At 45.5% G+C, this 144179-nt stretch overlaps 1 pseudogene across 1 annotated transcript; it reads right to left on the bottom strand.

The window, feature by feature from the left end:
* Positions 1-61760: 61760 nt before the first annotated feature.
* LOC143935373 (protein-glutamine gamma-glutamyltransferase E-like) lies at positions 61761-137304 on the bottom strand (annotated as a pseudogene). Its single transcript, XR_013263498.1, has 13 exons — positions 137275-137304; positions 133078-133251; positions 111497-111714; positions 107174-107295; positions 102004-102132; positions 100844-101014; positions 100535-100670; positions 95218-95321; positions 93744-93983; positions 92054-92383; positions 64032-64189; positions 63791-63924; positions 61761-61945 (listed from the first exon to the last, which is right to left on the bottom strand). The product of XR_013263498.1 is annotated as a protein-glutamine gamma-glutamyltransferase E-like (transcript).
* Between the last annotated feature and the right edge of the window lie 6875 nt (positions 137305-144179).

Genomic DNA, 144179 nt, shown 5'->3' with positions numbered 1-144179 from the left:
GAAGAAGAGGAGGGGGTGGAGGAGAGAGGTGTGTCACAACCAATAGTAGCATTTTGGAGGCGTGGTGGCGGAACTACCTCCAACACTACTGCACCTTGTCCTGCATCCTTCCCAGCTGCCAGAAGAGTGACCCAATGGGCTGTGAAAGACAGGTAACGTCCCTGTCCATGCCTGCTGGACCATGAGTCAGCGGTAATATGCACCTTACCGCTGACCGCCCTGTCCAGCAAGGCAAGGACATTGCCTTCCACATGCCGGTAGAGAGCCGGAATCGCCTTCCGTGAGAAAAAGTGGCGTTTGGGGACCTGCCACTGAGGAACCGCACATTGTACAAACTCACGGAAGGGGGCCGAGTCTACCAACTGAAAAGGCAGCAGTTGAAGTGCTAGCAATTTAGCCAAGCTAGCATTCAACCGCAGGACATGTGGATGGCTGGGAGTGAACTTCTTTCGCCGGTCCAGCAGCTGGGGCAGGGACATTTGCCTGCTATAATCGGACGTGGGTGTACTGCTAGCAGAGTGCCCGGAAGCACTTGGCTGTGACACACCTAATTCTACACCTTCATTCCTCTCAGAGCAGGGTTCAGAGAGGACTGAAGGTCTAGTGGGGTTGGAGATGCCAGCTGATGAGGAGCAAGGAGAGGGCCGCTTTGTTCTTTGGTGTGGGTCTTTGAGGTACGCTTGCCAACGAGCTGCATGGCAGGTCAACATATGTCTGGTCAAGCATGTGGTGCCCAAGCGGCTGATGTTTTGGCCACGCGAGATACGCTTGAGACATATGTTGCAAATAGCAGCGGTGCGATCTGATGCACTCGTCTCAATAAAGGCCCACACCAAAGAACTTTTAGCATAACGTGCAGAGGCAGCGCCCTGCACAGGCGGAGCTCTGTGGTGTGATTCAGTCAGTGTGCTGCCCCTAAGCTGGCCCCCGGAGGGCATCCTGCCTCGTTGGACATGTGCCTCCTCCTCCTCCTATTCACTCCTACCAGGCACCCACGTGGAGTCAGTGCCCTCATCATCCCCTCCCTCTTCATCGCTGTAGCAAACCTGGCAGTATGCTGCAGCTTGTGGAACATGACTGCCAGATTGCTGTCCTTCTTGAGCATCCCCTCTCTCTGCATTCACGCTACTGCCTTCCTCTAGCTGAGTGTCATCATCAGAGGCTACAAAACACTGGGCATCCTCCTGGAGCATGTACCCAACACTGTGCTCAAAGAGTTCAGGAGACTCCTCAGGAGGACGTGGTGGGTCTAGGGAAGGAGTCACTGATGATGACATTGAGAGGAGGGAAGACGATGTGTTGGCAGCTGCTTTGCTAGTACCCTGAGACTGGGTGAGAGAGGATGAGGAGGATGAAGAGGGCTTGGTCATCCACTCTACCAAGTCGTTGGCATGTTGCGGCTCAACATGTCCAGCTGCCGAAAAGAAGGACAAGCGTGTCCCATGGCCACGTGCTGATGACAATGCACCGCGTCCACGACCAGCACTGTTGTCTTTAGACACAGAGCCTGCTTGCCCTCTTTTATCGGCTCGCACCTGTCTGCCTCTCCTTGCTGGCCTTCCAGACATGGTAATGGCCTGAAGGGAGTTGGGTAAAAAAGCAGTTGGGTAGTGTATATTGTGCTAGAGGCACACAACACCCACTAACTCCTGCAGATGCCTTTATTATAGAACACCAGAGATAAAGGGGTATATACAGATGTATACTGTGCTGTGCTGGAGGCACACACAACTTCCAATAACTCCTGCAGATGGCAAGTGGGCTCAAATAGAGAAGAGCTATGTAGGTGGATATAGCGGTATGTACTGGGTACAGAGCACGCAGACAGCACGCACAAGCTCCTAACACTACTGACTGCAAGCTCTATTATAAAAGATAGATCACTAGCTATATAGGTGAGGTTAATATAGCGGTGTATACTGCGGTCAGGGCACGCAGACAACAACCACTACACAACAGCAAGATCGAAAATCGTCCGAAAACGATCGGTGTGTACTGTGTTGAAGGTACACAGAACACCCACTAACTCCTGCAGATGCCTTTATTATAGAACACCAGAGATAAAGGGGTATATACAGATGTATACTGTGCTGTGCTGGAGGCACACACAACTTCCAATAACTCCTGCAGATGGCAAGTGGGCTCAAATAGAGAAGAGCTATGTAGGTGGATATAGCGGTATGTACTGGGTACAGAGCACGCAGACAGCACGCACAAGCTCTCAACACTACTGACTGCAAGCTCTATTATAAAAGATAGATCACTAGCTATATAGGTGAGGTGAATATAGAGGTGTATACTGCGGTCAGGGCACGCAGACAACAACCACTACACAACAGCAAGATCGAAAATCGGCCGAAAACGATCGGTGTGTACTGTGTTGAAGGTACACAGAACACCCACTGCTTCAGACGCCAACACACTACACAAGGCCGCCGTGCTGGCGGCCTTATATAGTGTGGGGCGTGCACTACACAGCCTGAGCTATGATTGGCCACAGGCATCCTGCCTGTGGCCAATCATGGCTCTCCTCGCTGCTGGCGCTGTGATTGGCCAAGCATGCGGGGTCACAGTGCATGCTTGGCCAATCATGAGCCAGCAATGCACTGCGCCATCGCAGTGCATTGTGGGCCGTGAGCGCCACACGAATTTGGCGCAAACGGACCAAAACGTTCGGACTTCGCCGAACGGGGGAACAGCCGATGTTCGAGTCGAGTCGTTCGAGTCGAACGGTTCCTCAGTGGCAGGTCCCCAAACGCCACTTTTTCTCACGGAAGGCGATTCCGGCTCTCTATGTGGAATGCAATGTCCTTGCCTCGCTGGACAGGGCGGTCAGCGGTAAGGTGCATATTACCACTGACTCATGGTCCAGCAGGCATGGACAGGGACGTTACCTGTCTTTCACGGCCCATTGGGTCACTCTTCTGGCAGCTGGGAAGGATGCAGGACAAGGTGCAGTAGTGTTGGAGGTTGTTCCGCCACCACGCCTCCAAAATGCTACTATTGGTTGTGACACACCTCTCTCCTCCACCCCCTCCTCTTCTTCTTCCTCCAGTACTCTGTCCTCAGAACCAGCGGTGCTCCGTAGGCGTTCCAGGGGCTACGCAAGTACGCAGGCAAAGCGATGCCATGCCGTGCTTGCGCTGGTTTGTTTGGGGGACAGGAGCCACACTGGGACGGAAGTTTTGTCAGCTCTGCAGGGGCAGGCCAAGAGGTGGTTGACGCCACGCCAGCTTAAGCCAGGAATGGTGGTTTGCGACAATGGCACCAACCTCCTCTCCGCCCTCCGACAGGGACAACTGACCCATGTGCCCTGTGTAGCTCACGTCCTTAACCTGGTGGTGCAGCGGTTCTTGGGCAGGTACCCCGGCTTACAGGATGTCCTGAAGCAGGCCAGGAAAGTCTGTGTGCATTCTGCCGATCATTTAATGCCTGTGCTCGGCTGGCTGAGCTCCAAAAGGAGTTGAACCTGCCCAAGAACCGCCTTATATGTGACATGCCCACCAGGTGGAACTCAACGTTGGCCATGCTGCAGCGGTTGCACACGCAGCAGAGAGCCATCAATGAGTACCTGTGCGACTACGGCACCAGGACAGGGTCAGGGGAGCTCGGTTTTTTCTCACCACGCCAGTGGGGCATGATCAGGGATGCATGCACTGTCCTGTCACCGTTTGAGGAGGCCACAAGGATGGTGAGCAGTGACAGTGCATGCATCAGTGACACTGTACCTCTTGTCCACCTCTTGGAGCATACGCTGCGTGGAATAATGGACAGGGCACTTGAGGCAGAACAGAGGCAGGAAGAGGAGGACTTCCTTGCCTCTCAAGGCCCCCTTTATCCAGACAGTGTTCCTGCTGTGCCACCCATCACACAGGAAGAGGATGAGGAGGAGGAAGAGGAGGAGGAGGATGATTGTGTCAGCATGGAGGTGGAGGCTGGCAGCAGCAGCAGTCTTGTAGGGATGATTTACAGTCCCAAGAAACACGTGGACTTGTACGTGGCTGGGAGGAGGTAGCTGCGGATCATGTTGTCCTTAGTGACCCAGAGGACTCCGGACTGAATGCCTAAGCTAACCTACGCTGCATGGCCTCCCTGATCCTGCAAAGCCTGCGGAAGGATCCTCGTATTCTTCGGATCAAGGAGAGGGACCATTACTGGCTGGCCACTCTCCTTGATCCACGGTACAAGGGTAAGGTTGCCGACCTTATCTTGCCATCGCAGAGGGAGCAGAGGATGAGACATCTCCGGGAGGCCTTGCAGAAAGGTCTGTGCAACGCGTTCCCAGAGACTGGGAGGTTACAAACTCCTGGTCCTGGACAACGTGTTGCTGAGGCATCGGTCAGAAGGAGCGGTGGAGAAGGTGGCCGTCTGACTGATGCTTTCAGACAATTTTTTAGTCCGCAGCCCCAAGGTATGATCGGTTCCAGCAACCATCGCCAGCGTCTGATTTACATGGTGCAGGAATACCTAGGGGCAAGGTCAGACTTGGACACCTTTCCCACCGAAAATCCTCTGGCTTACTGGGTCTTGAGGATGGATCACTGGCCAGAGCTTGCACAGTATGCAATTGAGCTACTGGCCTGTCCTGCATCCAGCGTTCTTTCGGAACGCACCTTCAGTGCTGCTGGTGGCTTTGTTACCGGTCACAGGGTGCGGCTGTCTACCGAATCAGTTGATCGACTGACCTTCATCAAGATGAATCAGTCTTGGATCACCCACAGCTACCAAGCACCTGAAGCTGATGTAACCGAATAATTTTTTTTGAAATATCACATCCCTTCAAGACTGCCTATGCTGATGCTGAGTGACTGTCCTGTTATGTTGATTGTCTATCCTCTTCCTCCTCCAATGATATGTTGGAAGAACATTTCTGTTTCTGGGTGATGCCATCAGCCCAATTTTTCTGCCCCTGTTTAACAGGGGCGTTTAATTACAATTTTTGATGCAATGCTTTGCAGCAGGGCTAATTCCTGCAATAAAACTAGAGTATATGGGAGAGGTTGCAGTGTCGTGGCACCAGTGCCTAAGGCCCAATTTTTCTGCCCCTGTTTAACAGGGGCGTTTAAGTACAATTTTTGATGCAATGCTTTGCAGCAGGGCTAATTCCTGCAATAAAACAAGAGTATATGGGAGAGGTTGCAGTGTCGTGGCACCAGCACCAGTGCCTAAGGCCCAATTTTTCTGCCCCTGTTTAACAGGGGCGTTTAATTACAATTTTTGATGCAATGCTTTGCAGCAGGGCTAATTCCTGCAATAAAACAAGAGTAAATGGGAGAGGTTGCAGTGTGGTGGCACCAGCACCAGTGCCTAAGGCCCAATTTTTCTGCCCCTGTTTAACAGGGGCGTTTAAGTACAATTTTTGATGCAATGCTTTGCAGCAGGGCTAATTCCTGCAATAAAACAAGAGTATATGGGAGAGGTTGCAGTGTCGTAGCACCAGCACCAGTGCCTAAGGCCCAATTTTTCTGCCCCTGTTTAACAGGGGCGTTTAATTACAATTTTTGATGCAATGCTTTGCAGCAGGGCTAATTCCTGCAATAAAACAAGAGTATATGGGAAAGGTTGCAGTGTCGTGGCACCAGCACCAGTGCCTAAGGCCCAATTTTTCTGCCCCTGTTTAACAGGGGCGTTTAAGTACAATTTTTGATGCAATGCTTTGCAGCAGGGCTAATTCCTGCAATAAAACAAGAGTATATGGGAGAGGTTGCAGTGTCGTGGCACCAGCACCAGTGCCTAAGGCCCAATTTTTCTGCCCCTGTTTAACAGGGGCGTTTAATTACAATTTTTGATGCAATGCTTTGCAGCAGGGCTAATTCCTGCAATAAAACTAGAGTATATGGGAGAGGTTGCAGTGTCGTGGCACCAGCACCAAAGGCCCAATTTTTCTGCCCCTGTTTAACAGGGACATGTAATTACAATTCTTGATATAATATTTCACAGGAGGGCCCGTTCCTGTGCCCACCCAGAGTAACTGTGAGGACTTATAGTGTTGTGGCACCAGCACCACAACCACCAAAGGTCAATTTTTCTACCACTGTTCAACAATGGCATGTAATTACAATTCTTGATATAATCGTTCACAGCAGGGCGCTCCAGCGCCCACCAAGAGTCACTTTGAGGGCTTACAATGTTGTGGCACGGGGTTCCCCTTAATAAGCGTACAAGACCCAAAGGGGCTGGTAATGGGCAGGGAGGGCTACACATGCCATTTTTCTCAATGATTTTCAACCATATTGCAGGAACCAGATATAACATTAAAACCGCAAGCAGCTTTAAATGACGTTATTTCCGTTAAATGTCATTTTGTGCAGGGACTGTTCTAAACACGGGAAACACGTGGCACTTCACAGGCATACTACAGACACCCCCCAGGCACCATATTTAAAGGAATATTTCACTTTTTTTTCCACTTTAATCGTCATTAAAATCAGTGCTCCCGCCAAAACGGCCATTTTTTTTTTGTCAAAAACATTTTATTGAAGATGCATACAACAATACAGGAAGTTTAAACAGTGCATAATCAATAGAATTCAAAAGTTCAGTGACATTTGTTATAACATGTAGGCGAACGCAGGCGCCTTGATACAAACAAGGAGAGAAAAAAAAAAACAGGATATAATAGTAGACAACAGGATGCTATGCACAACCATAAAAGGGAGCACTAGCAAAAGAAAATGTATCTTGTGACAATTAGAAGGTAGCTAACTCTCTACCTGTGTAACAGAGGTGTTTTATCGAGTCTCTGAGGGTGTTTTGTGCGAAATGGATATCTCTGCCATGGGATATCAATTGTTAGGAGTATAGACAGAGGAAATCGACGACTTATGTGAATAGCTATTGGAAAGTATGGGTATAACAAATCAACACTAAAATTTGGCGAGATATAGAAGGGGTTTTGTATACATCCGAATCCAGGAAGTCTAAGAGGTTAGATACTGTGACATGATAAATGATTTCATTTTAAAGGTTGAATTACTATGAAAGAGGTCTGTGCCCCAGTCCTTGCTGTCAGGTCTGCATAAGGCGTTTATACATATCAGAGGTCTGAAAGTGAATCCAACAGGCCCATGTAGTTGTGAACTTTGCAGGAGTATCATTGGCCTGGTGGATCAGGTCTTCCATAGTCATTACATTGTTAATGCAATGAAACCAGTCCCGGAGTAGGGGGGGGTCAGGGGAGCGCCACTTCCGTGGAATGCATGTTCTAGCTGCATTGACCATGTGCATGGCTAGAGACTTAAGGTAGGAATGATTTGAGTGATCTGAGTGGTGCAGCAAGAATTGGGCAGGGGTGTACTCTAAGTGAAAGGTCGTAACTTCTTCTATTGTTTTGTGTACTTCCGACCAATATGTATGTATGGCAGGGCATGACCACCAAATATGCAAAAATGTTCCAATTGCCGTGTTGCATCTCCAACACTTCTGGGAGATGGAGGGGTTAATTATGTGAAGTTTGTGGGGCGTGAGGTACCACCTGGAAGCTATTTTAAAGGCAGTCTCTTGTGTGTTGGCGTTAATCGAACCTTTATGGACACATCTATAAATATGATCCCAGTCAATTTCAGAAACTTCCACTTGGAGGTCAGTAGACCATTTTTGCTGTATATGGAGGTTATGCTTATCGCTGTCCTGAAACAACAGTGGATATGTGTGCGAGATTAAGTGGCGCTGGGGTTCTTCCTTGTAGCATAGTTCTTCAAAAGTAGTCAAAGCTCTGGACCATTGTGGTCTGGTTGTATGATTGAGTAGAAAATGGCGGATCTGTAGGTATGCCCATAAAGGAAAGGTCTCTTGTTCTATGAGAGATGCCAAATCCTCCCTAGAGAGGATTACATTATCGCGGAAGAAATGTGTTGCTCTAACTGTCCTATATGGCCACCTTAATGTTGGAAAGGATGGGATGATACCTGGTGGGAATTCTGGATTGCCTCGAAGGGGGGTCATTGGACCCTTTGTGGAAGAAATGTGGTGGTGAGTATTTGCCCAGCGGAAGGAGTGTAGTGTTGGAGCTATCAGAGGGTGGGACTTATATGTTCGCATTTGGTAGGTATGATCTAGCCACGGGAGAGAAGTTAATGGGTCAGGGGACATGGCCTGTTCAAGACGAACCCAGTCCTTAAACGGGGCATGTATATGCCAATCGATAATCCTGGTAAGGTGGCAAGCCACCTGGTATTTGTGTATATCTGGGAGACCGGTTCCCCCCTTCAATTTAGGTAAAGTAAGTTTGGAGAAATTTAGGCGTGAACGACGTTGGTTCCAAACAAATTGTGTACACAGTTTGCGATATGTGGAAAAAAACGTAGGAGGAAGTTTTATTGGGATAGTCTGCAGTAGGTATAAAATTCGTGGGAGAATATTCATTTTGATTATGGCTATTCAACCGAACCAAGAAAATCGCTCCGGGGACCACCTCTGAAGGTCGGAACCAATCTTTTGTAGCAACGGGGCATAATTTAAGGAGTATAAGTTTGATAAAGAAGCTGGGAGTTGGATTCCTAAGTAAGTAATTGCAGTATCTTTCCACTTGAACGAAAAGTTAGTACGGCATAACGAACATAACGGGGCGGGCAATGGTATATTCAAGGCACTAGATTTGTCAAAGTTTATCTGTAGGTTGATAAGCATCTTAAATTCCGAGAAGTCTTGTAACAAGTTGGGGATGGACGTCAGTGGAGCGGATAGGAAGAGGAGAATATCGTCTGCAAACGCCGCGACCTTGTACGTGTGATTTTTAATGTCGATTCCTCTAATGTCTGGGTTAGCTCTGAGCCGTCTTAATAGGGGTTCTAACGTTAATATGAACATCAAGGGGGATAGAGGGCATCCCTGACGTGTACCATTCGATATGGAGAAGGCGTCCGACAGATGGCCATTTACCCTAACCTTTGCTGTAGGGACAGAGTAAAGAGCTAGAATTGAATTCAACAAGCGAGGCGGGATGTGTATAGCTGTAAGTACTGCAGACATATAGTCCCAAGCCACTCTGTCGAACGCCTTCTCCGCATCCAGTGATAGCATGAAACCAGGTGTCTTAGAAATTGATAGCCAGTGGCCGATATTTAGGGCTTTAAGGGTGTTATCCCTAGCTTCCCTTCCCGGAATAAACCCAACTTGATCAGGACTGATGAGCTGAGGTAAGAGTGGTAAAAGTCTATTTGCTAAAGCTTTGGCATACCATTTAAGGTCTACATTTAATAGAGAGATTGGTCTATAGTTCGTTACTACCAAGGGATCCTTTCCCGGTTTCGGGATGACCGTTATATGTGCTTGTAAAAATTCAGCAGGGGGATGGGTAGGCTCGGCGAGTGAGCGGAATGCCTTCAGAAAATGTGGTAAAAGGATGTCTGTAAACGTTTTATAATAGGCCACTGTTAGCCCGTCAGGGCCTGGGCTCTTCCCTGGTTTAAGCTGCTTGAGAGCTACCGTGATTTCTTCTGACGTTAAGGGGGAGTCTAAATCTCGAGCCGTGTCATCTGAAATGGGATCGGGACTGTAGCGAAGCAAAAATTCCTTAATTTTTTCTTGTCGTAAAGCCGATTGATCTACCGTCTGGGTCGTGTTGGTTAGATTATAAAGTTTTGTATAGTACTTAACGAACTGGCTAGCTATTTCTTCAGATTTGTGTATTTTTTTGCCGGTGACGTCGGTCAGAGAATGAATGGTGTTGGCGGCTCTTCTAATTTGAGGTGCTCTGGCCAGCAATTTGCTGGTTTTATTACCATATTCGTAAAAAGATTTCTTATAAAGGATATATTTGCGTTTAGTTTGCATATCTAATAATTCCAGGAGTTTTGCTCGAGCTTCCGTAAGTTCTGTAAGTGTAGCTACCGCTTGGGAATGTTTGTGGGCCGCTTCAAGTCTCTTAATTTGGGTGGTAAGGTCTAAATATAGCTTCTTTCTCTCGCGGTCGCGTTTGGCCTTAAGTGCAATTAGTATTCCCCTAATTACACTCTTATGTGCCGCCCAGTTATTTAAAGGGGAGGTGTCTTCAGCTTTATTTTCAATAAAGAAATGTTTCAAATGGGTATTGAGTTCTGCCTGAATGGATGTGTCGGTAAGTAGGGAGGAATCAAGTCTCCAAATTGGAGTCGAAGATTTGGCTATAGGGAATTGTAGGGTGATCGAAATTGGGTGGTGGTCCGATATAATCATTGGGTCTATAGAAGCTTTTCGTAGTAGTGGTAAATCTTTCTGTGTTAGGAATAGAAAGTCAATACGTGAGTATCTGTCGTGGGGGGCTGAGTAATAGGTGTAATCTCTACCGTCGGGGTTTAAAGTACGCCAAGTATCATGGAGCAACACCGTAGTTAGGGATGAGTTGATAGCCTTCAAGGCTCTATATGGAAGAGAAGACTTGCCGGTGGACGTGTCGAGGACGGGTACAAGGGGGGCATTAAAGTCTCCTCCCAGGATCACAATTCCTTCCTGGAAGGAGATTAGTAAGGTCGTTATCTTTTTGAAAAAAGCGACCTGTTGAGTGTTTGGGGCATATATGTTGACTAAGGTAACTGTTGTGCCAGCATATTGACCTTTAAGGAAGATAAACCTGCCGTTTTCATCTATCAATTGATCAGTGAGTTGAAAGGGGCAATTTTTTTGAAACAATATTGAAACTCCTTTCGACTTCGTGAGAGGGGAAGTTGCATGAAAGGCTGTAGGGTATCTATTGTCATGGAGTTTTGGGACTGAGTTCGTCTTAAAATGTGTTTCTTGCAGAAAAATGATGTCTGCTCTATTCCTGTGCATAGTGAGGAGGAGTTTGGACCTTTTCTCCGGGACGTTCAGACCTTTAACATTAAGTGAAATTATTTTTGCTGTGAGGGGGACTGTTGGATTCGGGATTGAGGACATCTTCGGGCCAAGTTTAAAGAAAAGTGATAGTATCAGACGCAGAAATGAATTTGTCTTTCCCTAACCCAAGTGTAATTAAGTACTAGACACTTAACTCGCTGACTCTGAGAGATTCCTCTGTCTATATCGATAGAGGGGAGGCAGAGAGAACCGGGCTGACTCGATGTGAGGGAAGAAGTTGAGTGACAGGTGTCTAACCAACTAAGGTATAACTGGCGTAGGAAAGTCCCTTGAAATCCCCGAAGGGCCACCCGGACTTTGTATGTACAGTCGCCAGATAGGGTCAGTGGTGTTGTAGGGTATGCGTTGCTTTAAACTCTAAAGGTACCACTGCAGTGGGGTTAGTTCTACCCTGGACGAAGAGGGGGTGCCTATAGAGTTGAAATTTTAACAAAGATAATATTGTGATGGTAGGCCAACTGTCTCCGTCGTCTTGTACCAGAGAACTGAGGACTATAACTAGATTGGTAAGGTGTCTAAATCATTTGTAATCCGTCTAGCCTGCGGCCAGAACCACAACCGTTAAAATAAATTATCATAAAGTTTGGGGGGTGTCATTCAGACATCTGCTGGTCTAATATCGTGAGCCTAAGGTTATTTTGGGATATAATCCTAAGCTTGAGATGGCAAGGGGTTATCAGTTAATTAGACTACTTCCGTTCAGTTTGTTCATATATCGTGCATAGCACCTTAAGCGATCTTAGTGACACAGATTGTCTAGGCCATAGATCACATCAATGTGTGAGAAACCTGACCTGTGGACTTGTTATCAGTTAGCAAGTGAAGCCTAAGCTTAAAGAATAGGGTGCAAAACATAAACCAAAACCAATGTCTAACTAAAATATTAACAAACAATACCGTAATACTAAAAGGACTGTCTCACTCCCGTGTGTTGAAATCATTGTATAATCCTCCCCGCCTTTTAAATAATAACTCGGTTTAAAAAAAGACATAGATATGGTAGCATGTAAGGTTAGATGTCAAGTATCATAGTGTAAAGGACAGCTCTAATAATATTATGAAAAGTATTGTCGCCTCAGGGGAGGCCCTCTTGTGGCATCATGGAGGAGCCCAGAGGTGTCAAGGGGTGATATTGAGCCTCTCACCCTTGTTAGTCCTTCGCAACTACTAGGCTCAAGCTTACATGGGGTTTGCTTTGTCCAGCCCCCTGAGAAAAAAATAAATAAATAAATAAATAAATAATTATCTCATGCCTCTCCAGCATAACTGGTAGGGGATGGGCATAGCAAAGCCTGTAGGCAACACTATATATGCCTTCAGAGCAATTAGTTTCAGTAAAGCAAGATGGAGCCCCATCTATATAGCGTTACCATAAATCTATAAATATGCCCTTCTGTGCGAGTTTATGAGTATAGTCCTATCCTTTTCGGTATACCTCCATTCTCAGATGCATTCCAAGTTGTCGAATGTGGATCCTTCTGTTTCCGAAGTCTGGCATGCTGAAAGGGCTCGGGTGTCAATGCAAGGTATTGAAAGCAAAAGTTTTGGATTAATATTCAGGCTGCAACGACGCCTTCGATCGAAGGTGCAAAGTTACGTATATCCATCCGTACGTGAGTACGTTCGCAAGCCAGGTTTCTGAAATGTATACATCCACCTAAGTCTTCGGAAAGCTGTTCGAAAGTATCACCGACGGTATGTGGCTTTCGTAGAGTCCGACCGAGTTGTAAGATAAAAGGATCGTGTTCGTTCTTGACAGGAGGGATCTTAGTCTACATTTGTGGAAAAAGGTTCAAGGAGACGTGTTGCTTGCGTCTTCCAGAAAGAGTATCATAGCGGCATAGGCAGTTTAAGAACGTTGAGAGAGGGTAAGTGACAGCAATGTATATGAATATTCAATTAGCGTAGAAAGGAGGATATAAATGTAAGTCTTCAAATAGAACCTTCGTGGTGTAATGACAGTTTGTAACTGGGGAAACAACAATGTTAGACATAGGTTGATCCTGAGGATGACATACTGACCGGCTTAACGATCCCTGCGTGCCCTCCTAGGTAGCGGTGCTGCAGTGGGGCTCGCTGGTGGGTGTCTGATGCGGGATCCTCCTCCAGTTCTGCTTAGAGATGGAGATCTGCGCCTCCGCGGATTTGGGGTTTGAAAGTCCATGCGCTCATGGTCTGGGTAGCTACGAACCGGGATTTGGAAATCAGCATACCAGTTCGGGAGGTCTATATATGGGATGTCCAGCACACGGCAGAACGAATCCAGCTCCTCCGGGACTCTCAGGGTGGTGGTGCGTCCAAGGTATGTGGCTTGCAGAGCAAACGGAAACCGCCAACGGTACCGTATGTCCCTATTCTTCAAGATTTCTAACAACGGGCGTAGATCTCGCCTGTGTCTCAGTGTGATCGCCGATAAGTCTTGAAAGATGTGAATAGGGTTGTCCTCGTATGTTAATCCTGGTTGGTCTCGGGCCTTTTTAAGGATATCTTCTTTGATCGCAAAATCATCAATGTGGCAGATTACATCCCTTGGTGGGTCTGCTTCTTTGCCTTTGGGCCTCAGTGCCCTGTGTATACGCTCCATAGCGATGGCAGTCTGTTGCGGCCTGTCCAGGAGTTGGTTAAAGATGGAGGTCACAGCCGGAATCAACTGTTCTTGGTCGATGGATTCAGGTAGGCCGCGCACCCTGAGGTTGTGCCTGCGGCCTCTGTTATCAATATCCTCGACGTGTCGCTGAAGGTCACGGAGCTGCATGGTATGGGTATCCACTCGACGGTCGGTTCTGTGAATGGCCTGTTGGTGTTGTGAGGCCTGAGCTTCCACCGCGTGTACGCGGCCTGAGATTTCATGAAGTTCACGGCGGAGGTCCGAGATAGCTGCTGTAAGCGTATCTTTTATGTCCGTCGCTACCGCCCTCAGGTCTTGAAGGCTGGGGTGTTGATGGAGCGGAGGTTGAGCGGGTCCTGGCGTTGGCGGTATGTCCGTAGGAGTAAGTGTGATGTCGACGTGGCCACGGGCGGGAGAATTCAGCGCCATGTTTGCTCCTTGGGTCCGGAAAAGTTCCGGGATAGTAGGTGCTGTGCGAGTGTTTAGGTCTCTTGGAGAGCGGGAGCGGGATGTCGAACGGCTCCGGGAAGATGTGCCCATGATTTGAGCTGTGTGCTCTGGTTCAGTCCCCCGTTAGTAGGATTACAGGCCACAGGCTAGACGGAGCTTGGGAGTTAAGCAGCCATCTTCGTCCCAAGGCAAGCCACGCCCCCCCCCCAAAACGGCCAATTTTAAAACTTTTTTTTGCATTGACCCATGTCCCCTGGGGCAGGAGCCAGGTCCCCAAACCCTTTTTAGGACAGTATCTTGCATATTAGCCGTTAAAATTAGCACTTTTAATTTCGAACGTTCGAGTCCCATAGACTTCAATGAGGTTCTAACGTTCGTATGAATTTGGGGTCCGTTCGAAAGTTCTGGTGCGAACCGAACCGGGGGGTGTTCGGCTCATCCCTAGTCGTGAAATTTCAGGGAGTAGGTCGGCACTAGGATTGGGAGAGTGTTAAGTAACTAAAGAAAGCTCAGTAAGATAGTCAATTTGGTGGCATTGATTTTCCGCACCGAGAGTAAGTTAAGGTGGGACCAGGAGGAGAAAAAGGTTTTCAATTGTTGGAACATTGGAATATAATTAGTTGTGTATACAAATGATGCAAATAAGTGAGACGTATTCCCAGGTAATCCAAATGAGACGTAGGCCAAAAAATGCTATAAAATTGTTTCAAGTAAGTCACAGTAGAGTCTGGAAGACACACATTGAAAGCTGAAGATTTAGCTTCAGAATCATTATCAGTAAGGATTGATATTATGGAGAATTGTTTGAGAGTAGAAAACAAGACACGCAGAATTGAGTTAGAGTTAGGAGTAGGTCGTCAGTGAACAGTTTGATTTTAGAGATATTTGGGATCAGATGGCGCAAAGAATCAGTCACTGTATAGTCTCTATTTGAGTATGAGTATTTTAAAATGTCAATAACCATAGCATTTGTAATAATATAGGGGAAGCACCGTCGGCAGCAACAGTCTTGAGAGGAGAAGCAGGGCTCTCTAATGAATTCGAAAACACAAAGAACAGGGAGAAGGTGCGCCAGATTAAGTGTAGTATAAAAGATAAAGTATTTATTAAAATGAAAAACATACGGCCAAATGGCTACTCACAAAGGTCAGAGAGATTTAGGCATGTAAATGAAATAGGGATGTATCCATGTCTCAATCTGGTCCACGGGGTTTTCAGAGCTGATGGAGTATAAAAGCAGACAGGGGGACGACAATAGGCTTGCTTCTGTGTTCCAAAAGCTTATTTGGAGCAGCACCTCTGTATTTCCAATGGTTTTCATCGGTTTCCAGCTTTGTTAAGCGTCCGGATGGTCGGATGGCCAAAACCGGAAGTGTGTTCCATTCTCAAACAAGATCCTCACCTATCTCAATGTATATCAGATAAACCGAAGTTTGCCTACCGTAGGGCCCCGAGCATCAAAAGTAAGATAGCCCCCAGTAAAACTAAATTTTCGACTTCATGGAAAAATCAGACGATGAAACAACTTACATTAATTCCATTGTTAGGAATGTTTCAATGTAAAAAAGCTCTTTGCCTTACTTGTCAAAATGTTACCCATGGTATAAAATCATTCACACACAATGGAAAGACCTTCACCCTTAATTCTTTTTACAATTGCTCCACTACATATGTGGTTTATTGTATCTCCTGTCCTTGCGGTCTGTTGTATGTGGGTAGAACCATCAGGGCCCTCTGAGCTAGGTTTGGTGAACACCGGCGTGCGGTCGAGGTTGCAAATCCCAAATACAGTGTCGCACGACACTTTGAAATACACCATCAAAAAAATAGTACTGATTTGAATGTCTGGATAATCGAAGCAATATCTGAAAAATTCACTCCAATAGAGAGATTCCAACGCCTCTGCAAACAAGAAACATACTGAATATACTCTTTAAATACTTTGACACCACATGGATTAAACGAAGAGATCGAAGTTCATAGGGTTCTCTAATACTATCCCCTCATAGTGTTTCCCCATTTCCGAACGGATCAGACTACACACACCCTCTCCTTCCTTTTCATACTTTATAATATAGTACATTATATTTCATACTTCCAACTACCTACTGCCTCTCCCTGGAGTTCCAGTCTTACCTCTGTTGTACTAGTATATCTATCGCATATCTATTACCATTTTCCATTATTATTTCAGCTATTCATCACATAGTATTCTCCACTTTTTCGTTATTCACTTTTATTTTCATTCTTACTGTTTTTATCTTTATGGTTATTTTTATTTTCAGTTTTACTTTTATTTTCATCCTTATATTTATTTTCAGAGGCAAGCCTATTGTCGTCCCCCTATCTGCTTTTATACTCCATCAGCTCTGCAAACCCCGTGGACCGGATTGAGACATGGATACATCCCTATTTCATTTACATGCCTAAATCTCTCTGACCTTTGTGAGTAGCCATTTGGCTGTATGTTTTTCATTTTTAATAAATACTTTATCTTTTATACTGCACTTAGTCTGGCTCACCTTCTCCCTGTTCTTTGTAACAGTTTGATTTTGAATGAGTTAGCCTCAAATTTCTTGGTTGGACCTGGGTCTAGGGCCAATATAAACATAATCTGGGATAAAGGACACCCTAGAGAGTATGTTTATAGAATCACTGCATGTTATATAAGCAGTTTTACTTGCTCACTGACCACTATGTTAGAGGGATAGGTAGGGCAGTTTTAGTGTAAAAAAAAATACAGTATATTATGTCAAAGCTAAGAGCCAGAAATATTGCATTGACTTGCTGCTCATCATGTAGGCATTTTTGCTAGGACACAGTAAAAAAAGGGAGCGACTAAGCAGGTTTTAACATTTCATAAAGATGAGAGTGTATCATTTCAGACAAAAGAGCCAGAATTCTCCATTTGCCCACTGCACATTATATAAGCAATCTTTGTTGGATGCAATTTAAGTGACAGAGACAAGTATGTTATTCTTTTCTGCTAAGATGATATTTCAGGTAGAGAAGGCTGATTTTAACAGGAAATAGAAACATTACAGTGTCTTCTTTTCTTGGACAGCAGACAGAACAATTGTACAGGTTTGCTGCACAGTATTTGCTATTTTTTTTTTTGCTAGGATGGACCTTCAGAGGGACAGAGCAGGCAAATTCCATCATGACATAAAAAATAGTCTCTTCTATCTAAGGGTGCAGACAGAAAAATGCACTGTACAGTATATACTCCTTTTTTACTGGGATCCAATTTCAGAAGGTGAGAGCAGGCAGAGTTTTCTGAGACATAAGAAAGCAAAAGTGTACCAATGCACAGATTTGCTGCACAGTATATTATCCGTTTTAGAATTTTTGTGCGTGGTGGCTGAGTGTGAAATAATAAATAACCCTTGAGGAGGTACCATCCCTAGAAGAAGCATTAAAGGAATACAGTAGTAGAAAATGTGGGACTTTACATGTACCTCCTTGGGCTTAATAATCACTTGACAAAAAGGTTTACAAATCATTTTTCACATATCTTTATTTGAAGATTTAACTCAAGACAAACTCTTAAAACGGGGGTTCATTCCTTTAAAAGCAAGGTAATAAACTGATTTTGTCCAGGTTACTGCTCTCCTGAGCTTGAGATCCACTGCGTTTCACAGGCTGACCCGCTTCATTAGGACCCCCCGCATCCTGTTTATATACTGTAACAATATGCAGAAGAACATTTTACATATAGGACAATCGATATTTGACATTTAAGATCTATTATGTTTACACAGTGTTTAATTACATAAAACATTTACAAGTGGTTTCTAATTTTTATCCGCTGCTACAATTCACAAAAATAGTTAGTAAGGTTGAAGAAAGACACCAGTCCATTCAGTTCAACCATGAAAAACCCAAGAATACATGTAAAGTCCCAAATTTTCTACTGCTGTATTAGTTTAATGCATCCTTTTTAACAGTATATACTCCTTTTTTAACTAGGGTGTAATTTCAGAGGGTGAGAGCAGGTAGATTTTATCATGAAATGATAATGATTTTTCTGAGACATAAGGCAGAAAAACTGTATCGATAAAAATGTACAGATTTACTGCACAGTATATAATCCTTATTAACGGCATGTGATTTCAGAGGGAGAGGTCATCTAGATTTTATCATGGATATAAAAAAATATATACGTTTCTTTTTCTTCTGAGACAGAAAATAGAAAAATGTGCAGATTTGCCACTTCAGAGGGCAGGTAAATTTCATTAGAGTGTCTTTTCTAAAACAAAAAATAAATAATGTAAATAATCGATGCACAGTTTTTAAGTATTTTTGATTCACTGACAAACCCTCACTATTTCAGAGAGACTATATCCACAAATATTATTGAATGAGGCACTGCACTGTAATATGCCCAAACAAAAACAAGCAGCATATGGAAAAATTAGGCGTTGTACTTTATTGTGACAAAGCACCATAATGCAATGCAAACATTAATAAGGAATGCAGGACTGACCCTACAGAAAAAATAAACATTTTTTACAAATAAGCAACTGCTGCACATTCAGGTTTGGGTATTTCTAGTGCTGAAGCACAGTAATCCAATACAGGAATTAATCCTGAAAAATATTGACACATTTTTACAGCTGAAACAGCTGTGGAAACATTTGGTGTGACACCTTGAGAGTGCTGTAGCACACTGCACTAAATGCATGTATTGAAAGCACACTGCAGCTCAGTCCCATACTCGGAAAGCTCTGGCTAGTGGTCCATCCTTGTAAGCCAAAAGTCAAAGGGGTCATAGCTTTTGATGGTGTCAGCATCCATCCTTGAACTCGTATAATCCAATATCCTATAGTTCATGCACTGTCTATAATGGCTACAAGCAGACAGCCCTGGCTGTTGCATACGATGGAAGGACTCTAATGCCCTGTACACACGGTCGGACTTTCCGACGGAAAATGTGTGATCGGATCGTGTTGTCGGAAAATCCAATCGTGTGTGGGCTCCATTGGACTTTTTCCATCGGAATTTCCGACACACAAAGTTTGAGAGCTGGATCTAAAATATTCCCATTGTTTAAATTCCGATCGCGTGTAGACCATTGCGACGGACAAAGTGCCACGCATGCTCAGAATAAATTATGAGACGAAAGCTATTGGCTACTGCCTCTTTATAGTCCCGTCATACGTGGTTTACGTCACCTCGTTCGGAACGATCAGATTTTCCTACAACTTTGTGTGACCGTGTGTATGCAAGACAAGTTTGGGCCAAAATCCGTCAGAAAAAATCCGACAGATTTTGTTGTCGGAATGTCTGACCGTGTGTACAGGGCATTAGGCTGCTACTTCTTTCACCAATAGTCTCTGGAAATGATGCTAAGAGGTCAGCATTCTCAGGTCAGCACCATGTCCTTCAAGCTTTCAAAGTGAGTGTTGTATCTGTCATGCAATTTGGTGGTTATTTTCCATTTACACATTTCCCTAGCCCATTTAGCAACTGTTGGGCACATAGGAGGTAAGCAAAAAAAAAAAAAAAGGATGGGGTGGCCCTTTTTGATATGAGTAATAGATCTCTCTGTAGTATAGATAATAGAGCAGTTTGTTGGAATATAGTGAAAACATTGTTCCAGAAAGGAGGACAATCCCACCATATATGACAGTGTAGACCTCTCTCCCCACACCTCCAACAGGTATCCGAAATTGAGGGTATAATTTTGTGCAATATAAAGGGACAGCTATACCATCCGGTTAAGCGTTTCAAACTCATGTCCTGTGCTGAAGAGGTCACTGAAAGTTTGTGAGTGAGAGTGAAAGATTTGAAGATATCTGAATTGGATAGGATGCAATGGAGATCTCTTTCCCATTCAGTAGGGTCTTTCGGGACAAAAGTTCTATAAATAATAAGCCATAAAGTAAGGAGCTTACATGGGTTGGCCCATTAAATCGTTGACAAAGGGTCTCAAAAGAGGTCAAAAGGTCTGTTAAAGAGGCTTGTAGGCAGGGGTAGGTTGACCGCCCTACACAGGTGGCGCTGTTGCAACCACTGGGCAGGGAAAGTGGAGGCCAGGAGGAATGCACCTTCCTCTTAAGCCTCAGTACCTGTCATTGTGCATCGCTTCCTGCCAATGCCTTATATTCGTCTGTGAGTGTTGCCATGTGTGCTGTTCCTTTCCCTGAGGGTGCCTACCACTTGGCCTCCTTCCCACCTACAGGCTCTCTGATGTAGTGAAGAGTAGAAATCTTGAAGTTGCAAATACTTTAAAGAGGAAGTAAACCCTGATGGGTTTACTTCCTCTTTTTTTCCCTGCAAAGGTAAAGCATAATGGACTACTATGCATCGCATAGTAGCTCATTATGTGTCACTTACCTGACACAGGAGCCAGCGAAGTCGCCGCTGTCCCCTGTAGTCCGCCGCATCCATCTTGCTTGTGGCGTCTCGCAGCTCCGACGAATCACAGCGGCGAAGCCGCGATGACGTCACTCCCGCGCATGCGCACGGGAGTCGCGTCTCGCAGCTCCGCCGCTGCCACTCGGCGAAGCCGCGATGACGTCACTCCCGCGCATGCGCACGGGAGTCGACAAATTAGGCAAATCCATTCTTGGATTTGCCGCATTTAGTGCGCCTGCGCGCCGCTGTCTACGGCGCATGCGCCGTAGACAGCGGTGCCCATTTACGGGCAAATATCTCCTAAACCATATGGGTTTAGGAGATATTGCTTGGACCTACAGGTAAGCCTTAATCTAGGCTTACCTGTAGGTCCAAGTGGTTTGGAAGGGTTTACTTCCTCTTTAACCAATGTTTGCCTAAGGTAGAGGATGTGAGCAATAAGGATGTTAAAGGTTTACAATTCCCACTTTTAAGGCAAAACATACAGGTGAAACCTTCTGAAAACACCAGAAAACTAGTTTAGTGTTATCAATACCTGGAGGAAAAATCTGTATTTCCCTAAGAGGAGTTCGTAGGGACTATGTATATAAATAGTTTGTAGGATCTTAAAAAATAATCACGTTTTCCATAAGAGTGGGAGGCTACATTGTAAAGTAGATAATTTTGGGTGGTAAGTGGGCTGTAACCATGGAAAGGAATATGGAAGAATAAGGGAGATAACTTTTTTCAACGGTCACTCAAAATTTACTTGATTGATTATGTCATCTATCTCGAACATGCGCAAGTAAGGAAGTTTTATAATATATTTCCAAATGGACTAATTCCCTACCTCCTGCAGTTTTTGTATCGGACTAAGATGCCATATTTTAAGCAAGGGAGTTTACCACCCCAAATGTATTGGAGTAATACTGATCAGAAATGTTTGAAGAAGGTTTGGGTGATGAAAACTGGGACTGTTTGAAATACTGTAAGTAGGAGAATCATGCAGTAGAACCATCATCTTGATATGAGCCATCCTAAAGAACCAGGAATGCTGGAGAGGGGTCCATTTTCTAGTGTATGTAATAATCTGCTCCAGGAGGGGTAAACAGTATATAAACATAAAAAATATCTAGGAATGCAAACTCCAAAATATGTAAGTGCTTGATCTAGCTATTGTAATCAAATTTATGTTGGAAAAATCCCAGCACATTTTTTATAGTAGTTAATTGGTAGAAATTCATTTTGAGAAAAGAAAGGTGAAGGGCTTTGGTTCCATAATAGGGAGTGTTTCTTCTAAAGATGGTTGAATGCTATATTTACTCACTAAAGTATTATTATCTTGATAATAGTGACATCTAGGGATACAATTACATATCTGCTTTTTACGACACATTGAAATAAACTATTTTCATGTGTTTAACAGGTACAATCTCATTCTGATGCTCAAAAGGCCCCTGTTGGTCCCCAGCAATGTCAGATTTTTTTCTAAACATTCCAGGGAACATAGAACTGCTGTATTGTACAGTGGATTGTGATAGGGAGAGCTTATGCTGTGCCTGACACACTAATGACACTACCTATGCATATGCGAGTTTAACTGTAAACATGACAAAGACAAACTAGGCAGCCACCTAGGATGCCCTGCTGCCTAGAGTGCCCAGCCACTGGTGTTCCTACTCTCTTCTCTCTGCAGCAAGCAACCAAGTCTCAGCATCAGCAAGCCACCAGCGTTCCATTCTCCCATAGTGTCATAGGCGCAGCAGCACCAGAGGACTGTGTCTGTGTCCTGACTCCCGAATGAATGGAAGCAAGCAAACATTCATTGATGGGCGCTGGTGAGGCTGCATTTGATGGGCGCTGGTGAGGCTGCATTTGATGGGCGCTGGTGAGACTACAGTCGATAGGGTGCTGGTGAGGCTGAATTTGACAGGGTGCTGGTGAGGCTGCATTTGATAGGGCGCTGGTGAGGCTGCATTTTATAGGGCGCTGGTGAGGCTACATTTGATGGGCGCTGGTGAGGCTGCATTTGATGGGTGCTTCATTAAAAATGGGGGGTATACATGGGCACGAAAACAACGGTGGAGTCAGGGGTGGAGCCAGGGGGGCGGCAAAATTAGGTTTCGCCTAGGGTGCCAAAAATCCTTGCACCAACCCTGACTGTAAAATATGCACTGTTGGTGGGACTTAAAGTGGTAGCAAAGTCCTGTTTTAGACTTGTACCCACAGGTAAGCCTATAATAAGGCTTACCTGTAGGTACATTGAATATGTCCTAAACTTGCAATGTTTAGGAGATGTTTCCACTGGATGCAGTCGGTGACTTCGCCGGCACATGCACTCTAAAGGTCTGGCATACTTTGCTGGACCTTCAAAACTCAGTGCCAGAGCCGCTGGCTCCCACATGTAGGAGTGACTTAATCGTGGCTCCAGCTACTCATACAGCCAGAGCCTGAAACCCCGAAAGGAAGACTGGGGGAAGACGGATATCCTGTCAGTGTTGACAACGCGGCTTTGTTCTAATGTAAATATTTCATAATGCGCTAGTATGTGATGCATACTAGCACATCATGCCATTGCCTTGCAGGGGATTTTATTTTATTGGCAAGCCGTAGTTTACTAGCGCTTTAAAGGCAGGGTTAGACACATCAACTATTAATAGGAGGGCCTGTTCATATCATGTTCCTCTTTTGTACAAGTATGTGTGTATGAGTGTATGTTAGCTAATTATGGAATAAACTTAGCCTGTGATTGAGGTCAGCACTGATTCAGGCATAAATATAGCACTTTTCTTAGGTCAGGAGTGAAAACGTAGTGCTTGTTTGAGGTCAGCACTGATCCAGGTAAAAAAATAGTACCTGATTGAGGCTAGTTATGCACTGCAGCTTGGTCATGTCACGATACACAAACTGTATGTAAACTTTAACAATGAACTTCTCTTATTTGCTCCCCTTTGGTCTGTTCAACATACCATTGAAAGCATTTAGAGAGGACGGGAGCGGGACCGGACTAAAAGGAAGGGATAGAGGAGGGCCGGACATGACCGTGTGTCTAGTGACACACTAAGGGGTGGGATTTTAGAAGGGTAGAGGCGGGGCTGTAAAGAGGGGTAGCGGCCATATATAAAGGGGGCGGAGCTGGAAAGGGCAGTCGGAAAGGAGGAAGACACAAGGAGGCACTTTTTTCACTGCTCCTCGTTTTCGGTGAAAATGGCCAACGTGGAAGCGCTGCTGGAGAGGCTGCGGGTGGCAGCATCATTGCGGGGGCCCGACTGGCTGCAGCATCAAGTGGCGGCGCCGCTGGACAGGTCCGTGGAGCTGACGAAGGGCCAAGGAAGTTTGGGAGGTGGCAGATCGGTGGCACGTGGGCGGATCTCCAGGCCGCCATCAAGATATTCTCCAGGGGCTGTGGTGGGGCCTACAAGACTATCCAGGAGACCACGGGGGGAGCACTCCTCCCCCCAGCTAAGAGGAGCCAGCCACCAAAATTCCCGGGGGGGGGGGTCAGGGCGGCCTACACGCCGCGGACATGCGGGAGGGGGCAGGGCCACGGACCTTCATGCCGGGACTTCACCGGGCCGGAGCAGGGGAGTATCCCCCATTGAACTGGGCACTGCAGCCCTGCATGGGCTGGGGGGGGGGGGGCTGCTGGGAGACGGATCAGGCGCCCTGCGGACGCAGAGAGGGTGGCCGTCAGCAGGGGGGCTTCGGCGGGGGTGTCTCCCCCGGCCGCTCTACACGTAGCGGGGGGGTGGACGGCAGGACCCCCCGCACTGCTAGAAAAGGGGGACGCACAGCCGCAGGGGACATTTCAAGAGCTACCTCACTAGCAGCCCTACGGGAAACGAGGGGGGCAGGCAAGCGGGCTCCTCATGGCGCGGCCAGGAAGGGTGCTTTACTGGCCAGGGGTCCGGCGGTGACGGTCCCCCCTGCAGCCCTGCACGGGCCGAGGGGGGCGGACAGAAGGGGGAGAGCTAGGCTAGCTGCTGCGGGCTGAGCGGGCGAGGACAGGGCCAGTCCGGCAGGTGGGCGGAGGCCACCGTGTGACCAGGGGAGGGCATCATGGAGCAGGAGCGGTGCCCGGATCGGCCCGCCTGCCAGCAGAGCCGAGAGACAGCGGGTCCCGCTGGACAGCGGAGGGGCGGTCAGCATTCGGTATGGGGCGTGGAGCAGCCAGGAATCCAGGGGCCCCTCGCCAGGGGGTCGCAGTTTGAAGAGGACTTGGACGGTGAGAGCAGGTCGGAAGGGGAGCTGTCAGAAGAGGAGGATGTGCCCAGTCGGCCGATTGCGTCAAGGGAGGTCAACTCGGCTGTGGGGAGAATGCCCAGTCAGCCCGGTAAGTCGAACGACAACATTGTTTTCACTAATGCTTTAAAGAGTTTGTTGGATTCTGTGTCGGTGGGGGGGAAGCGGGGCCTCCCGCACCGCCGCTGGCTACCTCTGACCAGACGTGGGGCGGGAGTGTGGCCACAGGGGGGGGGGGGGGGGGCGCGGGGACAGATGCACGAACTGTTGGAGGGTTTACGGGTTCTTGTAGGCTGTTTTGATGGTAGACAAGTTTAGGATCCGGTGGAGGGGCGGGGTGTTGGCGGCGTGGGCACGGCCGGCAGATTGGCTACTGTGGTCGCCGGGGGTGAGCCAAGTGAGGGGAATGGGGCGGTTCCTGCGGTCAGTCTGGTGATGGGTACTTCGGATAAGGTGAGTACGGTGGATACGCAGGGCGCGGAGAAGACGCCGAGGTCGGACATCGTGAGGATCGCAGATGCGGCTCGTGCGAGGTATATGTCTGCTTCGAGGGACCGTTAGGTGCACATTTAAAACAGGAGGTGAGGGAAAAAATCTGGAAAGGGGAATATGTGGAGATTGATTTTCTCCCTTTTGCCACTGGAGAAATTCAACCTGGATAGGGTTAAGCCAGATGATACAAAGAAGGAGGATGAAGAGAAACGTCGGTACCATTTAATCCCACGTACGTTTGCTAACTGGTTACAAGCGTTCACCATTTTAGCGTCATTGGGGAAAAGAACCTCGAACACTGTTCAGCGTTATTTTGTTACATGGATGCTGTTGAGGAGGCCTATCGGGTTTATGGCGGCACGGCGTGGCTATGCTACGACGAGCAGTTTCGGCAGCACAGGGCAGTGCGCCCTTCCTTGCGTTGGGACCATAAGGACATTAGCCTCTGGATGAGGCTAATGGCGTCGGCGAGGACCCCAACACAGCCATTTCAAGGGGGGGCCAGGAGTAGCCACTCCTCAGGACTGTCTGCCGGAAAGAAATGGGGAGTGTGCTGGCAGTTCAATGAGGGCTCCTGCAAGTTCAGTGGTGCCTGCAAGTTCAAACACGAGTGTTCGGGCTGTGGGGGAGGACACGCACTCACGCGGTGTTTTAAAAAAGAAAAATGTACCGGAGAGCCTTCGCACAAGAGGGACGACGCCTGTGATGTGGGAAAGGATGGTTCCTTTCCTAAATAGGTACCCGGATAGGGCGGCAGCGGGGTTGCTCTGCGTGGGTTTTCAGCATGGGTTTAGGATCCCGTGTGCGTTGACGGTGGTGCCCCCGCTGGCAAAGAATTTGAAGTCGGCATTGCAACACCTGGCGGTGGTTTCAGAGAAGCTGGCTAAGGAGGTGGCGTTGGGGAGAATGGCGGGGCCCTTCGCAACCAGACCGTTAGCCGAGTTGGTGGTGTCTCCGTTGGGTGTGGTTCCCAAAAAGGAGCCTCACAAGTTTAGGTTGATTAACCACTTGTCATTCCCGAAAGGGGGGTCGGTGAATGATTTCATCGACCCAGAGGCCTGTACGGTATCGTATACATCGTTTGATGTGGCGGTCCGGTGGGTGAGGCGCTACGGTCAAGGGGCGTTGATGGCGAAGTCAGACGCGGAATCTGCGTTTAGGCTCCTGCCGGTTCACCCGGATAGTTTTCGTTTGCTGGGTTGTTGTTGGCAAGAACAGTTTTATGTAGATATGTGTTTACCCATGGGCTGTTCCATTTCCTGCGCTATGTTTGAGGTTTTTAGTTCCTTTTTGGAGTGGGTGGTTCGGGATGTGGCAGGTATTGACTCCGTCATCCACTACTTGGATGATTTTCTCTGTGTGGGCCCTCCTTCTTCTAATGAGTGTGCGATTCTGCTGTCAACGTTGCAACACATTGTGGAGAGATTTCGGGTGTCTTTGGCAGCCGATAAAACGGAGGGTCCACGTACGGAGCTGAGCTTCCTGGGCATAGTGATTGACTCCATGGCGATGGAGTGCAGACTACCAGAGGTGAAGCTCAGGGACTTGCAGAGGGAAATTCGGGAGATTTATGGTTGTAAAAAAGCTCAGTTGCGTGCGTTACAATCATTGTTAGGTAAACTAAATTTTGCGTGTAGGATCATTCCCATGGGGAGGATATTTTGTCGCAGGTTGTTGGCGGCCACATCCGTGGTGAGGGCTCCTTCATCAGATTGACTAGGGAACATAGGGAAGACCTTTTGGTGTGGTATCGATTCCTGACTGAGTACAATGGCAAGTCGGTGTGGATGTCGGGCCCGGTGAGCAACTTCGACGTGGAATTGGTTACTGACGCAGCAGGATCCACAGGATACGGAGTGTTTTTTCAAGGACATTGGAGCGCAGAGCCGTGGCGGCAGTCTTGGGTGAAGGCGGGTTTCCTTCGGAATTTAGTGCTGCTGGAACTTTTTCCGGTGGTACTGGCGTTGGAATTATGGGGGCAGGCTTGCCGGAAACCTAAAATTGCGGCTGAATTGCGACAATATGGGGGTTGTGCAGGTGATCAACAGCATGTCGGTGTCTTCACAACCCGTCATACGGCTGATGCGACAGTTGGTGTTGCGCCGCTTGCAGGTAAACGTCTTTCTATATGCTGTGCATATCCCGGGAGTTGATAATGCCCTGGCTGATTCTTTGTCTCACTTCCAGTGGGACAGGTTCAGGAATCTGGCGCCGGACGCGAAGAAGGAGGGAATCCCTTGGATTTGGGAGTTGGCGTTGGAATCCGGCGGTCCGTAAGTGCGGCCACATGGTCGGCTTATAATAAGGTATGGCAGGAATGGCTAACTTTGGTTCAGGAGGCAGAGGTCGGGAGAGACGAGCGTGCGCTGAGGCTTCTGGTGTTGTATTTGGTATCCAGGAACATGGAGGAGGGGAAGTCGGTTTCATCCATAGATAGGAAGATGGCAGGGTTGGCGTTTTGGTTCAAGATGCAAGGGACGGTGGATTGGACGAAGGATTTTTGGGTGAAGCAGGCTATTAAGGGATATTGGAAGGAGCATAGGACTAAGGATACGAGGCGGCCTATTACTTTTGCAAATCTTTTGGCGTTATGCGCACAATTGGGGTCGGTATGCTCCTCACACTTCGAACGGTTGTTGTTTTCGGCGGCTTTTTCACTTGCGTTTTTCGGGGCATTCCGGATTGGGGAATTGGTGAGCCCTTCTAGGGTGGTGGGGGGCGGCTTGTTGGTACAAGATGTGGAAGTGCTTGGTGATAAAGTATCGGTGCTGTTGCGGAGGTCGAAAACGGACCAACGAGGTGTGGGGGTTCGACTGTGGTTGTACGCGCTGCCGGGCTGTGTGGCATGCCCGGTACAGGCGGTTGGGAGTTTTGTACGTGAGAGACCGGTGGGGGGTGGTCCTTTATTGGTTCATGTGGATGGGTCTTTCTTATCGAAATACCAGTTTGTGGCGGTACTGCGAAAATGCTTAAAGAGGTTGGGCTTGGATGGTTCAGCATATGCTTCCCACTCCTTCCGTATCGGGCGGCCACAGAGGCCGCCAGAGGTGGGTTGGATGAAGCGGATGTGCGTAGGATGGGGAGATGGGAATCCAAACGATTCCGCACTTATATATTTATAGGTATATGGTAAGGAGTTTAGCTCCGTCGCTGACCAATCAATCAGGTGAAACATGTTGTTTCTTTGTTGTTTATATGTGTTAATATGTTATTTATTATTAAAGTAATTTTGAGTTTTATTTGGTTGGTTTAATAAAGGCTGTTGTGGCCAGTTTACTCCACAAGAACTGTGTGGTCTATTATTAAGGAAAAAGGGGTAGGAGTAAAAGGGGCTATATCAGCAGAGAGTGTATATCTGGGCTACACTGGTCATGTTACATCTAATTGATAAGTTGAAAAACTGTGGATCTTGTTAGAAATTGAGAGCTGCTCTGTGTCTGTGTCCTCTGCACACATTCTATGTTTTATTAAACAGTCATTCTACAGTAGTTCTAATCTTGGACAAAGAGTGACTAACCTTTATGTTATAACACCAACACTATGTTTCAAGTGCTAAAGGCTGTAGATCACACCTGGTAGATGTATAAATGAAGAGATGATGAAGCCAGGGTTAAGCCGTGCAGCTGTCTATTCACATTGCAGTTACGTACCAAACAAACACATGCGACAGCGCTTGATACCTTGGATAATCTTATGTCATATTTCATAGGAAGTGGGGCCCAAAGTAGCCCAGATCAGGTGATAGTAAAAGGAACACATCTGTTTATTGCCCACTAGGGGGAGATAAAAATATAAAAAAATGTATAAATAGGCGAGGTGACAGAACCCACTGTCACTGTGTGTTTTGGAGGGGGCTGTGGGCTCGCCTCTTACCCACAGACTATGGCCCAGCAGAGAACATGAGATTTGGAGGGCTATTTGCCATCTCCCACCACCTGGAGAAGATGCCACCTCCAGACATTTGTGTCCAGAGACGCTAGTTCATCGGAACCGGGTGAACGCAGTATCTGTGGCTGGGCTTGTGAGGTTGTTCCTAGCTACCTAAACCTATTGGCCCGGCTGGGCTAAATATATACTTTTATTCCACAAAAATGTACTTTTAGCTGATAAAAACATATATAAAATGGCACTGAGATAATGTAATGTAATGCTGCATCCTTCTCCCCCCCCCCCCCCCTCTTGTTGCTGTGTTTAATTGTGTTGGGTCGTGGCATGTAGACAAAAGGTCTGGACTGGAGACACATCCCTGCAAGGGATGTGTAAAGAGGGGCTGCCTACTTATCATAACACCTTTTGTGTTTCAACTGTAGTTGTTTGAATATACAAGTGTTCAGTTTCCATTGGTTCTTCCTTGTCCCCTACCCCCTCTATGACAAGGCTAAGGGGAGCGTCTCTAACTGTGTTTAAAGGTGCATGTTTAGTTTTTAATAAACAGATTTATGCTCAGCAGGTTTAATCCTCAACACCTCTGTGGCTTGTCTCATGATTGAGGGGTTAAGGGCTGGTTATGGCGAATCTGCAGGCTGCGGGTACATTTGGAGGACAGGAGGCACAGGTCAGGCGGAGATGTCCAGCGGGGGTATCTGAGATCCGCCACAGTGGTGGCAGCAGTGGGATTTGTCTCCTGCAGTCCGGGACATCCAAATCACCACCGGCATTCAAGATCCGGGCAGCCGCCGAACAGAGCGATAAGGAGACCAGCCAACATGAGAGCAGAGTTTGGGAGGAGGCTGCAAGGCATGTGGAAGCAACATCGAGGACCAGAGACAGAGCACACCATGCTCGGCTGGGAGGATGTGATCCGCCGGCAACTCTGGCAAGAGATGCTAAGCCACAAGCGGCCCCATCAGGGGAAGATCCTTCCCTCCTCCACAGAGATGTACTGGATGCAGTACCGTGCACGAGAGGTGTTCCTGAGGGAACAACCGCGAGATGAGTGGAAGACGGAGCTCTGGAAATTGGTCCGGGAGGAGATGAGGCTAGATGCCAGCTACAGAGCCCTCCAGTGGTTCGCGGCTCAACTGTGGCCAGGTACAGCAGATGGCAACCCAACAACAGGGGATGTGTAAGGAGGAGCTGCCTGCTTATCATAATCCCTTCATGTGTTTCAACTGTAGTTGTTTGAATATACAAGTGTTCAGTTTCCATTGGTTCTTCCTTGTCTCCTACCCCTTCTATGACAAGGCTAAGGGGAGTGTCTCTAACTGTGTTTAAAGGTGCATGCTTGGTTTTTAATAAGCAGTTTTATGCTCTGCAGGTTTAACCCTCAACACCTGTGTGGCTTGTCTCGTGATTGAGGGGTTAAGGGCTGGTTATGGCAAATCTGCAGGCTGCAGGTGCATTTGGTGACAGGAAGCACAGGTCAGGCGGAGATGTCCAGCAGGGGTATCTGAGATCCATCACAGGCGGACTATACCAAGCTGGGAGTCCCGGGCAATGGTGGGCTAAGGCCTTCCTGCCCAATGTGCAGGATTGCGAGAAGAGGTGCCAATAACTCAGCCCTTGGGAGTGGAGCCAAGCCGCTCTGTGTGTCTGGGTGGGGCAGGCTGGTGTGCCTAGATGACATCACAGCAAGCCAGCAGATGAAGCCATGGAGATAAAGATGGATGCCTCAGAGAACCAGCAGGGAACGCAAGCCTTCCCGTTGCTGTAATGACACCAACCATTTGGGTCCCACATGCTTAACAAGGCATTTAATGTCCAACCACTCAGCCTGTTGGCAAGAGTACCTAAAAGCCACACAAAAGGGGCACAAATCTGTCCCTCCTCCTCCTCCTCCTTACCCACTTCAGTCTGCCCCTGCGATACCGAGTCATTACCTCTGAGCAGCCTCCACTGACAGAGATGATGGTATAGCACAGTGTGTCCCAGGTTCTAGCAGCACACCATCAGCTGTAGACTGTAACCGGCAAATTTGTCTGCCCCATCTGCTGCAGCAGAAAAAATAATACAGTCCCTGCCATCCACATGCCCAGCTTCTGAATGCAAGCTTGTCAAAGCTGTTGGCTCTCCAACTTCTGCCTTTCAGCCTGGTGGATTCTGCCTCCTTCCGTGAATTTGTACAATGTGCTGTACCACAATGGCAGGTTCCCAGTTGCTACTACTTTTCACGTAAGGCCATTCCATCTCTCTACCATTACGTGGAAGGGAATGTTCTATCATCGTTGGGCAAGGTAGTCAGCCATAACATCCACCATGGGCAGGGATGATTTATTTTGTTCACAGCACACTGGGTAAGGCTGCTTGCAACTCAAAAGGATGCAAGACAGGGCTTGGTGCTGCAGCTTGTTGTGACCCCACATCTCCATACAGCTGGTGGTGATGATACCAGACCTGTGAGCTCAACCCCCTCCTCAGCCACCTCCATGCCCTCCTCTGCAGAATTGTCCTGTGAACATCAGGCTCCCCCTAACCGTTCAAAGGGCTATTCCCAGAGTCAGGCTAAAAGGGGCCATGCAGTGCTTTAGCTGGTGTGTTTAGGGGACAGGAACCACACCGGAGCAGAGATTCTTGCAGCTCTGCAGGGACAGGCCCAGAGGTGGTTCACAACATGCTAACTGGAGCCAGTAATAGTGGTGTCTGGTAATGGCTCAAACCTCCTGTCTGCCCTTAGACAGGGAAAGTTGACACACATTGACACATGCATTTTCTAAGTATGTATCCAGGATTGCAAAATGTACTAAAGCAGGCCAGAAGAGTCTGTAGCCATTTCAGGCGGTCATACACAGTCAGTGCTCGGTTGTCTGAAATTCAGCGGGAATTCCACCTGCCCATAAACTGCTTGATTAGTGACATGCCCACCAGGTGGAACTCAACTTTGGGAATGCTGCAGCGGCTATACATGTAGCAGAAGGCCATCAACGAGTACCTGTGCCACCTCCGTTTTTTTTCTCCATGTCAGTGGCTGATAGTTAAGGATGCATGCACCGTATTATCATCATTTGAGGAGGCCACAAGGATGGTGAGCAGTTACAGTGCATGCATCAGTGACACAATCCATGTTGTGTTCCTGCTGGAGAAGACTCTGTGAGGCATTATTGACAGGGCACTGGAGTCAGAGCAGCAGGAAGAAGAGGAGGACTTCCTTTCCTCTCAAGGCCCACTTTATCCAGACACCATCATTCCTATTTTAGAGAACACACAGGAAGAGAGAGGGGTGGAGGATGAGGAGGAGGATTCTGGCACTTTCATAGGCTTCGAAGAAGAGGAAGACATGTCAGTCTGTAAGCGATGGCTTTCCAATCCCAGGACCCTTGGGAGTAGTACGTGTCTGGGAGGAGGAAGTTCCAGATGCTTTCATCCTGAGTGACCCCGAGGAGTCTGCTTCTTAAGCCTCGGAAAATTTGAGACGCATGGGCAACCTCATGCTTCAAAGCCTGCGAAAGGACCCAAGAATACGTAGCATAAAGGAGAAGGATGATTTCTGGCTGGCAGCCCTCATTGAGCACTTTTATAAGGGGAAGGTCTCAGAACTCAGCCATTCCCACAGAGAGTGCAGAAGATAAAATCTCTTGAGGACAAGTTAAAGAGAATTTTATTGAACATTTTTCCTGACTCCAGTATGTTATAGTGTCGTGGAAAACATAGTTTTGAGTCTTCTGTTGGTCAAGAGAGGAGCATTGGAGAAGGCCTCTGCCTAAGTGAGGCATTTCAGAATTTTTCTTTAGTCCTCCCTGCCCAGGGCTGTAAACTTTCACATCCCATCTGCTGTGTCAGCATCACTTGGTGGAAGATTACCTTGCGGCCAAAACAGAGATGGAGAGCTTTCCAGCTGACGATCCACTAATTTACTGGGTCCTGAGATTAGACCACTGGCCAGAACTTTCCCAGAATGCTACTGAGTTGCTGGGATGCCCTGCATCCAGCGTGCTTTCAGAACGGGCATTTAGTGTTACTGATCATAGAATGTGTCTGTCCACAGACTCCGTGGACCGTTTGACTATTATAAAAATGAATCAGTCCTGGATTACCAACTATGAAGCCCCGTATGACAATGTCACTGATTAAGTCAGTTTGGGATGTGGAATCTCTGCAAGACTTTGAGGCTGCCTAGCTTTGAGGGTGTTCAATCATTTCATCTGGAAGAATGTTTTTGGTATACATTTCATGGGCACAATTAACACCCAAAGACCAAATTTTCAGCACCTGTTTGACAGGTGCATATCATTGCAATTTTTTACATCAATGCCAATTCTTGCTTTCATCAAGAGTACCTCCATAGGGTTATGGTGGGAAGGCGCCACCTACACCCAAAGACCAATTTTTACGCTACCATTACTTCTATCCAAAGTCAGATAAGATAAGAATGTACTTATCCTTAAAAGTATTTCATTCCAAAAGCCGTAACCCCTGGCACTTGTAATGCTAAAGAGTCAGATTCCCATGCTAAAAATGCTAAACCGTAGTGAACTAACATAATCAACAAAATAACAATAAAAAGGATATAATAAAATGATGTAAACCAAAAAACAAAATCAAAGTCAAGATAGCTGCTTACATTAGTATTTGTCCACAAACAGATAATACAAACATATATACAGTACATAGATAAATGTGTAGTGCTATCCCTTTAAGAAAAGTATATATTATACACATACAATAGTTAATGCAATGTAAGCAAAATACATGCAAAATCCAAACACAATCTCAATATAAGCCTAAGTCTACCACACTGAAGTTCTCCCTCTGCCTTAGGGTTTGGGGTCTTCCTTCGGGGGAGCCCTACCTAGTATTTGGGTGGGTCTGTTTCGGCAGACCTTCCGAAGAACGGGGTCTGACTGGTTTCGGCCAGGAAGACCAAGTTTTAAGTGTCCTTGTCCCTGTCAGGAGCCTAAACGCCCCGGGGGATTCAGGACAAGGTCCTCTGATTTTAGAGGACTTGTGTACCCGTCTGCACTTTTTTGTGTCACTCTTTATGTGTGTGCACATTTTTTATGCACCGGGTGAAGTTTTTTGGAGTGTGTTTTGCACGCCACTGGCTTTCAATAAAAAAAAAAAAAAAAAAAAATCAGAGCAGTCTTCCTCACATCTGTCTCCATCAGCGGAGCCCCTCCTTACATCTGGTGTCCCCATCAGTCCCCCTAACATCTGGTGCCCCTCTAACATCCAGACTGGCCCTTCTGACATCCAGACTGGCCCCTCTGACATCCAGACAGCCCCTTCTGACATCTAGACTGGCCCCCGACATCCAGACTGGCCCCTCTGACATCCAGACTGGCCCCTCTGACATCCAGAGGGGCCAGTCTGGATGTCAGACTGGCCCCTCTGACATCCAAACTGGCCCCCGACAACCAGACTGGCCCCTCTGACATCCAGACTGGCCCCTCTGACATCCAGACTGGCCCCTCTGACATCCAGACTGCCCCCAACATCCAGACTGGCCCGACATTCAGACTGGCCCCCGACATCCAGACTGCCCCCTCTGACATCCAGACTGGCCCCCGAGATTCAGACTGCCCCCTCTGACATCCAGACTGCCCCCGACATCCAGACTGGCCCCTCTGACATCCAGACTGACCTCTCTGACATCCATACTAGCCCCCCTCTAAAATCCAGACTGGCCCCCGACATTCAGACTGGCCCCCAACATCCATACTAGCCCCCCTCTGACATCCAGACTGCCTCCTCTATCCAGACTGCTCCCCAACATCCAGACTGCCCCCAGCATCCATACTAGCCCCCCCGACATCCAGACTGGCCCACGACATCCAGACTGGCCCCCGACATCCTCCAGACTCTGACTGGCCCCCGACATCCTCCAGACGCCGTTGTTGCAGGAAAAAAAAATGCGGAAAGAGTTTGAACTGCGGCGCCGCCCACCTTCCATACACTTCACAGACACTGGCCGCGGGGGTAGGCGGCACCGCAGCATCTCTATTGTAGACCAGCTTCTGGTCTTCTTTAAAATGGCGGAGGCAGAGACATTGTCTGGGCCGGCAGTGGACCTCTAGCGGCCGGCGGTGAAAAACCGGGACAAGCGGAATTTCCCGGGCCATTTCCCGGGACAAAATTAAATCGGGAAAGGGTCCTAATCCCGGGAATGTCCCGGGAAATTCAGGACAGTTGGCAACCATGCATCTCTATTGTAGACCAGCTTCTGGTCTTCTTTAAAATGGCGGCCGGCAGAGACATTGTCTCCGCCGGCCGCGGACCTCTCGTGGCCGGGGCGAAAAACCGGGACAAACCGAATTTCCCGGGACATTTCCTGAGACAAAATTAAATCGGGACAAGGGTCCTAATCCCGGGAATGTCCCAGGAAATTCGGGACAGTTGGCAACTATGCTTATATTGACATGGGGTGTGGTCAGCGGGTGATGTCATCCAGTGACCCTGCCCCCTTGTGACGTCACTGCCCCATCATCCCCCGGGTGGTGATGTCATAAGAGGGAGGGACTGGAATCGTCCGATGGGGGGAACCCCACGCCAATTTTTTTTCATTTTGGCGGGGTTCCCTTTCATCCTCTGATCATGATGATCTGACTTCTATTCAAATCAGTTCGCTCCCATAGGGAACCATTTATTTTGAATAGAGGCAGAGAAACGCTGCTAAAAGCCAGCTCTGGTGAACGTGCATTAATGGCAATGCAAAATGCTGAGGAAATCACGTTTTTCAACCAGTGTTTTCTGACAGCAATCTGGCATCCAGAAACTGCTTTTTTGAGCTCCAGTGTCCATGGAGCCTTACACTCCACATTGTTCATCTCTTCACTCTGAATACCCAACCCGGTACTAATTTATTAAACGGACGGGAATTTGTTGTACATGGGATTGGATAATTGAAGTGAGAATTTTTAACTTGTTCAGCAAATCCATCTCAACGTATAAAAAAGAAAAACCCTCCGTGTCTTCTCTTCCAAGTGTTCAAAGATGGGTTTCCTGACCTGGTGCAAAAACTGGAGCTCTACAGACCATTTACCACCAGCAAAGAGCCAACACTCAACATAAGAAACAAGACCATCGTATTGAAAGTCATCATACCCTCTACTGACCATATGAGTCAGAAACTATGTCCGGCATTGGGATTTGAACCTTGGTCTCCAAAGCCACAGCAATAAACTGCCCTGACATATAAATCCAATGAGTCTCCTTAATTCCCCTCAATCCTGGTATCTACTATAAAGGCTTTCAATGAATCCAAGGCCACTCCATGAGTTAGCATACCACCAATCACCATCGACTATGAGGAATCAGCGATCAAATAAGTCTGAGAATGATGAGTCTCATAAATTCCCCTCAATCCTGGTGTGATGGCCTACCATGGATCCAAGACCACTATTAAAGTCCACTCCATGACTTGGCACAGCATCAGCATTGACTATAAGGAATCAGCGATCACTTGATGTTAAGCTGACTGGTGACCTCAGGGCCAGAACCTAATTTAGAAAAAAAAATATTCTAAGTCCCACTTTTCGTTCACCTGGGTTAGACAGCTGGTAAAATTATTGGCATGTATATCGCAGACCATTTTCATTGGTAGAAGTCAGGGATCACATTTTGTTTATTAAGGCTTGATTTACTAAGCATTGATGTTAAGGAACCAGCTGCTAAACACATCAAAGTCCAAACTTTGCTCTGGTGTAGGGGTTTGGCAGCCCACCAATGATCTTGAAATTTCTGGTTCAAATCTCAGTTAATACTTTTTGAATTTTTTTACTCCTTCATTTTATTCTTGAAATAGTAGAACGACCACAGAACTCACTGAGCAGAGGTGAGTAGCTCAGTGTATAAGAGCAGTAACCAGGGCGCCATGGACTTGAGTTCAAATCCCATAGTCCCCAGGTCAAGTCTCCCAGTGAACTGGGCAGAAGGGATCACTGACAGAGGCAGAATTAACTCAAGTTCAAATCTCTGAGTGAATTGGGTGGATGTGAATCACTCAGTGATGGAAGGACTGTAGACCCACAATCGTATCCTGCAGACCCCATGCTTGAATTGCTGAGTGAAAGCTTGGAGGCCATGGACAACCCACCAGTCTGCTCCAGTCCCAGGTCCCCACAGGCCTGTAACATGTGTGGGCATCACATTAGGTTGTGGACACCCTGCTTCTTCTGTCCATGGTCTGTGACATCACTGCAACATATATAAATAGAATGGGCTGTCTTACTGGGGCAGCCCATTCCAAAAGCCCACACTTATCCAAAAAATTCACTTTTCCTCCCCCAATATATGGGCCCTTCTACTGGTGAGACATCATAGTAGTGGCCTTGAAACATTACCACTACTCTCTTCCAACCAGCAGAGGACTCAGGCTCCCCACAGCACATGGAACAACCTCCACCAGAGGGATTAGAACTCATGTCTCCCACACAGCAGGCTGAGCACCTACTCTCTGAGCCATCACCTGCACTCAGACACCAACATGTTCCTTCTCATAGTTCAGGTATTTATCTGCTACAAATAAATAAAGAGACACAAAGCCTTGAACCTGCAACTCCAAAAACTCTGGCAGGTCACTGGCTAACAACTAACCCTCAGAGCCACCTACCTGGCTGGAGGAGATGTCTGATTCAGATGGTTCTCAGTGTCATCACCCACATTGTACAATACAAATGAAATAATGAGCTGCCAGCACCAGGATTCCATCACACATCTGCAGAAGTTACCCCACAATACAGGCACACCAACCACCTGAGCCATGAGGATCTGCCAGCAAATGTTCTCAGCCTATTTCCTATACATCAGGTACGAGTGAAAACAGAGGACACATGCCAAGTCCCATCATCCAAAATTAGAGGAAAATATTCTAAGTCCCACCATGCAAAATAGAGAATACACTATATTGTCAAAAGCATTAGGACATCCTCCAAATCATTATATTCAGGTGTTTGAATCCATTCCATGGCCACAGGTGTAGAAAATCAGCACCTTGGCATGCAGATGGCTTCTACAAACATTTGTGGAAGAATGGGTCGCTCTCTGGAGCTCAGTGAACATAAGCTTGGTACTGTAATAGGTTGCCAAATGTGAAAATTATCCACAGTTTACTGATATTATAACAAAGCTGAAGGACATAGTAGCGGGCTTGAAACATCCCCCATTTACCACCAACAGGGGTCTCATGGACTGCCCAACACCTGGAACACACCAACCTCCACCAGAGGGATTTGAACTCACCTCTACCATCACACCAGTCTGAGTCCTTACTCTCTGAGCCATCACCTGCACTCAGACACTAAGGTGTTCCTTCTCATAGTTCAGGTATTCATCTGCTACAAATAAATAAAGAGACACAAAGCCTTCAACCTGCAACTCCAAAATCTCTGTGGGGTCATTGGCTAACGACTAACCCTCAGAGCCACCTACCAGGCTGGAGGAGATGCCTGATCAAGATTGTTCTCAGTGTCATCACCCACATTGTACAATACAAAGGAAATAACAAAGTGCCAACCCCGGGATTCCATCACGTCTCCAGAACTTTCACCAGAATATAGGTGCACCTACGACCTGAGCCACGAGGCAGGAGGTTCTACCAGTCAATGTTCTCCTCCTCCTCCTATTTTCTATACATAGGGTACAATCCGAAATACCAGAAATATTCCAAGAGTTCAAATTCCAGAGCCATCCGCATCAGTTCCTGAGCACTCCACTGGCAGAAGTCTTAGTCTGCTGTCCTGTTAGGTAAGGGTTTTTTTGTTTTGTTTTTTTATGTCCAACCATTGAAAGTAGAAGAAATATTTTAAATGTCACCATCTGGAATGGAGGGGAATATTCTAAGTTATATCATCCTGGAATAGAGGAGAACATACAAAGTTCCATCATCCTGGAATAGAGGAGAAAATACAAAGTTCCATCATCCTGGAATAGAGGAGAAAATACAAAGTTCCACCATCCAGAATAGAGGAGAAAATTCCACCATCCAGAAGAGAGGAGAATATTCTAAATTCCACCATCCAGAATAGAGGAGATTATTCTAAATTCCACCATCCAGAATAGAGGGTAATATTCTACATAACGTCATCCAGAATAGAGGAGAAAATTCCAAGTTCCACCATCCTGGAATAGAGGAGAATATTCTAAATTCCACCATCTGGAATAGAGGGGAATATAGAAGAGGACCTGGTTCTCCACACCTCAGAAGAAGTCAGCCTTGTGTTCATTAGCCCAGCTAGCCTGGCGTATGTGTGATACCAAGGACCCATGTCAGATGAGTAGCTGGAGACTGGGTCTAGGTTAGTAGATTGACATTTGAATGGTGGTAGTGTATTCCTTGTGCGCTGTGTAAATTGGGATTAGGAGGTTAGGTCCAAGCTATGAGAAAGTCTATAATTCCATCGCACACGTTCCCGGAAACAAGGCTCATCAGTACTGGATTACTGCAGACATCACAGATAAATGCATATATCCTCCAGCACACCAAGAGATCCTCAAATATCATCCGAAGGCTTTTATTGCAGAACGATCATATCATAAGAGCAAGTATGACGTTTCTGAGCCACATGGGACCTCTTCGTCATCACCTGCCTGATGAAGGGGTCCTGAGCGGCTCAGAAACGTTGCACTCTCTCTTGTGATGTGATCGTTTTGCAATAAAAGCCTTTGAATGATATTTGAGGATCCTCTGTGGGCTGGAGAATAGGTGCATTTATCTGTGAGAAAGTGACTTGTAGATGTTCCCCTTGCAGGGGAAAGAAGTGACCACACACAATGTTCTGTATTACATCGTCTTTATTTTCATATGGCGCTGTAGAAAAAATACGAGTTTGTACATCTCCCCAGCCAGTGCTGGTGATACATTACTCCTGTTCATTTCCAGGCTGCAGACAGGAAGACAGGACATGACAATCATTTCCACTGAGATGTTCATGTAGAAGACTTTCACTCGTTGAGCATATCGAGCTGAAAAAGACATTTTAAATTATAGCAAATATTAGATTTGAACAATAATTTCCAGCACCAGATTGTTTCCTCTCCTTTAATAAGCTGATTGAAGAGCGCCCGCATATGTAGGAGACGTGTAATGGATAAGACTGGTAGGTGTATGGGCACCGGGAAAGAGAACCAGGCATGGTGGGACTCATGCAGGACTCTGAATATCCTTGTACAGGACCTTTGTCTACTCTACTTCTAATTATTGCCTCATCATCAAAGCCAATCCAAAGCTAAGTACCCACCTGTCCAGGGCCCCATGTATGGAAGAGCCAACCCTTCCTCCATTCCTAAAGCAGAAACTTAGCTTTCATAGTCCCATCCCCTATGTATCTATCTACGCACACCCCAAGGAGCTGCACAGTACCAGAAGTGGTGGGCCTCAAACATTCTCCACCATCAGAGAGATCAGGCACTGCCCGGCACCTGGGGCCACAGGGATTAAAACTCTGTTCTCCAGCAGACCAATCACAGCTCTTACCCAGTGAACTATCACTGCTTCGCACTAACCTAGGAGATACAGGAGGAATATCCGATGTACTATAAAGAGGATAAGAACGTTTTACCACTCATTACAATATACATTAGAGGACCACATAGAGAAGATGTCTGACAGAAGAAATACTGTTACCGACAGGTAAAAAAGTGGTCCCCGAGGGAGAAGGTCATACGAGATATATAATCAATAATGCAGGAATATTTAGGAGTCAGTCATTTATAATAAAGGTACTACTTATAAATAATGAAAAATAATAAAAAGAATTGCAGCACTTACAGTGACCATAGGGTGGCAGTGTGGAGCCAGGTAGTAAAAATAAAAGAAATTAACTGCAATTAGTTTTACCTTTGGCCACAGGACGGCAGTGTGTAGCCAGGTAGTAATGAAAATAACATATTAGCTGCACTTAGTTTTTTTCTTATGATTTATTTTACCTTTTATTTTTACACTGTTCTTTAAAAAAAAAAATGGTGTAACTTTTATTTCTATTACAAGGAATGTAAACATCTCTTGTAATAGAAACAAATATGACAGGACCTCTTAAATGTGAAATCTGGGGGGTCAGAAATACCTCACATCTCATATTTACACTAAAATGCAATAAATAAAAAAAAGTAATTTTAAATGTATTTTTTTAAAATTGGCCCTTTAAGAGCTATGGGCGGAATTGTTTTGATGTCGCTTCTGCCCTGCAATGATATGGAGATGGGTGGGGGCTGTCTTCCCCTCACTCGATCGCCTCCGCCGCTACCGTCGGCTCCGGTAAGGGCACTGGAGTGTGGCGGGAGGGGGGCCTACCGCAGAAACCACTGTTATCGGAAGCCGGACCGCCGGCCGAAGAAGAGGATACCGGGGTTATGGCAGCTAGCTGCTGCCATAACAATGATGTCCCTCTTCAATTTAGGACGTATATCGGCGTGCGGCGGTCCGGATGTGGTGGCATGTCAGGGGGTCACCATTACTTAAAGCAGAAATAAAAAATTTCGGTGGAGCTCTGCTTTAACTGCAGTTAGTTTTACCTTTGGCCAGTGGGTGGCAGTGTGGAGCCAGGTAATAATAAAAATAAGAAATTACCTGCAGCTTCACCTTTGGTCACAGGGTGGCAGTGTGGAACCAAGAATTAATTAAAATAAGAAATTACTTGCAGTTTCACCTTTGGCCACAGGGCGGCAGTGTAGAGCCAAGTAATAATAAAAATTATAAATTACGTGCAGTTTCAACTTTGGCTGCAGGGTGGCAGTGTAGAGCCGGGTAATAATAAAAATAATAAATTACCTACAGTTTCACCTTTGGCCACAGGGTGGCAGTGTGGAGCCAAGGCGTGATTTACATACAGGACTTGTAGCTCATTGATCAGTGGAGAGGATTCTGGGTGATATTTGGAGAAATCGAATATTGTTTGGTGTCATTATAACCACTTCCCGCTGTAGTTGTATGACGGTATTTTGACGTCAAATGCCGCTGTCATGGCGGCAGATAGCGGCCATATCCCCGGTATTTTCTGAAATGGCGGGCGGTCCTCTTTAGGATAAAAGTGGTCTCTGCGGCAGATTCACCACAAGATCACTTTTATCTGCAGCGGGAGAGGTGCCCAAACCCCCCCCCACCATGTTTCGTATGTCTCTGCCGCTCACAGGAGCCGTCGGTAGGCTCGGAGACGATCGGATCCTCTCCCCTCGGAGGCCGAGAGTTGGGTGATGAATGATGACCCCACTGGGCTCAATGACATTGGATGATGGAAATTACCTCTGTGACCCCCTGTGTAGTGTCCGGTGCCCCCCATGTAGTGTCCGGTGCCCCCCTCTGTGTAGTGTTCGGTGCCCCACCCTCCTGTGTAGTGTCCGGTGCTCCCCCTGTGTAGTGTCCAGGGCCCCCCTGTGTAGTGTCTGGTGCCCCACCCCCCTGTATAGTGTCTGGTCCCCCCTGTGTTGTGTCTGGTGCCCCCCTGTATAGTGTCCGGTGCCCCACCCCCCTGTGTAGTGTCCGGTGCCCCACCCCCTGTGTAGTGTTGGATGCCCCACCCCCCTGTGTAGTGTCCGGTGCCCCACCCCCCTGTGTAGTGTCCGGTGCCCCACCCCCCTGTGTAGTGTTCGGTGCCCCACCCCCCTGTGTAGTGTCCGGTGCCCCACCCCCCTGTGTAGTGTTCGGTGCCCCACCCCCCTGTGTAGTGTCCGGTGCTCCACCCCCCTGTGTAGTGTCTGGTGCCCCACCCCCCTGTATAGTGTCCGGTGCCCCCTCTGTGTAGTGTCTGGTGCCCCCCGTGTAGTGTCCGTTGCCCCCCCGTGTAGTGTCCGGTGCCCCCCCTGTGTAGTGTCCGGTGCCCCCCATGTAGTGTCCGGTGCCCCACCCCCCTGTGTAGTATCTGGTGCCCCACCCCCCTGTGTAGTATCTGGTGCCCCACCCCCCTGTGAAGTATCCAGTGCCCCACCCCCCTGTGTAGTGTCCGGTGCCCCATCCCCCGTGTAGTGTCCGGTGCCCCGCCCCCCCGTGTAGTGTCATAGTTGCCAACATTGTAAAAAAATATTTCGGGACACTTTTTTGGCAGTAGGCAGAGTTGTATTATAATTAGGGGGCGGGGCATGCAGTTATAGGCGTGGCATAGTAAAAGATGAAAATGCAGCGCGCCGCAGCAAAATATGGGTGTGGTTTACGTAAAATAGTGGGCGTGGCTTACCTGGTGTTAGCGCTTCAATCATGGGCGTGGCTCAAAGGAGTGTGGTTAGAGTCTGAGATGAATGCAGGATGGAGAGGGAAAGGGGGGGAGGGATGGAGAGGGAAAGGGGGGAGGGATGGAGGGACAGCAGCCCCCGATCCTACACCACAATAGCAATATGTGTTTTCCAGAGTTTGACAATCAGCAGATAAAGATACTCCAAATACCTGGTGTTAGCGCTTCAATCATCCCGGCGCCATGATTGTTATGGTGTCAGGATGATTGAAGCGCATTATTTCTATTATTACATTGTAATATAAAATGAAATCATTCAACTCGCCATAATGCAGAATCAGTGGGAGCCATGAGCGCATTACTAGCCACGTTGCCTGCCACCAGATGCCATCAGGTGCCCCCAGCAGAGTCCCTCCTTACATCAGGTGCCCCATCAGAGCAGCCTTCCTCACATCTGTGTCTCCATCGGCGGAGCCCCTCCTTACATCCTGTGTCCTCATCAGTCCTCCTTACATCTGGTGTCCCCATCAGTCCTCCTAACATCTGGTGCCCCTCTGACATCCAGACTGACCCCCGACATCCAGACTGGCCCCCGACAACCAGACTGGCCCCTCTGACATCCAGACTGGCCCCCGACATTTAGACTGCCCCCGACATCCAGACTGGCCTTGACATCCAGACTGCCCCCTCTAACATCCAGACTGGCCCCCGACATCCAGACGGCCCCCTCTGACATCCAGACTGGCCCCCGACTTCCAGAATGCCCCCGACATCCAGACTTGCCCCTGACATCCAAACTGGCCCCTCTGACATCCAGACTGTCCCCTCTGACATCCATACTAGCCCCCTCTGACATCCAGACTGGCCCCCGACATCCAGACTGGCCCCCAACATCCATACTAGCCCCCCTCTGACATCCAGACTGCCCCCCAACATCCATACTAGCCCCCCCAAAATCCAGACTGGCCCCCGACATCCTCCAGACTCTGACTGGCCCCCGACATCCTCCAGACGCCATTGTTGCCGCGCGGAAAGAGTTTGAACTGCAGCACCACCCACCTTCCATACACTTTACAGACACTGGCAGTGGGGTTGGCGGTGCCACAGCATCTCTATTGTAGACCAGCTTCTGGTCTTCTTTAAAATGGCGGCCGGCGGAGACATTGTCTCCGCCGGCCACTGACCTTTAGCGGCCGGTGGTGAAAAACCGTGACAAACCGAATTTCCCGGGACAAGGGTCCTAATCCCGGGAATGTCCCGGGAAATTCAAGACAGTTGGCAACTATGCTATTGGTAGAAGTCTAAAAAGTGGGTTTACAACCACTTTAAGGGAACAGGATCTGTTTTTTTTTGGGGGGGGGGGGGGGGTTAACAAATGCATAAAGTTCTTCAACACTCAGTGAATCACCACCTCTTCACCACCACTGCCTCTAATTTTACAGGATTATGCTATGTATGGTCTTTTCTTTTATGAGATACATATAATATGAACACTCCTGGAAGTGAATAGGAATAACCTGAGGTAATCTCCCCTAGATCCATCTGGCTGTGTAATATTTTTCTATGCTAGGTACTAAGCTTCATGGCTTTCCTACAGAACTATGGAGAGTCCGAAAGAAGAGACAGGCCAAATTCAAATTAAAGAGTTAGGCAGTTTTTTTGGTAAAGGTGAACTATGTGCATTTCTGACTAAGGCCGGGTTCACACCGCTGCGATGCGGGAACGCCGCGAATCCGCTGCGTTTTCCCGCATCGCATTACTCCCGCCGGCAGTTCACACTGCCCTATGCGGACGGCTGGGAGTGTCAATGATATGTTAATGACACCCCCAGATCCGTCCGCATATCGCAGTGCGATCTGCCGACTCGCACAGGAATCGGATCGCATGGTGTGAACCCCCATGCGATCCGATTCTGTTGCGGACCAAAAAAGGGTCCCGTGCGAGTTTGCTGCGGGAGCGATGCGAATTCAGCCATACTATCTGTATGGCTGAACTCGCATCGCTACGGAGATCGGATGTGATTTGCGGTGCGAATCACATCCGGATCTCCCCCCGCAGCAGTGTGAACCCAGCCTAAAGTGGAATAATGCCCTTACTGTAGGTATAGGCCATACCTCCTGAAGCCTGACTGGAATATTCCCAGGACATTGATAGGACGTTGTTAAATGAGGTCTGACCATTACTGCTCAGTGCTCACCTCTGCCATCTCAGGAGTGAGCTCTCAAGCGCTAAGCTCAGAGTTACTACATCAGGGGAGAGGAGGAGTACGTGAGGGGTTTTAATCAGAGAAAGAGCTCACTCCTGTGATGCTGGAAGTGAACAGCAATAACTAGGCCTGACTTAGCAATGTCCTGGGAGCTTTCCAGGCAGGCTTCATGAGGTCAAAAAACAGCCTACAACTATTGCAAGGGCATTAGTCAACTTTAGTCAGAGCTGCACAGTTTGTTTTTATCTACAAACACCCCTTACCTGCATAAACATATTTTTTTTGGAAAGGTGAACTAACCCTGTAAATAAGGTTAAAGTTATTAGGATTGCCCCAGAGTCGGGTAACATTATCTCTACTGAATTCTACACATAGCTAACCACAACATAATCTACAGCACCTTTGGCAATACAGTGGAGCCTTGGATTACGAGCATAATCCATTCCAGGAGAATGCTTGTAATCCAAAGCACTCGCATATCAACGTGAGTTTCCCCTTAGAAGTCAATGGAAATTAAGATAATTCGTTCCACATTGACTTCTATTGTATGCAGTAACGCATATGGCCAGAGGAGGGGGGAGGCACCGGAGAGACTTGGAAATACTCAGAGATGGCTCTGATGCACTCGGAAAGGCTTGGAAACACACGAGAACTGAGTATTTCTGAGTGCTTCCGAATGGCTCCGAGTGTCACTGGCTCCCCAGCACCTCTGGCCAAGGTAGAGGCTTGACTCCTGCTCATTTTGCGAGATAACCCCGCAAACCGAGTCAGGATTTAAAAAAAATAATAGCTTGTATTGCGAAACGCTCTCTAACCGCAATCCGAGGTTTTACTGTAATATACTGTATAGTTTTCTCCAGAAGGTCTATAAGGAACCAACAAGAAGATCATCTCTACTTGTATAACTACATTTGTCTTTTTATTGTATTATTACAAGTATAGGTATGATATCTAGCCTTAGTTAGTAATCAAAGTTCAAGATGCAAATAAAATGTGTAAATTATTCATGAAGTTCTTAGAAACTAATCAGCACTTACATATACAATGATCATTAATCTTATGCTAAAAAAATCAAGTTTAACGGGTTATCCTAATAAAGTACAGCGCCCTTGTTCTTTATGCAACAGCTTTTATGAGCAACATTCTGTAAATCATGCTGGAAAATATGCAGGCGGTCCCGAGGTTACAAACAAGATTGGGGCTGTAGGTTTGCTCTTAAATTGAATTTGTTTGTAAGTCGGAACAGGTACATTTTTTAAGTGTAGCTCCAGCCAAAAAATATGATTTTTAAGCTTTTTGGATAGCATAGGGAAGGGTTAACACCCCTGTAATGTTTCTTTTGCTGTCTTTTTCACCTTGGTCAGAAGTTTACACCTCTCTTTCTGTCCCAATGACAATTGGATTTTGAAAATTTTGGGTTGTTGTTGAAATAAGAACTGGTGATAAAGCATCAGTGGATACACCCTTTTCCCCCAAAATAAATGTTACAGGAGTGAATTTCCCTTCCTAGGGGTAGATTTACTCTCATTTCCTGTTGTCTCCCTCCGTTTGTAAGTAGGAGTCATTTGTAAGTCGGACGTTTGTAACTAGGAGACCGCCTGTAGCTGTTACACACAACATTTCTTTCCTTCGGCCTGCAGGCTGAAGCCAATCATTTTCCAGCAAGCTTCCTTGCAAAAAAGTTAATCAATGAAGTTTTGTCTGATGCAGCTGGGCCAGTAGGGGTTACCCACTTAGAAAATTCATACTGGTTACTTATTTAATTCACTCAGGCCAACTGGAGACACGCATGTAGGCAGGTGCAGTCTATACTCCCCACTGCAGGTAGCGCCCGATCGAAGCCAATGCAGAAGGGGAAGGAAGTTGTGGAAAACGTGGTTCTTCTATGACTTCCTGTGGTCACAGGGAGACAGCTGTCCAATTGGTCACTGGTGCCCCATGTGACTCCAACGGCCATCTTGGGTCAAGCAAAGTCAATTTAAAACTCGGCTCCTGGGTTTGCTGTGCCTTATTCGAGTGGAGTGGGGGCAGGGTGTCTGTCTGTAAGGTGCACATAGGAACAGTACCTCTCTTCTTAAAGCCTCCTCTTTGGGTGCGAACCAGTCAGGCTGAATTTCGATCCTTGCAGATGCTGTTGTCATCTTGAAGTCTTCAGACTGCTGTCACAATTCGTAAGTGGCTCCAAATGGGTGTGCCTACACGGCAGTCCTGAATAAGCGGTGTTAAACCTTTTGTACAGTATAACTTTCTTGCCTTGTTGTACCTTGCTCACACGCATTTCCAAAAAGAGAGAAACACATATAAGCATCAGTTCACATGTTATTTTACAGATCTTCTTTTTTTGTCTTATATTAATTGTAATATCAAAATGTTATTTTAAGGAACAAAAAACTGCATTTGTGTGGAATTGATTTTCTTTATTTAACCGCTTAAGGACCGCCTCCTGCAGATTTACTTCAGCAGAATGGCACGGCTGGGCACAAGCACGTACAGGTACGTTGCCCTTTAAGTGCCCAGCCGTGGGTCGCACACGCGCCGCCAGTGGCGCTCTCGTGACCCGGTCTTGAGCACCGTGGCCGCGGAACCCGCAGACCCGATCGCCGCTGGTGTCCCAAGATCGGGTCACAGAGCTGAAGAACGAGGAGAGGTCTGTGTAAACAATCCTCTCCCTGTGCTTCGTATTGTGGCTGTCACCAATCCTCTGTTCCCTGTTATAGGGAAAGATGATCTGTGACATCACATGCCAAGCCAAGCCCCCTACAGTAAAAAAAAAAAACACACAACGTCACACATAACCCCTCCCCACCCCCTAGTGGTTAACTCCTTTACTGCCAGTATCATTTACACAGGAATCAATGCATTTAAATAGCACTGATTGCTGTATAAATGACAATGGTCTTAAAAATGTGTCAAAAATTTCCAATGTGTCCGCCATAATGTCGCAGTCACAATAAAAATCGCTGATCACCGCCATTACTAGTAAAACATTTTTTTAAAATAAAAATGCTATAAAACTATCCCCTATTTTGTAAACGCTATAACTTTTGCGCAAACCAATCAATAATCGCTAATTGCGTTTTTTTTACCAAAAATATGTAGAAGAATACGTATCGGCCTAAACTGAGGAAAAAAAATATTGTTTTATATATTTTTGGGGGATATTTATTATAGGAAAAAGTAAAAAATATTGCATTTTTTCAAAATTGTCGCTCTATTTTTGTTTATAGCGCAAAAAATAAAAACCGCAGAGATGATCAAATACCACCAAAAGAAAGCTCTATTTGTGGGAAAAAAGGAAGGCAATTTTGTTTGGGAGCCACGTCGCACGACCGCGCAATTGTCAGTTAAAGCGACGCAGTGCCGAATCGCAAAAAGTGGTCTGGTCTTAAGCCAGCAAAATGGTCCGGTCTGAAAGTGGTTAAAGGGACTTTTGTGGACCTAATAGTAATAGCTAGTGATTAAACTGATTGTCCCTGCTCCACACAGCATCCTTTCCCTACACTGACAAAAGACAGTAATGTAAAAATGGCTGCCAGATCAGGTCTATTTATAAGGTAGGGGGTATGTCCAATTGTCCATGTGCTGAAATGTCTCAATTAGCTGTCCTGTACCCCATGATGGATGTGTCATGGGTCAAAGTTCTTCACAATGTAAATGCATATATCCGCTGCGCGAACAGTGGCAGAAGTCCGCCAGTTTGGCGAATCGCGAACTAGAAAAATTTGCAGTGAAACCGCAAGGCCATCTCTACTGGCGGAAATGCACACAGACTTTCCTGGCCTGCCTCAGGACATCCTGTAAGCTCGAGTACCTGCCCAAGAACCGCTGCACCACCAGGACATGAGCCACACAGGGCACATAGGTCAGTTGTCCCTGTTGGAGGGCGGAGAGGAGGTTGGTGCCATTGTCGCAAACCACCATTCCTGGCTTAAGCTGGCATGGCGTCAACCACCTTTCAGCCTGCCCCTGCAGAGCTGACACAATATCTGCCCCAGTGTGGCTCTTGTCCCCCAAGCACACCAATGCAAGCACGGCATGGCATCTTTTTGCCTACGTACTTGCGTAGGCCCTTGAACGCCTACGGAGCACTGCTGGTTCCAAGGAAAAAGCAGAGGAAGAGGCCATGGAGGAAGAAGAAGAGGAGGGGGTGGAGGAGAGAGGTGTGTCACAACCAGTAGTAGCATTTTGGAGGTGTGGTGGCGGAACAACCTCCAACACTACTGCACCTTATCCTGCATCCTTCCCAGCTGCCAGAAGAGTGACTCAGTGTGCCGCAAAAGTTAGGTAACGTCCCTGTCCATGCATGCTGGACCATGAGTCAGTGGTAATATGCACTTTACCGCTGACTGCCCTGTCCAGCGAGGCATGGACATTGCCTTCCACATGCCGGTGGAGAGCCGGGAATCTCCTCCTGAGAAAAAGCGACATTTGGGAACCTGCCACTGAGGAACCGCACATTGTACAAACTCACGGAAGGGGGCCGAGTCTACCAACTGAAAAGGCAGCAGTTGAAGTACTAGCACTTTAGCCAAGCTAGCATTCAACCGGTGGGCATGTGGATGGCTGGGAGTGAACTTCTGTCCACGGTCCAGCAGCTGGGGCAGGGAAATTTGCCTGGTACAATCGGACGTTGGTGTACTGCTAGCAGAGTGCCCGCAAGTACTTGGCTGTGACACACCTAATTCTACACCTTCATTTCTCTCAGTGCAGGTTTCAGAGAGGACTGAAGGTATAGTGGGGTTGGAGATTCCCGCTGATGAGGAGCAAGGAGAGGTCCGCTTTGTTCTTAGGTGTGGGTCTTTAAGGTACGCTTGCCAACGAACTGCATGGCAGGTCATCATATGTCTGGTCAAGCATGTGGTGCCCAAGTGGCTGATGTTTTGGCCACGTGAGATACGCTTGAGACATATGTTGCAAATAGCAGTGGTGCGATCTGATGCACCCATCTCCCCAAAAAGGCCCACACCAAAGAACTTTTGGAATAATGTGCAGAGGCAGCGCCCTGCACAGGCGGAGCTCTGTGGTGTCATTCAGTCGGTGTGCTGCCCTTAAGCTGGCCCCTGGAGGGCATCCTGCCTCATTGGAGATGTGCCTCCACCTCCTCCTCTCTCCTATCAGGCACCCACGTGGAGTCAGTGACCTCATCATCCCCCCCCCTCTTCATCACTGGAGCAAACCTGGCAGTATGCTGCAGCTGGTGGAACATGACTGCCAGATTGCTGCCCTTCTTGGGCATCCCCTCTCTCTGGGGTCACGCTACTGCCTTCCTCTAGCTGGGTATCATCATCAGAACCTTCAAAACGCTGGGCATCCTCTTGGAGCATGTACCCAACACTGTGCTCAAACAGTTCGGGGGACTCCTCAGGAGGACATGGTGAGTCTAGAGAAGGAGTGACTGATGCCATTGAGACAAGGGAAGAGGCTGCGTTGGCAGCTGCTTTGTCAGTACCCTGAGCCTGGCTGAGAGAAAATGAGGAGGGCTTGGTCATCCACTCTACCAAGTCTTCGATATGCTGTGGCTCTACACGTCAAGCTGCTGAAAATAAGGACAAGCGTGTCCCATGGCCACATGCTGATGACGATGCACCGCGTCCATGACCAGCACTGTTGCCTCTAGACACAGAGCCTGCTTGCCCTCTTTTATTGGCTCGTGACTGTCTGCCTCTCCTTGTTGGCCTTCTAGACATACTAATGGCCTGCAGGGAGATGAAAACACCAGCAATTGGGGTAGCTTTAGGTGCACACTGAGCAGATGACACTGTACACCGACTGTAATTACTGCAGCTGCCTGCGGTATAGGATCAGCAGGACACCAGCAATTGGGGTAGCTTTAGGTGCACACCATGCAGATGACACAGTAGCAACTGTAATTACTTGCTGCCTGTCTGTTATATAGGATCTGAAGAACGCAAGCAATTGGGGTAGCTTCAGGTGTACACTGTGCAGGGGGCACAATACACCGACTGTAACTGCTGCAGCTGCCTGTGGCATAGGACCAGAACAATACCAACAATTGGGGTAGCTTCAGGTATACACTGTGCAGGTGGCACAATACACAGACTGTAATTGCACTAGGTTCAAAAGAAATTAAGACACTGTCTCTGCCTCTCTATGAGCTGCCGCAACACACTACGCAAGGCCGCTGCGCAGGCGGCCTTATATAGTGTGGGGCATGTACTAAACCCCCTGAGCTATAATTGGCCACAGGCATCCTGCCTGTGGCCAATTATGGCTCTCCTCGCTGCCAGCAATGTGATTGGCCAAACATGCGGGTCATAGTGCATGCTTGGCCAATCATCAGCCAGCAATGCACTGCGACGCCACAGTGCATTGTGGGCCGTGAGCACCACACGAATATGGCGTGAACGGCTTTGCTGAATGGGCAAACACCCAGTTCATCCCTATTGATGAGTAGCACTGACCCCCGAAGGAGCGGCTGGTTTTATTGGGCTTACTGTTACCTTCTTGACCTTGTGTACGTCTAGGGGTTTCCCGAGGTATATGGCCCAAAGAATTGCAGAAACTGACACTGGATCCACTTTTGGGATATTTATTTGAAAAGTAGTAAACAAACCCATCTCTCAATGAAGGGTAGAGGGTTAGGTAGGAAGTTCAGGTACTCTTGAATCTGCAAAAGATAGGAAATCTTTCCCTATAGAAATCCAGAGAATTAACGTTCACAAGTGGATTCTCACAGCTACCGGATAGACTTCCTCTCACTAGGCCTAGCTGCCGATAGAGTGTTTGAATAGAGCAAAGTCTCTGCCACAGACTTGAATGTAGAACACTTGAACAAAGTCTCTGCCACAGACTTGAATGTAGTAGACATGGGCACTGTCAATAAATTAGTTTCGTTCTGTTCCGTTACAGTTCGTATTAAAATTAATTCGTACTTCGTATTTCGTGTCCGAAATGCCGTTTTAATTCGTACGAAATACGAATTGCCGTTAGGTTCGTTAACTTGTACGAACGTTCGTTACAATGAATTTAAAGGCAAAAATATACCTCAATATGACAGTCGATGCTGATGGAAGTTTGGTTTTTATCCAAAATACAAAATTCCGTTGAAGAATTTCCTATCCGAAATACGAATTTTCGTTAAATGAGGGGCTCCCACCATCCCTGTGCTGTGCTGACTTCCTCCTTCGGATTCGTAAACAAAAGTTCGTATTTCGTACAGAATTTGGATGCATGGCAATTCGTATTTCGGATCCTCCCAAACGTACGAATTTAGGGAAATTCATACGAATTTGAGATTCGTACGAAACTAATCGCACATGTCTAGAATGTAGAACACTTGTACAAAGTCTCTGCCACAGATTTGAATGTAGAACACTTGAACAAAGTCTCTGCCACAGATGGAATGTAACTGAGGGACGTAGACAAATTTAGAATGCCATCATACGGTACCAGAATCTCGCAGACGGTCCAGCGATACCGTATGAGTATAGATTTACTTAGTGTCCTTCAACTGAGCTACCAGGCTCCTTCTGAGAAGCCAGCCTTATGCATGGCCTTCTCCCAAAGTGTCCTCCTCTTGTTGCTTCTCCAATTGTTGGGCCTCTCCACTGATGAGATGGCACCATACCACCTTTGAATCCTCCTCTCAGTTACTTTGCTTTGGACCAGCCAGCTCCGAGACTTGAAATTGGATGGATCCGCACCGCAGGCCATGAGGGCTGGTCAGGAGGACCAGGGCCAAGTAGACAGAAAGATCTTCTGGACAGGAACCCAGAAGCATGTGATCTCAGTACCTTAAGTACCCTCTCCCAGAATGCACAGCAAGATGACACTCCCACTGGGCTGGTTCTGAGAAAGAATTGCACTCAATACGCCTAGCTAAACTGCGTTCTCACACTTGCCAGTGGTGACAGCGACACCTGTGGCCAAGCAGAACCCAGTACAATCCAGCTAGACTGGTACTGAAACCATAATTTGGTATAATTAACCCTAAAACCCAACTATTGCTTTAGGCAATTTAAATTGAAAAAAAAAAACACATAGCTTGTGCTCTTCAGGAGCCGGCGCTACATTAAAAAAAAAAAACGATTTATATCCACGCTGTAACCACCTAGGGATCAAGCCTGTTTCAGACTCTGTGTTTACAAGTAAATAAGTTTTTTGCTAGAAAATTACTTATGCCGCGTACACACCGGACAATTCGACCACTTATGGGCTCCGGCAGACTTTTTCTTCCCAAAAGTCCAGCAGACTTTAAAAGAAGACTTGATTTAAAATTGTCCACCGGACTCAGCTGTCCCTCGGACAATCCACTCGTCTATGTGCTAGTCCGCCGGACTTTCCAAGTGAACGGACTTGCCCACACACGGAGTAAAGTCGTTCATTTTGAACATGACTTGAGGTACAATGGGACTAGACAAGGAAGTCAATGTCGCTGCCTCCATCGGCGAGATTGACACCTTGCTAGCCCCGTCACCTGGTATGGATTTTAAGGGGAACCCCTATGCCTAAAAAATGGCGTGAGCGTCCCCCCAAAGTCCATCCCAGACCCTTAGCCAAACACACAGCCCAGGAAAGGGGGTGGGTACGAGTACCAGGCCGCATGCCCTCAACATGGGGGGGGTGGGTGCTTTGCGGAAGAGGGGGCCCTGTGGCCCCCCACCCCAAAGCACCTTATCCCCATGTTGATGAGGACAAGGGCATCTTCTCAACAATCCTAGCCGTTGGTTGTCAGGGTCTGCGGGTGGGGGGCTTATCAGAATCTGGGAGCCCCCTTTAATAAGGGGGCCCCCAGATCCTGGCCCCCCACCCTATGTGAATGAGTATGGGGTGAAAAATGAAAAAAACAAAACACAACACAGGTTTTTACAATAGCTTATTAGCCAGCTCCGGGGGTCTTCTCGCCGGGCTCTTCCGCTATCTTCTGCTCGCAGAGGAGCCTGGCTTTCTCGTTCGTCGAGCGGGGGTCTTCTTCTGACTTCGGGGGTCCCCTTAAAAGTCATACCAGGCGACGGGGCTAGCAAGGTGTCGATTCACCTATGGAGGCGGCGACATTGACTTCCTTCTCTAGCCCAGTTGTACCTCAAGTCACATTCAAAATTAACGGACTTTACTCTGTGTGTGGGCAAGTTCGTTCATTGGGAAAGTCCGTCGGACCTCCGCCAAAAGTCCTTTTGTGTGTGGGCATGGGCAAGTCCGATCGTTCAAAAAGTCTGGCGGACCTCCGCTGGAAAGCCCGGTAGATACTCTGATCGTGTGTACACGGCCTTAGAACCCCCAAACATACATTTTCTAACACTCTAGAGAATAAAATGGTGGTCATTGCAAAACTTTGTCACACCGTATTTTTGAGGCGGTCTTATAAGCTCACTTTTTGAAAAAATTTACTTTATTGAATTTTTTTATATTGTGAAAGATAACTGTTACACTAACATAAGCTAGTAAGTAAGTCGATACCCAAAATGTCACGCTTCAAAATTGCGCTTGTGGAATGGTGTCAAACGTTTACCCTTAAAAATCCATAGGCAGTGTAAAAAAATAAATAAAAATATCTAGAGGTTGCATATTTTGAGTTACAGAGGAGGTCTAGGGCTAGAATTATTGCTCTCGCTCTACCTCACGTGTGGTTTGAACACCATTTTCATATGTGGGAGCTGCTCACGTATTTTCGCTTCTGCGCATGAAAATTGTATTTATTTTTTAATTTTACTTTTGTAGTGGTCATAACCCTTGCAGGGCGGCCTAGACTTATTGAGCTTACTGGTTATCTCCTCTTGGCCTGCTCTTCTATGTCTAGGCGTTCGCAGGGTTGATACCCAACGACTTGAACGCTGACACGAATAAAGTCCTTTTTAAAAGGTTATATTTTGCAGTAGTAACATCTAATAACATGGGAACAGAGGCACCTTGAACTTCAGGTCTAGTAAAGTCTCTAATTCCACCCAGAAAGTAGCCACTCGCAGCTGGGAACCTCAAGGCTGAAGAGATCTCTAGCCAGAGATCATGGCAGTCAGCACATTGACTCAAAACTTGAAGCAATCCTATGAATGTGTACAAGTTGTAACTAAGGGTTAACAGGAACCTTTTTCCTTAGTACCTGGAAGGTTTCTTGTCTCCTCAATGGTACTGGAAAAACTTGAATTTGTCAATGTCCTTCCCAACTCAGTAACCAGGCACTTCCCAGAATGCCACTTGCCGGCCCTCCTCCGGTCACTTCCACGAGCTGTGGTGCCTCTCCAAGCCAAGAGCACACCCGGACACCTTGAATCCTCCCTCAGTTACTTTGCCTCGGACCAGCAGATTCTGAGACTCGGGAACAGACGGATCCCTACCCCAGACCAGGCAGGTCTATCAGGGGCCTCTAACAGGAACATGCTGCGGGATGTCGAACACCCCGTGACCGGGACCCCTCACAGGACTACCCCGGTCCTGGAACCAGAACAGACCACAAGGGTTTCACAAACTCCTCTCTCTAAACATGTGACCCACACATCTTAAGTACCCCTTCCCAGACTCCCCAGCAGGGCCCGGCCCTCCCACTGATTGGTTCCGAGAAGGTTGATACTCAAAACGTCCAACCAGGCCTGGTTCTGGCCTGTCATGTGCACCTCACTGCTCACATGACCAGGCAGAACTTCCAACACAGCCCGACCAGACTGATGTCAAGTCCAACCTACGCAATTAACCCTCAGAACCCCTACTGTTCTGAGGCAAAAACTAAAATTTACATGAGTATGACATTTTATCCAAAATGAAATCTGCTACACTTTGATTTAAAAAAATAAAATAAAATTGGGTCATTTATTCCTATTACAGGGAATGTAAACATCCCTTGTAATAGAAAAAAGCATGACAGGTCTTCTTAAATATGAGATATGGGGTCAAAAAGTCCTCAGATCTCATATTTGGACTTAAAGGCCCATTTTTTGTTATTTTTTTCAAATGATACTCATGGCATTTAAAACGTATGGGCGGAAGTGAGGTTTTGATGTCACTTCCGCCATGGTATCGCTCGTATCTCTACCATGGAAGGAGAAGGACCCGATCGTAGGGATGAGCTTGGTGTTCGAGTCGAACGCATGTTCGCCTCGAACACCGGCTGTGAGCCGTTCGCGACAAATTTGCGTGGCGCTCACAGGCCACAATGCACTGCGCCATCACAGTGCATTGCTGACTCATGATTGGCCAATCACATGCACTGTGACCCCGCATGCTTGGCCAATCACAGCGCCGGCAGTGAGGAGAGCCATAATTGGCCACAGGCAGGGTGCCTGTGTCCAATTATAGCTCAGGGGGTTTAGTAAACGCCCCACACTATATAAGGCCGCAAGCGCGGTGGCCTTGTGTAGTGTGTTCCGGCGTGCAGGGAGAGAAGGCTAGGCAGGGACAGTTTGTTCTTTTCTCAGGCATCTGCAGGAGTTAGTGGGTGTTGTGTGCTCCCAGCGCAGTCTACACCTGTATCTACGTTTATTGCTGTTCTCGAATAGAGCCATCTGCAGGAGTTAGTGGGTGTTGTGTGCCTCCAGCACAGCACAATATACACCTGTATCTACCCTTTATTGCTGGTATTCTCTAATACAGCCATCTGCAGGAGTTAGTGGGCGCTGTGTGCCTCTAGTGCAGTATACACCTGTATCTACCTTTATTGCTATTCTCTAATAGAGCCATCTGCAGGAGTTAGTGGGTGTTTTGTGCCTCCAGCACAGCATACACCTGTATCTACCCTTTAATTGCTGGTGTTCTATAATAAAGGCATCTGCAGGAGTTAGTGGGTTTTTTGCGTGCCTCCAGCACAGCACAATATACACCTGACAGATCAGATATCTCTGCGCCAGCCAATTAGAATGGAATACTGCTGCATGCAGTATGGAAGGTTAATCAAACCCAAAAATGCAGAAATATTTGTATATGATAGTTCCTTCTCTCTTCTATATTGCGCAGCACTATCATATACAAATATTTCTACAATATACACCTGTATCAACCCTTTATTGCTGGTGTTCTCTAATACAGCCATCTGCAGGAGTTAGTAGGTGTTGTGTACCTCCAGCGCCGTATACACCTGTATCTACCTTTATTGCTGGTGTTCTATCATACAGACATCTGCAGGAGTTAGTGGGTGTTGTGTGCCTCCAGTACAAAATTACACTACCCAATTGCTGGTTTTCCCATCTCCCTGCTGGCCATTACCATGTCTGGAAGGCCAACAAGGAGAGGCAGACAGGCACAAGCCAATAAAAGAGGCTCTGTGTCTAGAGACAACAGTGCTGGTCGTGGACGCGGTGCATCGTCAGCACATGGCCATGGGCCACGTTTGTCCTCATTTTCGACAGCTGGATGAGCCGCATCATGCCGAAGATTTGGTAGAGTGGATGACCAAGCCCTCTGCATCCTCCTCATCCTCTCTGACCCAGACTCAGGGTACTAGCAAAGCAGCTGCCAACGCATCCTCTTCCCTCGTCTCAATGTCATCATCAGTCACTCCTTCCCTAGACCCACCATGTCCTCCTGAGGAGTCCACCGAACTGTTTGAGCACAGTGTTGGGTACATGCTCCAGGAGGATGCCCAGTGTTTTGTAGGCTGATGATACTCAGCTAGAGGAAGGCAGTAGCGTGAGCACAGAGAGAGGGGATGCTCTGGCAGTCATGTTTTACACAAGCTGCAGCATACTGCCAGGTTTGCGCCAGTGATGAAGAGGAAGGGGATGATGAGGTCATCGACTCCACGTGGGTGCCTGGTAGGAGGGAGGAGGCACATCTCCAATGTGGCACATCTCCAATAGTCCCTGGAGGGCAGGATGCCCTCCAGGGACTATCTTAGGGGCAGCACACCGACTGAATAACACTGCAGAGCTCCGCCTGTGCAGGGCGCTGCCTCTACACGTTATTCTAAAAGTTCTTTGGTGTGGGCTTTTTTGAGACGAGTGCATCAGATCGCACCACTGCCATTTGCAACATATGTCTCGAGCGTATCTCGCGTGGCCAAAACATCAGCCACTTGGGCACTACATGCTTGACCAGACATATGTTGACCTGCCATGCAGCTCGTTGGCAAGCATACCTCAAAGACCCACACCAAAGAACAAAGCTCTCAGCTGGGATCTCCAACCCCACTAGACCTTCAGTCCTCTCTGAAACCTGCACTGAGAAGAATGAATGTAGAATTAGGTGTGTCACAGCCAAGTGCTTGCGGGCACTCTAGCAGTACACCCACGTCCAATTGTACCAGGCAAATTTCCCTGCCCCAGCTGCTGGACCGTAGAAAGAAGTTCACTCCCAGCCATCCACATGCCCAGCGGTTGAATGCTAGCTTGGCTAAAGTGCTAGCACTTCAACTGCTGCCTTTTCAGTTGGTAGACTCGGCCCCCTTCAGTGAGTTTGTGCAATGTGCGGTTCCTCAGTGGCAGGTCCCCAAACGCCACTTCTTCTCACGGAAGGCGATTGCCTTCCACATGCCGGTACAGAGCCTCTGACAGGGACAACTGACCTATGTGCCCTGTGTGGCTCACATCCTTAACCTGGTGGTGCAGCGGTTCTTGGGCAGGTACCCAGGCTTACAGGATGTCCTGAAGCAGGCCAGGAAAGTCTGTGCATTTCCGCCGATCATTTAATGCCAGTGCTCGGCTGGCTGAACTCCAAAAGGAGTTGAACCTGCCCAAGAACCGCCTTATATGTGACATGCCCACCAACGTTGGCCATGCTGCAGTGGCTGCACACCCAGCAGAGAGCCATCAATGAGTACCTGTGCGACTACAGCACCAGGACAGGGTCAGGGGAGCTCAGCTTTTTCTCACCACGCCAGTGGGGAATGATCAGGGATGCATGCACTGTCCTGTCACCGTTTGAGGATGCCACAAGAATGATGAGCAGTGACAGTGCATGCATTAGTGACACTGTACCTCTTGTCCACCTGTTGGAGCATACCCTGCATGGAATAATGGACAGCGCACTTGAGGCAGGAAGAGGAGGACTTCCTTGCCTCTCAAGGCCCCCTTTATCCAGACAGTGTTCCTGCTGTCCGACCCACACAGGACAAGGAGGATGAGGACGATTTTGTCTGCTGCTGATGCTGAGTGCCAGGCTCCACCTCCATGCTGTCTTGTAGGGATGATTTACAGTCCCAAGAAACCCATGGACTTCTATGTGGCTGCGGATCATGTTGTCCTTAGTGACCCAGAGGACTCCGGACCGAATGCCTCAGCTAACCTATGCTGCATGGCCTCCCTGATCCTGCAAAGCCTGCGGAAGGATCCTTGTATTCTTTGGATCAAGGAGAGGGACCATTACTGGCTGGCCACTCTCCTTGATCCACGGTACAAGGGTAAGGTTGCCGACCTCATCTTGCAGAGGGAGCAATGGATGAGACCTCTCCGGGAGGCCTTGCAGAAAGGTCTGTGCAACGCGTTCCCAGAGACTGGGAGGTTACAAACTCCTGGTCCTGGACAACATGTTGCTGAGGCATTCTGTCAGAAGGAGGGGTGGAGAAGGTGGCCGTCTGACCGATGAGTTCAGACAATTTTGTCCACAGCCCCAAGGCATGATCGGTTCCAGCAACCATCGTCAGCATCTGATTTACATGGTGCAGGAATACCTAGGGGCAAGGTCAGACTAGGACACCTTTCCCACCGAAAATCCTGGCTTACTGGGTCTTGAGGATGGATCACTGGCCAGAGCTTTCACAGTATGCAATTGAGCTACTGGCCTGTCCTGCATCCAGCGTTCTTTCGGAACGCACCTTCAGTGCTGCTGGTGGCTTTGTAACCGATCACAGGGTGCACCTGTCCAACTCAGTTGATCGACTGACCTTCATAAAGATGAATCAGTCTTGGATCACCACCAGCTACCAAGCACCTGAAGCTGATGTAACCGAATAATTTTTTTTGAAATATCACATCCCTTCAAGACTGCCTATGCTGATGCTGAGTGACTGTCCTGTTATGTTGACTGCCTATCCTCTTCCTCCTCTGCTGACATCTTGAAAGGACATTTTGGGTTCTGGGTGATGCCACCAGCCCAATTTTTCAGCCTCTGTTTAACAGGGGCGTGTAATTACAATTTTTGATGCAATGCTTTGCAGCAGGGCTCAGTCCCGCAATCCAACTAGAGTATATGGTAGAGGTTGCAGTGTTGTGGCACCAGCAAGCAGTGCCTAAGGCCCAATTTTTTCAGTCCCTGTTTAACAGGGGCATGCAATTACAATTCTTGATATAATATTTCACAGCAGGGCCTGTTCCTTTGCCCACCGAGAGTAACTGAGGACCAGCACCACCAAAGGCCCAATTTTTCTACCATTGTTCAACAATGGCATGCAATTACAATTCTTGATATAATAGTTTACAGCAGGGTGCTCCAGCAAGAGTCACTTTGAGGGCTTACAGTGTTGTGGCAACACCAACACCTTAGGCTCACATTTCTGCAGCGCATATAGGGCAGGCCCCTACTTTCAAACATCAAACTTACAAACGTCTCCTACTTGCAAACTGAAGGAGACAACAGGAAGTGAGAGGGAAAAAAGATGGACGGCAAAACAGATTATACAGGGGTGATAACCCTTCCCTATGTTTTCCTAAAAGCTTAATAGATTTTGACTGGAGCTACACATTAAAAAAATTTACCAGTTCAAAAATTACAGATTGTACTTACAACAAACCTACACAGTCCCCGTCTTGGTTGCACCGCTTGTATACTGCTGTTCTGAGTATATAGGGCCTGGGGGCCCCACACCTTTCCTTTCCTTTTTTTATATGGGTACGGGGTTTCCCTTAAATATCCGTACAAGACCTAAAGGGGCTGGTAATGGGCAGGGGGGCTACCTATGCCATTTTTCAATGATTTTCATCTGTATTGCCGGAACCAGATATTACATTAAAACTGCAAGCAGTTTTAAATGACTTTTCTGTTAAATGTCATTTTGTGCAGGGACTGTTCTAAACATGGGAAACACATGGCACTTAGGCATACTATAGACACCCCCCAGGCATGATATTTAAAAAGGAATATTTCACTTTTTTTCCCCACTTTAAATAGTCATTAAAATCAGTGCTCCCGAAAAAACATCTGTTTTTAAAAACATTTTAGGCATTGACCCATGTCACCTGGGGCAAACCCTTTTTAGGACAGTATCTTGCATATTAGCCATTAAAATTAGCACTTTTTATGTCGAACCGTCGAGTCCCATAGACTTCAATGGGGTTCTAAAGTTCGCACGGGGGGGGGGGGGGGGTTGTTCGGCTCATCCCTACCCGATCACCTCCGGTAAGCGCCTGGGGGCATGGGAGATGGTGATCTCATGGTGAATCTGCCACAGAGACCACAGTTATCGTAAACAGAACCGCCCACTGAAAAGATGGATACCGCGGTTGTGGCCGCAGCTGCTGTAAGAGATATCCATCTTTAACGTGTCAATGTATATATACAGTGGGCAGTCGTCATCTTAGGGTAATAAATGTAGAACTGGTCTACTGCAGTTTACCATTAACAGGCTATATTAAACAAGTTTACCAACTAATTTTTACAAAACATCTCACTTTTAAAAACCCAACTCCAAACTAAAAAAAGCTTTGGACCAGAGCTCTTAAGAGAATACACACACCACAACTTTTCCTTTCTGCAAAAACATTTTATTTGAGAAAGAATGTAGTGCCAGTAGGTTATTCAGAGAGCACATTAATTGGCAATGTCCCCTTGATGTCACTGAGCTTATTAGATCTCAAGTCCACCACGAGACACCTGGGGCCACTTCTGAAAGGGATAATGTTGATATTGGTCACAGATTGCTGATCTTTCTTCAGAAGAGGTATCCTGTAAAAAAATAAAAAAAAATAAAATAAAAAAAAGTGGATTTGGTGAGATGAACACATTTTAGGAGCATATCAGCCATTTTTACATGTCTAGCACCAAGTAAAGTTTTTAAAGTATACGTAAACCCCTGATCAGCACACCTTGTAATCTGTCCCACCTGTGACAAGGACATGCCCGACACAGGCAACCATTTTACTGTGAGGCCCCCCGACCAATCGTATTGCCAATGGTGAAGACCTTCTGCTTGGGGGGGGGGAGGGGGATGAATGCAGTTGGCCACTTTACCCACTTAAGCTTGCTGCCTGAGAAAGAGGGAGTTTATGTACCCGAATAGAGGCCCAAGTTTGGGGCCTAGTATGCTAAACATTGGGATTGAAGCACCATGGAGGAGCTTCAGCCCAACTGAAAAGCCAGAGAAGATGGGTGAAGTTTAGCCATTGCCTAGAGTGTGGTGGCCTTACCCCAATGAGGCGATAACACATCAACTACCTTTTCCCCTCATCTGAAGTCTACCCAGCCCTCTTCTAGGAATGCTGAAAACTACAAATTTCTTGAAATGAAAGGTGACAGACCTATCTGTACACATTGCCAAGGAGTATAGACTACTAGGTATGCATTTTGGGACCAGAGAAGTGCTGTTTGTACACAGTAGCTGTGGCTGAAAGCCATACTTGCCCTTCACCAAGGCCCCAGTCTGAAACTGGAGCCTGAATGCACGCAGGGTAGGATGATCCATTTTACTCTGGACGCCTGCCTTGTTTTAAATGCTTTTGGAATTTACAATCATGCAAGTACACCAATTATGACTTCCTTTCCTGAACACAACTGTATGGAATATATTAATCACAGTATCTGTATTCAGAAAGGAGGCATTGTCTCCTGGCGTTATAAGACCATCTGTTCTTGAACTGGTCATTAATGTGAGCTGCTGTTCTCAAGTGTAGCACAAGGTGGTTAAGAGTTTGGAAACAATTTTTGGTGTCAGACAATTGAGTAAACTCACTTTAAAGTTATTTTGCACATTGCATACATGCATGAAAATAGTCTGCACCTGTATTTATCGCTCAGTTTCAGGATTTTACTGATTTTTAAAGAGTGCTTTTCTAGCAGGCCTGGGAAGAGTAGTTTAACCATCAAAATTAGCCTCTAGCCACTATGCAAGCAACCTCCAAATCAGAGGGAGCCCTAACCATTTGGATTCAACAGCACCACACATCCATAATGCAGGCATTCGGGGTAAAGCTGTCCAGACTATCCTCCACACTGCCATCAACGGCATCTCTTCCATGCTGCGCTCTACGAGAGCTTCAAGCCTCATTTTCAGATTGATCTACTGCAGGGTAGTCTTCCTGGTCATGATTGCAGATTGACAGTGGTGTAGGATGGACAGCTTTACCCCGGATGCCTGCATATTTAGAAATGCCTCTTAAACCACGAGTTGCTAAATGTTGACCATTAAACGGAACCATATTGCTACACTTAGAGGTGCCTCTTTTATACTCCAACTCCTGATGGATTTGGCTACTAATCCCCTTGTAGAAAGACATTTTATGGGTATACAACCCATCACATTGCTATAGTCTTTATACGGACTATAAACTGAAGGACTTCTGTATAAATGGTTGTGGACCGAATGATACAAGTGCTTTGGATTACAAGCAGGTTTCTGGAACAAATTATGCTTGCAATCCAGGGTTTTACTGTACACGACCATCTATTGGTTACCATTTGGCTTTACATTTACCACAGCAAAAATCATAAATTAGGGTGTCTGTATTCTACTGCATTTCAGAGAAGAGACCTTCCCCTTTAGTCTTTGTATGAGCTCTACTGTATCACACTTACTCAATACGGATTGGTTTCTTTACCAGTCCGCTACCTTCAACTGTCAGAATGGTGTTTTCAATGTCCTGTGAAAGGGGATTGGTGAAAATAATCTCTGTATGAAGAGGCTGACTTACACGTGCTTCACCTGTTGCCTGAAAAAAAAAAAAAAAAAAAAAAAAAGTCACTCTCCAAAGAAAAAATAAATACATGACAATTTTGGTCAGACTGCCCCATTGACAAGTGTTTCAAGTTATTATACCTTTATCACAATGGGTTGAGACCTCAGCTTCATCACAGAATCCACCAGTAATTTACCTCCCGTCTCATCTTCACACAGCGCAACAGCTTTGATCATATTATCTGTAGTTATTGCAGCTTCATACTTGGCATACGGTATTGAAAATGGTATTTTTTTCTCTTAAAGAAAAATTGTTACAAGGTTGATCAGGTTTAAGGCATTCTACAGATGATCAATATCATGATCCCATTGTACACTGTTTGAGTGCTTGATTTAAAGTAACCCCGTTTCCAGACCACCATTCATTGCAACAATGCCTATACCAATATGCATGGTTTTCCTGTAAAATCTCCCCTGCATAGGTATTCAAATGCCTGAGATGGTCACTGAATGCACTCACCTTGGATGACCATAGAACTAGGTGGGTTGAAGAGAGAAGTATTTCTATATGTGGGAGGTCAAAGTGCAGTCCCATGAAAAAAGGTTTGAGTAAAATCCTTGAAACGATTTTGCCACAGGAACTGGAGCAATCACACCCTGGTCCAGGAGACCCAAGAGGGCTGGTGAGGGGGGGGGGGGGGGGGGATCTAGATCTACTAGTCTGCAGTGACAAAAGGTTGGCGAGAAGCCAAGGAGGGGGTAGAGCGTGAAATGCCCATTTACATTCAAGTGTCCAAGATGTCCCCTGACTCCGGACAGTAGCACCTTCTTGCCAAGGAAAGCTTGTCTGGGGATTTGACAGGGTGAACCCTAGACCTTGCAGTTAGACAAAGAACCAGACATTGGAGAAAAAAAAATATATATATATAATATTATATATATATATATATATATATATAAAAATAAAAAAAACCCTAGTTAGACTTACCGGTATTTCTACGAGTCTTTCAGGACAGCACCTGGAGAGAGCGCAGTTCCACCCACTTTCCCAGGAAACACTGCAGATCACTTTAAAGACCAGACACTTCCACCATGGCCTCAGTTGTTCATAGAGTACCTCCAGCCATGCTGAAATTAAATAAGCAGAACATAGCAATAACACCACATTTTTCGAATACAATCTAGGGTGGGTCATCGGCACTGTCCTGAAAGACTCGTAGAAATACCGTTACCGGTAAGTCTAACTAGGGTTTTCTCCCTTAGTCTTTCAGGACAGCACCTGGAGATAAGAGTACTTACTCTAGGGTGGGACCACCGCCTGCAGAATCTTTCTGCCAAACGCTTGGTCTGAAGCTGAAAGCAGGTCCAACCTGTAGTGGCGGGTGAAGGTGGAGAAGCTTGTCCACGTAGCCGCTTTACAGATCCGATTCGGAGAGGCCCCTGCTCTTTCCGCCCAGGATATTGCTACTGCCCGAGTGGAATGGGCAACCACCCTTGCGTCCCCAATAGCCATTCGTAGCCACCTAGCTATAGTATTTTTGGACGCACTATAGCCCTTCCGTGGTCCTGAGAATGCGACAAAGAGTTTGACTTCCTAAACTCACTTGTGATCTCTAGATACTGTAATAGGCACCTTCTTACATCTAGGCTATGAAAAGATTTCTCCTTAGCATTTGAAGGTGAAGGACAAAAAAGGTAGGTAGAACTATTTCCTGCGTCCTATGGAGGGCTGTTGAGACTTTTGGTAGGAAACCCGGGTCAGTTTTAAGAGCCACCCGGTGCGGGAATATTTAACAGAAAGGCTCCACTATTGATAAGGCTTGTAACTCGCTTACTCTTCCAGCAGATGTAATAGCCACTAAAAACTAACTTAAGCGACCACAACCTGATAGTCGCTTCTACTGGGGGTTCAAAAGGTTCCTTGGTCAATGCCTGTAGAACCAAAGACAGGTCCCATTTTGGAAAAAAACTTAAAAATTGGCCTAGCTCTGGCCAATGCCTTAAAAAAAAAAAAAAAAAAAAAAAAATATCGAATAAGTGGTTCTTGAGATAACCGTCTCAAGAAAATCCGATAAAGCAGCCACCTGTGTCTTCAGGGTACTGGCTGCCAACCCTAGTTCCATGCCCTCATGGAGAAATTCAAGAACCGAAAGTATCTCCTGGGGAGGAAATTCCTTTGATAGGCACCAGGAGTTAAAAAGTTTCCATGTTTTAAAATAAATTGACCTAGTAGTATCTTTTCTACTTCCTAGGAGGGTTGTGACGAGCTTATCAGATAACCCCTTTCTCTTTAAGATCTGCTCCTCAGTAACCACCCGGTTAGGTTGAGTTGCCCGATGTTCGGATGCTGAAGAGGTCCCTGGGTTAGGAGTTCCCTTCGAAGCGGAAGAACCCAGTGGGGTCCCACCGCCATCCTCTGTATGGTAGCAAACCATGTCCTTTTGGGCCAAAAGGGGGCCACTACAATCAGACTTTGTGGATTCCCCCTGCAATTTCTTTAGAACCAAAGGGATCATCTGAAAAGGGGTGGAAAGCTTAGCACAAGTGGAAATCCCACGGGTGTGCTAGGGCATCCAGTCCCCTTGCCTGTTTAAAGAGAAGAAGAAGGCCCTCACTTTGGTGTTGCTCTGTGACGTGAATAGATCTGAGGCAGACCCCCATCTCACTGTCAGATCTTGAAAAACCTCGGGGTTCAGACTCCATTCGGATTCCCAAATTTTTTCCCTGCTCAGAAAATCCGCTACAACATTCAGGTCTCCCTTTAGGTGTACTGCTGATATGGACCTCAGGTTGCTTTTTGCCCATGACAGAATCTGGCTGGCCAGGGATAGCAGCACCCTGCTTCTTGTGCCCCCCTGCCTTGTTATATAGGATACAGCTGTGGCGTTGTCAGATAAGACCTGGATATGGAGACCTTGAACCACTTCCTTGAAGGCCCATAGTCCGAGCAGGATGGCCCAGAGTTCCCTCCAATTGGAGGATCTCCTGGCCTCCCTGACTGTCCAGCTCCCCTGGGCCATCTGTCCTTCCAGGTGGGCACCCCACCCCCAGGAGCTTGCATCTGTAGTCAACCTGCGGTCTACCGGAAAACACCAGAGTAGACCCCTGTCTAGATTTGAGTGATTCCTCCACCACCAGAGCTTTCTCTGGACCTGAGGGGGCATCCTGAATTGCTTCTCCAGGGACTCCTCGTAGGACCAATTTGTCAATATTGCCTGTTGGAGCTCCCTTGCATGAAGGTGTGCCCACTGTACTGCAGGGATGGATGCTGTGAGGAGACCCAAAAATGGACATGGCTGCCCTGACAGAAATAGGCAGGTTTGTCTGGGTCCTCTTCACGGCACTCTGAACTTTTTCTATTTTCTCTACTGGGAGAAAAATCTTTTCCTGTCTGGAGTCGATGGTGTATCCCAGGAACTTTATTGACTGGGATACAATCATGCTTGATTTTTCCCTGTTTATCAGCCATCCGAGACCCTCTAAGTGTCTTGCTGTCCTTCCCAGGTCCCCCTCCAAAAGATGCTTTGTATTGGCAAAAAGTAAAAGGTCGTCCAAGTATGGAACGATTGAAATACCTTCTACCCCGAGGGGGGCTAGGGCCTCTGCTACGATCTTTGTAAATATCCTCGGAGATGAGGATAGACCGAACGGGAGAGCTCTGAACTGGAGATGTAGCACCGAGCCTCCCGTCCTGACCGCAAACCTCAGATATTTCTGTGAAGCTATGGCCATAGGCACATGGAAATATGCATCTCTTAGGTCTTTGAATGCCATAAAACAGTTTGGCATCAGAAGACTCACCGAGAAAATTGTATCCATCCTGAATCTCTTGTATCTGATCGATTTGTTTAAAATCTTCAGAATCTGAATTTGCCCGATGGTTTCCTTATAAGGAAAATGTGTGAGTAACAGCCCAGCCCTATCTCCTCGGGGGGAACATACATGATCACCCTTTGCTGCATCAGTTCCTGCAGAATAGAGATCATGGCTACTGATTTTTCTGGGTCTCGAGGAGCCTGGGTTACATAAAACCTGTGCGGGGGGGGGGGGGGGGGGATGAGCGAATTCCAGCCTGTAACCCTCTATTGTCTTGAGAATAAACAGACTTTGTCACTGACTTCCACTGCGGAAAAAAGGCCTGTAACCTTGCTCCCACAGTTGGAAGACTGTCACTGGCTTTTTGGGTTCGGGGTAGGGGGGCGGAATAACACTCCCGACTTGCCCCTTCCCCTCTGAGGCTTCCAGGGCCTTCTATATCCTGTCTGTTTGGTTTCCGAGGTTTTTTGAAAAGCATGTAAATTTTTAGTGCTCTGGGGAAATCACCTTTTTAACAGGCGTTCTGTCCAGAATGGCTTCAAGGTCAGGGCCAAACACCAAATCTCCCTCGAACGGAAGACCGCATAATTTGGCTTTTGAGGCAGTATCCCCTGTCCATGTTTTCACCCATAAGGCCCTACGGGCTGAAATTATCAGGGCTGAGGACCTGGCTGATAGTGATGGCCGAACGGTTCGCCCGGCGGTCGTTTCGCGGCGAATTTCCGACATTCGCGGTCCGCACGTTCGAACGCCTTTTTCCGTCGTTCGCCGCGGCGGACTTACGTGTTTAATGTATACAAGAGCTTTAACCTTTGGTGACACGTTTATCATGTGATACAGGACAGCCAATTGAGACATGACAGCACATGGACACTTGTACATTCCCCCTAACCTATAAATACACCCGATCCGGTGGCCATTTTACATTCTTTCTTCTGTTAAGATAGGGACAGGTTCCTGTGTGGAGTAGGGAGAGATAAACCACTAGCTATTTGGTACACAAAAGTTCTTTTCAGGACTGGTATAGGTGTTAGGTGTTGATAGGTTTGCTGTGCTGCTGATTCTTGCAGCAGCCTGAGTGTCTTTTGTTAGTTTAGAGAAAGGGAAAGGACGGTGTATGCTACAGGGACAGCCAGATTAGTCTTTCATCATCATCATCATCATCATCATCATTAGCTGTTACTATCAAGGTCCACAAAAGAGCTGTTCCAGTAACCACTAATCGTTCTCTTTTTTTGCCAATTTGTATAGGGACAGGAAGGAAGCAGTGTTGTCAGGCAGTGAGGGTAATTTTAAAGACTTGCTGTTATTATTAGTTCCACAAAGGTTCTTTTCAGGACTGGTATCAGTGGTACAGTAATAGGCTTGTACATGTATAATATTCTTTCTTCCAAATATAGAAAGGATATTATACTTGACTGCTGCCCTTCTGCTGCAGTCTGCTAAACATTCACAACTCACTTGTTCCACAAAAGTTCTTATAAGGACTGGTAACTTGGTATAGGGTGCTACGGTACATAGGCTTGAGTGCGGTACAGTCTGCTGTTCTGTAAGGACCGCTATCGGTCCACAATAGATAGGGTTGACGTGCACCACTGCTGACCGCTGCCCTATACTGCAGCAGTCCTTCAGCGGTATAGGGACTGACGTACAGTCTGCTAATCACTAACACACAACCTGCTTGTTCCACAAAAGTTCTTATAAGGACTGGTAACTTGGTATAGGGTGCTACGGTACATAGGCTTGAGTGCGGTACAGTCTGCTGTTCTGTAAGGACCGCTATCGGTCCACAATAGATAGGGTTGACGTGCACCACTGCTGACCGCTGCCCTATACTGCAGCAGTCCTTCAGCGGTATAGGGACTGACGTACAGTCTGCTAAACACTAATACACAACCTGCTTGGTCCACAAAAGTTCTTATAAGGACTGGTAACTTGGTATAGGGTGCTACGGTACATAGGCTTGAGTGCGGTACAGTCTGCTGTTCTGTAAGGACCGCTATCGGTCCACAATAGATAGGGTTGACGTGCACCACTGCTGACCGCTGCCCTATACTGCAGCAGTCCTTCAGCGGTATAGGGACTGACGTACAGTCTGCTAAACACTAATACACAACCTGCTTGGTCCACAAAAGTTCTTATAAGGACTAGTAACTTGGTATAGGGTGCTACGGTACATAGGCTTGAGTGCGGTACAGTCTGCTGTTCTGTAAGGACCGCTATCGGTCCACAATAGATAGGGTTGACGTGCACCACTGCTGACCGCTCACCTATACTGCAGCAGTCCTTCAGCGGTATAGGGACTGACGTACAGTCTGCTAATCACTAACACACAACCTGCTTGTTCCACAAAAGTTCTTATAAGGACTGGTAACTTGGTATAGGGTGCTACGGTACATAGGCTTGAGTGCGGTACAGTCTGCTGTTCTGTAAGGACCGCTATCGGTCCACAATAGATAGGGTTGACGTGCACCACTGCTGACCGCTGCCCTATACTGCAGCAGTCCTTCAGCGGTATAGGGACTGACGTACAGTCTGCTAAACACTAATACACAACCTGCTTGGTCCACAAAAGTTCTTATAAGGACTGGTAACTTGGTATAGGGTGCTACGGTACATAGGCTTGAGTGCGGTACAGTCTGCTGTTCTGTAAGGACCGCTATCGGTCCACAATAGATAGGGTTGACGTGCACCACTGCTGACCGCTGCCCTATACTGCAGCAGTCCTTCAGCGGTATAGGGACTGACGTACAGTCTGCTAAACACTAATACACAACCTGCTTGGTCCACAAAAGTTCTTATAAGGACTGGTAACTTGGTATAGGGTGCTACGGTACATAGGCTTGAGTGCGATACAGTCTGCTGTTCTGTAAGGACCGCTATCGGTCCACAATAGATAGGGTTGACGTGCACCACTGCTGACCGCTCACCTATACTGCAGCAGTCCTTCAGCGGTATAGGGACTGACGTACAGTCTGCTAAACACTAATACACAACCTGCTTGGTCCACAAAAGTTCTTATAAGGACTGGTAACTTGGTATAGGGTGCTACGGTACATAGGCTTGAGTGCGGTACAGTCTGCTGTTCTGTAAGGACCGCTATAGGTCCACAATAGATAGGGTTGACGTGCACCACTGCTGACCGCTCACCTATACTGCAGCAGTCCTTCAGCGGTATAGGGACTAAGAGTTTTGTCACAGGGTCATTTAAAAAATGACATGCAGAGGAAGAGGCAGGCCCTTCCGCAGGGGTGGTAGGGGTAGGGCAGGAGCAACAGGCTTGAGCCAAAGTGGGAAGTTGCAGAAGGTGCGTTCAATTACTTTAAAGGATGCACCAGACTTGGTTGAGTGGCTCGCTCAGCCTTACTCTTCTGCACCCTCCTCATCCTCTCGATCTGCACCCTCTTCTTCACTCTCTGCTATGTGCACCCCCAAAGACACTACCACCAACAACACGACCACCACCACCACCACCACATACCTTCCGCTTGAGTCACTGGAATTATATTCCGATCCATATCAAGAGGACATTTCTGATGCGCAGCCACTCTTGGTATTGGATCAGGAAGAGGAGGTAGCAACAAGCGCTACTCAGCAGTCTGACGCCAGTACCCAGATCAGCCCAAGGAGGAGGTTGGTCCCCGGTGTTGCTGCCTACTCCGAGATCTCTACTTATAGCGGTGGGGAAGGTGACGTTGATGATGACGTGTCTAGTGATGTCACGTGGGTGCCCACAAGAGAGGAAGAGGAGGGGAGTTCAGAGGGAGATATGGACCAGCAGATAGGGAGGAGAAGCAGCAATGACTTACATTGCACAGCAGGGACAAAGCAGACTGCAAATGTATCAGGAGCGAGTCATCGACCATGTACGGTCACATCTGGCGCTCCCAGGACACCGGCACATGGCTCCGCAGTGTGGGCTTTTTTTAACGTGTCCGCTGCTGACAATAGCGTTGCCATCTGCAATCTTTGCAGTCAACGCGTTAGTCGCGGTAAGCCCAATACTCACCTAGGGACGACCGCCTTAAGAAGGCACATGAGCAGCCATCACCGAGCCCAGTGGGAGCAACGGAACACACAAAGCCACACTGCAGGCTCTCACCGTCCAGCCTCGTCTTCTACTTCTCCTTCTCCTCTCTCCTCACAATTGTCCTCCACTCCACCTTCCATCACGCCAAGCTCACATTTTTCTGCAAAAAGGCAGGCTTCCGTGGGCCTAATGTTTGAGCGTAAAAAAATGATGATGCCGGATAACCCTCTTGCCCAACGGTTGGCGGCTGGCTTGTCAGAACTCATAGCCCGCCAACTACTGCCATATAAACTGGTGGACTCGGAGGCCTTTCGCAAATTTGTGGCCATTGGAACACCACAATGGAAGGTCCCAGGAAGGAAGTATTTCTCAGAGAAGGGCATCCCAGAGCTATATGGCCATGTTCAGCGGCAAGTGAATGTATCTCTGGCACACAGTGTCGGTGCCAAGATACATCTGACCACAGACACGTGGTCTAGCAAACACGGGCAGGGAAGGTATATCAGTTTTACTGCCCACTGGGTGAACCTTCTGACGGCCGTCAAGCATGTAACCCGTGGCACCCGTGTAGATTTGGTTTTACCGCCACGGATTGCATGCAGGCCTGACTCTTCTTCTCCTCCTCCTACTCCATCCTCCTCCCTCTCCTCCTCAGCTGCCTCCTCCTTTTCCGCTGCTAGCGTCTCTTCCACTGCACCGCCCAAGCTCCCCAGAACCTATTCCACATGCCAGGTGAGACGTTGCCATGCCGTGCTGCGTCTGTTGTGCCTGGAAGCAAAGAGCCACACTGGCCCGGCACTCCTTTCAGCTTTGCGTTCACAGGCAGATGAGTGGCTAACACCGCTCAATTTGACAGTTGGTAAAGTGGTGTGTGACAACGGTGCCAATCTGCTTAGCGCATTGAAACAGGGCAAAATCACGCACGTGCCGTGCATGGCACACGTCTTAAACTTGGTCGTGCAGCGATTCCTTGTCAAATACCCTGGGGTCCAGGACATCTTGCGGCAGGCAAGGAAAATCTCGGCCCATTTCAGAAGATCTTACACGGCCATGGCTCGCCTTGCTGACATTCAGCGGCGACACCATCTGCCGGTCAGACGTCTTATTTGCGATTGCCCGACGCGATGGAACTCAACCTTCTATATGCTTGATAGGCTGCTCCAGCAGAAACGTGCAGTTAACGTCTACCTGTATGAACTCTGCGAAAGAAACGGTTCTGGGGAGCTGGGTTTTTTTTCACCGCGCCAGTGGCTGCTCATGCGCGACACATGCAGACTTCTGCGGCCATTTGAGGAGATCACCAAACTGGTCAGTCGCAGCCATGGCGCCATCAGTGACATGGTACCTTATGCCTTCTTTCTGGAGCGTGCATTGCGTCGTGTCATTGATCAGGCTGTGGAGGAGCAGGAGCGGGAAGATGAGGAAGTCGCAATGCTGGATGAATTCCCAGGGGGGGCTACTCTATCTGAGACAAGTCAACAACAGGAGTCTGATGAGGAGTCAGAGGAGGATGGTGCCGGGGCGGATGAGCAGGAGCAAGAAGAGCATGCTTTAAACCTTTCTGGGATCCCTGTTGTGCGAGGATGGGGAGAGGAGAATGAAGAGGACGACATTATCCTGGATGATGAGCAGGAGCCAGGCCACCACACCGCTTCCACTTTAGTGCAAATGGGGGCCTTCATGCTCCAGTGTTTTAATAGGGACCCCCGTATAAAAAGCATGAGGGTCAAGGACCAGTACTGGGTGGCAACGTACTTAGACCCCCGGTACAAACACAAAATGGCGGAAATGTTACCGCCGTCGCAGAGGGCTGTCAGAATGCAGCACTTCCAGGCCTTGCTTCGAGAAATGCTGCATTCTGCTTTTGCGTGCGCTGGCAGAGGAGCAATTCCCACTCCCAGAGAAGGATTTGCGGGTACCAATCCAACAGCGCCTGCAAGAAGAGGCCGGTTTGAAGATGTGTTGGTGACTTCGGATATGAGGTCATTCTTTCAGCCGACCCATCGACAGGTGTCATCCGGATCCAGCATCAGGGAACGCCTAGACCGTCAGGTGTCCGACTACATTGGGTTAACGGCCGATGTGGACGCTCTGAGGAGTGATGAACCCCTAGACTACTGGGTGGGCAGGCTTGACCTCTGGCCAGAGCTTGCCCAATTTGCAATCGAACTGTTGGCTTGCCCCTCATCCAGTGTCCTGTCCGAAAGGACGTTCAGCGCAGCAGGGGGGATTGTGACCGATAAGCGTACTCGCCTAGCTCACCACAGTGTTAACTACCTCACATTTCTAAAAATGAATGAGGCATGGATCTCGGAGGAATTCAACACATGTGACCAGTAGACCATGTATATGTCTATAAACTATTTTTTTAATCAAGCACACAGACCTTCTTAATTCATTTGGCTCACTTCCTTGACCCAAAAAAGCACACCGTACTATATGCCCCTACCCTCCTCTTTGAAGAGGTTGAGCGGTGTCATATTTCTACTGGGGCTGCTTATGATATCCCTGTGCTGTGCTGACTTCCTCCTGGGGGTTCTTATTATGAAGGGATCACACTATCCCTGTGCTGTGCTGACTTCCTCCTGGGGGTTCTTATTATGAGGGGATCACACCATCCCTGTGCTGTGCTGACTTCCTCCTGGGGCTGCTTACGGTGCTGCTGTCAGTGCTGTATGTCACGGTGCTGCTGTCAGCGCTGTATGTCACGGTGCTGCTGTCAGCGCTGTATGTCACGGTGCTGCTGTCAGCGCTGTATGTCACGGTGCTGCTGTCAGCGCTGTATGTCACGGTGCTGCTGTCAGCGCTGTATGTCACGGTGCTGCTGTCAGCGCTGTATGTCACGGTGCTGCTGTCAGCGCTGTATGTCACGGTGCTGCTGTCAGCGCTGTATGTCACGGTGCTGCTGTCAGCGCTGTATGTCACGGTGCTGCTGTCAGCGCTGTATGTCACGGTGCTGCTGTCAGTGCTCTGTATTACGGTGCTGCTGTCAGATGCCTCTATCACGGTGCATGTGTCATTCCGGTATGTCACGCTGCTGGTGATCATCTCCTGCACCCTCTTCTTTGCCTACCCTGGTCCCTGACCTTCCCTCTCCTCCATTGCCTTCATTAACTCCATAGTCCTGAATTGTTAGAACAATTTCCCAAATAAAATAAAAATGCTTGTAGTTATCGATCCCAAATTCACCTCATACATGTATTATGTCATTGTCCAGATGGTGGGACTACGTTTTACCCCCTAATAATTACCACGTGGCCGCAAATTCGACATGAAGGTTTGCAAAGTTCGCCTCCCATTGAAGTCAATGGGGCCCGCGGCGAACGGTCGGTTTCGCGAACGTTTGGGTCCGTTCGCATTTCGCGTTCGCGAAACGTCCCGTCGGAAGTTCGTCCATCACTACTGGCTGACATCTTGATGCTGCCAAGGCATCCGCCATATACCCCACTGCTTTTAAGAGGACAGGCAAGGTGTCGAGCAGGTCCTTTCTAGGCGTTCCTGCCTCGATATGGTCTTTTAACTGTTCAAGCCAGTGCTCCAGATTTCTGGCTACTACAGTTGAAGCCATCGCTGGCTTGAGGTTTGCCAATGTTGAGTCCCAAGCCTTCCTTAGGAGGGAATCAGCCCTTTTGTCCATGGGATCCTTGAGGATACCCATGTCCTCAAAACGCAAGATCCGTATTCCTTGAGACCTGAGAAAAGGCCGCGTCAAGCTTAGGTTTCTTGTTCCATACCTGCGAGCTATCCTCCTCAAAGGGAAACCTGTGTGTTTGAGGGACCTGGAAAAGAAAGGAGCCCTCTCAGGGTCTCTCCATTCCTTTTTGACAGTTTCGGATAGAAACTTATGCATCGGAAACACTGTTTCACCTCGCCCAAACATTTTGTCATGTAGTGACAGTTGGGCCTTATCCTCTGTGATATTCAGAGTAGTGTGGATATTTTTAAGTAGGTCATCCACCTCCTCTAGGGATAATTTATACCGGGATGATGAAGCAGAAGCCTCCTTTACTTCCTCTGCCTCCTCAGAAGCAGAGGGCCTACTATGTTCCTCCTCCGAGTCACTGCCCCCCCTGGATGCAGATGCTGGGGAGTGAGAACGGGGCACTGAGCGTCTGTCTAAATAAGACCGGAAAGATTCAAAAAGGTATCTGACAATTCTTTCCTGAAAGAACTTAGTAGCTCTCCCTGCTGAGACGCAGGGGTATTGGAAGCTGCTTCTTTGACCAAGTCGCTTATGCAGGACCTGCATAACACCTTAGTCCAAGAATCTCTCAATACGTTTTTACATGATGGACACCTCCTCTTGCTAGGAGGGGGGGACACATGTTTGGTCTTTTCTTTCGCTTTCTGAAATATACCAAAGGAAAATCCCCAAAACCTCAGTTACAATACACTTGAACATAGACAAAATATATGCTGCAAAATAGAACAGATTAACAATTTTCAAATTCTATTTGCTCTTCAGCCAGTGAATCCCCCCACAGACTCACTAAACTATTGAAAAGCATTATTCCTAAATAGCATCTTAGGAAAACAATGCTGCAGGCTTACCAATGCAAGGAAGGGAGGAAACATGGCTCAAACAGTAATGACAGAGACCACTGCCACTGCTTACCTGAGCCTGGCTGACAAACGTGGCTCCTGCTACCGCCGATTGATCCTCCTCCATCGTTCAGCAAAGGATCAATGGCGTCTGGCGTTATCAGTTTAAATTCCGTGCCAATCCCGGAAGTGATGTCAGCCGAAGGGACCGCCACCCTCTCCCTGCGTTCCAGCGGCCGGAACCGGAAGCCGCGTCGCACCGTCGGAAGTCCCGCCCCCGGCCGGAATGACGCGCTCGTCATCTGGACCCGGAAGGCATGAGCCTGAACGAACGGCACGAGATATGAATCTCAGCCGTGTCCCAGACCCAGCCGTCGGTCTAGAAGAGGGCGAACCTCCACGGCCTGACCCCCCTGGGTATGAAGGAGAGCGGACACCGGAGCGACCCCCGCACGTGAAGGGAGGAAGCTGGGCCAGGTCTGTACAAAAAAAAAAGCAAACAATGGTATGCCTCCAACTCTCCCCACCTGGAGAGAGCGCATCACCCCTTGGTTCCCTGCAGCGCTTCCACCATGGCCGGAGGAAACGCTACAACTGAGGCCATGGTGGAAGTGTCCGGTCTTGAAAGTGATCTGCAGTGTTTCCTGGGAAAGTGGGTGGAACTGCGCTCTCTCCAGGTGCTGTCCTGAAAGACGAAGGGAGAAATAAGCTGTTTACAGTTCTCTAAAGATAGACTGCAGTCTGTTACTCAGACTGGCCATACACTGAGCAGATTTTTCCTGCAGGAAAGAAAATTAGTGCGATTCCCCATTAACAGAATATGTTGATATGGGAATCCCTCCTGCCAGGCCATTGTGTTCTCCCAGCAGGAAGAGCCATCCCCACCAGAAGACCATGATTACTAGTGGCTATAGCAGCTGCTAGCAATAATAATTGTAGGTAATTGCAGCATCCAGCCCCCTGCCTGCAGCCTGTCTATGGCAGGCTTAAGTGCACTACAAATGGAAGGGTTTTAATACTATATCAAACTAGTACTTGCATTAAGGGGCCCCATGTGTTCAGAGATGCAGGATATTTTGCAGTACTGCTGCCGAATTAGGAGGAGAGGTACAACTTCATTAGAAGTGTTTCAACGGTTATAAAATCCAGCTACCATGGCAGCAGCAGTAGGACAGAATTTCAAAAACACAGCTAAGCCGAATACACAGCTTGACTGACATTAAGAACATTTCTAAATGCAGGTAAAACACTAGTTTGTCATTGCCAGCATGAATGAGACCTTACTTTGGAATAATGAACATCAAAGCCTCAGGGGAAAGCTCAGTTAAAGACTGTCAGGTTTTGAGCCATCAGCCAAGTCAATTTCAGACCATCGCCTTGCATAACTGGTAGAAACCACAGGTGAAAGTGCAGGAGTAACCAGTCACACCACAGACTGGAAGAGAACTTGAATGTTGTAATAAACTGTAGCACTCTTGTTCTAAGCAGGGCTGCTAGTAAATTTAGTTGTGCTAGGTTTTAACTAGCCTGGATAATTTGTAGTCTTTGAGCAAATGGATTCTCCTAATTTTGGAGTTTAGCTACTTGCTTACTGGTCACTTAAATCTCCCTCCTGTCCAGAGGAATTTTCAGCGCTGATGCACTTTTTTTTAATTTAATTGAAAAAAGAATTTCACTTATACATGCATAAATAAAACATAGTTTTGCATACATAGAGGGGGTATACATGTCAGCCAGAAATACCAAGTTTTTCTTCCAAAGAGACTGCCTAACACCAATGACAGTCATATCTATCCCTCTAATTATCGCTAACGCCCCTGTAGGGCTAGCCCCTCCTCCCCCCCATACCCCTATTCTTCGAACACACGCTGCTAAATCCAAACAAGCTTATCTGGATAGCCGATAACGAAGTGGCAAATCCATTCAGGGACAGAAATAAGGAGCTTCCAGTAGGCTCCCAGGCCGCCCCCGGTCTGAGACCGATAGGTGCACTCTAGGTCCCATCCTCCACTATCTCATCTAGGGGGAAGCCGATGTCCCTCAACCATGGATTCCATAGCAGCTTGAATTTTTTTAAGGTTATTTTGTCTAATATACATTGCCCGTTCGCACCAGATTATGGAATTGATGGCATTTATCCATGCTTGCAGTACTGGAGGATTCTTTGCCTGCCAATTCATTGCGATTAAGCGTCTGGCCTGGTACAGGCATCTCAATATAGATGTTTTTGTTGCAGCAGAGATTCCACCCCTTTCCATAATCCCTAATAGACAAGTCCTAGCTTCAGGTTCTAAGGTGGTATTAAAAATTCTATTTATTCTGTGCACAATTTCTATCCAGTACCGATACAGTTTTGGGCACTTCCATACCATATGGAGCAGGTCTCCTGGTGCTCTACATCTAGGGCACTCCCCGTTGGACCTATTACTTATCCTCCGCATTTTTTTGGGGGTATAGTATGCCCTATATAAAAAAAGCTTATGGGACATACGCTGCGATGGGGAGATAGACACCAAATTCCCCTGTGCTAGGATCTCGTCCCATTGTTCCTGCTCAATTGGTCCCAGGTCTCCCTCCCATCCCCTCCTGCTCTTGTCCGGTCCTTCTCCATTCAAAACTTTAACCCTGAGTTTTGTATACAAGCTAGAGATCTGGCCCTTTGTTTGTCCTTGCTCAAGAAATCTCTGTAACAAGGGGTTCTTTGTCCTCTCGATAGTAAGTGTGCCAAACTGTGAATGTATCCCATGCCTCACTTGCAAATATATATATAAAATGTTTTATTGGAGATGTCGTATTCCTGGGGGAGATCTTCGAAAGATTTCATAGTGTTCCCCTGGTAGAGATGCACCAGTCTTCTAATCCCCCTCCTCTCCCACTCCTGGGACCGGGCTATACAGTTTAGTTCAGCCAGTTCTCCGTTGTTCCATAGGGGGGTATACTCAGTTACCCCCCCATAGGCCAAGAGTTGCTTAGCTATCTGCCATACTTTCCTCGCCAAGGTATTGGTGGGGCATTTACAAGCGAATGAATTAGCCTCTAGAACTTCAACTAGAGTTCTATGATATGCCTTAATCAATTTATGATTTGGACAGCCACCCTTCCAGTCCAGCCCCAGTCAAATGCTGGAGCTGGGCTGATAGAAAGTATGTTCTTAAATGTGGCAGCGCTACTCCTCCCTTTTCCACCGGGAGCTGCAGCGTCCGCAGCCGAATCCGAGGCTGTCGCTTTTTCCATATTAATTCTCGAATTAATCCCTCCAGTCTGTTAAACCATTTCTGGTTGATCCAGACCGGGGAATTGTGGAGGATATATAGGATCTGTGGCTGCCAAATCATTTTTACTAAATTACAACGCCCCGCCACCGACAGGGGGAGGAGACACCAGCTATTAACCTTCTGTTTCAGCTTTGCCAATAATGGTACCAGATTCTCCTCAACATACTGGTCTCTCTGGAAATAGAGACACCCAAGTATTTCAGCTTGGGTACCACTTCTAGTCCCTCAACTATAGACGATGTTTGGTCTTCAAACTCCGATAGTGGCATAAGGGCTGATTTACTCCAATTGATGACCAAACCTGATTGCTGCCCAAATTCGTCCATCAGCCGTACTACCCTATTCAGAGTGGAGCGCACATCGTCAAGAAAAAACAAGACGTCGTCTGCAAACAAAGCCAGCTTCTTCTCCTCTAGTCCGCGCCGGAATCCCCGGATGTGCGAGCGTGTTCTCGCCATCACAGCCAGGGGTTCCATAGCTAGCACGAACAGGAGGGGGGACAGCGGGCATCCCTGTCTCGTACCTCTTTCTAGATAGAACACTTCAGAAAATAGGGTCCCCATTTTAATCTTGGCCCTGGGTCCCCTGTATAGTAGTTTTACCCACTGGATGAATTGGAGGTCAAAGCGGAAACGTTCCAATACACCCCAAAGATAGTCCCACTCCAGGCTGTCGAAAGCCTTGGCGGCATCCAACGCTAGTATGGCACCTGGGTTATCACTATCTCTAGGTATTTGTAGGTTTAGAAAAACCCTTCTAATATTAGTATTAGTTCTGCCTGGGACAAACCCAGACTGGTCTGGATGTATTAATTTATGTATACAACTATTTAAGCGAATTGCTAGGGCCTTGGCTAGGATTTTTATATCTGAACATAGCAGAGATATCGGCCGGTATGACGAGACCTCATGTTGGTCCTTCCCCTCTTTAAAGGATTAAAGTGATATTAGCCTCGCTCATTGAAGCGGGGAGTTCCCCCGCCTCTAGTGCATAGTTTAACGTTTCCAGTAGTGCCGGGATCAGCTGTTCGCTGTATCGCTTATAAATTTCCACTGGAAGGCCATCGGGACCAGGAGATTTACAATTGGGCATACTATTCATTGCACCTTTTAGTTCTTCCAAAGCAAGTGGTAGATCTAAATTCAATTTATCCTGGTCTGGAAGCACGAGAATACCTGTTTGCTGCAAAAAGTTAGCGTCCAGAGCCTCCCATCCCTGTGTGTTTGATTTATATAAGGTTCTGTAATACTCACCCAGCACCTTCATAACCTCGGAGGGCCTAGAGACAAGGTCACCCTTCTGTGTTTTAATTGCCTGTATTCCTGTGGGAGAGCTATTGGTGCGAGTCAATAAAGAAAGAGCTCGACCCACCTTCTCCCCTTCGCCAAAGTAATATTGGCGTTGGAAAATGCGTTGATTTTCTACCCTTTTTAGAAGTGCCATTTTATATATCTGTTGGCTATCCTCCCAAATCTGTTGTCTCCCCGGCGATGGATCCTCCACAAACTCTCTCTTAGCCTGAATAATGTCATTTCGGATTTTCCCCTCTTGGTCTTGGGATTCCCGTTTTTGTCCTTGCAATATTCTGTATGAGTATTCCTCTAAGAAAGGCTTTTAGGGAATCCCAAACCACTCCAGATGCCGCTGTCCCCCTGTTAGTCTGGAGAAATTCCCCTATTTGATCTCCCAAAAGATTGGATCTATCAATTAGTTCCAGCCAAGCAGGGTTTATTCTCCATTCTCTCAGTGGGGCGCACTCTCCCGTGTTCAAAATTATAGCCAAAGGGGAATGGTCTGAAATCCCCCGTACCCCATATTCTATGTCTACCACCACTCCCACTGCCTCATTGTTCCCCAAGCCCATGTCTATTCTTGACAGAGTCTGATGGGTACTGGAGAAACAGGAGTACTGCCTATCCTGGGGATGTCGCATACGCCAGATGTCTCTTAAACCAACTTCCATAAGAAGTTTGTGTGATCGACCTGTTCTATTCCCAGTTGGACAGGGAAATCCATCTAGGCGTTTATCTATAGTTTCATTAAAATCCCCAGCAATTATCCATGGGACACCCATTTTACCCAGGCTGAACATGAGAAATTTATCCATAACCTCTAATTTGAAAGGAGGGGGTATATAGATGTTTGCTAGAATACATTCTTGCCCAGCCACCTGACAGTGCAAGAAAACAAATCTCCCCTCCCCATCTATCTGGGACTCTTTACATAAAAAATCCGTGCCCTTCCATACCAACACGCTCACGCCGCGGGAGTACGATGAATGAAAGGAGTGGTAGTATGCCTGGAATTTCTGATCATGGAGCAGAGGGGCCGTAGTTGGAGTCAGATGGGTTTCCTGCAAAAAGAGTAAGCCAGGTCCTCTTCCCTCCAACTCCAACATCACAGACCTCCGTTTCTTAGGGTCTCCCAAGCCCCTCACGTTCCACGAGGTTATATTCCACCTACCCATCGACTCCAATGATATTCCTCCCACTCATCGACTCCAGTGGTTAATATGCCCATGAAGGGGAGGGGGTAGGGGGAGAGGGAACCGCTTCCTCCCCCCATCGCCACTCCCCTTCTCAACCTGCCCCTCATCGCTGCCCCGTTACTCACAGCGTGTGTTCGAAGACTCCCCTCCCTCCCACCCCCCACCCAACCCTGCCCATCTGAGCCACCCTTAGGGGTCTCAATTGTAGCCGGTATAATCATACCCCATTCAAAAAGTGTCCGAGCTCACCATCCCCCCACGTGATCTTATCACTCCCCATCAAAATTCTTATATGGTGGGATCGTAATCCCTCCGTAGCACCCATCATGCCCTACCGAAAAAAAAAAAAAAAAAAAAAAAAAAGCTATATTATATATATATATATATATATATATATATATATATATATATATATATATATATATATATATATAGGTCCCCCCCCAAATCCCACACACCCAACTCAACTATAAAGTCTCATTACCCCTTCTAGTGTAAAATTGTGTGTGCTATTTTTTCGCCATATGGCATCACAGTGTTCTATATCCATAGTACTATACCTCAACTTTAATCATTTCATTTTTCCCCCACCCTGCTCGAGCAACGGGCGGCAACAATTTAACCCCCCGTCCCTTTACCAAGATGGGTTCACAAATAGAATTGTTTCCAATAGCATACCTACATATAATTATATTCTCTCATACAACCCCCCCCTCCAACCCCCTCACCCCCACCTTCCCACCGTGTCTATAACCGTGTCTTTATATACAAGACAACTCATCTTATAGTACTCAATTTCTCATAATGCAAAAAAGGGGGGGGGGGGGGGGATGTATCCTCTTCCCTTTTACTCCTCCCCCTCCCTCAAGTCTTCCATAACACCTAGTTTACTGCTTCAAATGTGAAATTATATAGGCTATTAATTTACTTTGTGATATCGCAGTGCTCTATACTCCATAGTATTTTACCCCATTACTAATCAATTTATCATATCGTTTTGCCCATCTCACCAAAGCAACCAGTTATAGCATTAAGGCTCCCCAATCCTTCAGCGAGATGGGTACATAAAGTTATTTTCAAAAATACATACACAAAAATTTACCTTCCCCCTTACAACCCCCCCCCCAAACCCCCACACCCCCCCCCCTTCCCGCCTCGCCAGAAAAAACAACCTCTCCTCTCCCCCCCCCCCCCCCCCCCCAATGATAAAAAAAAAGAAAAAAAAAAAAAAAGGGCTAATACAGGCCGACTCTAAGTATCATTAAAGGGCCTCTGTGTTCCTCCAGCCAGTTCACGGCCTCCTGCGGGGAGTTAAAGAAAATTGTTGAGCCCAAAGCAGACACTCGGAGTCGGGCTGGATACAATAGGGCATACATTATCTTATGCGATTTCAGGGTGCGTTTAACAGGAATAAACTCCGCTCTCAGTTTCTGTAAGTCCGGTGAAAAATCTGGATAGAATGACACCCTAGTCTCCTTGTAGAAGATGTCTCCCAATCCCCTAACCCTCCGCATCAAGATCACTCGATCGTTGTAATTGATAAATTTCAATATCATTGGCCTACAGCGTCCCTCCGAGAAATGAGATCTAGGAGGAACTCTGTAGGCTCTTTCGATGCTGGAGGGCGAGGAGAAGGAGACATCTCCCAGTAATTCCTTAAACCAATTTTCCCCAAAAAATTACGGGGTCTGAACCCTCGCTTCCCTCTGGCAAGCCAATTAGTCGCACATTGTTCCTGCGGTTCTTATTGTCCATGTCATCAATTTTGGATGCCTGTGCGACAATTTGTTTCTGGAGAGTGGCTATTTTTTCCTGGAGGGGAAATAATTCATCTTCCACCGTGCTTAATCTTCCCTCTAGGGCGTCTATTCTGTCGATGGTATTACTTAATTGTTGACTCATAGCGTGCAGTTCATTTTGGATATTACTCAGTTGACTGTCCAGCCCAGAAATAGAATTCTTACAGTCATTAACCGCCAGCAGCATCTCTCGTAAAGTCGGTTCCCCACCCCCCCCAGGTTTTTGGGCCGTACTACTGTCCTCCTGGGATGGCTCACCTACCCCACCTCCCGGCAGTGGGGTACCAGGATCCAGTGAGGGGCGACCTGCACTCCTTCTGTCCCCCACTGGCCCCTGCGTTTTAAATTGACCTGGTGGATGATGTTGAACTTTCCTGCCTGGAGAAGTTGCATGAGCAAAGCGCTCGAGTTTCAAAGCCGCAGAGGCTTGATTTAGCTTTTCTTTGGCAGCACGTGTTTTTTGATTTCCCTCTCCATGGGATGTATCTATCGCTCTTTTGCCAAGCATGGTAAAGTCCACGTAAAGGAGTCACCAAACCAGCAGAAGGTAGTAAAGCAGTTTGCATCGCTAAATCAATTCTGCCAACAAAAAGGCCCGATTTTTCAGCAAAAGGACCTTAAGGGGGGGCCAGTCAATTCCCCAAGCGCGCGGCACCTGAATCCTAGATTAGTTATATTTACATTTATGGGGTAGACTTGCTTCAGCCAGCGATTATCAGAAGTAAAGCAGATAGGGAGAGACAAACATTAAGTAGTAACCAAGTCTCTACTACACAGGTTCTTAACTTTCATCCCGCTAAGTTATATAGCGTTTCTCACCACACTGCAACCAAAGTTCTTTCATCCATAGAGCTGGCGGATGTCTCCGGGAGATTTGCTCGTCCGAGGCGATCGTAGTGCTCTCTGCGTGCCCTCGTGCGGCGTTGTAAGCGTTAGTCTATCCTCGGATCTCTGGTCGGATCTCCGACCGGGCTCCCGCGGTAGCGAAACCTAGCGCGGAATCCTCCTCGGGTTCTTCCAATGATCTCCGTCCGTGCTGTGCAGCCGTCGTGATAAGGCACGCTCCAAGTCAATCGTTCGTTACGGAGCTACGATAGAGGGAGCCAGGGAGCGGCAGCTGTAGCCACCAGCGAGCTACGTTCCTCGCATCGCAGGGCGGAGGCTAGGAGCTCGGACACACTCGCACTCCTGCTCACTCACGCCCATCTCCATCCGGCCACACCCCCAGCGCTGATGCACTTTAAATGACAAATTGCGGTCAAACACTGTACCCAAATTAAATTTTTATCATTTTTTCCCCACAAATGGGAGCTCTTTTGGTGGTATTTGCAAAATTTTATAACAAAAATAATTTTAAAAGCAGGTCATTTTTCTTCTTCATTGATGCACACCGATGAAGTAGCAGTGATGGGTGGCACAGATGAGGCAGAATTGCCTCTTCGGGACCGATGTCCCTTGCAGATAAGCCTGTGATCTGCTTTTTCTCCTCACACTCAACATGAGGAAAAAAAAAAAAAAAAATAACCAAACTTTTAGATCATGTGATCAGCTGTCATTGTAATAAATGGGCAAAAATACCTTAAGTAAAATGGCGCTACCAGCTTCCTGATGACACACACACAGATGTGAAACACGTAGAGGCCGATGACTAGTGTCACTTCCTGCCAATGACCCACATCAAACCGAAGCTTGCTCTGCACACTGGTCCCTACAGAAGGGACGGCGAGCAGAATGCTATACTCAAATCGCTGGATAGACTAGTGCTTGTCTTATAGGCACAACAACATGTGAGTGCATTTGTCTATCGATTTAAGATACAAGAAAAAGCTTAGAATGTTTTGCAGCGATAGCCATTTGTTTTCCCCATGAGGTTGAGATTGTTGAAGCATGAAACACTATTGCTGGCAAATCTGTTATACCCTATGGAAGAAAACCAAACCTTGGCATAATATTGAGGTGGTTTTATTACTTTATGGTGAGTGCAAACTTTGGAAGGTGGTGGTGAATCATGAATTGGTGGTGCATAAAAGCATGAGGTTTTTGAGCACAAGGGATATCGTATATACTTAATGGAACAGCACTGGGCATTTGTAGTTTTTCACTGATAACTCCTCATAATATGCATTTTTTATTCTTCCATGTATTCACATGACTTTAGACACAAGGTATAGGTTTAGGGTTGGCACAGTTCTTTCATATGCACAGTGTGGAGATCTCGATTGCAGAAGATAGATCAAAACAAGACACCACACATGCATCTTCCGCACAGCAGACGTGAATTCTAAGACCAACAAAAACCTGAGCAATGCTGGTAGGAGTTATCCTATACAGGCCTACTTTGTCAGTGTCCAGTCCTCCTGTGAGCAATAGTATAGCCCAGACAGATACTACCATGTCCCTCAATAGACAAGACAAAAAATAAAAAAATAAAATAGCAACAATTAGTCTAAGGTGGTTACTAAATCTCCTTAAAAGCTAAAATTGTGTTGCTCCCCCTCCAGATCCTCCATTTAGCAGAGGTAACTATATGCACCTAGGCACAACATGTCCCATGGAGGTAGCAAGAAACAAAGTTAAGGCGGAAAATAAAATAAATAAAAAATAAATAAACAAAACACACCACACAAACACACCACACATGGTTCAGCAAGTCAGATGTTAACATAAAAACAGGCAATGTATAGATCTTGTTTCTTCAAAACATGCTTGAGACAAACCTAGGTTTGCACATCAGAGCAGCTTTTTATAGACCAATAAGTGAAATTAAATATCAGTATAGCTAGACCTTCTATTGTTGGAGTGAATCTCAATAAAGAGGCAAACAGATCAATCATGAACAAATAAGAGTACAGCCAACATGTTTGTAGGCAATTCCAGTTCCCCCCCCACCCCCCAAATGTAAATTTGTATATATTGCTAGATAAAAGTGTCCATTAGGAAACGTTTCAGGGCATTTGTCCATATCCATTTTACTGCTTTTCTTAGTACAATTTGTTCAGTTCTCTACAATAGGTGGCACTGGGAGGCGAGTAGAGAATGGAAACAAAGTACAGTGCTTTGGTGGTGGGTAAGGGGGAGTGACGAGGGGTCATATGGGAGCTCCTACACCTATTCTAAAAAGGAAAAAAAAATAAAAAATAAGCACCCTGGACAGCATCTGAAGTGAACTGGCCCTAAAACCTATAAGCTCATAAGATGGAATCAGCATAGTAGTGACACTAAGAAGAGTGTATGTCCTCTAATGGGGCTTTGCATTGGGACACTGGCACTTAGTACAACAGTAGAAAAGATTCAATAAAAATGTATTATAGAATCTTTTAAAAAAAAAAAAAAAAAAAAAAAAAAAAAAAAAAACGATAAACTATGACATATACCAAAACATCTAAAATGGATGGTGGAATTAGACGATATCAGACACTAACCAATGCTATTGAAAAGTGGTAATACAAAAAAAATAAAAAAAAATAAATAAAAAATATATAAAATCACCCAACGTTTTGAGGAAATTGAAGGTGAACCTCTTCAGGGGTGATGGGTAGGGATGAGCCGAACACCCCCCGACTTGGTTCGCACCATAACTTTTGAACCCCATTGAACTCGAATGTTCGATATAAGAGCTAATTTTAATGCAAGATATCGTCCTAAGAAGGGTTTGGGGACCCGACTCCTGCCCCAGGGGACATAGGTCAATACCAATTTTTTTATTTTTATTTTTTTTAAAACAGGTTTTCCTGGGAGCACTGATTTTAATGACGATTAAAGTGATAAAAAAAAGTGAAATATCCCCCTTAGAACAGTCCCTGCATAACATGACATTTAAACAGAAAAGTAATTTAAAACTGCTTGAGGTTTTAATGTCATGTCTGGTTCCGGCAATATGGATGAAAGTCATTAAGAAGAGAAGAGAAAAAAAAAAAAAAAAAAAAAAAAAAAAAAAAAAAAAAGGCATGGGTAGCCCACCCTGCCCATTACCGGCCCCTTTGGGTCTTGTACGGATATTACAAAAAAAGAAAAAGAGGTGTGGGGCCCCCAGGCCCTATATACTCAGAACAGCAGTATACAGGTGGTGCAAACAAGATAGGGACTTTAGGTTTGTGTTAAGTACATTTTTAAAGTGTAGCTCCAGTCAAAAAAAATCTATTTTTAAGCTTTTTGGAACACATAGGGAAGGGTCATCACCCCTGTATAATTGTTTTGGCCGTCCATCTTTTTTCATCTCACTTCCTGTTGTCTCCTTCTGTTTGCAAGTAGGAGAGGTTTGTAAGTTGGATGTTTGAAAGTAGGGGCCTGCCCAATATGCTCTGCAGAAATGTGGGCCTAAGGTGTTGGTGTTGCCACAACACAGTAAGCCCTGAAAGTGACTCTTGGTGGGCGCTTGAGCGCCCTGCTGTGAACAATTATATCAAGAATTGTAATTACATGGCATTGTTGAACAGTGGTACTCTGTGGGCGCAGGAACGGGCACTGCTGTGAAATATATCAAGAATTGTAATTACATGCCCCTGTTGAACAGGGGCTGAAAAATTGGGCTGGTGGCGTCACCCAGAACCAAAAATGTTCTTCCAAGCCATCAGCAGGATCATTGAGGAGGAAGGGGATAGTCAGTCAACATAACAGGACAGTCACTCAGCATAGGCAGTCTTGAAGGGATGTGACATTTCAAAAAAAATTATTCGGTTACATCAGCTTCAGGTGCTTGGTAGCTGGTGGTGATCCAAGACGGATTCATCTTTATGAAGGTCAGTCGATCAACCAAGTCGGTGGACAGGTGTACCCTGTGATCAGTTACAAAGCCTCCAGCAGCACTGAAGGTGCGTTCCGAAAGAACGCTGGATGCAAGACAGGCCAGTAGCTCAATTGCATGTTGTGCAAGCTCTGGCCAGTGATCCATCCTCAAGACCCAGTAAGCCAGGATTTTCAGCAGGAAAGGTGTCCAACTCTGAACCTGCCCCTAGGTATTCCTGCACCATGTAAATCAGACGCTGGCAATGGTTGCTGGAACCAATCATACCTTGTGGCTGTGAACTAAAAAATTGTCTGAACGCGCCAGACGGCCAACTTCTTCACCGCTCCTTCTGTGAGTGACCAAAGCCTCAGCAACACGTTGTCCAGGACCAGGAGTTTATAACCTCCCAGTCTCTGGGAATGCATTGCACAGACCTTTCTGCAAGGCCTCCCGGAGAGGTCTCATCCACTGCTCCCTCTGCGACGGCAAGATAAAGTCAGCAACCTTACCTTTGTACATGATCCGCAGCCATCTCCTCTCAGCCACGTACAAGTCCACGGGTTTCTTGTGACTGTAAATCCTCCCTTAAAGACTGCTGCTGCTTAGTGCCAGGTTTCACATCCATGCAGACACAAGCTGCCTCCTCCTCCTAGTCCACTTCCTGTGTAATGGGTGGGACAGCAGGAACACTGTCTGGATAAAGGGGGCCTTGAGAGGCAAGGAAGTCCTCTTCTTCCTGCCTCAAGTGCCCTGTCCATTATTCCATGCAGCGTGTGTTCCAACAGGTGGACAAGAGGTACTGTCACCGCTCACCATCCTCGTGGCCTCAAATGGTGACAGGACAGTGCATGCATCCCTGGTCATGCCCCACTGGCGTGGGGGGGGGGGGGGGGGGGACAAAAAAAAAACCCACGAGCTCCCCTGACCGTGTCCTGGTGCCATAGTTGCACAGGTACTCACTGATGGCCCTCCACTGCGTTTGCCGCCTCTGCAGCATGGCCAACGTTGAGTTCCACCTGGTGGGCATGTCACATATAAGGCGGTTCTTGGGCAGGTTCAACTCCTTTTGGAGCTCAGCCAGCCAAGCACTGGCATTAAAATGTTTGGCAGAAATGCACAGACTTTACTGGCCTGCCTCAGGACATCCTGTAAGCCCGGGTACCTGCCCAAGAACCGCTGCACCACCAGTTTAAGGACATGAGCCACACAGGGCACATGGGTCAGTTGTCCCTGTCGGAGGGTGGTGCCATTGCCATCTCTCTCCTGCCTGTGGCCAATTACGGCTCTGCTCGCTGCCGGCGCTGTGATTGGCCAAGCATGCGGGGTCACAGTGCATGCTTGGCCAATCATGAGCCAGCAATGCAATACCATAGTGCATTGTGGGCCGTTCCCGCCATGGGAATATGGTGCAAACGGTCCACAAATTTCTGATTTCGCCAAACAGACGAACGGCCGATGTTCGAGTCAAACACAGAGCTTATCCCTAGTGATGGGTTTAATCTCGACGGAATATACATCCATGTTTAAAATAGCAAGGGAGGACGTTTGTAAACAGTGCAAAACATCGTTATTGTATCTTCAGCAAGCATAGCTTTGTTGATCAAATGCATGGTAATTATACAATATGTACAAATACTGACCATATATGTTATAGCCCGGCTCTCCCAAACATCCACAGCATCCAATAGGAAGTCAGTCAGCTGAAGCGCCACAGAGGCCAGGGAACAGCAAAGCCAGAGAGGGGTGAAAAAAAAAAAAAAAAAAAAAAAAAGGGGGGGGGGGAGCAGAAACAGAGGCAGAGGGGAGCCCCAAAGGACTAGGCACCATGTCCCTGAAGTAGACAATAATCCTCACCAGCCACAACAGCTCCACAGAGGGCACCTCCAATGATGCATGTCACTCCATAAGGGAGTAAAAAAAAAAAAATAATCGGACCAATTCAGAAGAAATTGTTAAACCAGCGTCTCCCAAACACTGGAGAAAAAAAATAAAATACAAAAATGCCATACAAGAAAATCTGCATTGTTTTCATTGGTTAGCAAAATACATGTACTGCCAATTGGATGCTGTGAAGGTTTGGGAGAGGACATAATATAGTCAGTATTTATACATATTGTTGTACAATACAATTACCATGCATTTGATCAACAAGGCTATGCTTGCTGAAGATACAATAACGCTGTATTGCACTATGTTTACAAATGTTGTCCTCTTCCCATTTTAAACAGACGTATATTCCGTTGAGATTAAACCTATCACCCCTGAAGAAGAAGAGGTTCACCTGCCATTACCTCGAAACGTCTGGTTATTTCTATTGTGTGTTAGTACCACTTTACAATAGAATTGGTTAATGTCTAATTCCAACATCCATTTTAGATGTTTTGGTAGATGTCAGTTCTATTTATTATAGAAAAATATAAGAAAATTGATAACTTTAATCGAATATCTTTTTTACTGTTGTACCAATATTCCATGCCAGTGTCCCAACGCAAAGTCCCATTAGAGGACATACACTGAGTTACTTTTTCCATTAGGGATGTGGGTTCCCTGACAATTTAGTTCCATATAGGGTTGACACCATCCTCCTATATCTAAAAAGGGGATCTTCGCATTTACAACTGTATACTGGGATTGTAACAATGAATGGTGATGACCCTTCTAAATTTCCAGGTTCCATCAGGAAACAAGATACACAACTGAACATATTTGACAGTTTTTTTCTGTCCAGCCATTCCCAAGCCTTACACAGCCTTGTCTAGACATGACTTTACTGCTGTAGAGCAACACAGCTAGGCCACGTGTCTGATCACAACCTGTGATCAACATAATTGTAACAGAAGCCTAAAAAGTTATCACTTTCTTGGTGTCATGCTAACCCGAACTACATTGATATGTTGAGTAACTTGCATGACACAAGTTTAACATTGGAAACTTCCATCACACTTTGCCTTCTGGACATTTATGGGCAGCTACTTCATTTAAGCCAGAGTTAGCACAACTGCCAGGAAAATAGCATTTTCACAGAGGTAAGAAATATCTGCCTCCACATTCTGTCATAGGTTTCCCTTCCTGTAAATGTAGAGATAGTCACAGTACTGCAGTAATGATCACAACCCCTGCTTAAAGGGCCAGTCCACCAAAATTGCAATTTTTCCAGTTTACAGTAAAAATGTTAGAGCTGGACAAGCCTACACTTGCTAGATCCCCAAGTGACCTTGGGCTTTGTACTTGGGTTGTCAAGTCTAGAACTCTGATCATTCATGGTATCTACTCCTGTTGCATTCTCCAAATAGAATTATAAAATGAAAAATAAGACCACCCAAAACCAACAGATAGAAGCAGGCTTAGGAACTATGGTAAGGAACGCTTGCTATTGGAATTGAAGACTTAAGATAGGGGCCCCAACAGGCTCCACACGTTTAAATATTTACTTTTGAGTGGGTTTCCCCATCAATAAAATACACATGAGCAACCCATGCAAGCATACCTTCCTCAGGTTCCAGAGTTACAGATTGGGCTTCGCTTAGGATCTCTATCACTGGGGCATTAGTATATACAATGGCTGTAGCAGTCATCTTGAGTTGTAGCCCTATCTTGACAGAACTTTTGCTTTTCAGTATCAGCGTGAAAGTGACATCCTGGCCAACCTGGGGGTCATTGTGTGTAAAAGCACCCTCAAAATCTGGTTTTGGCACTGGCTCTGTGTCATCGACTGAGAGGGCCATGAGTGCAATAGTAGCAGGACTAGCATTCCTGGACAGCATAGAGGAACAGACAGATTCTGCTTTATTGAAGATCTCCCTCTCCTTCTTGGTTCCTGAAAAGAGAAACATAGAACATAAATTCCAAAGGACAACTGTTTAAGAAATTTCCCTCACATTGAGTTCTTCCTGTGGTGGTGTTTATAAGACAGGAGTGAAAGGGAAAAAAAAAAAAAAAAAAAAAAAGGAAATAAGCGTGAGACTGGACATCCTCCAGCCAGGCCCCATATAGATTTCCTACAGCTTCTAATGCATGCTGATAAACTCAGTGTGCAGTGAACTCGAAGTAAGCAATTTCAGTATAGGGAAGGCATTAGTCCTACATTTCACACAAAACATGTATTCAAATGCTGTTATATAGGCAAGATCATACTCCAAATGCATTAGGGTAAAGATATGCCTTGCTTAAGACAGCTGACAGTGCCTCACCAGCAGGCAGGCTGATTGTCAGGCCATTGTGTGCTCTGGTGCACCACAATGGTTAAATTTTTTCAATGGAACTTCATTACCGATATTTCGCTAAGCCCCATTGACCACATCAGCATTGGGTGGGGGAGGAGCCGATTGCTTTGTTTCTTTCTGAAATGGAACTGTGCTGGACAGGGGCACAGCACAATGCAAATTGTGTGCATAGACCCTATGGAATTTACCCAAATATGGCTGCATATAGCCTCACTTCTATGGCTAGCTGTATGTGCCACTTGTGGCTCCCAGATGCAGAAAGCTGGGATTTATACAATAGACCATGTGTACCACAAGTAGTCTGTTGGAGACAAACTCCTATTGCAAACTAAAAAGGTTCAAGTGTAGATAAAATACCCACAAGTATAACGATCTTGCTTCGCTGCTCATTGCACACAGGCGACTTAGCCCATTCAATACAATTCTAGTGCATTTCCTCCATACAGGCAATGAATGGCACCACTGTATACAGGAGTACACCAGCACACATAAAACCCCTGTGCAAAATATCAGTTTATCATGCAAGTGCAGACCCTTTCAGGCATCAATTACATCAGCGATGGGGGATTTATTGAGCGAAATGGTCCTTCTGCAGTCCAGATCCCTTGTGGTGAGGTTCTGCAATCTTACAAAGATCCATACAGACCAAGGCTCTGAGCCAACACTACCGAGTCCTCTAAACAATTGTAGAGTCCATGGGCTGCCTCAAGGCAGTAGCACTTCAGGCCCTGGAGCCCTCCTGTGACACCCTCCAATGCATCAGACTAGCACCATTCCAGACCATTTCTAATAACTCCTCTCCAGGGATTGGCTGTAATCTGAGGCTGGTTATTTGCATCTCCCTCCCCAAGTTCTGGAAGCTTCTGCCAGAGGCACACAAACTCCCAGCCCCTGAATCTCTGAACAGGATGATCACTTGAGGAAGAAGAGAAAAAAAAAAAAAAAAAAGTGTACCTTCAGTATATTTATAGTTGTTGGTTATGTCGGCACGTTTATTTGAACCGATTGCCTTGGTGCTGATAAATTTTCCAACTGCACCAGTTTGTGTGCATATTCTCCTTTTCTCATTAGAGTAAACCAACCAGTCTACTAGATCACCATTCACTTCACAGAATGTAAAAGGAGCATCGTATGGCTTTTCAACATCACCTTCCTTAACCGCATTCACAGAGCATGGTCCCAAGCGATATGAACCTAAAATGGTATGAACACAATAGTTAAGGGTGTTCAATAAAAAAAAAAAAAAAAAAAAAAAAAAGGGGGGAAGGACTTTAAGTAGTCAAATTCTGTTTTGGGTGGCCATGGCCACTTAAGCAAACATGAATGAGGCTTTAATTGGTTAAGTGCTAGTAAAACCAGGGTGTTGAGCCGTTTTTCCACCCCCCAGAACTTGCACATGCAGCCATAATGCTGTGCTTTGTGGAAAAAACAACCAATGCTGAGTCAGTGGAGCTATACCATGCCACAACTGTGTGCAATGGTAATGTAATAGTAGGGCATTTACAGGGTCAAATCAAGTGGCTAATGTGGCGATTAGGGATGAGCTCGGTGGGCGACTCAAACGCATGTTCGACTCGAACATCGGCCGTTTGGCAAATTCAGAACTTTGTGGACCGGTCGCACCAAATTTGTGGTGCACGAATGGCCCACAATACACTACTACTCCATTGCAGTGCATTGCTGGCTCATGATTGGCCAAGCATGCAGAGGTCACAGTGCATGCTTGGCCAACAACAGCGCCGGCAGCGAGAAGAGCCATAATTGGCCACAGGCAGGATTCCTGTGGCCAATTATAGCTCTGGGGGTTTAGTACACGCTCCACACTATATAAGGCTGCCAGCGCAGCGTCCTTGTGTAGTGTGTTTCGGAGTGCAGGGAAAGAGCAAGATAGGCAGGGACAGTGTTATTTTCTCAGGCATCTGCAGGAGTTAAAGTGGGTGTTGTGTGCCTCCAGCACAGTATACACTTGTATCTAGCCTTTTTTGCTGGTGTTCTCCAATACAGGCATCTGCAGGAGTTAGTGGGTGTTGTGTGCCTCCAGCACAGTATACACCTGAAGATACCCCTTATTGCTGGTGTTGTCTGTTGCATATCTTGCATATTAGCCTTTAAAATTAGCACTTTTGATTTAGAGTCCCATAGTTCTAAAGTTCATATGAATTTTTAGTCCGTTCGAACGGAACCGGGGGGGGGGGGGGGGGGGGGGTTCGGCTCATCCCTAGTGGTAATATACCAATGTCAAATGCCCTCTTAAGAGCAATCCAGCACTGATCACTCTTAAGAGGGTACTATACATGTAGACAAGCCCCTAAAGCAGATTCACTGAATCTGAGCACCACAAGCCAAAACACTACTTAATTCACAGATTTGGGGGGGGGGGGAATGGTCCCCTCATTTGTTAGAGAAATGTTATGCATGGTTTCCCCACCTTCACTTTTTTCTTGCGGAGTTGCATCCAAAACTTGCCATCCATCATAACTGGTGCCAATATCTTTTCTGGCAAACCAACCTTCATCCCACACATGGAAGTTCCTATATAAAAATTAATATTTTTTTTAATATACATTTTAAATAAAAAAAAAAAAAAAAAAAATTAAAAAGCAAAAGCACAAAATCTGTTCAAAGGAGCATAATTTAAGTGTGTACATGTAATATTCTGGTCAGAACACCATTTCCCATCGAATGCGTTTGGGGTGGGGGACTCCTCTCGAGCTGTGTTAATACGAATCAAGAACTTGTGTGGGCTGAAAGCATAAGTTGGTCCCAATTTTCCAACAGAATCATATAAGGGACCAGTGTAGGTAATAGGTAGAGCATTTGCAGTTCATTAAAGCTATGATCATGAATAGAGCTCATCTGTCGCACGTCTGATTCAGTTTTAAAGTGTTGCCAACTGTACCATGTTGATGTGAATCTGGGTAACCTTTTGTGTGAGATACTGATAAGTGCTTACATTTTTTCAATATTGATGATTCTACAATACCACTCCGTCTGGGCAGTTGGAGAGCACCAGTGGTGCGGGAGTGTCTTGCTGTGTTTATCAAACATTGTTAGTGATTTAAAATATCTCCTCTTGGGAATGGTGGTATGATGAAGCAGGTACACAGCTGGGGAATACTCCACATTATCAGATGTGACAGAAAGGATAGAATCGTGTACCATCTGCCAAAATGTTTGTATAACACGACCACCAAATGTGGAGCATTGATCCATCACAATCGCCAACATTAGGAATTGTGAATTGAGAATTTATGAAGGCAAAGTTCTATACCATCTCAAAATAATCTTGAATCCACATTCTTGGGTGGCTATATTAAAAAAGGGAGCATTTGTGTGTAGGAGCAGATTAATTCCCATGCTGAACATGCATTACTGGAGAACACCGCACAATCATTGAATAGGGAGGAGTACAGGGTTGAAAACGAGAGGTCTTCGGGGTTTTGGAGGAAAGCTCTTCTAAAGCAGACATGTTTTTTGGTCAGTTTCGTTTCCTTCCTAGATAGAAAAGGTTTAATTTCTATGCATGTCCAATGCGGTATGTGGTTATGGGTCAGTTTACCGTTACGATCTTCTATTGTGAGGAGTGTGTCTTTGTTAAAGTGGGTAGCAAGTAAATCTATGAGGCCAAATTAGTGAGGAAATTGACGTTTGTGCCTGGGCGGAGGAGGAGTCTGGGTTTGAACATAAGGGGGCAAGCAGGCTCAGCAAGAGAGTGGAATTTGTTGCTTTGCTCAAAGTTTGAAAGGCTGTTAATAGGTTCCACACCAAGGGGTGACACAGAGGATACATGGTGTGGGTGCAGCCAGGGTACAGATCTCAAGCATTGGGGAGTGACTGAGTGTTCTAGAGTGACCCAGTCTTTTACAGTGTGATGGATGTTCCAGACAATCCGAGCCAGGTGTGCTGCCCAATAGTAGCGTCTTAGGTCAAGGAGTGCCATTCCCTTGTGTGAGCCAGTCAAATTTAATTAATAAATCGGTAAGTTGGTTTCTCCAGATAAAGGCACAGGCTTGTCGGAAGGAAGGAGAATGGAAAGGTTTGTAATAGGTAGAAGGAAGCCGGGCATAATGGTCATTTTGAGAAGGGAAGTTTTGCCAAACCAAGAGACCTTGAGAACATGACAACTTTTGAAAATCTTTAGAGCTGGGGCAAAGTTGTCTTCTTGGAAAAGGTTGGAAAGCTTTTAATTCCAAGATATGCAATTGAATCCTCCATAGTGCAGGAGAGAGTCTTGTTCAGGCGGCCATTAACGGGTGGAGCCAAACCATGCCCCCCTACATTTTCTGTGCTCTGCAGGTTTTCCTAAAGCTGGCCATACATGGTTTAATTTTTTCCATTCATCCAGTGGGTTGAAACTGGACAGATTTACACATTCAAAAGGTGGACAGGGCAAGTCCTCCTTGCTGTGCAATTCTAACAGTGGAGCGACTACCCCACTGTCAGAATATACATCAGTGCTGCAGTCATTGTCTGTAGCTGCTGATAGAGTGGAATTTTTCCAACAGGGCCCAAGCATCTGGTATTCTCTTGCAGGCCATACAAAAGATCTGAGGTTCAAGCAGCACAAGAAGCCAATCATGTGCTGCAGCGCAAAGGAATTCTGCTGGAAGAGAAGCGCTCATCTTTTCCACTGTCCAGTCACAGGGATGGGACCTGTAAAGCTGGCCATACACTGATAGAATTGAGCAGGGACCAGCTGAATGTTAATCATTGTGTGGCCCTCTACTTGACAGGAGAATTGTTGTGCGGTAATGTTATGAAAGTTTCAGGACTAGATGGAAAACTACCAAATCATTTAGCAAGTCAGATGGCTCAACTAATTCAGGGTATTTAGCCATTTGCCTGGAGTTAAGCTTTATTTATCCACAGTAATGGTTCCAAAAGCAATCTACGTTTTTACAACTCCACCACCTTAAGGTCATCCTGAACCAAGGTTTAAATTGGTTGCATGTAGTTCAGGAATTCCCTCATCTTCAGTCAACACATTACTGTACATAAATCAATTTAGAAAAGGAAATTTGTTTTTTTAGCACAATAACCTGATGCAATGTTAAATTATATTGTATTCCATCCCAACAGATTTGGTTATATACCCAGAGCACAAAAGACTTTCCTTTCACCATGGCTCCAGTTATTGTGTGATCTCCGACATGCTGGAAAACAAAGCACAGAAAACCAAAACCATGATAGACTGTTTAAAACCATTTCTAAGATAAAAGGGAGGGCAGTAGTGGTTGTCCTGAAAGGCTCTTAGAAATACAGTCACAGGCAAGTCTAACCAAGTCTCTCAAATCGCCTTTCAGGACAACCTTAGAGAGGATAACCAAGAAACTTACCCTAGGTTGGAGTACTGCCTGCAGTACCTTCCTGCTAAAGGAGCTATACACACACAGTAACACTGCGCAGTACCAAATATATAGGAAAAAGCTGCCAACACGCTAAAACAAGGCTTGATCTGCAACGGACAGCAAGTCCAACCTAGAACGTCAGCGAAACGGCGAGTAGTTAGACTCAGAGGCATCCTTACAAATTTGTTCAGGCATAGCATTGGCCCAGTTGGCCCAAGAAACTGCAGTTGATCTCGTAGAATGAGCAGCAATACTTGAGGGGGTATTTCTCCCTTCACTTTGTAGGCCTCCGCGATTGCCCATCTAAGCCATCTGCCCAGTGTGCTTTTGGAAGCTCTCTCATCTTTATGTGAGCCTGAGAAAAGCAGGAAGGGAGCTTTTACTACACTTTCTAACATTCACCAAGGAATTCAGAAGAGCAGACACCTCACATCCAATGTGTGGAAAGCCTCTCCTGTGTTCACAGGAGCCGAGGAGAAAGTGGGCAAGACCATTTCCTGGGAATGGTGAAAAGCTGAAGACACGTTGCGTAGGAAAGCTGGATCAGTTTGAAGGATCACCCGGTCTGACAGAACCTTTATAAAAGGGTTCTGTGACTACCAGTGCCTGAAGCTCGCCGACATGATGGCTACCAGAAAAAAAAAATAGTTTTAAAGGACTATGTTGAAGGATACTTCCTGTAAGGGTTAAAAACTGAGCTCCCGTGAGACCTTGTAAAAGACAAAACCCAACTGGGAAAAACTTTGTGGGACATCAGCCCATTTCGTGCAACACGAAAAAAATATAAAAAAAATAATAAGGTAGCCGTGTGCTTCTGGATGGTCACAGACCCCTGCACTAGCAGGTACTTTCAGGGAGGTTTCGCAGCCAGGTTTAGTAGTGTCCAACCAGAATGGAGCAACCAGGGTCAGATTGGTATTTTCCTCCTGAAATTCATTGGGACAGTGGTATCAGGGGAAAGGAGGGAAAAGCATAGCACAGCTGGTAATACCACATGTGTGCAAGAGCATATATGCCTACAACCTGGTCATCCTCAGTGGAGTGACAAGAACTTCTGTACTTTAGAGTTCTGTTGGCTGACAAATAGATCTATTTGAGGCTGTCCCCATGCTTGAGATCAAGAAAATGTCTTGGTTCAGACTCCACTCTGCTGCTACCACTTTCCTTCTGCTTTGTTGGTCTGCTAGCTGGGGATCTTTTAACTGAAACTGCTGACAGAGGCCAGGTTATGTTCTTCCCAGACAAGTAGCTGACTGCCTAGTTCCAGGAGTCCTCTGATCCTTGCTTCAGTATATAAGCTACTGCAGTTGTATTGTCCAAAAGAACCTGAACGCGTTGCCCCTGGTTGAATTCCTCCACTGCCAGATCGCCCATTTGAGGAGAGTGCGATTTGTTTCTCTAACTCCTCCTGGTGTGACCATCTTTGTAAGATCCATCTGAAGAGGTCTGGAATGAAATCTGGCCCACTGTACAGCTGGGATCGACACCGTGAGAAGTCTTAAGACGTCATGGCTGATCAAACTGAAATTGAGATCTGCCGCAGATTGGATCTTAATTTCTTGTGGTAGAAACTCGGAAAAATCTTGAATTGCTGGGATGTTCTTGCAGGAAGGACATTTCCTATGACTTGGTGGGTTTGAATATTTTCCTAAAGTTTTCCTGTAATGAGGAGAAAAAATAAAAATAAAATTGAAACTCAACTTAGAGCCCACTAACAACTTTCCAACCCTTGGTGCACAACCAGCCCACCATCAGACAGAAGGAAACAGTGCCCCAAGCAGTGCAGTCTCCCCAGCAACTACCAAGTCCAAACTGCAGGGTCCGAGCGGAGTAACCTCGGACTGTGCAGCCACAGGCACCCTGCAGGGAGGATCCCAAAAAAACAAGCACACAGCCCATATGGACAAGGTACCACTGTACCCCTAACCGGGCCTGACTGTTGCCCGGGGCACCCGCTTCTGCCGTAGCTGCCATTCTCTCCTTTATCTTAGAGAATGCAGCGGGGGTACTGAGAAAACATCTGGCTTTTAAATTACCCTGTGTCAAAGGCCGGAAGCGCCAGTCGACAGACCTGTCCTAATCTGTGTTCCAGGCATTTGGAACCACCGGACATGACATCACCCTCTGGCCAGGACCTGGAAAAGACATACAGGATGAGCCGCTGACCAGCAGTGGCATCCTCTCGGTCACCAGGGCCATGCCAGCGGACACTGCACAACAAACAGTCTCAGCTCCCTGGTTCCAGCATGCGCTTCCACATGGCAGAGGAAATAACTGAAGCCGTGGTGGAAAGGGGGGGGGGGGGGGGTTTGGATTTAAGAGCTGCATATATTTCCTGGGAAAATGCACTCTCCAAAGTGGTCCTGAAAAGACGATTTGAGAAAGATCCCATCTTACCATATACTGTCCGCTGTATCGGGCAATTCTGTGCCATTCTCATCAAAGTACCGATCAATAATGAGGTTTCCATCAGTGTCATGAGCAGAAGCAAAATTTGTGACTACACGTGCAGGGATTCCAAGACATCTGAGCACTAAGAAAAGAAGAGGAGAAAAAAATAAATAAATAAAAAATGAAGTTTATGGAAACCCAAACAGTTTGTTCAAATGCCATGATTGCCGATAGACATTTAGGGTTTCTCAATCACACCACAACTGATATATGCAGCTTTTTAATAGAGGGTTTGTATTAAAACTATGCATTAACCTGTGCAAAGAACACCTCCGTACACCCAGCATTGTCCATATCCCACAGGTCCACTTTCATTCCATCTACGTAGAATGTTAGTGCTTCCATTCCATTTGTGGGTGGTTCTCCTCCACTATAGTCTCCACTCCAATTGCCAATAATAATGCCGTCGTCCTCTGGACTGTTAACCTAAAAAGAAATTTGACATTAGATAAGAAAAATGCATTCCACATTAATTATGCTACCAAAATTAGGGTGTCGTAAATTGCCTCCAGCTTTGTTATTTTTTGCTAGAAGCGGTCGTTTGCTAAAGCCCAGAGCCCCTGAACACCAGTAAATATTTAGGCCATCAGATGAGCAGACTACCAATTTTGCACGGTGGAAAATAATAAAAAATTTATATATAAAGGCGGAGAGCAACTGAGCATGTTTAAAACAGGCTTGCCCTGCTGTAAACAGTATAGGCACAGTTGTAATGTTTACATCAGGAAGAAAGGCTGAGGGTAGAAGTTACATTGAAAACTGAGCATGTGGGCTACCTGACAATGCTCTGCAAGCATAACCAATATTAAAAAGGCCAAAAAGTAAAAAAAAAAAAAAAAAAAAAATTTCACTGTGGGCAAACTGAAAAAGTTAAAGTGTGGCCTCACAGCAAAGCATGGTACAAAAATTGACTGCCACAATTTTCTATATCGTGTCACACTTTGTGGCATAAACCTTTCATACTACATAGTTTATGCAATTACATTTGTGAACATAAAATTTGTCATACATGCTGGCACACCTATTTTTTGGGCAGATTCTCCCATTTTTCTTTGCCAGACCTCTCAAGCTCCATCAGGTTGGATGGGGAGCATCGGTGCACAACCATTTTCAGATCTCTTCAGAGATGTTCTATCAGGGTCAGGTCTGTGCCACTCAAGGGACATTCACAGAGTTGTTGCATAGCCACTCTAATCTTGGCTGTGTGCTTAGGGTCTTTGCCCAGTTGGAATCTTTGCAACTGTCTGAGGTCCAGAGTGAAGGATGTTGGACAAAATGGACAATGCTAGAGTGCAGAGGCAAGTCCATTGGCGACAGCACTGGAGCACTCTTAAGACCCCAACTTTCATTCTGCACGGTCTACTAGCAGCTTTACAGTTTCCTATGGCCATGTTAGGCCCTTCCAGTGTACTCACCATGGCGCTTAGTATTCTTGACACATAGGTCGGGTCTCCTCTGCGAGAGACGTCTTTAGTGTCACTTTTTCTGTACTCCTTACTACTGTCCAGCATTTTTAAGCAGATGTCCAAAATGCCTTTCTCAAACTGGAAAAAAAATAAAACAAAAACATACAGCAACAATCAGTTTACAAAACGGAAAAAATTCTATCAATTTGTGCCATTTCAAACGATCACTATATATTGGCTTACTTACAAACACCCCCCCCCCCCCCATCCACAACCTATTTGTAATGCCCTGGCTGAGGAAAGGAGGTTCTCACCCAAAATTTGCCAGTACATGGCCCTGTCCCTTTGATGCAGCGACGTTGTCCTGTCCCCTTAGTGGAAAAAAATTACCTCAAAAGCAGAAGGTTTCCACCTCCATGTTTGAAGGTGGAGACGGTTCTTGGGGGCCATAGGCAGCATTCCTTCTACAAAAACAGCGAGTTTAGTTAACGCCAAAGAGCTCAATTTGGGTCTCATCTGACCAAAATACTTTCATGTAGTTCTCCTCTGAATCATTCAGAATTTCATTAGCAAGCTTCAGACAGGTCTGTGCATGTGCTTTGAGGACCTTGCAGGATTTGAGTCCTTCACGGCGTAGTGTGTTACCAATTGTTTTCTGATGACCATGGTCCCAGCTGCCTTGAGATCATTGACAAGATTCTCCAGTGTAGTTCTGGGCCGATTTCTGTTGTCATTCTCATTGAAATTCCACAAGGGAGACCTTGCATAAATAATGAACTATTGTCACCCTCTTACCAAGCTGCTTGGCAATGGTCATGTAGCCCATTCCAGCCTTGTGTAGGTCTACAATCTTGTCCCTGACATCCTTGGACAGCTGTTTGGTCTTGGCCATGGTAGAGAGATTGGCATCTGATTGCTTCTGTGGACAGGTGTCTTATACAGGTAACAAGTTGAGATTTAACCACTTGCTTACTGGGCACATAAACCCCCTCCTGCCCATACCAATTTTCAGCTTTCAGTGCTCACACTTTGAATGACAATTTTTCAGTCATGCAACACTAACCAAATTATTTTTTGTCCTTTTCTTCATACAAATATAGAGCTCTTTTGGTGGCATTTGATAACCTCTCGGTTTATTTTCTGCACTATAAATGAAAATTTTGAAAAAAAAATAAATAAAAATTCTTCGTTTGATAAAATTTAGCAAAATTAGCAATTTTTCTTCAAATTTTGGCCACAATTTATACTGCTAAACATCTTTAGTAAAAATAACCCAAATTATTGCATATTATGTGATCTGTGTGAAATTTATAGAGTCTACAAGCTATGGTGCAAAAAAAAAAAAAAAAAAAAAAAAATCACATCTGATGTAATAAGGCCTATTTCTTTCGACCCCAACAAGCCAGGAAAGTACAAATGACCCCTTTTTGGAAAGTAGACATTCCAATGTATTTAGTAAGAGGCATGGCGAAATTATTTGAAGTTGCCATTTTTTTTCTCTCACACGGAATGTGCATACCACAAATAACACCCCAAAATAACATCCTCCTACTCCTGAGTACAACGATACCACATGTGCGAGAGACTTTTACACAGCCTGACTAAATGCAGAGGCCTAACATTGAAGTAGCACCTTCACGCATTCTAGGAGCACAAATTACACATTTAATGTCTCAATCACCCATTACAGTTTTGAAGGCCCTGGAGCACAAGGACAATGGAAACATCCAGAAAAGGACCCCATTTTGGAAAGCTAACACCCCAACGTATAATCTATGAGGCATAATGAGTCTTTTCAATGGTTCATTTTTTTACCCCAGAAGTTTTTGGAATATGTGGAAAAAAAAAATAAAAAAATTTTTAACACACAAAGTTGTCCATTTACAAGATATTTCCAACACATAGCAAAAAATAACACCCCAAAATACATTCTACTACTCCAGAGTATGACAATACCACATGTGAGACGTTTACACAGTGGCACAACATGCAAGGAACACCGTCAGGCGTTCCAGGGACACATTGCCTGCACATACCAAGAATTACACCCACACATACATTATGCTGAGCAAAGGGTAAAGAAAATATTACCTGTGGTTTTAGAAGTGCAGTTGTCCACAGGAGGATAGCACTGGTCCAGGCAGCAGGCAAGGACTTGGTCAGCAACAGCAAACAATTTTTCAGGCAGCAGGCAAGGCTACTATCCATATACACATTCCAGGGTCAGTGCAGAAATATTGTCAGCAGTGCCAAAAATATTGGTCCTGGTAGGCGGCAGGTCCATGTGGTGTGGTCAGTGCGGCATGACGGCAGTAAGTCCTACAGGCAGCAGACAGAAGTAGAGCCTCGTTCAGGACAGAATGGGGATGGGGTAGAGGCTTCTCCCACCCAAATCGCTTTGAAGCCTCCAGACTCTAATCTAGGAACAAGAAAACAAAGAATGGTTTTCTTCATCCAGAAAAACTATACTGGAGCCCCTCACACATGTGAGACCCCATGTTGAATCCCACTAGTCCAGTTGCAGAATACAAGATCAGTCCAAGAGGCAGGCAAATATCGTGGTCAAACAGTCCAAGGTCAGTTCCAGATCAGGCAGAGGCATGTATAGAATCGGCAGGCATAAGAGTGGTCGAACAACAAGCCAGGGTTCGTTACAGAGCAGGCAGTGCCATAAGGGGTGTGAAGGCAGGAACTGAGGATTATGTTCACCATACTTCACTAAAGATTTATTGAAGTATGGTAACGCCGAAAACAATCACCTATGCAGAGGCCTGGTTGGGAAGGACATTGTGCACAATAATAAGATGCGTCTGACTCCTGCTCTGGTACACACCTGACGACTTTGGCCTGTTTGGGAGGGATTTTATTGGGAAAGTGGCGCTCGGAGAGTCGACCAATAACATCTGATCGGATATTTTCTGGTGGGCCGTTCGGGAAAATAAGGGCAGTGAAAACTTTCTCCTGGTAGCCAAAGAAGCGTTTGGGGTTTTGGGTGGAGTTGCGGTAAATGACATAGGAATTGTATATGGCCAATTGGAAAAAATAAATTGCTACTTTTGTACCAATGGTATGTCCGTCTTGTGGCAAGGTATGGTTCCATCATTTGGTCATTGAAGTAGACTCTCTTCCCCCCCCCCCCCCCCCCCCCCCCCCCCATGAACAAATTATATTCCTAAATGCATTTTGGTTTTTTATGGGGCCATTCCTTCTGGGGATTTCCACGAACGTATCATTGTGGATAGAAGACAACATATATACATCCCTTCTGTCCCTCCCCTTCACTGCCAGAATCTCCTTGTTTCACAGACTTGCGGTTTCTCCTTTTCTCAGCTTCTTATTCACAAGACTTTGAGGAAGCACTTCCGATTCCTTTTTACAGTGCACATGCTGGCATCTTCTTCCGGTGAAGGTTGTGGAACAGGGCAGAGATGTACCCTGATTGATGGCCCAGATGTGACCTGATGAAGCAGCACAGATGGGCACTAGAACTAGTACTGGGCACTGTTAATGCAACTCACAGAATCTCTCTCACAGTCTGAGGAGACAGATTCGGCAATGAGAGATGATCTCATGTTTACATTTGAGATCATCTCTCATTGGAGGCGACACCTGGGAGCCAGAAATCATGCTCATTGATAGGGGATCAAATCCTTATTTCACTCAAAATGCAAAACAGTTTTGAAATGTATTTTCTGGATATTTGTCATTTTCATAATAAACCGACCATTAAAATTATAGACTGATCATTTGTCAGTGGGAAAATGTACAAAATCAGCAGGGGATCAAGTACTTTCCCTGACTGTATAGATTACAGCACAATATGTTAAGCATCTTTTAATGTTGACTATTATGGATTATAGATACTGAATTTTGGGTTTTCACCATCTCAAAGTTAAAATATTGTGAAATGTTTCACCATTGTAGAACCAGGGATCTCCCAACTTATGTCCCATGAGGCATTGTAAAACTGACACATTCACAGACATTACTAGGCATGATAGGAATTGTAGTTCCTGAACTGGAGGGCCATAGTTTGGAGACCCCCCCATTGAAGAGCTCATGGTGCCACTATAATTAGTCAAGATACCTGTAAAGCATTCCAAGCCTTTAAATGGTCTGGTTCAGTAGGTTACAAAAGCATTGGGAAGGCTGCTGACTTGACAGTTGTCCAGAAGACAAACCTTCAAAGGGCTAGTCAAAAAAAAAAAAAAAATTGCTCAAACAGGAATAACTGCAGCCTTGAGAGGAAGGCCATTCAAGAATTGGGGGGGGGGGGGGGGGGGTTACGATGCACAAGGAGCAGACAGACTGATGTTAGTGCTTCAAGAGCCAAACAAACAAACACAAACTGCATTCCTTGTGTCAAGCCACTCCTGAACCAGAGACAACATCAGAGATGTCTTGCCTGGGCCAAAGAGAGAAAGGACTGGAGCTCAGGGGGTCCAGAGTCCTCTTTTTGAAAGTAAATTTTGCATTTCATCTGGAAATCAAGGTCCCAGAGTCAGAAGAATGGAGAGGCACAGAATCAAAGTTGCATGAGGTCCAGTTTGAAGTTTCTACAGTCAGTGATGAATTGGGGAGCCATGTCACCTGCTGGTGTTGGTCCACTGTTTTATTAAGTCCAAACTCTGTTCAGCACCCTACCAGGAAATTCTAGAGCACTTCATGTTTTGTCTGCTGACCAGATTTATGGAGATGGGGGGGGAATTTTGGTTTTCCAGCAGCACTTGCCCACACTGCCAAAAGTTCCAATACCTGGTTTAATGATCATGGTATCACAGTGCTTGAGTGGTCAGCAAATTTGCCTGACCTAAACTCCAGAGAGAATCTGCAAGGCATTGTTCAAGAAGGAGAGACACCAGACCCAACCATACAGACAAGCTGAAGGCTGCCAAAGCAACCTGGGCTTTAATACCACCTCAGCGGTGCCATAAGCCAATTGCCTCCATGCCACACGGCATTAATCCAGCAATTCATGCAAAAAAAGGAGCCTTGACCAAGTATTGTGTGCATACCTATACACGGAAACACTTTTCATTAAAGGCCAGTTCACACCATAGAAATGCAGTCCAGATGCTTTTCTATGCGTTCCAGTGCACTTTTCTTCACCTTAAATTAAGTGGTCCCCCTTCTGTAAAACAAAGCTTTAAGAACCACTAAACCATTTTTTTTTAGTTACCTGGCCAAAATCCCAGTGTCGCTGTGGAGGGTTTGTGCCTGCACTGCCAATGAAAATGGTACCATGCTCATTGAGAACATACTCCTTCCTTGCAGCATCATCTTTCATGTACACTGGGTCACCTAGGGGAGGCAAAGAAATGTAGGGAATTACTAAAAAGGAATTCAGCAATAACCAGGGCCCCCACCATTAGAGAGGAAAAAATAAATAAAGTCATGCCTGTCTCCATCCCCTATACACCTAGCACTGCCCCCTTTTGAGAACAGGGAACCAAGTATAATTTGGGAGGGGAGGAATACAAAAGGAAATCTGTATGGAATTGAAATGCAGTAAGATGAATAAACTGTTAGAATTACCCAGTGCTTACCAAAGCAAGCACAGGAGGCACTTCCAGATATTCTACTATCCAGCAAGAGAAAGCCCCACTATCCAGGCAGCATTATTAGACATCCCCATATCTCGGCAGCAGCATTATTAGACAGCCCCTATATGCAACCAGCAGCAATATTGACAGTTATTAGTTTAACCATGTAAGGACTGGAAGAATTTGCACCCTTAATGATGACCAGACTATTTTTTGCGATATGGTACTGTCAATTAACTGACAATTGCGGTCCTGCGACGTTGTACCCAAACAAAAAAAAATAAAATAAATTGATGTCTCACCCCCCCCCCCCCCCCTACAAATAGAGCTCTTTGGTGGCATGTGATCACCCCTTACGGTTTCTTTTGCGCTATAAATCACACAGCAATAAGCATTCGATTGGTTTGCACAAAAATCATAGCGTCTACAAAATAGGGGATTTATGGCAGGTTTTTTTAAACTAGTAATTGTGGCAGACACTTTTGGGACCAGTGACATTTATATAGCAATCAGTGCTATAAAATGCACCGTTACTTTATAACTGACACGGGGGTCCATTGCCCCTAGTGTTAACCCCTTCCCTGCTAATCAAGGAGTTAGTCCACTCTCCCTGGAACAGGCTTAAGTACTGTTCCCGTTACTGATCGCTAGGAACATGCAAGCTCTCTGAACCCCCCTGACAGAACACGGATCCGTTTACATTGACAGATCCCTGTTCTGGCTCTGTGCAGCGTTTGCGGGTGGCCGGCATACATTCTCTATTGTTTTTTTATTCAAATTAGAATTTTATATGAAGTGCGAATTTTGGAACATACATACTCCGAAATTCTAATTTAGTATAGAACGATTTTGATTAGAATAGAAAAGATTCAAGTAGACTAGAAAAACCAATATAACATAAAATTAAATGTAATAGATTTTATTCTAATCTATTCTATTTAAAATCACTATACAAAAATCTAATTTTAGAGGATGGCAATTTATATATCTATAGATACATATTATATTAGTGATAGGGGTTACTATTCACACAGGGGCAACACGACTTCCAGCGCGACTTAGTGAGGCAACTTAGACACGACTTGAGTATGGATCACAGCGCGACTTGGGACGACTTACAACACGACTTGAAGTCACCTCCAGGACAGGGAGCTGTACAAGTGGCCAATTAGAGCTTATCTGCTCTTGTGACATTCTTGTTCCCGTTTTCTTCCTTGTTCCCTGTTCTGTGTTCAAAATGCTCTTTGCTTTACTTAATGTCAGCTGTTCTAACAGCTGGGTGGCAGTATTGATGGAAGAGGAGGGCGAAGGATGAGGATGAGAAGAAGATGGCGCTACTGGATCCATCCAATCATTGTCAATAGACTTAACAGAGGGCAGTTCTGGGCTATGTATGAGAACTTGCGTGGCTTTGAGGACAAGTTTTAAACTATACACGGATGTCCGATTGCAAGGCAAGTACATATGCTGTATGCCTTCGTCCACTTGCCACGTGACCAATTTGGGAATTGTCCACTTGCCACAAGTTGTGGCGTTCCTAGCACCAAGTGATCCCATATGGGCAATGTCACATACTTTTCTGCAGCAGAGAATGACATTTTGTGACCCGACTTTGGGGTCACTTATAGCTAGAAACCCCAAATTGTTGTAGTGCTAGTTCTACTGTGTTTGCATACCAACATTTGGTGTTTTCTAGCTACAAGTGGCCACGAGATAAGTGGCCCCTAAGTCAGGTCACAAAATGTCACTCTGCTGCAGAAAAGTACTTGCCATATTGGCCTATATCTTGGGGTCACTTGGTGCTAGGAACCCCACAACTTGTGGCAAGTGAATCTCCATGCCAAAAGACATGCAGGTAGGTTAATTGGCTTCTGTCCAAAATTGGCCCTAGTATACGAATGGGGACCTTGGATTGTGGGCTCCTTGAGGGTAGGGACCGATGTGAGTGTGCAATGTACAGGGATAGGGACAATTGTAGACACTCAGGTTGAACTGGATGGACTGGTGTCTTTATTCAACCTTACTATGATCTAGAGATCCAGAGAACCATCTTCTGAAATTCAAATTTAGTATAAAAATTTGGATCAAATGCAAATAGAAAAGAATAGACTAAAATATATATTTGTTTCCATTGTTTTATGTTATTTTCAAATCTATTCTCGAATTCGAAAATGACCAGTTACATTTACCGGTAACGGCTTTTCTAGGAAATCTTCCAGGATGGCACACCAGAGTAGGCCTGCCGTCCTGGAAGATGACTGGAGAAATTATAATTTCAGAAGGTCTGAATGAATGATTTGTATAGCGCTCAAAGCGAACTGAATCGCATCAAAGCACTGTGTGGAGCCTTGTTGTCCAGCTTCTAGAAGAGGAAGGTCTTGAGTTTTTCCTGAAGACCTGGTGGTTTTCTTCCAAGCGGATGTTGGTTGGTAGAGTGTTCCATAGCCGTGGTCCTTGTACAGCGAATCTCTGTTCCCCCTTAGATTTGTACCGAGATTTGGGAATGAGGAGGAGGTTTTGGTTAGAGGATCGAAGACTGCGTTTGGGCGTGTAGCGTTTCATTTTCTCTAATAGGTATTGAGGAGCGTCTCCATGCATGCATTTGTGGGTGAGGCAGAGGATCTTGAATGCGATTCGATTCTTTTACGGTTAGCCAGTGTAGGCTCCTCAGGGAAGGGGAGATTGATTCCCAGGGTTTTTTCCCCCCGTTATCAGCCTTGCCGCCGTGTTTTGGACAAGTTGTAAGCGCGCAAGTTGATATTGGGGTAATCCTAAGTAAAGGGAGTTTGCGTAATCAAGCCGTGAATTAATGACTGTTCCAACTACCACTGGCTTTGTCCTTCTGTGGGATGAATGGGATTAGTCTGCGTAGCAGATGGTGAGCGCCACTGACTACTGCTCCTATTTGGGCATTCAGATGTTTGCGAGTTAAAGATGACCCAGAGACTTTGCCTTGGTCTTTGGGATGACGATCTGTCAAAATGGTGGGTGGTGTCCAGGGGATCTTGGTTCGGGACTTATGGTTTGCATAGTCTATTGTATTATAGAACATTCTATTCTTTACTGTTCTTTTATTTAATTTTCAGTCTATTGTGTTAATTTTATATTCCATTTTACTGTATTCTTTAGAAATAGTTTTCTGATTTTTATTCAAATTAGTTTGATTCGAATTGTTTTCAAATTCAGTTAGACTAGAATTTTCCGAATAAGTTTCAAATTTAGTCCATGGTTTTGCGATTCGAAACGGGATTTCGGATTTGGTTGAATTTGTTAGCATTGTAATTTGGTTATTCGGATGCATCCGAATGTCTGAATAATGAAAAATTCGTCCGAATTTCGATTCGGAATGAAACGAAATGCACGTGTCTAATCATAGCTAGAGCAATGCGAGGAGGGGGACAGAGCTCCTGCACCCTTTATGGAGGCACTGCCACTGTTGCAGGCGCTTCGGCAGCGCTGCCCATTTCAATGGGCAGGGGGCAGCGTTAGGGAGTGCTGTATACAGCGCTCCGCCACCCGAAAGATGCCGCTTGCAGGACTTTTCCCTTTCCCGCAAACACGCCGCCCCAGTGTGAAAGCACTCAGGAGGCGCGTTTCAGGCACCATTTTTAGTGCTAAAATGCCTGAAAAGCACCTGTGTGAAGGGAATCCAAGTGCTCTTAAATGAGCCAAGTGCAGACTAGAGGATAAGCTTTGTTAATATTTAATGTCTAAAGTTTACAAACCCCTTAAAAATTTTAACCATTAGGTTTCCTGCTGTACTAATACAACGAGTACAATTGTGAACTATTGGTGGTTTGCAATTTCTTGATGTTCTGCTGCTTCTTCCGTCATACAACCTGCCATTGCTCTCTTACCCTATCAAATGGTTAGCATAGAAAGGAACAGCTGCATAAATAAACCATGGAGTCACATTTTAGCATAGAGAGATGAACTAGATGTACGCATTTTGCACATACCTGCACACCAGGGGTTGAAAAGCAGTATGTACTCCCCACAGCTGTGGAATACATCACTCTGGCCACTCTTGATCTGAAAACCCACATTGTAACGGCCAATAGCTGCGTCAGCGGTGACTTGATAGTGATTACCATGGAGTGGTCACTGTTGGTTTTGGAGGTAGCATGCCAAAATTCTTCATTGCTGGAGTCGAGTATTATTCTAGAGCTTGATATGCCTGTTAACAGTTACAAAATAACAGTAGTTCTGTTAGGCAGATGGGAGGTCAATATACACATTTAATACACTGCATTAAACTATACCTTTTTGTTTGGAGCAAAAACCACCACCACGCATTTATAGAGCTTGAGTTAAGAGTTGCCAACAGACTTAAGAGGCAAATGCCCTCAAAACACATCATGACAACCTGCCAAGCACTGTGGGGCTCATGCTACCAACCAATCTTGGATCCTCTCGCCATAGAGCCAATCAATGGGCATGGGACAATGTGTGTGGCCCCTTTCCCAGGTCTGTCAGTAATAGTGAGTGAAGACTTTCCACGCATACTAACTGTACTGTATCTCTGGCCAGGACAACAGTTGTCTTAAAAAGGCTGTTAAGGTGCACACCCCCCCCCCCCATTAAGATTGAGTGTAATCCTCGTTTTTGCAGAATACTTAAAACCCTTTTTATTGTGCTAGTGGCAAGCTTCCTTCCAAGATGATCTGCATCCACTTGGGCAGATCAACAGGGACAGCTGCAAAACAATTAACATATGTTAAAGGGTTTTTAAAGTTTTTTCATGGAGACCAATTTTAGGATTTCCATGTGGATGGGGTGATCAAAAAAAAATAAAAATAAAAAGTGGCGACACCATGAGAATACTGAATCTTGGTCAGAACGACCAGCATTTGTGCAAAGGATATTGACAGCTACTGCAGGGTCCGGTCATCAGATTTCAATATTCTTGATGTGAAATCTACAAGTCCACCTCACCATGACCTGTTGGCCTATACGTTACCCATTTTATAGATGAAACACAAGCAGGAATTTCTTGGATATTTTAGAACTGCTTTTTTATGGGTTTCATGAGCTTGGTCCCATTCCATACCCAGGTAGATTTTAAAAAGGTCACCATTAGGAGCAGGTTACACCTATATTTCAGGGCAACATCTTCCTATGCACCTGCCTCCCCATGCTCCTGATACTCTCCCCGCACAGCTGTGTGGGGCTCTACCATGGCAGACACTTGTAGTTTACTTTGGAATGGGCTGAGAGTGCCTTGCTTAGCACACCAATAGTTTAGTTAAGGGGGTGTATTCCTTGGGAACCCTCAAGATCACACTAAATGGCATCCCCATTGGAAGATTCCCCTTTATTACTTTTCTGGGGACAAGCCAAATTTTGGGATTGTCACTTACAATAGTAAACAGGACAAATTGAGAATCTCCAATGAAGGCAGACCAAAACAAAACAAACCCCCCCCCCCCCCCCCCCCCACAGTCAGAATGGCTCCCATGTTCTTCCGCTTTTCGGCCACTGGAGGGGGGCGCACAGCAGGGGACCTGATGCGCGTGGCTGGCACTTTCACCGCTGGTTACACGTGCACGAGGACCAGCCCTGTGCTGTCAGGGAAGAGGAAAAAATTACCTGTTAAACTTACTGGTAATGGCTTTTCTGGGAAATCTTCCAGGACTGGTCTCACCTGACAGGAAACAAACAGTTTACAAGTCCCCGCCCCTCCCCCTGACCCTCAGCTATGACAAAGTATAGACCCACACCAGTGTCAGAGGGAAACATTCTGTGAAGAATGAAATCACCACCAACATTTAAGGGTAGGGAAATAGGCCTGCCGTCCTAGAAGGTTTCCCAGAAAAAACCCGTTACCGGTAAGTGTAACAGGTAATTTTCTCCAGTCATCTTCCAGGACGGCACACCCGAGACGATGAGCAAGAAGTACAGGGCCTACCTTAGGGTGGGACCACTACCTGTAGGACCTGCCTGCCGAAAGCCAAGTCCTGAGGGTACAACAGCTCCACTCTGTAGTGCCTCAGAAACGTCTTATGGCTCTTCCATGTTGCTGCCTTGCAGATTTGATCAATTGAAGCGCCTGCCCTCCCTGCCCAGAAGGTCACCATAGATCTAGTTGAGTGCACCTTAATGTGGACTGGGACCGGTTTAGCCGAGCTTCTATAAAAGACATCGCTAGTCTGTTTGATCCACCTGGCTATTGTTACAGTACCCACAGCGCCTAGACTTATAAGTGGCTTTGAGGTTTAGACCTACTGGTAGTCGTCCCCTGGGCAGGGCATTCAGTACCTATGAATGATAACAAAAGCCGTTAAGCCACCCTGGGTCCCATGGGGGAGAGGGAACTGGGGGCGCCCCCCCCCCCCCCCCAAATCCCTTCCCCCCTGCGGTGACCTCAGCAGCTGCCTGCTCCAGCCCCCCCTCTCTATGCTCCTTCAGTCTGTATAGCAGGACTGTGACCTTGAGGAGGGTTCTAGACCTCTGGCCCCTCCTGTCCTGCCGCTTTGTAGCCACAGCGTTCCTTCACATGGTGTGTGTGTCTGCTGGGGTTACACCGGTATATTGTCTGCATGGCTCCACCACCGTCAGGTAGGAGGGGAATACAGGATCCTTGGGGACACTAAAGGAAGCACCTCACCTGTCCCAACACACAGCCTCTCAGGGTAGAACTCTATAAGCAGCCAGCTGGACCAACCTCCGAGGCTTCTCAGTAAAGAGAAGTGTTTCCGGGGGGGGGGGGGGGGGGGGGGTGTTTGGGTCAAGTCACCCCTGGCTTCTCTGGGTATATCTCCTGGGGGGGCCCCCCCAACCTTTTCCCCTTAGTAAAACAAAATGGTTTAGCTGCCATCTGTGGGAAACGAGCAATAACTGAGTGTTGGAGGGAGGGACGGGGGACTTTGTCGATTGTGCTTCCTGTCAGGTAAGAACATTCATCTCAAGTGTGCCGCCTGGGAGATGACTGGAGAAACATTGTTTTTTCCTACTTGGTAGGAACAGTATTTATAGAACTGCTCACTGTACAATTCCACAACATACACACTTGTTTACAGCAAAAAAAAAAAAAAAAAAAAAAAAAAATGCAGGAGGTGATCAAATACCAACAAGAGAAAGCTCAATTTGTGGGAAAAAAAAATCCAATTTTGTTTGGGTACAAATGGCCGGCACGATTGTCAGTTAAAGTGACAGTGCCAAAATTTTAAAAGTGTTCAGGTCAGGAAGGGGGTAAAATAATCTGGTGCTGCAGCAGTTAAAGTTGCCGTGCACAAAAACAGCCTCTAAGAGAGGTCTTGATTTGTTACAGTGCATGGGTGTGAAGGACTGGGGTTATATGGTCACAAAAGAAAAAAAAACAAACACCAAGTACATATTCATTTTTCTTTATTTCCAAGCAAAGAAATGCCATCCTGCTATTCTACCAAACCTGTAGATGGCAGAGAAGGTACATGAGCAGAGTCTATAAGACCACACCATGGCTGAAGTGAAACTACTTCAAGCCATATATGAGTGGTCATATCTGATACAGTTTGTTTAATTATTTGCAGGTATGTACCTAAAATTTTTTCTAATCCATGTTAAACAGTGATAGAAAGATTCCTAAACACCTTGAGCAGATGCAGGGAATTTACAGCAGATTGTATGCAATAGTTTTGCTGCAATTAGAAATTTAGAACAGGCATGTGTGAGGAATATTAAAAAGGGCACAAAATCATAAAAATACTGCATTAGTCAGAACATTATTGTAAGCACTAGACTGTTATACATAGGTATATTTAAACCTGGTTTATGCAAAGTTACATAAAATTAGAAAGCACATGTTGAAAAACTATATTAAATCCCATCGTACTAGAAAGCATATGGCATTGCTTTGTACAGACATGCAATGTGCACCATCTAGTGGTCAAAAAGAACTACTGAAAGCCTAGCTGCATTAAAAGCAATACAATGCCAGTATTATTGCACAGCTAAAGTATACCAGAAAGATAAAGATAATTATCTAATACTGAATAAAATGAAAATATATGTTTATTAAAATATGTTCATTGTTGTAACTAACTGTTTTAAAGTATTTCAGTCACAATCTGTAAGATTATGTTAAGTTATGAATAAGAAACTTAAATCGATGCCATTTTATATTCTACATTTTGACACTGTTTTTGTAATATTTTGCTATTTTTATTATTAAATCTATTTTGGTGTTTTTACACGAGAACTGAACAGATTTCTTGGAACTTTCCTCATCAATATGAATAGTTAATACAGGTAATAACTCATTTCTACATTTTTGGCGAGCCTTGCCAGTGTCTGAAAAATTTCTACTTTCACTTGACGAGAGGGAATAGAAGCACAAACATTGATTATTGAGTCAAGCTTCAGAAGAAAATCGAAAAAGCAAAAATTGTCGGCATCATTGAATTGAACTTGGAAGAAAAAGAATTATCAAAATTGGTGAGACGTTTGCGCATGTGCAAGAAAATCTGTTTCTTGATGAAGTAATTTCCCGCAAGAGAGGGAACGCAGGCTACATGAATGAAGCTTATCCTACATTGGCAAGTATGAATCTTATTCATGAATTGTCTGATGCGAGTGAAATTAGAATTTAAAAATCTGGTCAGTTTGTTAAAGATGATGAATTATGGTGTTACATGTTCAATGAATGCTTACAAGCTAATATCAAAATGCAAAAGTCAAAATTTACTTTTAAAGAAATTCAACAAACCGGTTAGAAATTTGATTAAAGTTTATGATACAATGATATCAGGAGTTCCTGGGGGAAAAAACAAAAACAAAAACAAAAAACAAAAAACAAGGTAGTTTGTACAAAAGGGAAAACAGTCAGTCACAGGTATGTTTCTGAGCGGATAGAGGATTTGCAGAGTGCAATTCAAATAAAGAATATGAAGTTGTCCGAGTTACAGATAATGTAAAGTTTAAAACAGAGGTCAAGCAAGAGTTGAGATTAATGTTAATGCAGATTCCATGCATAAGTCTTTTGTACACGATATGCGGTCTATCAAGGTTAATGACCAAGAACAGAAAGTTTGTTTAAACCAAAATTATCTTTGTACCAGTTAAGCGGTCCATAGGAAATATGACCAGGAACATGAAGTTGTGCTTAAAGAAAAATATTAAACTAAAGCTGCAGTATGCAGACATATTTTAGACAAAGGGAAAATGCCAAAGAGTTGGCACATGTAATGCCACACCCAGAGATGATGAAATGCACGTCACAGGCGGAGCTAAAGTTTCAGAGCAGACAGGAAATTTATTCCCCATACATAGTACACAAAGGAAAACTTTGAAAGTAGAAAATACAGAACATATTTCTGAGCAATTTATTCTTTCTTCAAACAATAGTTTGATTGATTTGCCCTTATGCCTCAGAAGTCAAACAGATCAGTACATTGACTGGTAATGACAGTTCAATCAATATGACAAGGGATGGATTACTTCCATCACCATCAGGATTTAGGGAAAGGTTCTGAGTCATCTCCAACATTAAAATGTGACTTCACTTTTAATAGATGAAAGTGGAAGGCCATGGTTGCATGGTTTATTAAATGGTAAGAATACTAAATGGTTAAATAGATTTAGGATCTGAACTCAGTTTAACTAAACACAAATTATCTGTGAATATTGATTCTCCAAAATGTAATTTAATTGATTTCAATGGAAAAGAAAATACAGTTGCAGTTAAAGTTTTTGATGCGACTCTCGAAATTCCCGGAATTTTAAATATGCCAAAATACAGAGAATATTTTAGGCATGGATGTGATTAGTAAATTAGATTGGATTATTGATTTAAGTAATTCTACTATATGGAAAGATTCATCTAGGCCCAAATCTATGTTAATATATTCTTCAAAGTACAGTAACGTTGGAAGTATTTGTACAGCAGTCACTGACATGTCTTCAGATTTTAATTGGCCACACACAGGAACCAATCTGGAATTGGAACAAATCGGTTAGAGCACATAAAAGTCTTTGGAGTCAGACCAAAATGGATACAGGTTTGTTTAAAGATATTGAGATAGAAATTGAGGGAAGAGATCCGAAATCCCAAATTCAAAATAAGTTGCCACAAGAATCACTAGGTCCTGTTTTTGACATTGTACAAACATTTTTTGCAGCAAGGAATAATCAGTGGTAAATAATTGTATTTGGCCTATCAAGAATGCTGATGATTCGCATTCTACATCAGTTGATTTAAGATCACCGAATAAATGAATTACAAACAAACCTATTGTTCCTAATTAAAATTGAATGTCACAAATGGATGCCAAGGCCAAAGTATTTTCAGTACTGGAAATTGTCAATGGTACTGAAAAATGCAGCTGTCATTATAAACTTGCTTTTAGCTTTGATAAAGAAACGTATGCATTCACTAGAATAATTCCAGGATTGGATATCAGTGATGGTTTAGTACATGAGTGCTTGGAGAAAGTTTTATCAAAATTTTCTAGACCAAAATGCATTTTCCAGCATGTGGACAAAATTTTGCTGTCTACACAAAATACAGAGGAACATGTCTCTCTGTTGATGGAGTTATTTACTTTGGTACAAACAGCAGGGTTGAAATTGAACAGAGTCAGTTTAGTTAATGAAAAATAAAGTCAATTTTCTTCATATGCAAATTAGTCAGGGACAGAGACAGATATCACAGGAAAAAGTTAGAAACATTTCTGCTATTCCAATATCTTACAAGGCATTATATCAATTTTTGAGTGAAGTACATTTTTGTAAAGAGTTTTTACAGGAATGTGATGATAAAAAGTTAAACCATTAATGGATTTCTTGAAACAAAAAGATGTTGCGTTTGATCAATGGACTCAAACCCAGACAAATGCCTTTGAAATGTTGAAAAAAAGATTTGCAGAATGCCGTCTCATTGCATACAATTGAAATATCTACACCTGTTCTAATGTCTACTAAGATATCTGAGAATTCCATATCAGCGATTTTGTCTCAGGTAAAAGATGGTGAACCGGAAATAGGTTTTTCTCTAGAGGATTGACGAATATGGAAAAGACTTTTGACACAAATATGAAACAATTGTTAAAAGTGTTTATTTTGCAGTCAAAGTAACAGAAAAGATTGTGAGATCTAGTAGGATCATATTACAGACACCTTATCGGTCAGTAAAAATTATTTTAAAGAGAATTCATTCAGGTGAATTATATGACAAATATTGCCCATTTTTTTTAACACTTTACAATCTAAACCCATACAGGTAGATGTGTGATAACAGAACATTCTCAGTTAAATGTATTCAGAAAGCCTGTAAATGGTATTGTTAGAACAAGTGCTGAGAGAGGCTTTGAGCCAGGATTGGTTAATGCTATCAAGAATTGTTCATCAGGTATGTGTTACCCAAAGCAGGGTTAGACTATTCAGCAAAAAATTCTACAGAAAATGCAGAATTGGAAAATGCTAGAAGTACAGTACGCATTACTCTGAAATATTAAAGAGGAGAAGTAAATAGATTGTTTGCTTCAATCTTCTAGGGTTGATTTAAAACCTTTTTTCGTTTGATAAAACAAGGTTTTATATCATGCCAAAAAATAGAAATTGCGTCTTGTTATAGTTTAAATACACAGACTAATACATGGAGTATTGGTGAGTTTAAGAGAAATAGAGCAAAGTAAGGTAATTAGAAAGGTTATTAAAATATGTATAGTATGCCATAATAAAATTAGAATTTTGGTATGTTAAATGAATAAATAAAAAAGGTATATTTTGCATTTTTTGAAATTCACAATGATACTGCATTCTTTTTTAGGATCTGACTTGTAAGTCACCAAACAAAAGAAATTTAAGAATATCAGTTCTGAGAAGAATTGACAGAAGAGATTCATTTGTTATAATTGTTTTCTGTAGTCAATAAAGTTTAACTTTACAGAGTGCAGGAAGAAAAAGAAGAAAAACAACCTTAAGAGAACCTCCGATAAGAGGAAAAAAATTCTAAAAAACAATGGACTTGATTTTTTGGACTACTGATGAAATGTATCTATCAGATATTGCAGTTTTTTTTTAATATATATCATTTTTGTGTGACAAGATATGGTTCTCATATCAAGATGAGATATTTTTTTACACATTGATTTTTATAAACACATGTAGTGTATTTTCGGAGTTGAAAGGGTTAAACATCCTTACAATAGAGTCATTCTAGTTAGAGGGAACATCTGGTGTTAATTAAGACAGTACATTTCTTAAAAGCCATATAGACAAGTTAAGAGTAACTTTTACATTGAAATATGTAACTTAGTTTTGAAATCATCTCACATATATGAACAAATTTAAGTTAAGAAACATATTTAATGTTTAATTTTGACAAGGTTTATGCTAAACATAATTTGGAGGGAAAAAATATGAATCATACATTTTTGAAGTGATATTTGTATTTCAAAGTATTGAACAATGTTACATTTATGAATTATAAAATTAAGGGGATCAATTTGGTAAAAGAAAATAAGGGTGAAAATATTTATGGTATATGAAGCAAAAAGTTTAGGAAATTCATTTTTCCTTATATAGAATCAAAATTTGAAAATGTACAGTCAAGTCAATTATCTTAAGATCCAATTGGATGGATGAATACAAATGTGATGCGTTTGAGGTATGAATGGATTTAGATTACCGATTTAAAATGAAGATTGTTTAATCATTTCATTTTGAGAGGGAATTGTTAGAATATTAAAAATGTATATATGGTTTGGGTCTTGAGAATGATTGACTTGCTTGCTTAGGTATATCATATTCTAGAGAAATTATATATATATATATATATATATATATACATATACATACATATACATATACACATACACATATACACACACACACATATCATATTCTAGATATGTATGTATTATTCATATCTAGAATGTATGATATATTATCCATATCTAGAATATATGATATATACATTATCCATATCTTTGAAGCTTCATATGCATTTCATGGAAAAGCAGTTCTATGGACATTTCACATATGGCTGTAATTTAGAATGTGTTGACCATTCACCTCCCCCATTGTAAGAGATAAGGTTACATTATTGTCCAAAGACAGAGTTCAGTATGATACAAGTTATTTCTTTATATTAGCCCTTGTACACAGTCGGAGAATCCGTCGGAATGTGTCCCATCGGACCGTGTCGTCGGATAATCCGACTGTGGTATGCATCGAACTGATTCCGTCGGAATATCCGTCGGACCCAATTTCCCAACTTGTTGGAAATATTTTCCGACCAACTGGTTCGATCGGACATACTCCGATCATGTGTAGAGAATTTTGATCGGACCAAGTGCCACGCATGCTCAGATCAAATTCCTACATCAAAGCTATTGGCTACTAGCCTGAACGTAGTCCCATCGTAACTAAATTACGTCATCACGTTCTGAATGATCGGATTTTGCGACAACTTAGTCCGACCGTGTGTACAGGGGCTAACAGTATTTCCTGATTAGGATCATTACGTACATTGCATTTTAAACGTATATCATTTACTGATGTATGTAGTATTTGGTTTAGAAGATCGGAAACTTGTATTCTATTAAACCATTTAACTTATACAGGGCAGTTTTGCCATCCCAATGGAATGTTTTGATTAGAGACGGTTTTGTATTTCAACATCCTGTTGGATAAGGTGGGAGGGAATTTTCTCATTCAGAATTTGTGGGCTTTTCCCGTGGTACAACAGAGCTCAGAGAAAAAACTGTTAAACCATTGTTAATTGGGAAAAGGGTGGGGGTTTAGTTGTAGGAATAGTAAAATATAGACAGGCTTTTTCTAGAGGGCAGAGAGACACGAGCAGACTTGGAGGCTGACAAACCCACACAGACACATTTATACAATCATTTTAAGAATAAGAAACTTAGATGCCATTTTATATTCTACATTTTGACACTTTTTTTAAATTTTGCTATTTTTATTAAAATCTATTTTGGTGTTTACACGAGAACTGAATGGATTTTCTTGGAACTTTCCTCATCAATATGAATTATTGAAATAGTTATTAATATAGTAATAACTCAATTTCTACATACGTACTTTAAAATAAAACGCAATAAGCGATTGATTGGTGCAAAAGTCATATCTTCTACAAAATAGGGGATAGTTATGGCATTTTTAATTTACTAGTAATGGCATCAATCAGCGATTTTTATTGTGACTGCGACATTGACACATCGAACATTTTTGGGACCATTGTCATTTATACAGCAATCAGTGCTATACAAATGAACCGATTCCTGTGTAAATCACCATTATGCAGGATTTATATAACGCCAACAATTTACGCAGCACTTTACAACATTAGGGTAGACAATACAATTCAAGACAGGGGGAATCAGAGAGCCCTGCTCATTAGAGCTTACAATCTAGGAGGGAGGGTCAAGTTATACAAAAGGGCAATAGCTGTGGGGGATGAGCTAATGGAGAAAATAGTGCATTTGTTAGATGGAGGCAGGATAGGCTTCTCTGGAGAGGAAAGTTTTCAGGGATCGCCTAAAAGTGATACATTTGGAGACATTGACAGATTGGGGGTAGTGAGTGCCAAAGGATGGGTGAGGCTTGGGAGAAGTCCTGGAGAAGGATATGGGAGGAGGTGATGAGGGAGCTAGAGAGCAGGAGGCAGTGAAGGGGTTAACCAGGAGGTGGCAGTGTAGGGATCAAGTGTCCTAGGGCTGTGTTTTACAGATCACTGCTCCAATCACAGGGAGCAGAGATCAGCATCACTTGGGAGATGCTGTTTACATTGGCATCTCTCCGTTCTTCCTCCGTGAGACGATCGCGGGTATCCCTGTGGTGATACAGTCTGCGGGATCCGTGGTCGGACTCACGGATGGGGGTCCCGACCGGCATGCACGCCACCAGTGGTGCGCATGCGATGGCACGGTGGCAAATTCAAAGGGACGTACTTGTACGCCCATTTGCCTGTCCATGCCATCCTGCCAATGTACATCGTGCTGCCGGTTGGGAAGCGGTTAATTTATATTTTGAGACGGTAACAGCCAAAAACACCATCAGGTTCTGTTTTACTGTAAGGATCCAAGGGGAGATGGCAATAGATTGAGAAATACATGTCTTGCTTCTTGCAGTGTTTTGTAAAAAATAGTGGCTGGTTCACTTTCTGTGAAGATTCTACCCAGACTTCCCTGTGTAATAACAACTTCCTTAAAGTGGATTTTGTTTGATGTCATAATGAAGAGTATAAGATTTCCCATCATTTGAGTCCAGCCTTGCCTCAAAGTTAATCCAGCTCTGAGCAATCCTCTTATTGTTCAGCGAGATAAAGAGAGATATATATATATATATATATATAAAAAAACAAACACACACACACACACACACACACACACACACCCCCCTGTCAAACCCTCCCCCTTGCTGTGAGTGGCAGGTGATATACATATTTCGTGCACTAGCCTAAGAGACATTCATTTTTTTAGTTCCCTCCCGCTCCTTTCTTCTGCTGCTCTGCCAGGATTGGATGTTCCACACCTCAGCATGATTGGGCACGCTGAAGTCAGGTGGTTACGTTCCTGTCTTTTCACTGGATGTTAGAGATCATAGAACTTCAGGGTAAGAAATACACAGGAGAAAATGCATATTGACAAGGGGAGAGTAGAGGTGAGTGGGGAGTCTGACATCACGACTCCACCCACCAAGCTCCAAACAGAAACAGGTCTCATAACAGACAAAGGGGAGACATTTGACAGGTAAAGATACATGCAGGAGCCATGTATATCTTTATAGACAACTATGGCAGTTTAGAAAGGATGACATTGGGTTTACATCCACTTTAACTACACATACAATAATCAAAACAACTACAGCAATACCAAAAAGGAACGCTAGATGGAGCCTGCATACCACTTATGATTGTCTTATGTAAAATTACACGTAAATTTAAACACAGGTTCAAATAATTAACATTACATCTGATGGACAGAACACCCATTATGAGCAGAGATGTCACAAATCTTAATGTGTATTTCTGTTGTGCCGCAAATCTAGCAAACACAAACCTTCATTACCGAGTGCTACTGGTGTGCAGGCCAAGAAGGAGTCATGGTGTATCCCTTTATGAAATAACCAAACATGGGCAAATTTTTCTAATAGGCATAGCCTGGGCTGTAGATGCTAACCCTTCACCACCAGTGAACACATTTTAAGATTAAAGTTTAAAGTGGTTGAACAGTCCTACTATAGTAGCTGTTGTCCTAACTCAGTGATTGCGAACCTTGGCACCCCAGATGTTTTGGAACTACATTTCCCATGATGCTTCACTACACTGAAGAGTGCATGAGCATCATGGAAATGTAGTTCCAAAACATCTGGGGTGCCAAGGTTCGCCATCACTGTCCTAACTCCTCCGCTCCCTGAATCCGAGAAAATGTAGCCAAGCTCATACACAGGTGGTGCCAATCAAACCCTTCCAGCATTGAAGGTCTGAATGAGCCCAGCCCTAGAGACCAATTGAGACTCTAAAAGACGTGGTCCCAAAATTAGTCTGGAGGTAAAATGGCCACCTGCAGGCCTTAAGCAAGCAATCAACTACCAGTTTACATATGTAGCTCTTAGAAGTTTGCAAATCCTCAAAGGCTGTAGGAAGAGATTTATGGTAAATTGCTTTTAGTTATGCTACTGGCTGGACTGTAGTTCAAGCAAAAGGTTTTTCTTAGCTCCTGCACTGTAAATTAACCGCAGTGTAAAGGTGGAGTGGGAGGCTACAGCTTATGAAAGGTTACCCATAGCAAGTAACCCCCAAAAGGAGGATCTGTTCACAAGGGAACCCTTACTGTACCTTCCCCTTACATTTCTTCAGTGCTGCACAGAAGCTTGATCCCTGCCATAGCCTAAACGTTAGGTCAGCTTTTAAGCATCTTAGAGCAACTTCGGATTCCTAGCAGCTGGGCTAATAGGGCTGGATTACCTAGTGCACCTGCTGACCAGGGGAGCTTACTGCTGAATGCTCCAGGTTCCTGCCAACCCTACTTTAACTTGTTCAGTGGTATACATGGCCTGTAAGAAACTTTGTATCTACCAGGTCTTCCCTACTAATGTACTACAAATTGGGCTTATAGGGAGAGGCTGGCAACCTACTCTTGTGATAAACAGCATCTGATGCAAGAGGGAACTGTGGCTGGTGGTTTTAGAAGAAGCTTCTGGGCCAGTTGTATCCAAACCCCAGGGGAGATCATCTCAAATGCTCAGAAATCTGGCTAGTAGGGATTTTACTGCTAAATTCCCAAGGTAAGAGGGAAGTACTCACCGCTGTCTTCCCCTTTGCCACAGCCACCGGGCTTACTTTTCCAATCATATGGTCCACATGCAAGGAGGATAGCCGCCAAATTTGCCCCCCCCCCCCCCGAGACTTCATCAGGAGGACAGCCGTGCTGGGAAAGGCATTCAGCAAGATGCAACATCTGGACGTGCAGAACCTCGGTCTATGGCAACAGTCTTTAACAGTGCCTTACAAAGTGTAATGGTCCCTTCACTTCTAATACAACCAGTTGTAGCTCAGCTCACTGAGCTCCCAGTCTCACTAGACTGGACGATTCTCTGCCACAGAACCCCTTGAGCTCCTACAATCTTCACTGTAGCATCTTCCTCAAGAGTCACCCCTGCTTCTCTGCTGGGTCCCCAACTTGGCACTCAAGATACTTTTCAAGCTTCACCCCACTGGCCTGCTTGGTCCCTGGCTTGACATACAAGGCTGCTCTGCAAGCGTCACCTCTGCTGGCTGGGTCCCTAGCTTGATACCCACTGAAGTTTCCCCAAATTCTCCAGTCCCTGGTTGGTGGAGATACCGCTCAGGTACCAGATTCAGTTACTCACTGTGGTTCCTTAGTGGTAACAGCTTCCCTTCTACCTCAGACCACAAGAGGTTCTCCAGCTGGCAGAACCATCACTTATGGTTGGACTGCAAGCTGCAATCCCAACCCTGTGCTGCTCTTGCTTCTGGACAGACCCTCAGACAGCCTAGCAGCCAGATGTGCCCAGGATGGGCCCAATTTCCAGCCCGGACAATTAAAAAAAAAAAAAAAAAATATCCACCCAGACAGCCATCCAGGTGGCACAGATCACTTGACTCCATCCAAATATATATGCTTTTCCAGCAGGCCAAGGGCTTGAAGAAATCCCTTGCCTATTGGCAGAGATACCCATATATACATAAATTGACCTTGCATTGCCCCCTTATCTAATGCTACCAGGTACCCAGCCACCTAGTGGCAGAAGAGAAAAGTTCAGCAGTGCCAGACTTAAGAAAATCAGATGATCCCTAACAATTAGCTACTCCTAGAAATTAAATGTAGCACTGACCCCAGAAGGAGCTGCTGGTTTGATTTGGACCTGCACTCTAATGAACCCCCACTGAATTGGCTCAGTCCCCTTGACACAGCTGTGGTGCAATACAATACACCTGTATCGTAACCCCAGGATCCACCTGCTGGGAGAAAATGCGCCACACAACTGGGTACTTTGAATATATTTACAGTAAAATATATGTTAACAGGTGATTACAGTAATTGTGCTGTCATCCCAAAATAGGACAACGAATTTTGATAAAACAACAATATAAATACACGGGAGCTCCCCCTACTTTTATAGCTATGCGTGAGATCTCACTTAAAGTACTCCATCTTCTGATCTTCGCTAGCTAGGATAATTCCTTGCGATTTGTAATCCAAGTTGAATTAAAGATGCTCCTGGTGTAACTTCAGTAACTATGATACAAGGCTTGAGATGCAATAGCAGATACGCCTTATGCTCTGTTCCGCTATGCTGGGTGAACCTGGTCCTCAAACGAGTGTCTCTGGATCTCTCCAATCCAGTCAGTCAGTCTGTCTCTGGTACCATCAGGTCACTCACATTGGAGTTGCGCTGTGCAATGGCTGTATGCTGCTTCTTGCGGGAGGCCTCCGTACAAGTCCTCATGGGTAGGCCATGCGTTCCCAAGAGAGCTAAAATGGCCGCTCAGGGTCCTTTTGTCCTACCCAGCATGCACTGTCAGCACTGTCCATGGGTAGGTCACCAAGCATTTTAGGTAAGGGTCAACCTTCCAATATTCAGTCTTTGTGAAAATATTCGATTCAGTCCACTACCTGTGTTTGGCCGCTAGATGGTGCCAAATACTAAGCTATAGAATTGTCCATAGGCTTACATTGTAAAAACAACATTAGTAGGCAAAAACCAGCGCTACATACTCCCCTACTTTTAGTCTTTGGTCCCCAAAGATATTTAGAATCTTGGTTCTAGCAAACATTTTTGCCTATTAAAAGCCATCATTTACATCCGGAGAGAACAGGTTAGTATGATAACAACCAAGTTGCATTTCCATAACCAGAGTCTAAACTCAAATGGTTCATCTTACATCACAAAACGTGACAGAGGAGCTTCCCACCAATTCACATATTATGGAGAGCTGTCCTGTGCACTCACAGCTGACACTATAGTGTCTGGTACAGATGTGTCAAGGGGTGAGCTTGGGTTGTCCCTTACTGAATCAGCAGTAGAGGGACCAGGCACTTCAGAATTTCTCTTGCTAGTAATTTGAGTCGCTTCAGAGCATTCGCCCAGTGTATCATGTCAGTCTTTTTTGGTGGGCTAATGTCTCTGCCCTTTGTATTTTTGGTGTGTTCACCACTCAAAACTCATTCCTCATCTCAGATGCTGGTAGTGGAGAGTAAACAGGAGTATTTTGTTCCGTGTGATGGGTAATCGGCACAAACTCCGGGGCCTCTGCCTCGAGTCCCATTATCTTCTGTCTTTGGGGGAACAGCAACATAATTCTCTGATGTCTCAGGTGGCCACAGCCAACTCAACTCCGGAGGATGCAGGTTGAGACCCAGTTGCTGGTCTGCACGCAGCAGTGGACGTGGATGGGAGTTCCTCTCCTGGATTTATCCTGACTGCTTCTGTGAGGGCAAGAGATGATTTAGATGCCAGGTTCTTACTGGCCCAGCGTTTCCTTCTGGCTTGATTTCATACACTGGGAGTCCTGGGAGCTTCCTGCACACAACATATGGCTGTGGTCTCCAGCGGTCAGCCAACTTATGTTGGCCTGGGATGCCCAGATTCCTTAGGACAGTCACCTGGTTGAATATTCTGAACCCTTACTTTTAGATCAAAGTTCCTCTTATGCCCATTTCCTCTGATCTGAGAGGTGGCTTGAGCTTGCTCATAAGCCATTTTCAGGTTTTTCCGCAGTCTGTCCACATAACCTTGATGAGAGGTCTCTGTGTGGTCCCAAAGGCTAGATTGACTGGTAGCCTGGTTTCACGTCCAAAACATTAGTTTATATAAAAAAAAATTTAAATAAAAAGTGACTATCCAGTAGCGTCATTCTTTGAACTGTTATAGGCACGAACCAATACAGTGATATGCCTACTCCAATGGGGTTTCTGCTCTGCAGTGAAAGGCCAACATGTTCAGGAGGGTTCCCTTGTGGGTGGTAGGGGAGTAGTCCAGGACCTTTGTATGCCTAATAGATCCAACAGTTTATCATCATGCTCTCAAAGTCTCTGCCTTAGTCCAAATGTAGCCGTTGAGGTAGACCATAATGGACAAAGAACTTTTCCACGAGAGTCTTTACTACTGTGGCTGCTTGCTGGTCTTTTGTAAGGGGATGCCTTGGAATAGCGGGTGAAGTGATCTGTAACCATTAAGATGTCCCCTTACCCACTTAGGTCGGATTCCAAACAGACCAGATCCATCGACCCTTGGCTCTCCCAGTGGCCAATTGGAGCGGTTCACTGGGGCAAAGTATTCTGCTGTATGCACCCAAGGCAGGAATGCCAGTAGCTCCCCACTTCAGTCCTCAAGTAAGGCCAGTAGAATCCGTCTCTTACAAGCTGAAGAGTTCTTTCTGATCCCAGATGGCCATGGTGATCATGCTAGGCGATCAGTACCCTCTGTTTCTCTGGCAGAAACAGTTGCAACTTCTCTTCAGAGGGGCCCCCTTCGGTAGACCACCCCTTGTTGTAACTGCAACCGATCCCACACTCTAACAGCTGAGCTTTTGACCGGGGCACTTTTGAAGCAGATCAGGCTGTTGGCTCTCCAAAGCCTTCAGTACTAGCCCACAAAAGCGAGTCTTCCTGCCGATCTCTCCTGAGATCCTGTTTAGAGTTTGGGAAGACCCTCTTGTACAATCTGAGAGATGTTACAGTAGCATTTAGGCACCCCCACTGCGGATACTCCAACTTCTTTAGCTCTACCTTTTCCTTGCCGTTCTGCTCCTTCACAGAGGGCCCTTACTCCTTCAGGGGTAAGTTGGGTCCATTCTTCTGAGTGATCCTGGGAATAGTGAAGCCTTTGACAGAGCGTCTGCATCTCAGTTACCAACTCCTGGTCTGTACTTCAGGCTGAAGGTAAATGCCGAGAGGGCAGCCAACCACCTGTGATGTCCAACTTTGCGGTGGTGAGCAAGTATGTGAGGGGGTTGTTGTCTGTCTTGACCACGAACTCTGCTCCATAGAGAGAATGTTTCAACTTGTCCACCACTGCCCACTTCAAAGCCAGAAATTCAAGTTTGTGAGTAGGGTAGTTCCTTTCAGCAGGAATTAGACTTCTGCTCACATAGGCAATGGGCCTCAGATGCCTGTCATTCTTGGTAGAGCACTCCCTCTAGCCCATCTTGGCTGGCATCCACATGCAGTTCGTAGGGTTTGGCAGGGTCTTCATAGGCCAAGAGCAGAGCAGTGGTAAGGCTCCACTTCAGCGGCCTGAAGGCTTCACATTGTGGAGTTCACTGGTCCTGAATGGACTCTTTCTGGGTCCCTCTCGGCTTCCCAGGCTTGTGTCTGTACCAGCTTCTTCAGAAGCTCAGCGAGTGGGTGAGCCATCATGGCAAACCCTTCTACAAACCTCCTGTAGTATGAGCAGAAACCTAGGAATTATCTAATTTCAGTTACATTTGTAGGTCTGGGCCAAGAAGTGAAAGCTTCCAGCTCCTTGGGATCTGTTGCCACTCCTTCAGACATAATGTGCCCCAAAGTAGTTCACTGAGGGTTACCATTGAGAGTTTCAGGCCTTCATCGTGAAGTCTCTTCCGGACCTTCTCCAGGTGCTCTTAGTGTTCTTCCAAACACTGACATCATCCAAGTAGACTAGCACTGGAATCAGGTTCATGTCACTCACTGTCTTCTCCATCAATCTCTGAAAGGTTGCTGGGGCTCCAGACAGACCTTACGGCATCCGATTGAACTCGAAGCCCACAGGGGTGATCAACACGGTCTTCTCTATATTCAGGGCACATGGGGGGGGGGGGGGAAAACGGATAGTACCCACTCTTTAGGTCCAGCACACAATCACTTTGCCCTGACAGGATCTGTAAGGCATCCTCTATCCGAGGTGTGGTGTACTGGTCAAGAATGGTCCTCCAGTTCAGGGTCCTATAGTTGATGCATGGTCGTAGGGGCCCGTTTCTTACCACCACTATTGGAGAGGCGTAAGGACTCCAGGACTCTGATAATGCCCGGCCTTTTGAGTTCAGCTAGCTGCTCTCAAGTCTTCAAGATCTCCCAGTGGAATCCGTCTGACTCTCTCCCAAAAGGGTTTGTCTTCTTCCAACTGAATTTTATGTTTGGCACTCTTCGCAAGCCCCACAGCAAACTCACTTTTTGAGAAAGCTGTCCATCTCAGGAGTTGGGCTTTAGCCCTCTCCAGCCATGCAGGAGTAAGGTGTGTTTTTAGGGCATAATTCTTCTGGAGGAATCTCTCCTGCTTGTTCTCCCATTAAAAAAAAATCACATGCAGAGACTGGGGTGGCTGGGCTGACCTGTCCTAACAGTGTCCTGGCACAGCTGCTGTGTTGTGGACACTGGCTGAAATCTTGCCTCTGCTCCTCTTCAATGCTCTAGTTGGCAATACTTCAGGGATAAGTTCCAGTTCTCTAGGTTCTTCTTGACTTGAAGTCTCGAGGACAAAGAATGGGCCCGGTTTTTCCTAGCTTAACTTGGAGGCTCTCAGGCAGAGTATCCAGATTTTTTCCACTTTTGGGGGCCTTCTCTTGTTTGAGATCTTGATACACCTGGGCAAGGTGTGAGAGAGTGTCCCAAATGATGAGAGCTTTTGTCAGCCCCTGGGGGACGAGGGCACACCATGACCAAGGTGTCAAAAGGTCTCAGCCTCTCCTGCTGTACTTGGGTCAAAAAAGTGAGTTTGACCGGCAGGTAGCCATTATATGGACAGTTGTGAGTACCTAACCCCATCTCTACATTTCCTCCAATTTCTGTAATGGAAAGTGCTTGAGATGTTTGTCATAGAAGGCCCTGTAGAGCAATGTCACTTGAGCTCCAGTGTCCAACAGGGCTCTCGTGTATATCCCTTCTACTCGGATAGGGACAAGTGGGGAGAGCCCCACTAGCTGGGGGGGGGGGGGGGTACCTTTTGCCCGCTTGGCGTCTTGCACCTTCACACTTGGCTTCCATGGACTCTTTTCCTTCTGGGTGAACTTAACTGTTCCAGGGGTCTGGCATGTACAGGTGGGTTTGGAGTTGACTGTTGTGACAGGGCTCCCAGTTGACTCTCAGTGGGGTCCTCTGAAGTTTTCTGCTCGCTTTTTGGCAGGTACTTTCTTCAATGCTATATCTGTTAAATTTCCCTTATTTGGGCACTGTGCAATAAAATGTCCAACTTCCCCACATTGATAGCACTTTGGAACTGGGGGGGGGGGGGGAAGGGTCATGTCCCTTCTTCCAACCGTAGAGTGTTTCACTTACGAGAATGACTTTTGTATATCAGCTTGGGTTTTCATCACCTCAACTTTCTGCTGAAGCCCACAGAAGGTTTTTGTAAATCAGCCTGCAATTGTGCCAGTTGAACTATGGCTTGTTCCAAGGTAACCCTTAGGGTGGACTGCACAATGGGACTCTTGGGGTGTTCTCCCTCTCCCCCCCCCCCCCCACATATTCCTCATAACTTCCTTCCACCTGTACTAATTGCGCTGCAACCTCTTTCTTCGCAACAGTCCCTGTGATGAGCCGAGCCTCTTTATCCTTCTCATCTAGGATAGCCTCTTCTCAGCTGGATCAGTTCTGGTTAAGAAGGGGACTTTTTGGTGCCTTTCAGGAGTAATCGGAGAGCAACGGGGTGATTTGGCCTAGCTCCTTGTAGAGCCTGGTCCAACCTGGTTTTGTCCACCTCCCTGGGATCAATGTCCTTCTTCAAAATTATCTGGTGTAGGATCTGGTCTATGCGGACAATGTAGGCCGATAGTTTTTCCACTCTTCCATAAACGGCATAAAGGGCTTTGATGTAATCCTTGGCTTCACAATCTGGTTTTCCCCTTCTAAAGTTTCTGAAGACATCAACTGCTGGGCTCAGGCTTTCACCAATTCACCGTCTTCCCACTAGCTTTGGCACATTCCAGTCTTTGAGCTTGCATGGTCGGATCTCTCCAACTCTCAAATCCTTTCCTCCTCTTCAGGTCTTGGTATCTGACCCGATAAGGTCAGTAGCTTCCAATATCTCTCATTGGTGGACGTCTGGTGGCTATGTACTAGACTATCCACTAGGCGGCTCATGTCCAGGTAGAATGATGTGGGAGGCATCCCAGTCACAGGGCTTTCTCCGGTGGCCTGATACATGGGGTTTAGACTTTCCCCTATCAAGCTTCTTGCCATGGGGCTTTCTGGTGGTGTACCCGGTGATTTCTCTTCTTCCTCCAATGGCTCTTGTACTGGAATCACCTGACCATCGAGACCCTCTGTTAGGCTCACCACTCCCGTTCTGAACTCTACTGGAATGTACCCTTTCCATTCTAGGACAACGTAAGTGAAGTGCTCCTGCATGTCTTGCTTCAGATCCAAAAAGGTAAGACCCCTGGTCTGGCACCGCCCTCCTTATCAACTGCCACACCTCTTTCTCAAACCACTGATCTCCTGGCAACCTCAGAACTGTGGTCCTCTCCAATTTACTCCCATATTCTTGGCTCCATTGGGTAGCTGTTACTGAGAACATTCTGGTGCTGTAGGGGTGTCCTCTGGGGGGGGGGGGTTGACTGCAGAGTGATAGGATCCCAGACTAGCCCCCACATGTAGCACTGACCCCCAAAAAGGAGCTGCTGGTTTGATTTGGGCCTGCACTCTGCTAATGAACCCCCACTGAATTGGCTTGGTCCCCTTAACACTGTGGTGCAATACAATATACCTGTATTGTAACCTTAGGATCCACTGGCTCCACCTGCTGGGAGAAAATACTCCCCACAACTGGTTACTTGATATATTTTACTGTAAATATAGTCAAACAGGCGATTACAGTAATTGTGCTGTCATAGAATGACAGGACAATGAATTTTGATAAAAATTACAAACAATACATGGGAGCTCCTCCTACTTTTATAGCCATGTGTGAGATCTCACTTAAAGTACTCTATCTTCTACATAAATGTAGGAGAAACTGTGCCTAAACGCCAGGGTGCTACAATGACAAAATGTTGCATTACCCCACATTTTAAAGTTTAAGCAGACAGGACTACTTTCCTACCCTCTGCCATAATAATTACAATGAATCTGCATGAATGTTGCATTTTTATAGAATTGAATACTACCAAATGTATTACCTGTCTGAGTCCACCATTTCAGGTTGTCTTCGGGTTGCACGGTCCTGTTGAACATGACTTTCATGCTGAATGGCTCACCTCTTCTTACAACAAGCTTTTCAGTCATGAACTCATTGGTCCTATGTGCAATAGTATTTTCATGTTGCTGAAGGTCCAGATGTATAACCTGCAAGGCTAAAAGAAAAAACATCCAATTACTTTTTATAATGTTGGACAATTTTCACTGCACTCTGCCATTAAAAAAAAATAAAAACATTTCCAGACTAAAAATAGCTACCAGGACCACACACACACACACACACACACACACACACACACACCTTCCAGTTGGCCTGCATGTACAATGGGGGGGGGGGGGGGTCACACTGGGCAATAAAGGAGGCAGGCCAGATAAGTAAGCCTGTCACTTTGCACAGTCAGCTTCAAGTAAGCTCAGTGTCAGGGGTGACACAGGTACAACGGCTATGTGACAATATTTGTAACTGCACACCCCCGACATTAGATAAGGAATAGAAAGAAAAAAAAAATTGCACCTGCGATTAGTGGCTTGTGGGTGCAGTGCTAGGCTTTTGTACACTCTCCCTCCAGCTTTGCTTGTAGTTTCTTCATTCACAGATTTTGAATGCAACTGCATTTGTCTAAAGCAGGGGTCTCATACTGGCAGCCCTCCAGCTGTTGCAAAATTACAAGTCCCATGAGGCATTGCAAGAGGCATAACGGGAGTTGTAGTTTCACAACAGCTGAAGGGACACCAGTTTAAGACCCCGGTCAAAAGATTATCTGACGAATAATCATATGTTTTTGTTGCATGCTAGTCAAAAAAAAAAAAAAAAAAAAAAGTGGAGGTCACTTTTACAACAGAATAAGACTTCGAAAGTGATTTAATGTGTTAAACGGTTTTATAATGTATTTTAGTTTCCGAGCATGTGTAGTCTTGTTCTTACAGTTTGTCTTGGGGGGGGGGGGGGGGGGGGAGACAGATGTTGTGTTCCCATGCAATAAAATTTTTTATAGCATGCACTTTCAGGTTGACTGCATTGACTGTCAAAAGCACTATACTAAATGATCATTTGTCATATGAAATTTTACTTCTGATTTTCTTATCGCATGTACGGGCCTTAAGAGGGCTGTCAGTCGGTATAATTGACCCTGCCAGTTGGCAGCTCCCATGCTGATCCCTATTACACACAACACCCACCAAGGTGCCAACCATCTTGTACCAGATACAATGGAACATGCTTGAATAAGGATATGGAAGTCCACCGATTCTTGACACTTGGGACTGAGGGTGTGGACTGGCATCTTCACAGAGAGATAGAGATTAGAGATTCACACACTTGTGGGCTTGAATGTCTACCATGTTTTCTGTTAGGCAGATATGGCAAATACTGATTTTTAATAAAGTTGCCATGCTTAGTTAATGACACTTCCTGTCATCGCTTAAGTGGCATGTTGGCATACATTTCCATGACACAATACCATATATAGTCAAGGATCTTAAAGTGAAAGTAGTCCATTTTTACACTTGTACCTACAGGCAAGCTTATAATAAGGCTTGCCTGTGGGTACTAGACATGTGCATTCGTTTTCATCTGAATGCATTTGTCAGAATTTCATGTATTTTCATTATTTTGACAAACAAAAACACAGAATCCGAAAAACAAAAGATCCGACATAAATAAAATGCTTTATTTTCGTTTTGACACAGTTTGATACAGATAGGAGATTCGACGTGACCAACAACAACAATCTGTGTGTATTGAACTTGTATCATAACAGTTCATTCATTCACACAGGGGCAATACGACTTCCAGCACGACGTTGGGAGGCAACTTGGACAAGACTTGAGTGTGAGTCACAGCGCAACTTACAACACGACTTTAATGTAAAGAAACAAAAAAAAAAAAAAAAAAAAAAATGCATGGGTTACCCTTCAAGAGCATACCAGGCCCTTCAGGTCTGGTATGGATATTAAGGGGAACCCTTTAACAAGGGGACCCCCAGATCCCAGCTTCTCCCCCTGTGTGAAATGGTAAGGGGGTACAAAAGTACCCCTACCATGTCACAAAAAAAAAAAAAAAAAAAAAAAAAAAAAAAAACAGGAGACGGTCTTTGGCAATTCCTTTATTAAAGTCTTCTTTTATCTTCTTCTAGCCTTCTTCCTCTGGCGTTCTCGTCCGGCAACTCTTCTAGGTTCTCGGGCCGCTCCGCGCAACAGGAGGCTCCCGCTGTGTGACGCTTTTCCAATGAGCAGAAGGTCCACTTTAGGGTGGACCTCCGCATTAAATGTCATTTTTTCCTCTTTTTTTGTTGCATTTTAGTCCAAATATGAGATCTGAGGACTTTTTGACCCCAGATCTCATATTTAAGAGGACCTTAAAAAGGTTTTTAAAAACACCCCGTCACGACGAGCTTGCGCACAGAAGCAGCGCCCGCATATGAAAACGGTGGTCGAAGCACACATGTGAGGCATCGCCGCGATCGGTAGAGCGAGAGCAATAATTCTAGCCCTAGAACTCCTCTAACGTAAAAACTGCAACCTGTAGAATTTTTAAGATATCGCTTATGGAGATTTTTGAGGCTAAAAGTTTGACGCCATTTCACGAGCGGGCGCAATTTTGAAGCGTGACATGTTAGGTATCAATTTACTCAGCGTACCATTATCTTTCACAATATGAAAAAAAAAAAAAAATTGGGCTAATTTTACCGTTTTTTTTTTTTTTTTTTTTTTTTTATTCAAAAAGTGATTTTTTTCCCCAAAAAAAAAAAAAAAAAAAAAAAAAAAAAAAAAAAAAGGGGCGCTTGTAAGACCGCTGCACAAACCCAATGTGAAAAAAAGTATTTCAATGACCACCGTTTTATTTTCTAAGGTGTTAGAAAAAAAAAAAAAAAAAAAACAGACAATATAAAAGGTTTGGGGGTTCCAAGTAATTTTGTAGCAAAAAAAAAAAAAAAAAAAAAAAAAAAACCAACAACACAACCGGTTTTAAACATGTAAACACCAAATCTGAAAAAGAGGCCTGGTCCTTAAGTGGTTAAACATTCGACAGCCACCAGAAGCCTTCAATGATAGATTCGACCGTAATTAATTTGGATTTTCAGACAAATTCAATTTAACTAAATAAAAACGAATTTCGGGAGTAACTAAAAAATTTTTTGGACGAAAGCGAAATTCCGAAATTAAATATTTCAGTCTGCACATGTCCAGTGGGTACCATGAATAGATATTCACATTGCATGCAGCCGGTGAGGTCAATGGTGCATGTGCTCTGAAGGGACAGCATCAACCAGGTTGTCCCGTCAGAGTTCCATGTTAAACTCTGACGTCATTGAGAACAGACAGCCTGAGCATGCAAATCAGGAAGGAAGACTGGGTAAAGATGGAAGCCATCTCAGCTGAGACAGCACGCCACAGGAGAGCTTCATTCTACGATAAAGGTTTTCATAATGTGCTAGCACATTATGACTTTTTCTTGTAGGGTAAAAAAAATAAAATTTGTGCGGTTTACTACTGCCCATTGGGAGGTATAATACCAAGACTTTAAAAAAGACTGGGGAAACGGTTGAAGCTTTACCAGATTTCATTGTTGCATGCATTTCTATAGAGGGGACTCAAGTAGTTAGTGCAAGTTTTCCCTCAAATACGCAATTGATTCGTTGCAGAGGTACTAACCCTTCTGCACATTATCCAACAAAATTGTAAAAAATTTGAACAGTCCAGCCACTCAGGTTACCAAATTTATCATGTGTGGCCCAGGCAGTTTCAAACTCCAAACTAGGAAAACGGAGCATCTCAAACCATCAATGGTAGTGTATGGTTTCTAGTACATGTATGAAAAGTACTGCATGCCATATCTACTGGATCTTACCCCTTGCACAGGAATTTTGTTAAGTAATGGTGGTAGCTTCAAGCCCAATTCCACACCTAAAAGTAATGCATGCAAAGACTAAAAGTTCACCGGCAATGCTTTGCAGACTATGTGTAAATGTAAAGAAAATAGCTTTTGGGTTAATATAGGGAAAGAAAAAAAAAAAAAGAAAAAAAAAAATTATACACCCTGTACAGTGCTTCAGAGGAAAATAAACTTACAAAAAAACCAAACCCAGAAATATCTCAGCTTCTACTACACCTTGGCAATCCTACAGTAGCTAACCTACTGTTTGTCCATCTCCACACAGTGTTGTGGTTCCACTAACCTTTCATTACAACAGGCATGATTGCTTCCCTCCCCAGGTTGCAGAGGACTGATTATGGGTATTCCAGGTGAGCTTAAATTGCCTAAAAGGGAGAGACGCAAAACCTGAAGTGGATGATGGCTCAGATGTCTTGAAAGCTGTAAGAAAGGAGCCTGCAAAATGTGTTAAATCCTATACAGGACTTTTCCAGGCTCCATTGGTGCACCCCAGAGCACAAACGCACAGCAGAGCAGTGGAAGGTGTGAGTAGAGCAAAGATTGGTGAGAGTAGGGCATTGGATGGTGTCAGAAGTTTTTTATTTTATTATTTTTTGTAAATTTTTCTTTTTGTAATTATTTTTTACAATTTTTCTTTTCTTTTTACAATTTTTTAAGAACCCCGTTGGGGGGCTTTGGTGAAATATCAAGGGTCTAAAACTTCAGTTAAGAATGAACACAGGAGCGATCAGTACAGATCACTCAATGTGTTCATCCAGAAAAGGAAGGGGCAAATTAATGTAGCAAGGTCCCGGGCCTCCTTTGGTCCAATGAGAACCTCCAGGGCCAGAGATAGCTGACATCCTTCTGTATATGGTGGGTTTCAAGGTATAGTGAGTGCAGTATGAGGTATATTGATTAGGCGCCAGACACTTCTTGAATGTAAAAGAGATTTTATTTCTCTTAACGGAACTTTGGGAGAGAGGGTCAGGGCCAGTACACTCTTAGGTAGTTGCAAAGTTAATTGGCTGACTTAGCGCCTTCAACAGGAGGACAGCCATGCAGGGAAAGGCATCCAACAAGACGCCACATCTTCCTGTGTAGGAATGCTGTCTCCTATGGCAACAGTCTTTAACAGTTCCTAACACAAAGTGTAACAGTTTCTTCACTTCCACTACAATCACTCCTTGTAGTTCTTGAACCCACTGAGCTCCCAGTCTCTCACTAGACTAGTTGATCCACTGCCACTGAATCCCTTGAGCTCCTACAATCTTCACAATAGTATCTTCCTCGTGTCACCCCTGTTTCTCCGCTGGGTACTCAAGATACTTTTCAAGCTTCATCCCACTAGCCTGCTTGGTCCCTGGCTTGACACACAATAATGCTCTGCAAGAGTCACATCCACTGGCTGGGTCCCTGGCTTGATACCCGCTGAAGTTTCTCAATTCTTCACCTTCCCCAGTTGGTGAGAATACTGCTCTGGTACTTTCTTCTATCCCACTGTGCTCCCTGGTAATAAGGTGGTTGGTCCTTAGTGGCAACAGCTTCCCCTCTACCTCCAACCATGACAGGTTCTCCGGCCGGCAGAATCGTAATTTCTGGTTGGACTGCAAGCCGAAATCCCAACCCTGCACTGCTCTCTTGCTTCTGGATAGGCCCTCAGACAGCCTACCAGCCAGATGTGCCCGGGATAGGCCCAAACTCCAGCCTAGCAATATGACACACGTCCACCCAGACAGCTGTCCAGGTGGCACAGGATGCCGATCACCTGACTCCACTCAAATATATAGGTTCTCCCAGCAGGCCAAGGGATCCAAGAAAACCCCTGCCCATTGGCAGAGACACCCAATATACCCATAATCTGACCTTGCATTGCCATTCTCTAATGCCATCAAGTACCCGGCCACCTTGCTTCAGAAGAGAAAAGTGCAGCAATGCCAGACTGCCAGGGAGAAATCAATTAATCCCTAACAATTATCCAAGGTAGCTACTCCTGGCAGGTAAATTTAGGAGCAACCCTGCCTAAACTCCAGGGCGCTACATCAAATATTTACCAGCCCCTTCCCCCACTCTCCATCCTGAAACATCTCCCGCAGCACCTGGCAGGACAAGTGAGGATGGAAGCTGACAGCACTGCAGTGAGGAGACGGGGGATAGGAAGCAGGGGTAATCAGCACTACCTGATTAGGGTATGCCCAGGAACACCGGGACCACCCTGTGCACACGCCTATGCCAGGCTCCCTGTCAGACACTCTGCTACATATCAACCCCTTTATTCCAACCCCCAGCAAGAGTAAACCCAGGGCAGGTTGTCTACATTTACCCTCTTAGTACATGGTCAGTGTTTTACTGTGGAAGAAAAATCACATAAAGAACACCAGTTCATCTGTCTGTTCATTTCTTCTGGGACATCAATTTGAGTGGTGAATAGTCAGTCACCAGATCGTGCGTTAGAAAAAGGAGCTACTAACACGCTTTTAGTAGCTTTTTGCATTGGTGTCAATGTGTGTTTAGCTGCGTTAGCTTTTAGCAGCATTTCTCTGCTTCTATTCAAAATGAATGGTTCCCTATGAGAACCGTCTTAACTCATCTGACTTTCAGCCCATTGATTTGGATAGAAGTTGTATCCAAGTCGGATCATGATGATCCGACTTGTGGTGCGACTTATGCTCTGAGGATCTTGAAGGGGAACCTCATGCCACAATGAAATAAAAAAAAAAGCCAGTTGGGTCTCTGGATGATGTCACCAGATGGCCATGCCCCATGGCTATATAAATAATGGCACACGCTGGACCTAACACAACAGAGGGAGCTACAGTCGGGAGAAGACATCAAGAGGAAGAAGAACCAGCAGAAGAAGACAGGATGAAGAAGACAGGATGGAGCTACTTTAACCAGTGCCTTGAGGTACTTTCAGTTACTTTCTGTGATATGGGAAAATATGATTATATGCCACCATTAGGTGAGAACAGTAACATATCATTAACCAACTATGGTAATGTTAGAAAATATTCAGTAATTACCATAAAAACTGCCTAACAGAACTAGTACTAGAACATTATAATTTAGCCCATCATTATACATTGCGGCACTATTGCTTCTTCTGTATAGCACATATAGACAGGGCTTTTTTTCAGGGTGAACTTGGTGGAACTCAGTTCCACCACCTCTGGCTCAGACCCTTGGGTGGGTCTGCTCACCATAATCACTTGTAAACTCAGAAGTTCGGTTTCTGTGTTTACAAGTGACAGCTCTGCACTCTGTGTGTAACCCCCCTGAACTCTGCACATGTTATGCAATCCTGGTATTTAACCACTTCAGCTCCGGACCAATAAATACCTTAAGGACCAGAGGTGTTTTTGCAATTTCGCACTGCGCTGCTTTAACTGGTAATTGCGCGGTCATGCAATATTGCACCCAAACGAAATTTGCGTCCTTTTCTTCCCACAAATAGAGCTTTCTTTTGATGGTATTTGATTGCCTCTGCGATTTTTATTTTTTGCGATATAAATGGAAAAAGAGCGAAAATTTTGAAAAAAAATGATATTTTCTTCTTTTTGTTATAAGAAAAATCGAATAAACTAAATTTTAGTCATACATTGAGGGCAAAATTTATTCAGCCACATGTCTTTAGTAAAAAAAATGTCAATAAGCGTATATTTTTTGGTTTGCGCAAAAGTTATAGCGTCTACAAACTAGAGTACATTTTCTGGAATTTACACAGCTTTTAATTTATGACTGCCTATCTCATTTCTTGAGGTGCTAAAATGGCAGGGCAGTACAAACCCCCCCCAAATGACCCCATTTTGGAAAGTAGACACCCCAAGGAAACTGCTGATGGGTATGTTGAGCCCATTGAATATTTATTTTTTTTGTCCTAAGGGATTGAATAATGACAAAAAAAAAAAAAAAAGTACAAAAAGTTGTCACTAAATGATATATTGCTCACACATGCCATGGTTATATGTGGAATTGCACCCCAAAATATATTCCGCTACTTCTCCCGAGTACGGGGATACCACATGTGTGGGACTTTTTGGGAGTCTAGTCGCGCACGGCATCCCGAAAACCAATCACCACCTTCAGGATTTCTAAGGGTGCAAATTTTTGATTTCACCCCTCACTACCTATCACAGTTTCGAAGGCCATAAAAAGCCAAAATAGCACAAAACCCCCCAAAATGACCCCATTTTGGAAAGTAGACACCCCAAGCTATTTACTGAGAGGCATGTTGAGTCCATGGAATATTTTATATTTTGCCACAAGTTGCGGGAATATTACAAACTTTTTTTTTTTTGTACAAAGTTGTCACTAAATGATATATTGCTCACACATGCTATGGGCATATGTGAAATGACACCCCAAAATAGATTCTGCTGCTTCTCCTGAGTACAGGGATACCACATGTGTGGGACTTTTTGGGAGCCTAGCCGCGTACGGGACCCCGAAATCCAAGCACCGCCTTCAGGATTTCTAAGGGCATAATTTTTTTATTTTACTCCTCACTACCTATCACTACCTATCACAGTTTTGACGGCCATAAAATGCCAAGATGGCACAAAACCCCCCCAAATGACCCCATTTTGGAAAGTAGACACCCCAAGGAAACTGCTGATGGGTATGTTGAGCCCATTGAATATTTATTTTTTTTGTCCTAAGGGATTGAATAATGACTAAAAAAAAAAAAAAAAAAAAAATGTACAAAAAGTTGTCACTAAATGATATATTGCTCACACATGCCATGGTTATATGTGGAATTGCACCCCAAAATATATTCCGCTACTTCTCCCGAGTACGGGGATACCACATGTGTGGGACTTTTTGGGAGTATAGTCGCGCACGGCATCCCGAAAACCAATCACCACCTTCAGGATTTCTAAGGGTGCAAATTTTTGATTTCACCCCTCACTACCTATCACAGTTTCGAAGGCCATAAAAAGCCAAAATAGCACAAAACCCCCCAAAATGACCCCATTTTGGAAAGTAGACACCCCAAGCTATTTACTGAGAGGCATGTTGAGTCCATGGAATATTTTATATTTTGCCACAAGTTGCGGGAATATTACAAACTTTTTTTTTTTGCACAAAGTTGTCACTAAATGATATATTGCTCACACATGCTATGGGCATATGTGAAATGACACCCCAAAATACATTCTGCTGCTTCTCCTGAGTACAGGGATACCACATGTGTGGGACTTTTTGGGAGCCTAGCCGCGTACGGGACCCCAAAATCCAAGCACCGCCATCAGGATTTCTAAGGGCATAATTTTTTTATTTTACTCCTCACTACCTATCACTACCTATCACAGTTTTGACGGCCATAAAATGCCAAGATGGCACAAAACCCCCCCAAATGACCCCATTTTGGAAAGTAGACACCCCAAGGAAACTGCTGATGGGTATGTTGAGCCCATTGAATATTTATTTTTTTTGTCCTAAGGGATTGAATAATGACTAAAAAAAAAAAAAAAAAATGTACAAAAAGTTGTCACTAAATGATATATTGCTCACACATGCCATGGTTATATGTGGAATTGCACCCCAAAATATATTCAGCTACTTCTCCCGAGTATGGGGATACCACATGTGTGGGACTTTTTGGGAGTCTAGTCGCGTACGGCACCCCGAAAACCAATCACCACCTTCAGGATTTCTAAGGGTGCAAAGGCCATAAAATGCCAAAATAGCACAAAACCCCCCCAAATTACCCCATTTTGGAAAGTAGACACCCCAAGCTATTTACTGAGAGTCATGTTGTCTGAACGAAAAAAAAGAGATTGATCGGTGGGTATGCCCACCATTAGATACCTCCCTTCATCCACCCACTTCTAATGATGGACATACATGCACCATTTATATATGCCGAAGCATGGGGGCATCCTCCCGCAAAAAAGTTATGCCGCGTACATACGTTCAAACTTTTCCATGGGCAAGCACCCTGTCGGAATTTTGACCGTATGTACGCGGCATTAGGAGCAAAATCACTCCTCCACCCCTTATGCCCCCATGCTTCGGCATATATGCTCTTTTTTAACTGTGGTGGTGAAATCACCGCCTACAGCACTGGAGTCACGGCTTTATGTATCGTGGGAGCAAACGCTGTTGCTGTCAAGATAAATAAATCCGCGCTGCAGCTGAATGGCGTACCTGCTAAGCAAATTATGGTTAACGTTAAAACAAAGTAACATCCCAGTAAAACCTTACCATACCATACCTGCAAAGCAATTGCCAAAAAAAACAGTAAAAAAAAAAACATTTTTTAACACAACCTGTGCCTAAAATATATATATGCCGAAGCATGGGGGCATCCTCCCGCAAAAAGTTATGCTGCGTACATACGTTCAAACTTTTCCACGGGCAAGCCCTCCGTCGGAATTTTGACCGTATGTACGCGGCATTAGGAGCAAAATCGCTCCTCCACCCCTTATGCCCCCATGCTTCGGCATATATGCTCTTTTTTAACTGTGGTGGTGAAATCACCTCCTACAGCACTGGAGTCGCGGCTTTATGTATCGTGGGAGCAAACGCTGTTGCTGTCAAGATAAATAAATCCACGCTGCAGCTGAATGGCGTACCTGAAAACATGAAAAATGGTTAACAATAACACAGTAAACAGTAAAGTATAAAAAATTTGAGAGAAGAGAGAGAGAGAGAGAGAGAGAGAACAATAAAACGACAACTATTTTTGGTTTTTATATTTTATATTTTTTTTGGTTTTTTTATTTTACTTTTTTTTTTTTTTTTTTTTTATACACTGTTTTTTGAACTGTAAACTGTAACTGTAACGGTTCGGGTCTCTCAAAATGCGATGGCATCTTGGGAGACCCTGTGTAAGTGTGCCTAGCCTGTGAAATGCTGTACCCTACGCTAATACTTCACTAGTGTGTGGTAGCGTTCAAAACACTCACCCTGACAAAGACCAGGATTGCCAGGACAGCGTGGACAATAAGAACGGGTGTCACGCCTATATCCGCGCTTGCTACAGACACGACATCTTTTTTGGGGGGCTCGTTGGGTAGGGGTACTCGGGAGGACATAAGAAAAATGCCTCTCATGCAGCCGGCTTACTGCATTTGGTTGGGAATGGTGAGGTACAGAACCGTCTGGAAACAGAAGCTCTGTGACAACCTCTCTTTGGAAGAAAAGAAAGGTTAATGTTCCGCCTGAAGTTTTGTATAGCACAAAAGCATTCAGCAAAGCCAATTG

The sequence above is a fragment of the Lithobates pipiens genome, unplaced genomic scaffold (assembly GCF_037356315.1).
Source record: "Lithobates pipiens isolate NorthernLeopardFrog02 unplaced genomic scaffold, aLitPip1_a1.2 Scaffold_28, whole genome shotgun sequence".
Classification (NCBI taxonomy): domain Eukaryota; kingdom Metazoa; phylum Chordata; class Amphibia; order Anura; family Ranidae; genus Lithobates; species Lithobates pipiens.
Note: the sequence above shows the minus strand (reverse complement) of the source record. Positions and strands in the feature narration are given on the sequence as shown.